The sequence below is a fragment of the Theobroma cacao genome, chromosome 5 (genome assembly GCF_053813885.1).
Source record: "Theobroma cacao isolate CCN51 chromosome 5, ASM5381388v1, whole genome shotgun sequence".
Lineage (NCBI taxonomy): Eukaryota > Viridiplantae > Streptophyta > Magnoliopsida > Malvales > Malvaceae > Theobroma > Theobroma cacao.
In genome coordinates, this window is record NC_142643.1 from 36,435,634 (window position 1) to 36,577,962 (window position 142,329).

Below are 142,329 nucleotides of genomic sequence, written 5' to 3' on the forward strand. Positions count from 1 at the left end.
TTTCAAGATAATTTTATTCAAATATCTTAAATCGTTGTTAAGTGTTAACGTATAATTGTTTCAAATAATGTAGCATTTTCAACGTCACTTGATGGCAAAGAAAAAAGAGTGCAAGTACTCTCTCATCAATTGATTAGATGGATTGCAAATGGTCAAAAGAACTATCTAGTCTCTATACTATTTAATTGTGTCCAACTTAATTCATGAACTCAAAATCAAAATAATTTAGTCTTTTAATTTTAAAAATTTTTTCAATTTAATCCATTTTCTCAACAGCATCTAATTTTACCATTAAGGAGATGACGTTAGCGATGACATCAGCATTGACGTGACACATTTTGATAACTTGGTGTTGAGATGATGACGTGACATGCCACGTGACAAATTAAAAAATTTTCAAAATAAAAAATTATGCCACGTTATAGGGACTAAATTAAACAAAAATATATAATATAAAGACTAAATTAAACAAAATTGAGATATTGAGGAACTAAATTAAAAAAAATATTTGAAAAATACAAATCTTTAAGTAGATTATTGATATACTTATTAATAAGCTAAATATTTAAATGCAAAAGATTTATAGTGTTAAAAAATATATAAAAATATTTTCTTATTTGATTATTTGATTTTAGAATATGTACATTAATTTATCCTTTTTACAAAAATTAAATTTAAATTCTCTTTCTATAAAAAGAATTTCAAAAACTTTTATACCTAAAGGCAAATTTAGATGAAAAACTTACATTATGTTATAATAAAATAATATAAAATGACTAAATAAATTTTTTTTCTTATATTTATAATAGTATAAAAATTTGAAATTTATTTAACTTTAACTTTTAACTTGAGCTGAATTCAAATTAGTAAAATAAGTTAATTTAGTTACGACTTTCACAATTTACAAATACCCATTTTTTTAAAATTATTCAACTTTTACCCAATTTACCTTTTATTTAAATTTATTCCAAGTTTCTTGTAAAATGATTTTATTTAAGCTCAAATACCATAATCAAATTTCGCTAAATTTAAATTTAAATTATTAATTTGGATCTACAAAAAATTTATTAATAAAATAAAATGGTACAAATATTTACAGTTATATTTAAATTTATCAACCATAAATGCAGTCTTTAATCTAGAAAATTTCAACTTAAAAAATATAACTTAAAATATTAAACAAAATAACAACATAAATAAATAAATAAATAAATAACTGAAAGGGTGAAGTTCAGATTCTATGATTGTAATAAAAGGTTTGTCATCTCTAAATTAAGCAAGTTAGAACGAGAAATTATTTTTATAATCATCACTAACTCCATATCTCCGTTCTTCATTTTTTTAAAAGAAAAAAATTAAATCAACTTATTTTGCTAATTTGAGTTCAAGTCAAATTGAAAACTAAGTTAAATAAATTTTAAATTTTTATATTATTATAAATATAAGAAAAAAGAATTTATTTACTGATTTTATATTATTTTATTATAACGTAATGCAATTATTCATCTAAATTTGACTTTAGGTATGAAATTTTTATGAAATTGTTTTTATAGAAAGAGAATTCAAACTTAATTTTTACAAAAAATTAAATTAATGTACATATTTTAGAATAAAATAATCAAGTAAGAAAATATTTATATATATATATATATATATATTTTTTAACACCATAAGTCTTTTATATTTAAATATTTGGCTTAGTAATAAGTATATCGATAACATACTTAAAGATTTGTATTTTTAAAATTTTTTTCAATTTAGTCTCTCAACATCTCATTTTTATTCAATTTAGTCCTTCTACTATATATATTTGTTCAATTTTATCCCAATAACGTGGCAGAATTTTTTATTTTGAAAATTTTTTTGATTTGCCATGTAGCACTGACCTGTCAGCATGTCAGTATCACGTCAACATTGTCACATCATCATATTAGTGCCATGTGGCATGCCACGTGTTCATCTCAATGTCACGTCATCAAAATATTTCACATCATCGCTGACGTCATCCCTTTTAACAGTAAAATTGGATACCATTAAGGGGAGGGACTAAATTGAAGAAATTTCTTAAATCAAGAGACTAAATTGTCCTCTTTTTTTTTTTAAGTTCAGGGACTAATTGGACAAAATTAAAAAGTACAGGAACTGAATAGATCTTTTGACTGATTGCAAATCAATAGCAAGAAACAGACAATTGGGAAATTGCTTTATCTGGTAAGTTCATTTAACTTACTAATTAGGGTTCTCTTATAAATTGTAATATTATATATATATATATATATATATTTTTATTTTATTTTTTTTCATTCAAAATTCTATGCAAGTTATAAAGGAATTTGAGTTTCAAGTCTAAATCATTTGAAACCGTTTATTATTATTATTGCCATTTGAAACTATTATAAAATTGAGAAAGATGGTGAATTTTAGTATATTCGGAGTCAAGAGCTACACAACTATACATATTACCTTAAATGATTGATTATATAAAAAACTTAAGTTGATTAAAAAACAGTCCTACTGTATATTGAATGAATTTCTAACAAAAACTTTACAATTAATATAAGATATTGTGGTTTTAGTTTTTCCTTTTTTTTATTATGATTTTGGATTAAAATGATGATGGATTTATACACGTGCACTATTATACACATGAGACTTTCAAGAAGTTGCTCCAATTAGTCAAGTAATGAATTTTATAAGCTAAAGTATTCAAATAGTGTTTGTACTCATGCATTTTTGTCAATTTAATCTCTCGATTTTAAAAATTGAAACAATTTAGTCTCTCCCCTTACACCATTAATATTTGCCACATCACTTTGACATGATGATATGGTAATGTCACGTGGTACTGACATGATGATGTGGTCATGCTGACATGACAGATCAAGAAAAAAGTTTTCAAAAAAAAATTTGAACTACGTCATAGGACTAAATTGAACAAAAATGTATAGTATATGAACTAAATTGAACAAAATTAAAGTGTTTAGGGACTAAATTAAATAAAAAATATTTAAAAAATACAAATCTTTGAATGGATGATACATATCTATGATTGTAATAAGATGTTTGTTATGTCTAAATTAAGTAAGTTAGAATGAGAAATTATTGTTATAATCATCACTAACTCCATATCTTCGTTTTTCATTTTTTTTAAAGAAAAAATTAAATCAACTTATTTTGCTAATTTGAGTTCAGGTCAAATTGAAAACTAAGTTAAATAAATTTCAAATTTTTATATTATTATAAATGAAAGAAAAAAAAATTATTTAGTCATTTTATATTATTTTATTATAACGTAATGCAGTTATTCATTTAAATTTGACTTTAGGTATGAAATTGTTTCAAAATTTTTTTTATAGAAAGAGAATTCAAACTTAATTTTTACAAAAAAAAAATTAATGTACATATTTTAGAATAAAATAATCAAGAAAAAATATATATTTTTTAACACCATAAGTCTTTGCATTTAAATAGTTGACTTAGTAATAAGCATATCAATAATATACTTAAATATTTGTATTTTTTAAATTTTGTTTCAATTTAGTCCTCAACATTTCAATTTTGTTCAATTTAGTTCTTGTATTATATATTTTTGTTCAATTTTGTCCCTATGATGTGACAGAATTTTTTATTTTGAAAATTTTTTTGATTTGCCATGTGGCACTGACTTGTCAGCATGTTAGTACCATGTCAACGTTGTCACGTCATCATATTAGTGCCATGTGACATGCCACATCATCATCTCAATATCACGTCATCAAAATATGCCATGTCATCGCTAACGTCATCCCCTTTAATAGTAAAATTGGATACCGTTAAGGGGAAGAAATTTCCTAAATCAAGGGACTAAATTACTTTTTTTTTTAGTTTAGAGACTAAATTGGACAAAATTAAAAAGTACAGGAACTAGATAGATCTTTTGACTAATTGCAAATCAATAGCAAAAAACAGACAATTGGGAAATTGCTTTATCTGGTAACTTCATTTAACTTCCTAATTAGGGTTCTCTTAGAAATTGTAATATTATATATATATATATATATATATATATATATATATATATATATATATATAGTTTCATTCAAAATTCTATGCAAGTTATAAAGGAATTTGAGTTTCAAGTCTAATTCATTTGAAACCGTTCATTATTATTATTGCCATTTGAAACTATTATAAAATCGAGAAAGATGGTGAATTTTAGTATATAAGGAGTCAAGAGCTATACAACTATACATATTACCTTAAATGATTGATTATATAAAAAATTTAAGCTGATTAAAAAACAATCCAATTGCTATATTTAATGAATTTCTAACAAAAACTTTACAATTAATATAAGATATTGTGGTTTTAGTTTTTCCTTTTTTTATTATGATTTTGGATTAAAATGATGATGGATTCATACACATGCACTATTATACACATGAGACTTTCAAGAAGTCGCTCCAATTCGTCAAGTAATGAATTTTATAAGCTAAAGTACTCAAATAGTGCTTGTACTCGTGTATTTTTGTCAATTTAATCTCTCGATTTTAAAAATTGAAACAATTTAGTCTCTCCCCTTACACCATTAATATTTGCCACGTCACTTTGACATGATGATATAGTAGTGCCACGTGGTACTGACATGATGATGTGGCCATGCTGACATGGCAGATCAAGAAAAAAGTTTTCAAAAAAAAATTTGAACTATATCATAGGATTAAATTGAATAAAAATGTATAGTATAGGAACTAAATTGAACAAAATTAAAGTGTTTAGGGACTAAATTGAATAAAAAATATTTAAAAAATACAAATCTTTGAATGGATGATACATATACATATTAATAAGCCAAATGTTTAAGTATAAATGATTTATGGTGTTATCAATATAAATATTTTTTTACTTGATTTCATAATAGATATATTAATTTATCTTCTTTGAAAAAATTAAGTTTGAATTCCCCTTTTATAAAAAAAAATTTCAATATTTTATAGAGTTATTTTTATAAATATCATGATTAAAATCATTATCACTTAAAATTTCTCATTTTCTTATTAAACTTGATATTATTTTTAATGAGATTATTTCATAATCCATTTATCAAAAAGAAACAAAAAAATTTAATTACCTTTTTTAATATATGTATGAAAATCAAAGTAAACCCATTAATTAAATGCTTTAATGACAAAATAATTTACCAAAAAATCATCTCATTTAACTTGTGATTTTGAGTACTTGATTGCTTTTCTTCTGAGATTAAAATTAAAATTGCCAAAAAATCATATTTCTTTTTCTCTTTCCCCTTCTGCAGTGGTGCCTCTGATTGAGTGTTTAATGTTAGCTAAATTGAATTATCATTCTTTAAAGATAATTGCACCTTTGTTTCTTCTTGTGTTGTCACCTGACTGCAACTGCATTCGCACTTGCACATTGCAAGGGATGGTGACCTCCTACCTTACTTGTCTATGCTACAGGGAAACGGAGCAAGTTTCTGATAGGGCTTTCAATTGTATCCACAACTAGTTTCAAGAAGAAGAGTTTCCATATGCAGGTTGCAAGAGGTACATATGTAGTTAACCTGATTACTATGCAGTCTTTAGACTTATTTTTGAAGTTCTTTAATAAATCAAATCAAGAAATGCCAAATTAACTACTATGAGTTGCTCAAATATTGGTAAACACAACTATAGTCAAACTAAACCTCTTCCGGGAAGAGAATGATTTGGAGAGACAGAGAGTAATACATTTTAATTTTAGGAATGTTCATTCTGAAGCCTAAACTACAATGGAATTTCAAAATATTCGTGGAAATATTACCATGAAAATATTTGTTTAAGTCAAAAGTAATAAATGTGATTAAAATTTTAATCTTAGAATGAAAGCAATATTTTGTCAAGTACTCAAAATGACAATGTTAAATGAAGTGATTTCTTGGTAAATTATTTTGTCATTAAAGTATTTAATGGGCTTACTTTGATTTTTATACTTATATTAAAAAAAGGTAATTAAATCTTTTTGTTTCTTTTTATAAATGGATGATGAAATAATCTCATTAAAAATAATATCAAGTTTAATAAAAAAGGCAAATTTTAAGTGATAATGATTTTAATTATGATATTTATAAAAATAACTCTATAAAATATTGAAATTTTTTTAATAGAAGGGGAATTGAAACTTAATTTTTGCAAAGATGGTAAATTAATATTGCTATTATGGAATCAAATAATCAAGCAAGAAAATATTTATATTTATTTTGTTAATATCATAAATCTTTTACACTTAAATATTTAGTTTATTAATAAATATATATATAATCTATTCAAAAATTTATAATTTTTTAAATATTTTTTATTTAATTTAGTTTTTAAACACCTCAATTTTATTCAATTTGATCCATGTACTGTATATTTTTGTTAAATTTAATTTCTATGACATAGTTTAGATTTTTTAAAAATTTCTTCTTCGATCTGTCACATCAGCATTGACATGTCATCTTATTAATGCCACATGACATTGCCATGTTATCCTAGCAGTTTCACATGACATTATCACATCAACATACCAAAGTGATGTGGCAAGCAAATATGTCACGTTAGCGTTAATATCATAATTTGTAACGACAAATATTAATAGTGTAAAAGGGAGGGAAATTGTTTCAATTTTCAAAATCGAAAGACTAAATTAATCAGATTTTGAGTATAGTGATTAAATTAATAAAAATACATGAGTACAAAGATTATTTGAATATTTTATTCAATTTTATAGTATATAAAGCCAATCTAAGAAAATGGTAGAAGGTAAAAAAATACAAGCTCGATGAATATCTATTGGTGAGTTTGAATCTCAATTAAGGAATGTAAGAATTTGCTTGTTGAGATTAAGAGTGAGGTAATTAATATCAATTGTGAAACTTTTTTCTGGTACTACCGAGATTCGAAGAGCTTGAAAGATGTTTTTCTAGCAATTTGGAAGAAAAACAAATGCAAAGAATGTAGAGAAATTATTTTTGATATAATAAAAGCTTCAAACATTCACTTAGCAATAAATGTGAAGTACAGTAATTATTCTTAATTTCTTCTAAAGATGAAATTAACAACACATTTATTTCGTGCAGTAAAGTTTGAAATTTGTGAACGGAGACCAATGGGAAGTATAAAAATAAGAATTATGAGAGTTGAAGAGAAGATGAGCCCAATTTGGATACTCTATCTCTGAAGGCCTAGATCAAGCCGGTTTCTTGCCACTAGTACCAGGATGTGCAAAGGAAGAATAAAGAAAGATTTTCTAGATCACCACATTTTAATGTTACTAGTTTTTATATATGGGCAATGATGTTTACAAGTTAACTAAAAGTTCCTAGTTTTTTTTTTTTTTTTGGATATTTTAATTAATTGTTGTTTTATCCAAGTTATGGTTACTTTGTTAATTTAATTATCGTTTATCCAAGATCTCTTACTTATTTTTAAGGTGTATCGATTTCTGTTGTTTATTCTACTAGGATAAGGTCATTAGGACTTTTTTAAATATCAAATATTTGAAATATATAATTAACTAATGCGCTCATTTTATTTCAATAATTGAACAATTAGTTATCGTTTCATTGAATTTTAATTTTATTACAGTTTCCATTTACTTTATTTAATGTACTATTATTCCTTCCACTAATTGTTATTTTATCTAAAACAATATAATTAATATATACAAATATAATTTTTTTATTACTGATATGTGTGTAAATATGTTATTATTTTTTAAAAAAAAGTTACTGTTATTATTATTATTATTATTATAGCATTCCGATTATCATTGCCCCTCAATATTTTTAAAATCACTATGATTTAATGAAAAAATAATTATAAAATATAAAATATTTCGTAACAATTGTTCATAAAACCAAAACTAAGGATGGCAATGAGGCGGGTTTTTGCCCGACTTGAACTCAATCCGAATTTTGGACAGGCCTTGATAAGCCATTTCACCAATGGATTTTTCGGCTAATTTTTGGATCATTATATATAGCTGACACGTGGCTAGTTATTTATTCCTCACTTAATAATTTTTTTAAAATTTTTTGTTTTTTGTTTTATAATAAATAGCTAAAACTCTTTAAAATTTTAGAAAAAATGAAACAAACAAAAAATCTCCAAAGATTCATGTAGCAACCAGACCACCATCAACTCTGATTCTAATCAGTATTTCTAAGCCACCAACTCCCTTATGGCCTAATGGGGTTCGCTTTTTTTTTTTTTACAATACAATTAAAAGAATAGTACATTAGATCAATAATTTATAAACTCACAACATAACACCAAAAGTCAACAATTAAAAACTTAATCCTAATATATTAAATAGTATATTTAAATTTTATTTTTTTGAATTTCAATGTTTTTGCAATATTTTGCATGTGGATTAAAACTTTTTTATTGTTTTTATATTAAAGATGATCATATACATTCAAAAGCTGAAGAAAAAACTAATAAAAAAATCAATCCCCATATTGCAAGACAAATATTTAGTATATAATAATTCACACGCAATTTAAAAAAAATATGTAAATTCTAAATTCATACATAATCATATATACATATATATATATATATAATATGTTTGTTATAATCATGGCAATGCCATGTCAACATCCAAGCTAGGTGTATTTTGGTTGCCATTAAAGCCTTTTTTCTGGGTCCTGTCCAAATAAATGTTTGATATTTTATAAAGTGCTGATGGTGGGTAAGAAAACTGGCGTTTCTGATGTTTAAAGAGGATACAAAAGGGAGGAAGTAACAGATTTGGGAAATATGTTCCCAGCTCCTGGGTTTCCTTTTTTGATTATGATAGGTCATGTAAAATGGTCCCAAAGCATGGATGATGGATCCATTGAAATAATAAATAACATATATATATATATATATATATATTTATGTTGCATTAACTCATCTACCTCACATCATCCCTCAATACTTAGCTTTCTTGCATTGTACTTGGTACACCAGCTTCCACCCATAAATCTCCATCTTTTATGTGTTACATTAATTCAACAGGATATGCTGCCCCTTTGGGCCTTTGTCTCCTTAAAAATTAAAAAACGATATTTATTTAAGAGGTTTTTTTGGGTTAAACCATACTCGGTAAGAGTGGAACTCTTTTAAAACTACTTTAATTCTAACACGTTATTAGATATATTTCCTAAAACATTTACTTTATACAATCATTATCATAGAGTTTTCCAAACTCTATAAAAAAATTTAGACTTAATATAGAGTGTTTACTTCTATTTAAACATTGAAACGTTAATTATTTAAATAAACATATAAATAAATATACTGATTAGTTAAATCTGTTTATAAAATTAAGAAACTTTCATGGATATGAGATAACTATAAAATTTGGTTAATACACACGAACTCAGTCAATTGCCACGTGGCCAGTGAGAGGAGAATAGGACCACTTGGTAAACGAGAGTAGAAAAACAGTAATATTCTAAGGGCTCCCACATTGGCAATTTGCCACCACGATACGACCACGTCCACTATTGCTGCACAATTGACGAGAGGCAGAGGCAAAGGCAGAGAGAGAAGCTAACAAAAACAGACGACCAGAGGAAGAAAGCAAGTTTACAGGCTGTAAAGAAGGAGGTTGTGGGAGAAAAAGGTCCCCACTGCCCCTAGAACTCAGAATGGGGCAGGTCCATACAAGCATTCCAAGAAGCTATGGGCCATTTTTCTACTCCTTTTAACAGTCCTAGCAGACAAAATTTGCTGTTGAAAATCAGACAGGCTCCGGTGTAGAAGGCACCCTAACTGGTCTGCTTTGCTCTGCCATGCTTCAATGGGAGAGCCCCACTCTGTTTTTTACTTTATTTTTATTTTCTTCTCGTCTTTGCTCATTCAGGAACTTTGAACACCACATTTTATGATCATCAGTCTCCATACTTTCTCTTGAAAAAAATGTTAAAACTTCGTACCAGGGTCATTGATGGTGTTAGCACCTGTAACCAAATTGTTTTATCGAAGAACGAAACAAGCGTTTTACCAGCATTTATTATAATTCCAAATGAAACGTGAGACAACTCGTAAGTCCGAGGCGTCTGCCCGTCCCTATTACTTGAATTTTCTATCAACTTGAAATAAAATAGTAAAAAGGGCAAGACAGCAAGGCAGAAGATATACGTCCTTGTCACCCTCCAAACACATCAACATCTGATTCGCGTTAGCTACGGTAGATATAGCATACATAAACAAATCGCTGTCACGATATTCCAGAGGACCAATGCAATAAATAATGCTACTTTTGGAGGAATGACACCAAACCAGTGACAGATACTTAAAAATGAAATAAAAAATTATTGTCTGTTTTATCTGTTATGAATTAGCAATGGGGTTAATCTAGTAAAGAATGCTTGTGCAGTCCCATATTCCCAACGACATTCACATACATACATTAACCAAGATTTAATATTCACACGCTTCACGCCGACATGGTATGCTCTGATCACCACTGGACAAAACGAACAACATGTCATGAAAGATGCACTAGGCTTGGCGTTACAAGGCCCCATCATTTTAAGTATCTGCTAGACGCAAATAAAGGATAGGGAAGCCTCAGCATTGGTTAAATTCCAATCACAACCTAAAAAATTACAATGAACATTGCCCATAAACTCAATTTTTAAAACAGAAATCCTATAGATAACATAAATGAACACAAATCCACAAAATCTACTACCTTCAGATGAAGGTTACACATCATACCAGAACCCAACATCCCGCCGCTGAACATACAAAAGAAACAAGCTCCATTTGTTTCCGCATCTTCTTGTCTGGATAAACAAGGGGAAAAATCCCAACTCCATACCACCTAGGGGACATCGCACATGACAAAATAGTCTTCTTCATAACATGGAATCAGTTCTTGCAGGCAACCTCCTGAAGAAATTCAGAGGCACTGAAGGAAGCTTATGGCGAAACCTTGGATGTCTCAAGATGTAAAATCCTGTGAGAAGCGCCACAACCTGGAATGGGGTGACATATAAAACAATGGCAGCAACCAGACAGAAAATTACGAACAAAGCTGTGGCTCTTGGGTCTCTCCAGCTTAAAAGAGATTGCAGCCTCTCACCCTGTGTTGCTAAATCACCAACCACTGTCTGAATTCTCCCAGCAATACTTCTCAGTCGATCATATCTCATCCTGACAACATCAGATGGCCTAGAAGTTGGAAATGTGTCAAATTCTTCATCCAGTTCATCAGGATGTGAAGAATCTGCATGAGAAAGCCGAGTGTCCATGTGAGGAGGATGCCTTGGCCTCCATCTATAATACCAAACCCCAATCAAGAAGAGGTAGAGGAAAATTGTCGGCAAAATAAGCTCAGGATAGAGGACTAGTATGATAAACAAGATGTGAATCAATACTGTCGTAATAGGGTTTTTCCAATTACAAATCTGATCAAACCATTTTCCAACAGCGATTAATCCACTCAAAACATTCATAATTCTGAAAAAATTAGCTTTGCTTCTTCTCATGCTCCACATGTGTGAACCCACATCTAGCATATACTCAACCACCTCTTTTCTCAATGGTGGTTCAGCCCGTCCTAGCCTCATTGACACAATCTGTGTGGCCTGGTGCCTCAAGCTATCAAGCTGGCTAACAGTCAACGGATGAAGATAATGCATTTTTGGCAAAAGAGGATGCGAGTACATGTGCATCATATTAAGCAAGGAAGAGCAAGTAAACCTCACAGCCAAATGAATTTCACCCATCTTCTTGACTCCATTTGAATGTAGCACCAGAAGTGGATATGAGTGAGTGTAAACCCGATCGGTTTCAAGTGTTGAGAGACGAATTCTTACCTTCCCGATCTTAGAATCCTTTGCACCTGAAGCCTTGTCTCCTCCATGCAAATGCCAGTTGTCAAATACCCCAATAGTTATGACAGTACAAGGATCGAAAACTTCCCATGTATACTGCTCATTCCACTTGGGTGCAAAGCTATCAATGATTGTCCTCGTTCGAACCCATTTTTGGCCATATTTTGCAACACAATAAGCATCAGTTGTCCCCCGTCCATCTTTTGTCTTCATTGGCATTAAGCCCTGTGCATTTAGAATCCCCAATTCCAGAACCCCAATGCTAGACTTCCACAACTGCTTTGCTGTCGGCCTCAGATCACTACTGTAATGGGTTGACTCATCCAGAACGTGATAACCACCTTCCAAACAGATCCTCATATGAATCCTGCTGGAAAACTTGGTCTCCTTCTTCTTCTCTCCTTCTACAATAACATGCTTCTCAAGATTAAACCACCTACTATTCACAGGTTTATGATCGAGTCTCCTGTCAACATATTGTAAAGGAATTGCACACTTTCCCAAAACTTCATCCTTGTTAGGAGCAACCCTGTCTTCTACACTCAGAATTAAGGGCTCCTCAAAAGGTTCTGCCGCCACAAACATCAGATCCTCATTCCACATTGGATTAATACCCCTAGCCACGGAGACCCTAGTCCTTAAAGCCTGATTTCCCAAGATAGCCCTGACAAAAACTTCAGGATACCGACCCTTATCACCTGGTAGCAAGTCCTGAGCCTCAATCACATTGACCCTCAAATACCAAAGCTTAGGAGAGAGGTATACTTTTGATCGAATATTCGCAAGACCATCAGCCCCACTAACTACAGCTGCATCCGAATGCCATGCTTCAGGAAATGCTTCATCAGCTTGAGTTCCCATCCAAACAGCCAACATCAACTCTCCCTTAGCCTTATTCCCCTGCCTATCCTCCAACCTATACCACTGCGGTGCCAGTGGACTATCCGGTGGAACCCTTTTTGGAACCTCATTGAGATCAAAGAAAACCTTCCCAATAAAGTCATCCTTCACAACATCCTTGTCCTTGACAGTAACTTCAAGCACTGAAGCCTGAAGCCTATCTTTTGAAAAAGCAAACACCTGATTCCACTCGGGATTAGTCTTCTTCTCAAAAACCCGAGTTTTACCCAAATAGTTTCCAAGCTTAACCTCAACATAAGGATCACAACTACCTGTAACATCTTTCCCTGGCAAATCCTTTGCCTTTACAACCCGAACATATAAGTACTGCATCTGCTCTACCAAGTCATAAGTGCTCGTAAGCTTGTCCCCACTGACCTTTCCACCACCAAGGTGGGGATTGGTCTCCTTAAGGGCAAAATCATCCGGTGGTGGAGGCCGATGCATCATCTTTGGATTCAGACAAAGAGACCCAAAAAACCAAAAACCTGGAAATGAAGCTCAACCAGTTAACAACTTATCCCCAAAACACAAAATAATAGAAGTTCAGCAGTTGACAATAAAATAAGGAAAAATCAGTTCAAAAATTCAAAAGTTTTCCAGAAACCTAAAAGATCGGAACAAAATGGCCGTTAATAGAAGAACAAAAAAACACTGAGTAGCCTAAATACTTGGGAAACTGGAAAAATAGGAAAAACAAAAAAGAAATCCAAAAATCCAAACATTTAAAGCAACACCAAATATTATAAATGACGCTACACCCATTTTATCATATGAACTCAAAACGACAATCGTTGAAACATAAAACGCAAAATCAGTCATGAAAGAGAAGTCTGGTAGACAAAGACAGATGACGAAACTTACAAGGTTTTTCAAGTGAGAAACGTAAAGAGAGACTTCCTTCAAACTTTCAGATCTGCGGACTTTAATACCTGCTAAAGCATAAAAATTCATGAAATTAAGCTTTTAGATCCAATTGCTAAGAGAAGCTAAAAAACAGAGTATCTGCAACTAATCCCCTGTTTGGTCCCTGAGAAAATGCATGAAAATGTATGTTAATATCTCTGGTAGGTCTATAATTTCCGATGGTGCCTGAAATAGTAAAACTATCTAAAACTTTTTTCTTTAAACTTTTTTCTTTTATTTTCAAAGAGAAAAAAGTTTAAAACTTCAGATTTTCTTTTTGTTTCCAAAACCTTTCTCAGTAACAAACTGCTAAGCCGACAGTTTAAAGCATGAAACTCCAACGTACATTTTTCATTCCCCTCGTTTTACTCGGCAAATAAACACAAGTCAAGAAAACCATAATTTTTAAAAACAAAAAAAAAAAGAAGAAAACAGAACAATGAAAACCAAAACATCTCAACTAAAATGGCGAGAAAACAGACCACATAAACAAAGCAAAAGCACCAAACTACACCATCAAAGAACCAAAACCCCCTAAAAACATCAAAAAGAACAAAAAATTAAATAAAAGAACTTATAGACTCCAATGCTCAGCGAAAAACTACCGAAAACACAAAAAATGAAAAGATATATATTATACCTTGAAGATCGGTTAATAAAGAATGAAGCGTTTGGAACCGAAAAACCCAAGCCCGATTACATCAACGAAAGACCTATCAGCAGATGATGGAACCCAAAAGGACAAGTAAAAGAACTTCCCTAGCCAAGAGGAAAAAGAAAACTTCTCTTCTTTCAAGTGAGTGAAAAACAAAAAACAAATCAAAGAAAAAGATAAGAACAAGAAAGCCCAACAAAAAAAGGTCTAGTCTATAGAGGGAGAGAGAGACGGTGCAGGTTTGCTTTTGCTTTTGCTTTTTTCTCTTTGGTTGGGATCTGATGAATCTGCGAGAGAATACTCTCTTTTTCTTTCTTTGGGGCTCACCCTCTTTGCTTTGCTTTTTTCTCTGTTGGCTTACAGTGAATGTGGGGACCCGAGTATGTCACGCCTGTGAGGAGACTGTGGTCGGGGGTTTCGCACGTGTGGGCGACCGTTTTGTGTCTCTGTTAAAAGGTGAAATGTCGGAAACAACCCTTGGGGGGTGGGACATAGCCAAGAGTGATGTCATTTCGAAGGTTCTCTCTCTTGCTCTTTTACCCCATTGGATTCCTAGTATCGATAGGGATATTACGGGGATTTCACCGACTTTGTAGTCCTTTTGGAATGTTTGTGTTGGTTGGACCGGACTTTTCAGGTCGTTGTTTAAATTACGTAAGTTCTTTTGGATTAACATCTAACGCCACCAGTGGTCGAGTTACCTTAAACGGGATCTCGTGTGAAATTTAATGCCGAGTTGGAAGTTTGTTCAAACTGTACTCTTTAACGTCCATTTGAACTTGTTTTGAGATTCTTTGAAGGGTTTAAGTAACTGCTTTTAAGATTAATTAAGATTTTATCTCCAGTAATATTTTGTATTAAATGAAACAATTGATAAATAATATAATAAATTTTAGAGTAAATTGCAATATTAATGCTTAATAATTTCTTAATGTTTCATTTTCACCCACCATTTAAAATATTCAATTTTTCCATTGGCAAATGTTTTGGTAGACATATACATTGTAAATTCACTTCAAATTTTAATGATGTATTAATAAATGAATGTATTTGGAACAAATTCAAAATTTTATAAATAAAAAAAAAACCAAGCTTTTTAAGTTACTAGTAATAAAACTTTAGGAGAAGGTCATAAACTAATTATGAAATTTATCCTAAATTTTAATACATTAAAAAAGATAATATTTATTTTAGGAATATTAAAGAGTACTTTTAAAATACTCATTAGTAAAATCTTTATTTAAAATACTGAAATTTAAGCTTACCATATTACTAAAGTGAAAATTAATGAAATTAATATTGATTTTTTTTCAATTTTTGAAAGAAAAAAGATTCGAATTTATTATTTTTGAAAAAAAAATTATAGATTAATTAATAAATCAAATGTTTGAATACAGTTAATATTAATTTAGTAATTATTGATTTTAAGTTAATAGTAAAATGATACAATTGGTTACAGACTTGATTGAATTAAGCTTTAAATCAATATCAATTCATTTGAAACGTAAATGTAATAATTTTGAAAGTAAAAAATGGAATTGACAATAATTTCGAAAAATTTAATTTCTCAAGGCCGGTTAAGTTGTTGTGATTTGGTGGGCACTAAACGGGCTTTATGGGAGCAACGCCACCGTCATAAATATTTTACTCATTTCAATTTCATCACCTAGACATGCGGTAATGTAAAGACGTCAGTCGACAAGAAACAAACTCAATACTTCAGGCTGAAACGGAGACACCCAGAAAATTACTCGAGAACGGAAAAAGTCTAGAGTCTGCCCCATAAACCATGACTGTGATTGAGCCTTGTGAAATTGGGTGACACGTACCAAAGCAAGGTGATTACGTGTCAGTTTTTGAGTCGGGTTACATGGAAAATGTATGGGGCTAGAAGGGCATGAAGCCTCCACGGCCGTACAAGGACAAAACGAAAGGGCGCCTACTTCTTAGTGGGGTGGCCTTTACAGGGATGGGATATTCCCTTCGTGTTTTATTGGGCACCACCTCGGAGCTGGCTTCGATAGCTGCAGCAGGAGCTTATGAAGAAGCCCTTCCCTTCCGTTCTGTATCTCGGATAATATGGATAAGATTCATAACTGGACTAGGGGCATATGCAGTATTGCATCATGCTTATACTGGCATACTCGGCTTTCGGCTTTGATTGATGCTTCAAAACTCTTTCTTTTCCACTGACTTATAGGAGTTCTATTTTCATGCCCTTTCATTTGATTGCAAATGTGAATGTTACGTAGTGATCATATACGGCATTTCGTTTTATGAAACAAATATATATATTTACACAAGATTTACATGGTAAGAAAACATAAATTATCTTATGCATTTGTCACGCTTCCAACCCAAAACATAATTTAAGTTCAAGACTCGAACATATAATTCTTTGTTACAAATCAAAAGAGTCAAAAAAATTTTAAAGTAAAAGTCAATAGATAATTAAAATATATTGATAGGGTCCCAAAATAAATGAGTCTCTCAAAGTATGCAATGAATATGTTGAGTTTTTGCTTCAAAAATTAACAAAAACCATTTGTTCCTATAGAGAGAAAAAAATTGAACCAATTGTAGTGTAACGGGCACGAGCAACGACAGTTGAAGCTACTAATAAAGCCCATTTCCTGTTAGGAAATGTCAAGAAATTTCTACTATCCATCCAATCATGGCTGTTCCAAGCTCATACAACCAACAAAACTGCATTGGTTTAATCATGAAATTGTGTGAAATGTCATGGTAATAATGCCTATAATTCAACATCCCATGATTAACATGGTGATGCAACTTTTCCATGGTCGGTTAGGCATAAAAGTGACAGGACATTTGAACAGAAAAAAAAAAAGGAAAGGGGGCTTGTAGGAATGAGTGTTAGGTGTGGAGGGTTCAACAGGCAATCAAAGCCCAGCCAATCATTTCTCTTTTATCATCCAAACTTCAGCCACCTCTTTTTGGGTTTTTTACAGTAAACGCCCAGGACAGTATCGAAGCAGGGCACACTGTCAAATAAATTTACCTTTTTCCACTTATATCAAAATTTTGTACTTAAGGGCATGTAATCAATGGAAATGTTAATGAAGGATCAAATCAAGAAATACTAAATTTATGCCTTCAATGCTGTACTGGGAAATAGAGTTTGGTTTGTTATGTAGCTGGATGAGCCTATTATGTTCCCAAAGCAGCCCAGCCCAATCACACTTGTAGAGAAGGTCCCGTACTGGGCTGTCAGATGTGGCCCATATACTGTCTGGTAGGGGTGTTCGTTCCAGTTTGATGTCAAAGCGAAGGTAGCGGGAGAATCTAAATCTAATAATTGAATGAGTTTGTTGGTGTTTTTGAGGCAAGCTGAGTCGTGAGTACGTTGAAGTTTAAGTATGTAACCAAAGCATTTTGCACATGAATTTTGTGAGTAAGTCTGAAATCATTGATGATGACAAATGAAAGTGTCACGGAATGTTCATGATTTTATTGCTTTTCTAACCTTCCACATGTCTTTGCTTTGCTCTTAATCGAGTTTTGTTTGCCCCACTACACACATTGGCAATACCTATTAATGTGAAGCTGAAAAACTCTTATAGAAGATATGATATAATTTAGGATTGAGAAAATTTTTTTGAGAAAATCGAAAATCAATATCAATCGTAATATTTGATTTGGTTCAAATTGGGTTTTTGTCATATTCGGATTTTGGTTCAAACATAATAACATTTACATACATACTTCATTTTTGTTTTTGTGAATTTGGTTCACAATGTAAAATAAAAAGTAGAAATTATCCAAACTTAATTGTATCTTTTGTTAATACTTATATTACTTTTTATTTTCATAAAATTAAATATTTTATTATATTTTTAAAATTTAAATAAATTAATTTAAAAACTAAATAATCAAACCAAACAACCTTTTGAATTTGGTTCAATTTTAGTATTAATTTAATTCGGTTTTGTTTGATTTTTGAGAAATCAAAATGTGCTTTAAATTTTTTTGTAAAACCAAGCCTGAATATATAATTTAAATAATTCAATTAATATAAAAAAGAAGTTATAGCACGTTTCCTTCTGTTCCCAACTACTATTTAGTCCTTTTGTTTTGTTGGTAATTCAACAAGAAATAGCAATTCCTTTGTTTTAGCTTTTCTTTAAAATTGTGAAAAAGTCTTCCTTAACTACACCTACATCCTTCCATGGTATTAGCTCTTCAATGTCTAACGGAATAGCTTCAAAAATTATTATGACTAAATTATCTTTTATAAATTTAGAAATTTACAACATTCAAATATTAATAATTAAATTATAAATAAAAAATTAATAATTAAATTATAAATAAAATATTAATATTTAGATGATCAATTATTAATATTTTAAATAAATTATAAATTATTAATACTTAAAAATTAATAATCATAATAACATTTAACTTAGAAATAAAACAATAATATTTTTAAATATTAATGATTAAAATATTAATATTTTAATTATCAATTATTAATATTTTAAATAAATTATAAATTATAAATATTTAAAAATAAAATAAAAATCATAATAATATTTAAATTAAAATAAAATATTAATATTATATAATACTAATGATTAAATTATAAATAAAATATTAACATTTAAATTATCAATTATTAATATATTAAACAAATTATAAATTATTAATGTTTTAAAAATAAAAAATATGAATAATCATATATTTAGTAAAAGATATTTTTATCTTTTTATCTTCTATTTTTTACTTCAAATTTATTTTTACTAATCAAATATAATAACTTTTCCTACTTTATTCTATTCATTGTACCAAATTACATAATAATTATTTTATTCTATTTTTATCTTATTTATTCTTACAAAATAACTATTCTATTTTATTATTGTTTATTTCGCAAACGACATTAGTGGTGAAATAAGATTGATACATATGCTTAATAACCATTGTTAAACCAATGTAATAAGCATAATTTGTCTTGCGTACATAATTATAAATTTTTAACATTTATCACTAGAAAGAGGTTACCTAAAACTACCCAAATTTATGACAGTATTTAATTGAAGGTAATTGACCCAATTGATAAGAAAATAAAACTGAACGCCAAACAAGGATTAACTAGTACTAATACTTGGAGAATGGAGACCACTAAGGAAATTTACCTTGTATATTTCTTGTCATCATAAGTAATGGAAACTTGTTTGCATCAGAAATTTAAGGAAGAACAGACATCAGTACATCCAACAAGAAGTGTTAAGCCCACAAAGTCATGTAAAAACCATCAAGATTTTAATTTTTATTAATTAAGTACTGATCATCTCTCTAATTGGATTGCCTCCACTAACGTTCCACCAATGAAATCCAGCCACGTAAATAGTTCCCCTATACTCGAACTCACCACAGCCAACCCTTCACTCTCGCCTCTCTCCCTCTCCCTCCTTCAACAACATAATTCATTTCTCGAAGATCTGCAAAACGAAACTCTCCATTTTTTTCTCTTCAAACAGAAAAAGGAAAGAAAAGAAAAAAAAAAAAGGTTCTTTTCTCCCTCTCTAAATCAAAGCCATGACCGACCCCATCGAGCCATCAACGTCAACGAGCGACCCAATTCCGAGTCGGAGCCCGACCACTCTCCTCCACCCGCGACGCGAGCCTTTCGAGCACGGCCTCCTGCCAATCCAGAAGCTCATATTCACCGACCCGGTTCAAGCCCTAACCCCTCTCAAGCAAAAACACGCATCATCTTCAACTCACCGAGTCGACTCGGTGGCCCTCGCTGACGAGCTCCAGATCTCAGCGGACCATGCGCGTCTTGTCCTCGACACTCTCGCCTCGGTGCTCCACTCCGAATCCGACCCGCTTGTCACCGCCCGAAGCGACGATGTCGACTCCGTGGGTGCTGATTTGCGTGATCTGATCCTGTTTTTGTATATTCAGTCGTATAAGAGGCTTTTGCCGCGCTCGCACAAGGACTCTGCCGCAGTTGCCGATGTTTGGCCTTCCACGTCAGCATTCGACGGTTACTTGTCGGCCCTTTCGCCTTTGCAGGTAAGGAGTTTGACCAATTTGCCGTCTATTTTGGTAAAGTGTGGTTGAGTTTTTTTAAATTGGATTTCTGGTTGTTGAAAGTTAGGTGGTTCTCGATTCCATTTCAATGTCATTTTATAGAATTGTGTTAGATTCATGGCTAATTTTAGGAATGAACGTCTTTGATGCCGGGGGTTGATATAATTCACGAAAAGTTGAATCTTGATTGGCGTTTGGGAAAGAAGGAAATGTATTTCGTTTATACTTTGGCAAATTGAAAGATGTCTCTTTAGCATTATATTATTGTTTCTGATAATTGAGACTACGTTTATTGTCCCTCTTGCTACTTGCTTTTTGGTTTTGGAGATACCAAGCAGAAGGTCCTTTCAGATGCAAAGCTAACAGAAATTTTTTTGAAGAATTAAAAGTTTAAGTTTCAACTTTTGCAATACCAAAAATGCATGATTACAATTTTACAAGTACAAATATGTTTAGAGTAAATTTTACATTTTACAATTTCATCATTTTAATAAAAATGGATTTTCTTTTTGTTTTGGAAATTTTTAAGATAGCATTCACTTGATGTTTTTGCTACTTGCTTTTTGCTTCCAAAAGCAAAATGTGTGTATGCAGAAACCAAGAAAACTTTTTAATATTGAAAAGGCTAAAATTAAAATGTACTATTGTTTGTGGAAAATAAAATGCATAATTACACCATTATTTAGAAAAATTATGTCATCATCACTGGTGTTGCATTTTAGTTAACTATTCATTTTTAATCAATTTTGAATTACTTACTTTTTCTATTTTAATAGCATTTAGGAAGCAAAAGCTAATAGCAAGAAATAAGTCGTAAAAGTAGCTACCAAACCATTTATTAGGAAGCGAAAGTAATAACCGAAATGGACTCTAGGTAGACTTGGCAATTTTGCATATGATACGATAACATGACACGAACATGATACAGAGTTAAGCGGGTTTGGGTTTAGGGTAATTGTGTTTCGTGTCAAAATGTGTCAAACTTGCTTAACCGTTTAAGACACGTTTAATTATTTGTGTTATTGTGTATCCGTATAATTTTTAACCTGTTTAATTAATCATGTAAACAGGTGTACCTGACACGTATATGACCTGATTAAACCTCCATATAAATACCTTTTATTTTTATTATGCTTGATGATGATGGTGATGGGTTTTATCATGCTTGATGGATATTATTGTTTTGTTAGAATTGTTTTTATGATTATTAGTTTTAAATTTGAATAATGAAGTTATATTTCTTTCGTAATTCTATGCATTTTAATTTAATTGGGTTAATTGTATTTAAAATTTTAATCATGCTAATCGTTTAAATGTGATATAAGTGGTTTCGTAAGAAATTTAACCTAACCTGTTTAATAACTGTGTTAAGCATGTTGTGTTACATGTTTAATAAACGTTACGTGTTTGTGTTTATCAGTATAATTGTTAATACCCTATATTTACACCACATGGTTAAGATATGCAAATATGAATTGATCGGTCTAATTCTAAGTATAAAATTATACTCTTTATTGTGAGTGGTTGTACTATTTGTTACCTTATTTTTTACAATGAATAGAAATTGTATGGCTATGTTTTGAATTGCATGTTTTGGTTGTTCATTTTTTACTCTTCCATACGGCTCCTGCTTTCAGAATGCTGTAAAATATGATTAATGCAGCTGGCTCTCTGTTAGAGGAGAGATTTTAAAATTTTATGATTTGATTTGAGCTGATTTTAGTATCTTAGACGGTATCATTTGCTATCATGGTTTTTATCTCATTGTTTTATCCAGCTAAGTATCTCATTAATATGGATTTCACCAAGCCTGTGAACATTTTTAATAATTATAGTTCTAGTTGCTGTTAGAAAATTAATAGCTGTAGTCTTTTGCTCTAATGTGAGTTAGAAAGTTAGAGTAATCTGGGTGGTTCCTCTTATTGCAGCTTGTTCGCAGCAACAGCCGTCGATTTATGCCATCACAGGCTGATGAAGAGGCCCATCAGCTGTCCTATCTGCAGAAGCACTTAGCAAATATTCTCTCTCTTTTGTCAGAGCCTGTGGAAGGGGAAGGCGAAGAGTCTCTGGTTTGTAACACTGCTTCTTGCTATCTGTAGTTTGATGGAGTGTTCTTTTTCTCAATAAAAGCAAAACTGATATAATTGAAATATAAGTTAAGAATTTCACCAAATCCTTTTAAAGCTAGTGCATTTTTTTAGTAATTTAATTATTGATGTTCCTTGTAGTTTGTCTATGTTGCTGGTTAAAATGTTACTATGAAATGCAGTTTAGTAACTGCAACATGAGATAATGTAGTTCCAAAGGATAAAAAGTGAAAGCACAGAATAATTATTTTAGTCGTTACACTTAGTAGAGCTGGTACATTACTGATTCAGAATAGTAATGCGCTGGATGTAAATCCTGCAGTTTATAGAATGTCTTCATGTGGTTTGTATTCTAGTCTCTGAAGTCTTAACCTGCCTTTTTTAATTAGGTAACTGGGTCTGAGGCATATTGAATTTTTCTTTATTATGCAATAATGGGATTGTTAATCTGCACTTTTTCCCTTTCTGTGTTAATTTCTATGCTTTGGGATTGATTTGCATCCAAAAATTGGTTGGATTTAGTGCTAAACCTGGTTTTATGAAGGAAGGACAAGTTGGGGGCCTCGTTTGCATGATTAAAATAAGAAACATGGGCAGTTTTGTTTAAAACAGGACAAAACAACTCCTTGCCAGCTTTTCAGGGATTGATCAGTGATTCTGAGCTGAATTTTTCCTTGTAAAATGTTCAGAATAGAAATTGGAGTTTTTCTGAATCTTTCTCTTCCTATTTTCTCTACCTTTCCAACATGCATTACTTTCCTTCTGCCCCCATCTTTGTTATCATGTTTTGATTTGTCCTATTCTCTCAATCCTTCTGCTATGTTATCAGCCAGGCTGTCATAATACCCTCACTATGTATTTTTTTATTGGTCTTTCTCATTGTTGCTTATTTTACTACATTTCCGTTTGTGTTTGTTATTAGCTTCTACGGCTTGGTTTTAATTTGCTCATGCAAGTACTGTTCCTTCAGGTTTTGACCATGGAAGGATTTGAGCACCTTGGGTTTCTGATTCAATTTGGCGATAAGGGATCTGAAGGAGTTCCTTTAAGCCAAGCTGCTCCATTTTTTGCTAATTCAGATCCAGACATGCCTGCTGTTCCTGTTCCAGCGGCACAAGTTCATGATTGGCTTCTACAGAATATAGCTTCTTCTTTGGAACATGTTACTGAAAAAATTTCTGCAAAGGAAAATGGACCTCCAAGTGGTTGTGATCAGGATGTTGCTATGGCTGATGCTAGTCCAAGTTCAGTCAAAGCCTCACCAAGTGCTAGGGGTCCATGTTTCATTGAGGGGGTCTCTAAATCATCATATGTAAAGCAGGCATCTGATCTTAAAAATTCTTCTGTGAAGGTTAGCTTATATCTGCATTTTGATTTATTGCAACCTGAAATTTCCATGGGGTATTGGCTGTATAGTGTTTTTATTGATTCTCATTTATATGCAACATGTGACATACCCCTCCGAAGGTACTTGTGGTCTGGATTTTTATTTTGATCTCCAATTTATGTGTAATTTGAGTACTGTCTGGAATCTCTTGAGGAATAAAGAAAAGGAAACTCAAATCAGGTTATATTGCAACCACCATATGGATATGGAGATGGATGTCTATTGGGTGCATTTTTTATGGATGAGATGAGATTAAGATGCCAGTTCAGGTGGCGCTATATTTACTATTGTGTTGCTTATCAACAGATAATGAGAAGAATGCACAAAAGGTGCTAGGGTTGGTAAATGTAATTGATCTGGTTCCTTGTGCTACTAATCCTTTATTTGTGGAATAATGTACAACAGATGAAGTAAAAAAGGGTGATTAAAATGTTGCAAGGCTTGAGGGGCTGTCCTATGCAATACGACTTAGTTACTTGAAACAAGAAAGTTGAGGGATGGTGCAATTAGTCCTGCCTTGTTTTAGTGTCAGGAATCTCAGGACGATTTCATATTTGCAAAAATTTTCAAGCTTCTATGATAAATTCTTCCTAGATTGATTGGGGTTTCTGTACATGTTGTTAAACCTTGTTTTAGATATTAACTGCTGCAGTTCTTTGATGCCAGACACTGACTGCAGTCAGTTGAATAGTGCACTGTTTTTGGTTGAAAAATTTGTGATTTTATGTAAAGAACCGTTACTTGCTGGAGGCTAAAAGCTTTTCTCCCTTTACTCACCGACCTTTTTCTGAATAGAAAATGCTTATAACAACTTTCTCCTGATGCAAAATATGAAACCGCTGCTTGTTCAATCAGTCTCATATTTGTCAAAAATCTTTTAACCATTTTTCTCTAGAATGTGAAGTGTGAATTTTGACTTGCTATGGGCCGGAACCTTGTTTTCTTCCCAAAAATGGTTCTTTTGTTTTCATCCTTGTCTTCTTCATTACAATGTCACCAACATCATTATCATCCTCATCTTATTATTGATAAAAAGCTGCAAGTAACACAGTTCCAATCAATTGTGTTTAAATTAAAGTTGATCTTCTACCCAATTAGTTGTCGAATGCTTAGCTTCCAAAACATTGTGATAATTGGGAGGTGGTGGATTTGACTTGGGACCTTCCACTTTGTGGAAAGGTGTAGATAATAATTGGGTTATGCCAACAACTGTATCTAATTATTGATTATTATTTGATGTTTATGTACTTTGTGTGGCATAAAGCACCTCTAACTTTACATGAGTTTATAATTTCAGGTCATTAATTGCCATGATTCAGTCATTTACATTTTAGCGCCTTTGAGATATGCCACCATTTATGGATGCTCTGATGCTACTATAGTTCTTGGAGCTGTTGGCAAGGTATCATTGCCTTTGTGCTGTCAACTATTTGTGTTATACTAATTTTGGAGTTACTGGAAACATTTTCTGCTATTATAATGTTGAATTTTGGAGACACAGTTGATTTCCTCTTTTTAATTAATTATTGGTGTTTGGAATTGCTGAAAACATTTTGTCTGGTGGTTTGAACTAAAACTCTGGAAACAGATTTGTTTTGATATCTACACATTAGTTAGAACATGAGCAAATGAACAATGTACTCCTTAATTCACTATTCAACTGACTGGAAAATGTCCATTAATATTAAAGAAGTTACTTAATTGTTTCTTCGTCATCAAATGCACTCAATTGAATGGTGATTGAACATCCACTATTTGATTTCGTATGTTTTAAGTTTTAGGGTATGGTTACTTGTTTTATCTTTCCATTAATCTGCTTAGCATCTACCAATAATCTATGAATTTTTCATGGTTGAATGTCTTTGGGCATAATTTAAAGACATTAATGTTCTGTGCTTGAAAATTTATCATCTAATATAGCTGGTCAGTCTGTTTTATTTTGAATACATATATAACAAATGTTGCAGAATTTGTAAAAGAATAGCTCCTTTCATCTGGGCTCCATTTCGTAACTATTCCAAAATTGCTATAAAAAGAATTTGTGTAAACTGAAATATGGCCATGCACATGCGCATAATCAGTTTCTGTTATAGATCACATGAATTATGGTGTCACTTGATCTCTACTCCTACTTACAATTGTTGTAGCTGTTATTATCTTACTAAGATTGTAAAGTTTATAATGGATGTTTTTCTTGCCCTACATGATGAATTCCTTTGTCATCTTTGTCTAAGTCATTTACTAAATCATGATACTGGTTCTAATTATTGTTTCCTCTCTAATATTCTTTACTTGTTTATGATCATTCTTCTCTGATGCTAATATTTTATATGTTCCCCCACCTCCTCTCTCTTTCTGTCTCTGTCTCTGCCCTTATATTTTTGTAAAACAATCAAACTGATGTTTACATCGCTTAACTATTAACCTGTTTCGAGTTTAAGTAATGCAATGTTCTTAAATTCATGGATGAATATAATATGAGTTTTTTTTGTCATTATAGGCAGTACGAGTTGAACACTGTGAACGAGTTCATGTAATTATGACGGCAAAACGAGTCTGCATTGCCAATTGTCGTGAGTGTGTATTCTTTTTGGGAGTGAACCAGCGACCCCTTATTGTTGGTGATAACCACAAGCTGCAGGTGAGTAAACCACTATTGACTGTTGTGAATGCAATGAGAATTTGATTGCGGTCATGCTTGAGTTTTTGAGATGTGATTTTGCTGATTAAATTTATTTCCCTTTTCAAATGCTAAAAGTGTTACTTGATGGTTAAAACTTTGTCCAAAATGGGAAATTAGGGATGCCACAGAACCTATACTTTGTATGCAATGTTGCTGCTGCATGTTTATTTGGTGGGATTAGCTTGTTGAACATTTAAATTCATGAAGGACTAAACTAAGTAAAGTGATTGACATGGATCTTAAAAAATAAAGAAAAAGCTGACATGGAACAATTAATTCATGAAGGACACTCATTTCCAAGTAAACTTCAACTTGTTCTAATTTTGAAAATTAGATAATTAACAGAGGAAAAAAATATAATTAGTAAAAATTAACTTTTATTGTCTTCTTTTCATCCAGGGAGATGGGTCCCTCTCTCTCTCTCTCTCTCTGCCTCCTGTTGGTCCTTCTTTGTCCTTTTAACTTTGGCTAAGTCGACCAAACTCACCAGAGGCTGGCATTTCAACATGAGCAGGCCTGCTATGACTAGAGCGAATACAGCACTAGCCACCAGGCTGCCAGCCTCCCTTTTTCTGTTTTCCTTTTCTTTCTTCTCGCTGGTATCCTATCTCTGCTTTATCTCACCAATTCTGAACCCACTTATACTAAATTTTTTCAAAACCTCAATTTCTTTTGACATGTACAAGACTTAGACCTTAGCTGATTTGACAACTTGGACTGTAGTTGTATTTTTGTTAAAATTTTGTTGGTTTAGGCTGATCTTTGTATTTTCATGCTTGGAACTGCACATGTTTTGATGAACTGGATTCTGGTCGTGTATGGGGGTTATTATTCTGCTAAAAACATGATTTTTGGTTGATAGTACTGGGGGTTTTCTAGGATGGTTTCTTTCTTGAGGTTAGTTGAAATTAGAAGGGTTTTGTCTGGTGGGTTTCTCTATTGTAGGTGAAGAGAGTTGGCTGTTTGCTGAATAGGCAAAATCCAAAGCAGACTTATGCACTACCAACAATCTAAAAGTAGAATAACAGAGAAGCTACACATTGTAGGAATTCTAGTGAAAATTTAATATGAAAGTTGAAATTTGATCGCCAGGCTGCAAAAGTCAAAGTCTCTAAATGTCAATCGTCAAAAGTTGCCCTCATTAGTTTGAGACTAACGTACATATATTTTATACAAGCTTCACTAAACCCTAAGCCCACATAAAAAGAAATCCTAATAGAACAAAATAAATCCATATGAGAAACTTTCTCTTAACATAAATTTCTGTCTAAGATAAGTCTGCCTCCAAAAATTGGTCGACGATTGTCCATGAACAACTACTAGTTTTATAGTTAGCGAAGCTCGAGTTTTCTCGAGACAGGACACTGGATGTTTCCTGAGAATTTTTTGTCTTAACCAGGGGATTTTTTCTTGAAGAGCTGTTGCATGAATCATCTTGTTTTATGCCTTGTGAGATGGCTCTGCCTTTTTGTGGTCTGATTTGTGTGATATGCTGTCAGCTGTGTTGATGTTTTGATGTCAATATGCAACATGTTCATGCTGGGGATATGTCCTGCATGAATGGGCTGCATTTTTACCAAAATGTGGTTATTTTTGTACACGTTATGAATTAATGAAATCAACTTTACTGCCTTTTGAAAAAAATAAAAAACTCAAGCCAACCTGATAAAATAATGCAAGTTATTTTAATGGCATTATTTATTTGTGGTATTTATAAGATGAGAACAAAAGAGGAAGGGTGTTGGTGTGTTGGGATGATTTACTAGATTGCAGTTGAGATGTGAAAGATGTGTAAAGGTCATTGGTGGTTGGTGCCATGGCTAATGGGTGGAAGAGAGAATTTTTCTTATGTTCTTTGTTCTGTTTTGTATTTGTTTTTTTTTCTTCCTTTATGCCTTTTTTTGAGAGCTGATTTTCTTCAAAGAAAGCTGCTTCCATTATCATTTTCAACACTCAGGTAGACTGACAGTTTTGGAACTTCTTTTCTTAAATTTCATCAGGTGGCACCATATAACACATTCTACTCTCAGTTGGAGGAGCACATGACTGAAGTTGGCATTGAGTCAACTATCAATAGATGGGATGCACCTTTGGCGCTTGGAGTGATTGATCCACACGATTCATTATCTCATCCTGCAGGTGTTTCTGATGCTCAAGCTGAGTCAGCTACACGCCTAGATCCTGATCAGTTTACAAATTTTCTGGTATGCTCGTGTATTTCTTAGCATAGCTTGGGGTAGTTTGATAACATTTCTTTTCTTTTCCTTTTTAATAGTTTGGTCTTGTTCATGCATGACATATGCATTTCTTTTATTACACAGATTCCAAACTGGTTTGAAGGTGAATCCACTGGGTCAACAAAGGATAACCCATTCCCCTTGCCTGATACGTACTTGACATCTCAACAGAGAAATGTAAATGCACTTAGCCCACCTGTTGATGGCAAACTTTGATTTTGTAGTTTGAGTTGTCTTGTTATCTGCATGCTAGAAGCAATGTTGTGGAATTAGTGGTTGGTTTTATTGATCTTTCTAATATTAAATTAACTGATTTTATTTTCTTTCTAAATGTTCTCACCAGCAAAAGAATTTAGGTGAGATAAAGCAAATATTGAGAGAAGCTCCCCTTGAAGAAAATCGAAAAAGAGAATTATCGTGTGCTCTTCATGTATACTTCAAGGACTGGTTATATGGTAATCATCTTTTCAATCTTATTTGTTGACTACAATTTTTTATATCCCTATGCGGTGGTTTTTATTATTGTTTTAGGTATATTCATGTTTGTAGTTGTTTCCTTTTTTGTACTTTCTTAGTCCCGAGTTCTTTTGATGATATAGGATGCTATGTGTTAAAGATTATATGGTCCTTTCTTACTTGCAAATTCAAAATTAAAAATGGATTCTGGTGACTGAAGATTGTATTTTCTAAATTAACAATGGTTAAATTTCTGTTGATTCTTTAGTGTATTCCGATACATTCTAATACATTCTCTCCATTTGATTTCTAATAATTTTACCCTTATTAAGGTTTCTTTTTCCTATATGAATTTTTAAGTGAAACTGAGGGCTGGATATGTCTAGATTAGGAGATCAACTATTTGGCTGAATTCAATTGTTAACTTTCTAGATATGTTTTTTGAAGAGTTTACAACCTCTAACCATCTTAGTTGGTGTTGTTGAACTTTATATTGTGTGGAATGAACTTAAAAGATTTTTTAGATTTCTCACTGTTTGTCCGGAGTGTGGTTGGGTCCTTTATGTTGCTTAACATGAAGATGAAGCTGTTTTACTCTCCAGATTTTAGTAAATGAGCTATATATAAGGCTATAAGAGATGTGTACTTAATTTTATTTTCTGTAATAATATGACAGCCTCTGGAAATATCCGTCAGCTCTACTGCCTACAAGGTGACTGATATATCACGGATATGCCTCATCATTAGACGAGGTATAGAAGGATGCTTTATGGTTTTGCTTCAGTTTCAGTCAACCCTTTTGCCAGTTCCTCAGGTAATTTCTGTGGGTACTACAGGCTGTTGAGAATCATCCTTGTAATTTGGAACGGCACAAAAATTTTATGGATTGGCTGTTGTGCACAGAATGCGAATTAGAAATACATTTGCTAGTCTCAATGTAATATTTTTTGGATGAAAAGAAAAATAATCTTACTGTAATATTTCTTAACCTAGGTCTGCAGTCTTGTGAATTTTTGCATCCCCTTGGTCTAGGCATGTGAATTTTAATACTGAATCTCTTTTTATCCAAGTTTTTCTTCTCTTCCCATTTCTTTTGAGTTTGTTTTTCTTATACAAGAGTCCGCTGATAGCAAGTTCGACGATTAAGATAAATAGGTTTTACAAGTTTATGAGGATGATTAGTATGACTGTGGCATTTGAAGGTAAAAAGAGACTCTAGTTTTATACCTGTTGTTCTGGCTATAAAACTGTCTCTCCGAGCCCTGTTGGTCAATTAGATATGGTTGATAACAGTTCATAGGGTAACTTTTCTTTCTGCTTCATTGAAAGCTGGTCATGGTCCTGGCTATCAAATGTCATAGCTAGATTGGATGTTGATTACTTATATTATCCCAAAATTTAAAAAACATATAAACAAAATGTGAGGAAATATAATTGTAATAATCTCCGATTGCCCAAATGTCTACAAGTTATTGCAGCAAGGGACTTTTGCAGAGTTCTAGAAACTGATGTGATGCGATGTTTCATTCCTGAGCATAAACCTCAGTAAGCTCATCCTTCTTGTTGCATAAATCCGAAACATGCAGTTGATGTCGACTTCATCTTAAGAATTTGGTTTGAGCACCGTATAGCATCCCTTAAGCGTAGAATTTAACATGATAGGCATTGTTGTTACTGCCAAAATTCATGTCTTTTTTATAAAAAAGATTCTCTTCTTGTTATCTCAATGAATCTGTCGTGTTCTGCTCCTGGTTAACAAGTCATATGACCCTAGCTGTACAAATTGTTTCATCATTCCCTTCGCTAGGATTCATGTTGGCGTTGGCAACATAGAAACTACAAAAATTTTGGGTTCCTCGCAAGCTAGGCCTAGCTTGCAGGAAACATCTGAAGTAGCTTCTCTGCTTGATCCGGAAACAGGGTTATGAACAGAAATGCGCCTGCGCAATTCATCAATGTTAAAAAAGGAAGGTAGAGTTGGAACTACTTCCAGAAAAAAAATTTGATGAATGTTGAATCACTTACAGATGAGTACAGTGCCAAGCACAGCTGAGATCTTGCCTTGAATTGTCACCAAACCAGCTTTGCCAGCGTCTTGCAACTCTTTAGAACCTACAGAATCAAATGTACCTGCAAAACAAGAACTACTTCATTCTCTTGTCTTTGCATACATAGAGAGCTGCTCTTAAGGAAAACAGCCAACTGATGCTTAACCTGGTTTTGCAGTTTGAAGTCCCGATGTCATACACGCTATTTTCTGGAAACCAGCTTGCTCCAATTTATTGGCAGCAGCAGCAGACCTTGACATCAAAAAAGAAGCAGAATTCTTTCAAATGGTTATGGCAAATATAACCGGATATATATGAAGTGATCAGGGAGTGGAAATAAATACAGACCATTCATCAGTTGATATTTAATTGATTTACCAGTAGATTCAATGCAGAATAGCCTTATCACAAACAAGAACAACATCAACCTATTCTGGAAAAGGATTGGAGGTATACTATGAAATCAGATTATCCGTCTAACATTTCTACTATAACAACAAATCTAGAGATCTCTCACACACCCATTTCTCTGACTATAGATAAATGATTAGTTCCTCTCTACCAACTAGTTCCATGTTATGAGTCTGATATATTTATAATCTTATGGAAACCAGATGCTAAGACAAGACAAAGTTCATGAATCAAGGTTCAGGGTTTGGATTTGTTGGATTTGTTCCCCTATTATTTACAGAAGTCGTAAGATTGATAGATTAATTTCTTCAGTCAGCTGTGTGAAAACATTAAACTCAGCAATTCTGTTCTGTTATTACTTGCTTTAAAGTGTCCTACAAACTTTATTATGTCACTTCTGTGCCAAAACGAATCTCCAGTAAGAATTTTCTGGTCCATTGCTTATCGGATGTTCTGATCACCTAAATGAACATGTTAGTCAAATCAAACCATCCAGAGGATATTAAAACCTAACCTTAGCCCCTCCTGGCATACAAGCAGCAATTTACTATCGGGTGAAAACTGGCTTTTCACAGATTGTACAAAATGAGGATTGGGTTTTGTAAATGGCAACCCAAAGAATAAACCTGAAAAATTATTGTGCAAAGTCCTCTTTATTATTGTGCCTGCACAAACAAAACAAAAAGAAAAATCAATATGAGTTCATTATAATTTCTTAGTCACCGTATGCTGTTATGTAATGATCTTTAGAGGGAGACAAACATGAAAAAAAATGAGCTGAATTTAGAAGAAGAAATGAAGATAGAAAGGATTGACCAGGGTCATTGTCTTGGTTTTCAATGAAAAGAGGTACATGATAACATGATTTAATATGAGCTCGATCAAACTGAGATTTGTCACGGACGTCAAGTACTGCATAACCCTCATCTGCTATAAGCTTTTTTGCTTCTTCAGCATTCACAAAATTCACTTCCGCTCTAATGCTTAAATTTCTTCGCCGAGCAGGTATCCCTGAGATGGCTCTTCCATGGTAAGTCTTTAATTCCAACCAACTTCTCCTGGAATTGCTGAAAAACACATCTTAATTCATTACTTCCCCGTTCATAGCTTTTGATTTCAATTTCTACACTAGTTGTCTGTCATATCCAAACTATATAACTGCAGATTTATGAACTGTTGCAAATCAAACAGCATTTAACCGATTCAAAAGGCTATGAAACAAAAGAAAAGAATGTGTGCGTTTTCGTGCTACTTAATGGCAGCAATCTTTGCTATTTACTTTTGCCAAATGCTAATAAGTGTCTTAAACATACTCAGTAAAGATCATACGTACTGCGTTCTTCAAAAACTTATCTTTTTACAAACTCAGAATATTTCATTCAAAGGAGAAGAAACCAGTCAGAATAAAGCAACCATATATAGCAGCACGAAAGCTCAATATATATCACCACTGAGAAGCCTTTCTTCCCACTATTGTGTCGGTAAGCAAACACCCTAAACCTTGAAATTAAGCATTAAAATATAAAGCTTTCTACTCATCTTCTTGAGTTTAACCAGGAAAGTTTAAAACTTCAAAGAAAGACGAAACTTTTACTGCTAACCTTGTACAAGAAAGCGTTGAATAACAAGCACCAGCAATCCCAGCCATCGAAAGAGTTCTCTAGTTGTTCGTTGCAGCCCTCTCTCACTCTCTCAGCAGAGTGATTAACGGGAAAGTTCAGGATAGCCACGAGATTGGCCCAAGAAATTTGGAAGGTGCAATGGGTTGCTGCCACGTGTTTATGCAAATCGGATATGCCATATTTCTTGAACCTTTGAGCTTTGGGGATTCTCACTCTCCTGTCCGATTATAATACTTTAATTGCACAATTTTGTTTTTCCGATTGGCCATATGATTAAGGTTAAATGCTCATTTTAAAATTTACTATTTGTTTAATTTTTTATTTCAAGATCCAATTTATCGCTTGGTTCAAATTAGGACCTAAACTTTTCATTTTATTCATTTAACAAAAATTGATGATAAAAATGACTAAAAATAAGAATTCAAATCTATGTTTGTCTATCAACTGAATTTGCTTACTGTTGCCATTGATTTTTTTAAAAATATATAAAATTAAAAAAATTGCATTTTACCTTAAAAATGAAAATTTTGACAAATATTAAATCTTAAAATAAGCATTTAACTTTTAATTTATTTACTTCTTAAAAACAGAAGATAAATCAAACAAGATTTTAAAAAACTTTCAAAAAACTAATTTTCTTTTAAAGAATAAAATAAAAAAGAAATTTTTTTTTTCAAAAAAAATTCTCTTTCAATAAATCTCCCTCTTCTTTTCTTTTCTCTATAAATCACCCTTTTTCAAGGTAAATCGCAATCTCCCTCTTTTCTACTTTTTTTTTGTAAAGACTACTAAAAAACAAAAAATACAACAACAGAATAACAAAATTTGAAATTTTTTTATTCTTATAAAAATTTAAAAAAAAGCTAAAATTTAAAACTATATTCAGATATTATTTAAAAGTTTTCTCTTCTTCACAATGTCAAAGACATCGGTTTTTAATGTCAAATACATCTTTTTTTTTTTTTTTGTTGGGAAATTTAAGTATGGTTTAATGACTTGCTAAATCAATAAAAATCTAATACTATTACTACTATACAAAGTTTGAGAGTTGTCTTGTTTCGAGTTTATATATAATTTGTTTCGCTTTGATTAATTAAATGATTGAATAATTTTAATCAAAATTAAAGTTTATATAATTTATTTTGTCAAAAAATTTTAATTTAATTTTAAAAATTATTATTTTTTATAAGAGTTTTATAAGGCACATAAGATTAATTTTATGATTAGATTGAAAGAGAAATTGAGAAACTAGCCAACACCATGTGACAACAAAAAATCACTTAAGCTGAAGTATTTGAGGTAAAAATTATTTGGGAATAATGATTAATGATTTTACGGTCGAAGAACCTTGAAATTAGACAATAAAACTTGTTACCGGATACTTATCTTAGTTTAGACCATTAACTTACATATCAAATCATGATAAGTACCCTTTGGTTTTTATCTCTCTAAATGTTCTTATTGTTTTGATGAAAATTTTCATTAGTTGACATACAAAATTTTACTCAAACATTTCACGGCATGATTTCGTGTCTCAGTTTACATACTCGTCATCAGTCATCATCCACAGTATTTACTTTAAGACGTGTATATGTTACGCAATAGCGACACGAAACTAATACATGCATTGACTAATTAGCAACATTGGGCAAAATGCATTGACTAGAAAGTAGAAATGGGTTCTAAAGTCTATTAGCAGCTGTGTTTTCCATTTACCTGCATCATTTCAGTGAGGGGAAGCATGGGATTCTTTTCATCCGTCTGCTGTTGCTTCCGCCGACCTTCTCGCGTATCCGGCGATGGAGAAATAGCGGCGAGAAATCAGCCCCTGAGGCCTAACTCCGTCGAAACAGACTCCTCCCCAAGACGGATTCTGGTTCCACACTTCCCTGTGACTCCAAATCTCTCCCGTTTATGATGTTTGATTTATTTTTATTGGAGAGAGGTGACAGGTTTGTCGGTGAAGGAAGCTGATGTTTGATGGATGCTTTGCTACGTTTTGCACTCTTTGATCAGCCAAGAAATATGTACTATGCTGCTGCTGCAGCATAAGAGAGTTAAATATCATGTCAAATAAGTGGAACTGGTTTCATCTACCCTGCCTAGATCTTGGAAATACAACATGTAACTTTGTGTACTTAAATTCCTGTTGTTCTTCATTTTGGTTGACCTATCTTGAAGTTGTCATGGAAAGGAAAGGGACTCGATTACTAGTACAAGCCCTTTTCCATCCTGCCAGAAATATGTACTATGCTGCTGCTGCTGCTGCTGCTGCTTAAGAGAGTTAAATCTCATTTCCTTGGATTTCGCATTTTGCTGTTAGAGCTAACGCTATCACTGTGTAAACATTCTTCGTAAGAAAATTCCATTGATTTCATTAATACCAAATATTGCTCTAAAATTCTGAAATAAGTTTTCCTCTCAAACTTTCTTCTTCATTTCATTAATACTCATCATAAGTTAAGACGGGCAGGGATCAGAGGTTTAATGGATGCAACAGCCATAAAGTAAAAGCTGTCCTGTAATGTTCCATTAATTCCTATGCTGAAAGAAATTCAATCTCCTTGCAACTAGTCCAGTTTGCAAATTGAGAGAAACTCCGAAATTCAGAGAAAGAGAGAGAGAGCACCATTCACCGCTATTATTGTCTCCATACAAAAGCAAAAATATCTCAAAAGCAGTAATTAAATATCCCAAATTCAGTAAGTTCAGAAACTGCCATCTATACCATGATTTTGATAAATGACGAGGCATTTTTTTTATTCAAATCAACATTCTCACTCTAAATGAAAAACAGAAAAAAAAGGAAACTGTGAGTATGATTACATCTCCAAAACAAAGACATACATCTGGTTCAGCAGACTGATTGATTGTCTCACGTTGAGTTGGAAGTGGATTCTCAACAGCCACATGCAAGATTTATGAATCAGCAGTGGGTCTTTTCTTGGTGGTGTAAGGGTAATACTCTTTCCCTGTGTCTATTCTTGTTGTCTGACCTCCAGCATCAATCACGGCAGAGGTGACTGCCAGTGCTGTCCCAGCAGCAATAGCTGTTGAGATGCTCCTCCCTGGAAAATGGAAAGCACATCAATACCGTTGTTGAAAATTAACAAGTGGACAAAACTGACAAACTTTGACATGTATCCAAAAACCAAGTTAGAATGCAATAACCTGCATAGGACATTCATAGTCCCTCTTTTTCTTCTTAAAAGCACAAAAAACTTATTAAAAGCCCTCTGTTCAATAAAAAAAAAAAAAAAACTTCACACAACCCTCTACCTCAAAAAAACCAAAAAAGTCAGACCACTTCCCTTCCCCTGCCCTCCAGTCAAGGATTTCATGACAACTTATTTCAGCTCAATCCTATTGTCAAGTCACTGTAGAGTTTACAGTCAGTTCTCAATACAGATGCAACAGCTTACCTAAGCAAGAAACTAAATGTATGTATCATGCATTTCAGAAAGGATAATTTCCAAAACCTTGACATAAGAAAGTTAAGCAAAATCAAAAGTAATTGACTTTGAAATTCACATGATGTAGAACCCCTACTACTTTACATAAAACTACTAAACAAACATTATTAAGGGAAAAATCAAGAAGACAAAGAAAAAAATCCAAAGCAATAATGATGTATATGAGGATAAACTTCAGCACCATTGTTTGGATGGTGGTATAGCTCCTAAGAAACACCACAAGCTTGCAAACTTTGAAGAGGTAAAGCTTTCCTCACAAAAATAAAGCTATTATCCTATTACTGATTATCTGTATGCATACAGATCAGAATTTTTATCAGGCAAAAGGGGAAGTCAAATATCTTCGTGTCTCATGCTGTTTTTCCAAACATTAATATTTCACAAACGAATATCCAAGCTATGTCGATTGTCACAAATTGTTACTTTAAAAAAATAATAAAATCAGATAGCAAGTATGAAAGTGCACAAAAACTCTAGCCATCTAAATAGGTCTTTTACCTTTGAAACCGAGAATGGAAGCCCCAGCAACGAAACCACCAACAGCACCATTAACAAAGTCTCTCTTCATCCTATAATTCTGCAACAGTTGCTCCACACCAATGTATACTCCCCCAATTGCTGCAAATGTTATTCCGTGATTGCCCATCATCTTCAGTGTCCTTACGAGCCCTGGAAGGGCAACACTTCTCTCAACACGAGGTACATCATACCAAGTAGCAACAATAGTCCCCCAGATAGTTCCGGCAACCAAACCAGTAGTGGCACCCTTGATTGTTTTCAACATTGGCAAGTCATCATCCTCATAATACCTAAGATCTGAAGGGTCCATTGCTACCTTCTTACTGCAAACCAACGCATATCACCCAAAAAAGAAAAAGAATTTCAGAAACAGGTTCAGCCCCAATACTTGTATCTAGCATGTCTTCTACTGAAAATATAGATGACCCTGGAGACCAACCCAGCCTTGGACTACAAAAATTTCATAGTTTTCTCCATCCAATAAACCCCATCCTGCTTCCCAAGATTCAAACATGATAATTGGAGACTTCTACGGTACCACAACTATATCCTCTAAAACAAATTAGAATAGAAAATGGGTCTTTTACTTATACCGAAAAAATTGCAAATTCAATGCAAAAAATACAGAGCCATAGCTGTTGTCGCTTCATAAGGATATAGCAAAGCCCTTACAACTTAGACATAACACATCAATATACAAGGTTTGGATATGTTTCTTTTTCTTTCTCTAGAGAAAAGGTTTTGATAGGTTTCAAATAAAGGGAAGAGGGGCAATGAACCAAACATTTTTCAGTTTAGTTTTAGATTTATCAGGAGCAATAAAAACTACCGCCCAGCTGCTAAACAAACAATGCCTGAGCAACAAATTAAGACATTTTTTTACTTAATTTCGAGAATGAGAAAAAGAAAATTTCAAATGCTAACTACATTAACGCATAAATCAAGGCGCTAAAAATTTAAAAAGAAAAAAAATAAAGAGAAAGGAATTGGGAGCAGATCAAATCGAGCAAACAAAAGGATTAAATTAGATTTAAGAAAAGCAAACCCTAAACTATATGCAGCAGATTTAAGATATATTCGAATAGATTAAAAAGACATATAATTCAATAGAAAAAACATTTTTAATTAAAAAAATAAAGGGGAGAAAATTACCTTACTGATGAAAATGGAGAAGACGACGTGAGAGACTGTGGGAGTTTAGCTGAGAAATGTTTTCGACAAATTCATTTGCTCGTCGATGATCCGCTTACTACATGCCAGTATTATTGTGTATTCTCCATTTTACCCTCATTCTTTCTCTTATTTCCCGCTGAATCATTGTATTCTTTTGGTCAAGGTAATGTTTTATTATTATTACTTAAATATGATATTTTCTTATTAATTTTTTTTGGTGATTTTAGTTTTACTTTTGCATAAAAATACCATTTTCCTTTTTGAAAAAGCATACAAATACAATTGGAGTAAGTGGCAGAAAGGGTGAAAAAAAAGTTTTTTTTTTTAATAATATCATATGGTCAGTAAATTACTTTGTTTTAAGTTTTTATATTTCATTTTCTTGTATCATGGTGAATATTAAATAGTTTGCACATGAAAAAACGTTATAAAAAAATTCATATTTTTGATATATCATGATGTTCATAATTATATATCAAAAAATTCTTAAAATTGGTTAAATTCTTTTAAAATAGTAATACCTCTGTCACTTGATTTATATATTATTAGCTTTCTTAATACAAAGGAGAGGTCCCAAAAGGGAGTAGAAATTCGAATTTAAGCCTCAAATTTCGTAAAGAGAATAACAATCTTTAGTTAAATATAGATTATAATTATTTTTTGAATTTTTGACTATTAGTTTTTATTTCTTACCAATACTAAATGAAAGAAAAATGATGAAAAAAAACCATATGTTTAATTGAAATAAAAGAATTACTAATGTAAAAGACATTCGCCTATAACTTTTGATGGAAACAAAAATCGTATATTTCATAATAAAAAAAGTTTAAATTTTTTTCTAATTATTAAAATGTTACATGCTTTTAAGTCTATATATATATATATATTAATTTTCAAAAATAAAAATAAAATAGTGAAAGAACGATTTTTATGTTAATTATTTTCTTTATAAAAAATATTTTTAATTATTTTCTAAAGTTTGTTTTCCATTGAAAACTGTTTTACATTTTCTTAAAAGTACATTTTACGTCCGTCACAGAAAGAAAAAAAAAAGAAAGCAGAGGATTGTAGAGCCTTTAAACGGACGCTGCATTTAACCCGACCCGTTACAGTCGTCATTACCAACACCAAGGCATCCCAAAAGAACCCGTTTACTCAGCTGCCAACTTTCTGTCGAAATCTCAACTTTCCGATTGCATATTCTCCCGAGAAAACACTTTCTCGCAAAAGAAAAATGCAAACGCCGGAGGACATTCGTAATCTCCCAATCGACATAACATTTTCTCGTCTTGGAGGTAAAGCACTAAAATATCATCTCAGTAAATCTCGAACAATATCCAATTTCTCTTCTACAAAGGTTGATAAAAATGATACTGGAAAATTGTTTGAACGATTTTTCTCTTTTCGTTTTACTGAAGAATGGTTGGTTGATCGCAAGAGAGTACCGTCGGATTGGAGAAAGAGACTAGCGGCGATACGATCGAAGATATCGAAGGAGTTCACGGCCTTGCCTAAGGATATTGATCCCTATTTTCAGACCCTTGACCCTGAAGGTCAGTTTTTTTTTTTTTTAGATCTATTCTACGTAATTTTGTAGACATATTTCAATAAATGGTTACAGATTGTACTTACAATTAATTTTTATTAGAATTTCATTTTATGTGATTTTAGTTGTTGCTTTTGTTGATGAGAAGAAAATTGATGGAACCACTGTTTGGTTGTAAATAATAAGCGGAAATTTACAGTAGCTTTTGCTCAAATAGCTGAGGTTCTGTTGGTTGGTGGCCTGATGCTTTTACTGCTCTTTTTTTTTTTTTTTTTCTAAAAGAAAAAAAAGTGTGATTGGATACCAAGTAAGATTGATTTTGAAAAATTAAGACATATAATGTTTAACCTCCTTGGATAGTACTTTTACATGGAACAATTTAGTCTTACATTTTAACTATTTGCCAATATTCAATCGGATATGATTTTAAAATCCCGTAAGAGTTTGTCCTTGCTGCCAGCACACACTGAACTTGTGTTGGAAGCTCGAAGGTGAAGAGAGTAGAGTAAATGGGTGGAAAAGTGAGGAGAGTTGAGTAAACAACTCTTTCCTACCTTGTTTCGGAGTGAATTTGAGGGAAGGATAAAGTGGCAAGTTTATAGGCTATTATTACCTTTTTAGCTCCATTCAAATTCATTACTAAATTAAACTTTAAGAAGGTGGTGGGGGGGGGGGGTTTAAAAGGGCCCAAGCTGAAATGATTCATTTGAACTACTTAATCTCAGTCCTCTCAGTTTGAGGGACTTTATCAAGTGGGATTTTCAGGGATTTGGTTGCCTCAAGAACTGCCTCACTTTCTTTTAAAAGGTAAACTTCCGTACAAAGTAATATAAACCCATTATCCCCTTTTACGCTAATCTCTTCTACTTCTCTCCATCCAAACACACTGTAAATTGCCACCTATCATGACACTACTTTCTTCTTGTATGCTGGCAATCTCACTCTTCACCACTGGCCACTAGAATGGAGTTTTGTAAAGGACCTGAAACTGACAAATGACAACTGTTGATAAGAGGGGAGGACACTGGTCATTAGCAAACCAGAAGAGTAGCCAGCACATGAAATGGGCAAGACAGCTTCTTATGTGACTGTGATGTATACGTGCAGTTATGTTATTGGCTAGTAGGATTGAACCTAAGTTCGCAAATATTTTTTTAATGAAGTTACTTTTTCGAACCACATGTTGGATCTCAAAGTTTCTGTCTCAGCTTGAGATAATTATGGAGTGTGTGGATGTGATCTCTAGAAATATCAATTACAGTTTATGACTTTGTATGTGATTTTTTTTATTTTTTATTTTAATGAGTTTTTCATGTTCATTAAAGTTCTCGGAATTAGACTTTTAAGTGCTGTTCTATTTATTGTTACTCTGTTTCTGCTTATCTGATGACTAGTGTACTGCTTCCAGGAATTGGTTACTTAGAGGCCAAAAAAATATATGATATTCTTCTTAAGTCGACTCCAGAAAGCCGGAACATATTTGGCCGGCTATCAGGTGCTGCTGTAAGACAATAACTCTTTCTCTCTCTCACTCTCTCTCTCTCTCTTGCATGTGCATGTGTACTTACTCCAAGACTCAAACACTAGCATGCGCACCAATGTAGTCAATCACTGGTATTTTTTAATAAATATTATATATGTATTAATCCTTTGACAGGGATCTTGGGAAGCAATTGTGCATTCTTTTGAAAAAGATCATCTTTTCCTTGGTGAGGCTGCTCAAATAATTATTCAAAATGTAAATTATGAAATGTAAGTGTGGATTTTCTTTGTTTTAAACTTCTTTTGAATGAATAACACACGCAAGTATTGATTTATTGTCAATTTGATTCACTTTTTGATCATTTTCTTTTAAAATGTAAAGCCCATATCAGAAAAAACAGGTGCAAAAGATTCAGCAGCAATTAGCTGAACTTGAGCGGAAGGAAGCTGATATAAAAAGAAGTGCAGCTTTGTCAGCTGCTAAATATGCTGAGGCTTGCCAAGAGCTTGGTTTGCAGGTTATGATAGTATTTATATTGATGGTAGCCAGCTTGGTCTGATTTGTATTCCTTCTTGCGATCAATACATTAAATTGGCAATCATTGCACATTACAGGGAAAAAATGTCAGGCTTGAACTCTTAGAGACTGCAAATTCACTTCCAAGCACATTTGGCAGGATTTTAGAAGTCATTGATGGTGATTCTGTTTCACGGGCAATCGAATATTACTCTAATTTTGTCAGAGATGCTCATACAGAGAAGGATGTAAGACAATAATTGAAATCTGATAATGATTCTGATTATTGCTGTTAGCACTCTGCAAAGTTTTAGCTTAATTTTTTTATCTGGGTTGGAAGTTATATAATGTAGCTGCTGACAATAATGATTTGCAGAAATCTTCATTTGCTGTCTTGCTCAACTTGAAAGACATTCGTGAAAATCCTCCATCTTTGAATGTTTCTGCAGCTTCTGAGATCCTTGATTTAGAAAATACTCAATTAAGATCTAATGAAATAAACCATGTGAGGGGAGACATAGATGTCAATGCTGATACTATTGATTGGGATATCTCTGTTGACAGTGCTCAGATTGATTGGGATATTGGTACTTTGGAAGCAACAGATGATTCTGGTAATGGTTTGGGCCCATATGAAATTGTTAATGCCAGTGAGATCTTGCAGAATTCTGCACCAAATGAAGCTGCAGAATCTGATAAAACCCCATTACACAAAACAGAAGACAATCCACTTCCTGAAATTTCTGTGTCAGATATATCCTGGGATATTAGTGTTGAAACACCGCAGGTCGATGTGATTCACGATGTCAGCTTACCAAACATACAATTGGAAAATCAGACATATGCTCCAGATACCTTACCTGATACCCCAGGAATCCGGGAGGAGAGGAGCCAACTTTTGGAGACAGAGTACAGAAATAAGATTCTGGATGATTTGTATGAGGTACATGCTAATTAATCTTATTGCAATATCTGGTTGGCTAATATTACTGAAATATTTCTTTTCATTTTTGCAAATATCTCATTTGGAGAAAAGGTTTCATTATGGCAAACTCTATGTAATTTGGGATTGATGCATAATAACTTTTTGTTTGCAACACCGTTTTATCTTCTGTGTGAACAAAATAAGAGAAGTAAAACAGCATCGAAACTGCCCCAGGCATACTTGTTGCTGTGGTGTAACTATTTCTGTCATTAGATCAAAGCATATTTCAAGTTCAAGGCATCATGTCTTGTTTAATGCTGTGTTATCAGATGAAAGCATTTTTGAACCAGCGATTGGTGGAGCTGAGGAATGAAGACACTTTGTCATTGCAAAATCAAGTCCAAGCAGTTGCTCCCTTGGTGCTGCAGCAGTATACACCGGATGCCATCGAGACAATGATATCTGATGTTTCATTGGCAGTTTCACTGCTGACAAATAGAAAAACACGAGATTTAATAATGATTCTCAACTCTAAACGGTGCAACTCAATAACTTAATTTTTGTTTATATGTTGATTGTTGTCATTTTCCATTTTCCACTATTTTATTTCCTTAAATTCTCTTTTAAAAGAAATATCTATCCAAACTTCTTATGTTTGATTATCAGAAGTTGTATGACTGGAGGTAATGAGATGAATTGAGTGAAATACCTCTTGCAGTATAGGAAAAATAACAATTCATCCCTATGAAACCTGTGCATTTTGGTAATGTAGCTTTTGATATTGCTTTCTGTTCTGAAGAAGTTTTAAATTGATAATCTTCAATTTTCACCATTGGAAAATTGCATAATGTTGTAGTAAATTGCTAGTTCAGTTACTAATTAACCCAAGTTTCCACTCAATGGTTAGATCAACTTGTAAAATGTTAACAATGTTTTGTTCTAGCATTGCAAGAAAAATATTTAGTAAAAAATAATTAGCAAATGATAGTATTGGAGATTGGATCATGGTTTGCCTATTTCTCTCAGATGTATTAGCTATAATTTCTGTCCATTAGTTTCTATTTTAAAATTTCTAATTCCTTTTAATTCTATGAGGAAGTAGAATTGGGTTAGTGTTCCTTTTAATTCTGTAAGGATGAAGAATTGGTTAGTGCTGTCATTTTCATTTTCAGGTCTTTGCTTTTACTAGATCCCTGCCAACCTTTTTGTATCACTGCATATTTTAGCATACTGAGCATAATTTTCATCTGAGTGAATTTTTTTTTTGTTTTTAGTATTAGTGTCCTGAGTGAGGTTTTAATTATATTTAGCACTGACTTTGTTGGTTTACGTTTCAGATTCCTAGACAGAATAGTTAGTACATTGGAGGAGAAGAAACATCATGAAGTGAAGTTAAAAGAGGGGTTGAAGGATGTGGCTGCCAAACGTATGGAGCTCCAGAATTCTCTATCTTCTTCATGGCCAAAGCAAGTGAGTTTTCTTTCGATATTTTCACTCTGTTGCACTGAGAAGAATGTTATGCTTCTTTTGCTCTCATATGGTCAAGTTGAATTAGTTGGTTTTCTGGTACAACTCTTCTACTCAGCTACTTAAAGTTTTTAGTTATTCCAGTTATGAAATCAAAATTTGTAGTATGAATAAAATTTGGAACCTCAATCCTATAGTATTTCTAGCCAAGAAGAAAAGAACAAAGAATCCTATTGTATCTTTTTATAATGCTTCTGTCCCTGATAATTAAACTGCCCCTAGATTCCTCTAGCTGGTTGTCATTACATCTAATTGTGGTTTTGTTCATATCTGAAAATGAAATGATTTTCAAAAGACTTGAGTCATGTATGGACGGAAAACCAAAAGCTCACTGTCTAGGAAGCAGAATTTCCTCTCTTTTTTTCTCCTCTCCTTGCTTTCCCTAATTCAAAAATGATGATATAACTGCAGGAAGCTGCTCTTGCAAAAACCAGGGAGCTGAAGAAGCTATGTGAAAGTACCCTCTCATCCGTATTTGATGGAAGACCAGTTAATATAATTGGAGAGATCAATGCCTTGTTGAGTAGTGGTATTAGTGCATAAACTCTGAAGATGTTAGCTTAGGTAGGAATGAAACTAGCAAATGAGATGTTAGGGAGTGAATGTTGGCAGAGGCACAGTTGTCTGTTTAAGCCTGCTTCTCTTTTCATGTTATTGTTGTATACTCATTTGGTATGGTACATTGGATCTGGGTAGGAGGAACAGAAGGAGGATCCTTTATTTCTTTATTGGTAAAAAATGTTACATGGCTTCATCAGTTATACTTAAACTCCATTTTTGTGAACTGGTAGCAGTCCTGACAGAAATGTCATTTAGTTTTGTAGTTCAGACTCTTTGAACAATTTGGCCAAGGCAATTTTCATGAGATTTTGAAATTTAAGAAAACCTCATATCATGAAAGAAAGAATAATGGTGTGCGAAAATTGTCTGCTAGTTTCCTCAAAAATGGTGAATGATTGGGTACTGGGGTTGCTCTTCCAACTTTCCCCATGCCATGGGCTAACCAAAGTTAATTATTATGACTTGTTCATCTCTTTATTCTCTTGTCTGGTTTTCCTGCCATTCGAATGACAATTTCGTTTCCACCTCCTTCCCTTTTCCCCATAAACAAAACTGTGGCAGATGATGCTGATGACATGTAGCGATGGTGGTTAGAGAGAGAGAGGAGAAGAGGAAAACAGGAAGACTTACAGGTAGCTTCTTCAAAACCAGGGATGGGTGAGCACAAAAAAAAAAAAAAAAGGAAAAAAGAAAATGTCACAATAGCTACAATAATTTTAGGATTTAAGCCATAAGGCAACTATTAATTTCCTACGCATTGCATGCATTACCGGCAGGAATCAAATTTGAACACTAGTGAAAGGGCACATATATGAAACTAAATCTGGGTTTCACCACATTAAAAGAATCAACGTACACAAATGCATCCTGAGAATCTAGCTAGTACTAGGAAACTGTAATGCTGTGGCAAAGAACGAACAATGAGCTGATTTTGGAGTATTTCTTACATCGGGAATAAGAACCCATGGCTAAGTGAACCCGATGTAAGATTCGGGGACATATGGGGAGCGGGTGGGGAGCCCTTGAAGCAAGTTTGAGTAGAACAGAAAGATCTCTCCAAAGGGTCAACTTCAGCACCATCGGTTGCACTGCTTTTCGTCAGGCCCATCGTTTGTAAGAGACGTGTCAGAGATTCCACGATTTCGGACATCGGTGGTCGGAATTCTTTCTCAGGCTGCATTTTCAAATTCAGGCCGCAAAAGTTTAACAGATTATTTTTCATCATTTTAGACAAGAAAGATGCAACTTCAATTAACAGATCACCCATCCATTTCTTGTTCGTACTGCATAAGCACATGAATGTTAAGGTCACCTGCTTCATTATGTTCTCAGTTTGCTCACTGTTAAACTTCAATAGAAATCTTCCACGTGTCAATACCTGAATGCATAAGGAGACAATGTCTGCAAAACGGGAGAGAGACCTGGCAGGAAATGTTCTTTTAATGCTAGGATCAACCATCTGTTCCAGACTTTCACTATCATGAAGACGGAACAAAGCCCAGTGCACCAAAGATTGCTCTTCTCGAGGTCTAGAACTGTGTTGAAAGGGAAAAATTATTCATAAAAGAAATGTCAAAGAGTTGTCTGCAAAAGTAAAAGAAGGGCATAGGTTATAGCACCTATCAAAGGGTCTTCTGCCTGTTAATAACTCCAGCAGCAACACTCCAAAGGCGTACACATCACTCTTTGTGTTATCACTCCCTGGTTCCCCGTGCTCAGGTGCAATGTAGCCACTGTCCCAGATTGCAATTTCAGAAGCCTGTTCACATCAATGTTAAATGACATTTGTAGCCAATGTAAGTTTGTGCGGCTTGTAGAAAATTGTGAGAAGCTTTTCCTAAGGGACTTGAGAAAAATTAAATTACATACATACATATAACTCTATTTGAAATGCTAACAACTCCCCAGTTGCATAAAGACAATTTTTGCTCAACGCTCAGAGGACGGAATAGAGAGCAAAATTTTCTGCCAACTACATGCAGAGATACTACCATTCACACGGATGGAAGTCACTATTAGTACCATTTACCCTCCTAGCTTGTTCTTTCAGTGTATTAACTGAAGTTATCTAATTATACCTGAAAAATACTCACCTTAATTTTGACAGCATTGCTCGTAAATGGTCTTAGAATTGCTAGGCCACAGTCACATATGTGAGGCATTAGTTCTTCATCAAGCAAGATGTTGGCAGCCTTTATGTTGCAATGAGTGACAGGAGGTGAGAATGTAGAGTGCAAATAGCTGAAACCATCATTAATTAAAATAGAAACCATCAAAAAGGAGGAGGGCAAAGTTATAGTAGGATTTTACTCCCTCAGCTTCATAGACAAAGCAGCCTTAAATAAGTCAGTCTATATCCCTCTTTTCTTGATTGTAAAGTGTGTAATTATTCTCCTATTGCTCATTTTTATTGTGTAGATAATACTTTTAGATGCACTAAATGATATTAATTCACCTCATAGGGTACTCAGGGGAAATAGGTGTACCAGACATAGAATTATTGCAGCCAAAGAAATTTGAAGAAAAAATGTGCCTGTTACAGAAACCGTATGAAATACTTACTCCAAAGCCCGAGCAATACCGAGAGCAATACAAACACGTAAACCCCAGGACAATGGCTTGAAGACTTCATTGTGCAAAGCATCGTCAAGAGATAAATTTCTCACATATTCATACACTAGAAGATGCTGTTCATGTTCTACAGAGTAGCCAATAAGTCTTACAATGTTTGGGTGCCTTAGTTGTGATGCCATCTGAATGACTGCCATAAAATGCTCTTCTTCATGGTAAGACAAAGATACCATGTTGATGTTCTTTACAGCAAAAACCTGTAAAAAACATAAGTAAAAGAATTTCATTTAAGTATTTGACTCATTAGTTAGTACATGATTTCTTTTTAAAAAATAGTAGTAGGTTTCGAATCCCCCTCCCTAAATATTAAAAAAAAAAAGCTTGTATAGAATTTCATTGTCACTTGAATATTTGAAGAAAAACCTATAGGAAACTATACACTTACTTGCCCGTCTGGAAACTCAGCTTTGTAAACAGAACCAAGAGATCCCTCTCCAAGAAGCTTCTCTTCACTAAAGCTGTTCGTAGCTAATTGAAGCTCTGCCACGGTAAACACTTTTGCAGTCGTTGCAAATTTGCGTTTTCGTGAGAAACTTTTTCTTCTAGATGTTTTCTCACTACTGGTAGGATGAACAGGGGGAGTATGCCTTGGGATGAGAGGGGATGGGCTGCTGATACTGAAGAATGGTGGGCTAGCTGCTTGTGCAGTAGTAGAGCAGTCTATAAGCATGGGAAGAAAGAGATAAGTTTTACCTATGACTAATCAGCGAGAAAAGTGCACTTGATATTCACATATACGCAAGAATTTCAACAAGTGGAGCCCTCACCTATAGTTGTACTGATCGGAAGAGAATGCAGCGTGCTATTGCTGCTGTCCAAGCTTTTGAGCCTTTTGGCATGAGATCGGTTAACATGGAATGCAAAGAATAATGCTGCACAGAGAGCCATCAGAGCCACACCAACAACCACACATGCTATTCCTACAGGGCTTAGACTTTTCTTCTTCTCTTCACTTACTTCAGGGGAGAGGTAGTCCACCACAGCACTCTGCTCAGTTGTTGGTGGACTACTAATATTTTTCTCACGCGGAACACTATTCAAAGGGAAATTCCAGGGCGGATAGATGGCCGCTACATCGAATCTATTACCCCAAATCCTGTAAGAAGTAAAATAGGAAAATAGTCATAGTGTGATTTGTTAGTTTATGCAAACTAACAGCACTAGATTTAATCACATACCATAAATTTGGAATTGATTGAAACTGCATCGGAATAATGCCACTAAAATGATTATCTTCAAGGTTCCTGAGAAAGATATGCATGAGTAAAAGGTAAAACTGAAATGCAAAATTAGCTGCAAAAGCTGAAACCAGTCCTCACAAACCTACTGGTAAGTCATAAACCTACAGGTAAGTTAGAGGAAGCTCAGACAAATATACCACTGATCCAGTGAAGTTGTTATTTTGCAAGAACCTGTATGGGAACCAGAAGGCATATCTAGACATTAAATCATGCATGCGGCTGAAAATGCTGGGGCATGCAACAAGAAAATTTTAGATTAAGCTGCATGTAACTCACAGTTCAGTAAGATTAGTCAGTGATCCAAAAGATTTTGGTAGATCTCCAGTGAAATTATTGTCCGATAGATCCCTATCATAACAGGTTAAAATTTTAAAAGACTAGTCATCACTTGAGTTTTATGCCATATACAACTCAAGACGTTAGACAGGTGCAGCATATACAATTCAAGATCACAGTTCTTTACATTGATACAACAGTGTGGTTCACTTCATCTTGGACAATGTTTCAGTTGAGAAATGTGTAAGGAAACTAGCTTCACAAATGTGAAGTTTCCAACAATCTAAACAAATTTTTTTTTAAGGAAAACATTAATAAGGAATTCTAATTAATTTTTGCCAACAAACCTAACATGAACACTAATCCATATAACTAGAAAAAGATTCTGAACTCTGTGTTGTTTGCCTCTTCCCAAAAGCCAAAATTTATTAGATAGACCCTTCCCTTCCACTTTCAATGCAAAACAGAAAACAATGGGTGGAAAAGCATACATTGTCTTCAGACTCTGTAAGCTAGTAAATACATCCCCAATAGGTCCAGACAACAAATTGTGGCTTAGATTCCTGAAAATAAGAAAAGTAATAATTATGAATGCATCAAAGACGAATAATCAAAAGTAAAGCCAGCAAACTAGGTAGGCAGGATAAAAAGCAACTTACAGATGCCTGAGATTTTTCAAGAAAGATAACGAGTGGGGTATTTTTTTGCTCAAGCTGTTACAGGCCATATTTCTGCATTCATTAAATGATAAAGGGAAACAATGAAACGGAGGAAGGACAAAAGAATCAAAATTTTGGGGGACAATTGAAGTCTAAAGTGAGATAAAATTTGGTTGAATAATGAACCAGAACTTAAAGGTTCAGACGTCTTACATATGAGTGACATTAAGGGGTAAGCCATATGGAATTTCACCTTGAATGTTATTGGAGCTTAGATCCCTAACGGAGTAAAACCAGCTCAAAAAATTTAATACAGTGTAGAGCTTTCCATACGTTTTCTAAACTACAAAAATCAATATACAAAGCAAAGTTACTCACAGATACTTCAGGTTATGGAGATTATCAAGTTGGCTTAGATACCCACTAAGATTTAGTAGTGGAACGTTCCTGCCGAAGGGTAGATAACAGTTTATTGATTACCCAAGTAGAGTGCATGGTTAATTTAAGCTATAGGATTTGCACATTACAGGTGTATCACGGCAGACCCAGAACATGCCACTCCTGTCCACAATTCACCACATGGATCCCCGCCATACAATTTCCACCCTCTTAGCTGGGGCGGGGAGTTCAGCGCCTTGTACAGACCATTTAGAGCAACGACTGCAAAAGGGAAAAGGCAAAAGGCACATACAACTCAATTATACAGGTTAGCAATATTACTGGCATAAGATTATTATCAATAATACGATAACTAAAGCTAAGCATATTAATTGACCTGAAATGGCATAAGGTTATGAACAACAATATTAATGGTCCAGAAAATCAAATTAATTTGATCACATCCTTAGCAAAAAAAGGTTAATTTGATTATGAACAAATTCTTTCTCAAATATATTGTGGACAGTAAAATCCAAATCTTTGGATTTATTAAGCTGGGAACATTATTGAGACGATGATCTAGTGTAGCAGCTAGGTACCAGAATAATGCCAACATAATTCACCATAACTAATCTTTTTGTTTTTTCATGGATTTACCATGATCTCGTCGTCATCAGATAATTACCCAAACGAACATATCAGAAAATGATCTGCTATTTTCCTACCCAATATCCTTTCTCTCTTCGCCACATTTTCCCGCCAGAGATTAGGCCTCAGGTTAAAAGAGAATTTTACAAAGCAATAACGAATCTTGATCCTATTTTAATCTTTCTTCTCCCAAGTAAGAAAGTAACTAAAAAACTTGACACCGAGTAAACAAATATTGTCATGTAAACGTTCTTTAAGTTTTCCTATATTTTCTTACGAATCAAACAGACAATATAATATGTAACAAACAAACCATCAAGAAAGTTGAGAGAAACAAAATATATAATGGAACACAATTACCATCAAGTTGATCCGTAGTAGCCTCAGACTCTACAAACAAAGCCGCGGAGAAAACAATTACAGTGAAATAGAAACACAGAAGCTCGGTGTCCATTTTCGTCGAGAATCCTAGCTTTTCCCTGGAAACGAAGAGAAAAAGACGTTAGGCCACTGGTCACACAGAACAATCAGATTGCGACAAGGTTTTCTGGGAAAAGGAGAGAAAACAAAAGAAAGAAAGAAAGCTTTGATGTTTCTCAACCAAGACTAATTAAGCTTGTGAGTTTTTGGATTTCTTGGGAAAGTAAACCAAGTTTCTTCCACTTCCAAAGAATCATCAATCGTACAAACTTCAGAGAAAAACTGTAAAACGAAATGTAGAGATCTAAAGATGAAATTATCGACAGAGAGAGAGAGAACTTGCACTAAGAAGTGTGTTGACTTGACATTGATTGAAGCAGAGCTCAAGAAAAGCGCTGAAAAACTGAATTTTACATAGAGAGGGAAGAAAGCTGGCGGGGTATATGTAGAGAATCCACGTCAGCAAAAGCCGTTGAGGTCGTTTGAGAATAAGAGTGCCACGTGCGCAAAGTTCGTTGGGATCCGAATATAAAATATAACCAAATTTCACCCGGCCCGAAGCCCATACTTTTTGGGCCTGGAAGCCTACCAGGTGTTGTCGTCACTTCTTCAAATCTCTCTCTGCTTCTGAAAGGAGAATACTAAGGAATGGCAGAAGAATCAAGCAGAAACCAATCAAGAAATGGAAATGGAAAGGAAGAAGAAGAAGATGATTACATGGGGGACCTGTCTCAGTTTCTTCCTCCTCAGCCCTCTAACCCTTCTAAACTCTCGTCCAAAAAGGTTGGTTTTTCCTTTTTTAATTTTTTATACCTAATTTGTTACTCTTTTAGAATTTGCACATAGAGTCTTTGCAGCGAAGTTATACTGGTTTGGCATAATTATAAGAAAAAAATGGACTTTTAAATCAGATACAAGGGAGAACTGGAACAAACCCTAAACTCTTTTTGGGTTGTATGGGGAAATTGTTGCTTAATTAGGGGTTTGATAGGTTAGGGTTTTACTAGTTTTTAGGAGAAGGGTTTTAAGTTTTACTACATTTTATTGGAGGGTCTTTGCTTATATAACACTAACAAATTAATTCTGTGGCATGAAAATTAAAAACCTCTAGTTTGGGGGTAAAATGAATGTTCTTATGAACAAATACAGAATGCCAGTTATTTCAATGGAATAGAATTTTGTACCAATGTTTCCCCTCTTCAGAATTCTCTTTCTTTTTCTTTTCTTCCATTTTTATCAGTTGTGTGAAAAGGAGTTCTTCAAGCTTATAAATTAACTAACTAAATCTTATAAATTGTCCATTTTAATAAATGAAACTTGAAAGGCTTTTCCCCTTGTTGCTAAAGTTTATGGGAACTTATATGTTTATTACAATTATCGTAATTCTTGCAGGATTCCAACACCAAATCTTTAAGTTCTCAACTATTGAAGAAAAAGTCCAAAAAGTTGAACTGGCAAGAACAGCGTAAACTTGAAAGAGAAAGAAAGCAACTAGAAGAGGATGAGAAAACCTTGGCAAAAATAGATGCTCCAATTCCACAATCCAACATTGGCTTCAAGTTGTTAAAGCAAATGGGTTACACCCCAGGATCCGCACTTGGAAAGGAGGGCTCAGGCCGAGCTGAGCCAGTGGGGCTTAACATTCGGCGCTCAAGAGCTGGGATTGGACGAGAAGATCCACTAAAGGAGAAGAGAAAGAGAGAGGAGATTGAGTTCGAGAGAAAAAAGAAGAAAGAGGAGGCTTTGATGGCAGAGTTTGGTTCTTGGCAAAAATCACAATGGCGGAGTCGGAGAGTTGTGGTAAATTACAAGAAGGCGAAGGCAGCCCTTGACCAATTAGAGAATAAGGAAGTTGTTGTGCCAAAGAAGAATGAAGATGAAGAGGAGGGGGAACAGGATGAAGAGGAGGAGGAAGAGGTAACAGAAGAGGTGTGTATACCAACATACATATATAGTAGATATAAGTTTCCACACATGCATATACAGTATATAGCCATACAAACTTATTTTAGAAGTACTTTTAAAGTATTATCGTTGCCTGTCTTTCATGCAGTTGTATACTGGTAATGGGGTCGGTTCATTCCTAGTGTTGAGTTTATCTAGTTTTTGTGATTTCCAGTTGCCCTAACCATACAAATTTCATGTTGCATCAACATGAATACTTCAAGCAAAGTGAAGAGTCTGAATAACAAAGTTTAATTATGCTCTGATTCAGGATAAATTCCGATTCCACATCTTGTTGCTGATTTTGTGACTGTAATTATTTTAGTAGTTGACATACAAACTAAGTTGGTAAGTTATAGCTATGGTATGCATTTGTATTTTAATAGTTAAAATTGAATCACATTGTTGATGAACTCAAACAGACATGCATGACTGATATATATGTCTAATAATGGCTCATAATCATCTCAACCTTTAACGCAAGTGTCCAAACTACTTTTTAGACCTAAACCACTACAATCTGATTCACAATCCTATACTGGGTAGGAATGTGACTGTGAAACCCATATATGGGTTCAAGACACAACTAGTAACAAGATTTTAAACTTTAGGGCCATGGGTTAAGTATAAAAAATAGCTGGGCTAGTGGTATTGGGGCTTGCAGCATTATAACTGGGGTCAGAGTATGTACCAGCCCAACATGAGCTCACATGGCACCCATTGTGATCTTGGTCCTATTGCATTCAATTGTGGTAATACGTGTGTGGCTTTTCTAAGGACATTAAGCATTTGAGCTGTGGGAATCTGAGACCTTATCCCATGTTGGTTTAGAATACAATTCTTATAACTCATAAAAGTATTCAAGGCAATCATGAATATAAGTTTCAACATATTAGCAGCAGTGCTTTAGGTCCAAAAGGTAGCTGAGCTGATGATGCCTGTGCTTATGATGTTAGAATAAAATATTGTTAAGGAAAAATATCCGAAGAGAGAGAGAAAGATGATTGCATGGATAACCCACATTAAAGCTCTTGTTAGGGAATGATATTACACGTTTTACTTAGCCCAAATACTTGGTCCAAGGAAGAAGGTGACTTCTGTTGGAATGTGGTTCAGAGTCACCAGTAGCTTACACTAATTGCTACTACTCTTGTTGCTCTGTTGTCCTCACCTGTAAGGATGGCTAGTTGCTACCAATACTTTACCTGTATTCCCATCGGAGATGGTAAGCGACTATGAAAAAGTCACTGTTTCTCTTCTTAACTGTTGCTTGGTTGTATTGAAGTATGTCCATGGGGTGGGTAAATTCTGACATAAGGTGATGTCTATGAAGACCAACAAACCTAGTTAATCTTATGACTTTAACTCTCATTATAAATCTCAATTGACTGCGCACTTGATTCAAGTTATGCTAGCACACCTGCAGCGTTACCTTACTTGCCTGATTGCCTCTTATGATTCTTATGTTTATGAATGTAGCTAAGAGCTCAAGGTATTTTTAGTTTGAAATTTTGCATTCTTCTTTTTGTTGTTTAACTGGGAGAGTTAATTTTGTATGAATAATGGTCACACTATGTTGGGTGCAGGATTTGCAAGATATATTGATGAAACTGAGAGATGAATATCAGTACTGTCCCTTCTGTGGATTTCAGGTAAGTGGAAAATGTTGACATTTTTTCCACTGTAAAGCTTAGCACTTGATTACTTATGTTTGACACAAGAAATGTAAGTTAAATCCAAATTCCAAAGTCCTGAATTCCTGATTATTTTATGCTCAATACCTTATTTGTTTCAGTATGAATCGATGGAAGCACTTTTGTCCGACTGCCCTGGAACAAATGAAGATGATCACTAGAATGGAGTCTGTTGATTTAGGCATTCAAGGAAATTTGTATTTGAACTGAGTTGTGTTGAAGTCATGCCCCTCGGTGTGAGATGGTTGAGCACGGTACTGATGGAGTTCTTGGAAGCAGATGACTTCTGCACTTTGCTTGTTATGAAAGTCAAAATGAGCCAAAAGCTGGAAACCAGATAGAGTCAAACAGGGACTACAACGAGGGATAAAAAAACATACGGTATTTATGTAAGCATTCTTCAAGTTCTCTTGTGAATGGAGATGAGGAGCAGAATTGTAGAAGCCGTGAAATCTATGATTTTCCACTGTAACAGTAGTCAGAAGAATTTAGGAGCTAGATCTCAGGGCAATTAAGTAACAGTGACTTATTTTTCTTTCCTGTTATGTACGGTGAGCGAACAGGAAATTCATGTTTGAGAGGAATTCCTTCGCCGGAGGCATCACGTGATGTTTTACGTCAACGAACCCATAGTTAAATCAGAATGGGGTACCACATGATACATTCTTTTTAATGGACCCGAAAACGAGAAAAAACCTAGTCTTGCCTCTATATATCATGCTATATCATTCACGTCTAGAATATTCAAACTTCAAAAAAAATGGGTAGTCCAGTTATTACTGCATTGATGGCACGACAGGACCAGCACCTTGCTTGAAAATGTAACTTAAATACTTATGCACTTGCTTTCCCTGAACACATCATTATAACCCATCACAACAACATACCAACACCTTGCGGACTCCTGCCTGAGTGACTCAAGCAGCAGCCATGGCAAATACAGGGCATCCCAACTCCCACATGTCATCAAAGCCAACAATCTGCTAAGCTAAAGGATTAAGATAGATTATTCAGTTGCTAATTAGTTTAAGCAGGGGGAACACCTTGCTATCAAGCATGTTACAAGCTTAGGCAGACAAAATAAGAGATGGTTTGGGATAATCCAACCCCCCATAGAAAACAGAAAACCGATGCCCAAAAGGAATACGTCACATCGCAAGTTATAACATGACATAAGATCGGGCACAAAAAGTGGTCAACATGCACAGGAAAGAGACAGGAGGCACCAAACTTAGCGCGACCAGTGAATATGCTGCGTGGAAGTGTCATACCCCCTTGATTGCTCAAGTTCCATAAATTGCCTCCTGCTTTGCTGAGACAAGTCAAGCCCACCAGAAAACTGATTGTTAACAGGCTCTGAGATTTGACCCAAGCCCAGGTGAGGGGGCAATTCGTGAGAGCTGCTACCAGAGTCATTGCCCTTGAAACCCCAAGAGGCATTCGAATAAGGATTCACAGTTGCACCATTAGGCGTTGTTGGTTGAGCCACTGAAGACCCTTCGGTATTCATCATGTCGTTTACCCCTAGACTTGAAGCCCGATTTCTAGAGCCCCATGGTTGATTTGACAGAAGAGAGAGAGCACAGCTTGAGTCAGCAACTCCCGTGAAGCATTCTCCCGAGGGAATTCCAGCACTGGACAAACCAGTCCCACCCGGTGAACCTTGCAGAAAAAGGTCAGGCGGAGGATTCTCTGAGTTGTTTTGCCATGGATGTGGAAGTGACCTCCCTGTGGCCGTGTTTTGATTTCCAGGTACACGCTCTGATGATCTTGCTGTTGGCCACGCATCCCTTCCAGAAAGCCTTGGGTAAGCTGTGAAATCCATGATAAAGCTTCCACCTCTACTGCTTTCTGCATCATAGGCGTCAAATGCAGCCACTATTTATTACATAGTAAAACTGCAAATCATTACCTTCTTGCAATTACTAAACAAAACAGATTAAATAATTTGTAATCATGATCTAACCAACAATCGATGAAGAGAGTCTGCCATAACGAGAGGGTAATAATGATCCAGGTGGAGGCTTCCTCCGTCGCTCGTTGTGACCTGCAAGCCGTCTACGGCAACTCCGTTTCCCTTGGTCAAACTCAGGAAGCTGATGAAATCTGGATAGAGACCACACTAGAAGATGTTAAATTTGATAAAAAAAAAAAAAAAAAGAGATTCCAAATATAGTTACAAGGGTATCAAATCCAACAAGAACTAAAAGTAGATGGCTATATAACAAAAGATAATTGTTTTTTGTGTGAAAGAGGTTGGCCAGAAAAACATGATTAATATACAGAATTACATGTCTAGCATGAAAAGATACACCTTTTGAAAGGGAGCAGAAATTCACAGTTCCAAAGTAATTAAATTTTGTCAATGTAGGTTATGCACACACGCAAGCCTTGTTCAAGCAAAAAGATAAAATTTAGAAGAGTCAGATTAACTTTCCAATCATTCATAACTACTATTGCTAGGGCACACTTTTGCTTAATACTTCTTTTAAACAGAAAGAAAGAGAGAAACCCTTAGTCGTGGTCAGTCCTCTGTTCTGAAGCAGAAACAGGTCTGCAACAAGACCAGAAACCCAGATACAGCCATCACCTAGGTCCTCAGTACATGCTAAATCCCTAATCTGAAAAGGATACATACATAGTTGCAAACTACAGTTCAATGTCCTCAAACATATCAATTTGAATTGAGGAGGAATATGCCAATGTATATCCATAACCTGCTAATTACTAGTTACTTTCAGAAAAGAAGAGAGATGCCATCATGTTCACCAATATTGTCTGGAGTAACTTTTTTCACCCTCCACAAAGTCAGCCTACCTTGAGCTTGAAAAAATATCCCATGATTAACCATTCAAAAAAAACAATGAAAGCATCATACGGTATTTTACTAGGCACAAACTAATTTTTATACCATAACTATAAATAATAGAATAGAGATAATACATCCTTAAAAATATTAAGTTCTCTATATGCATAAGCTCTTCCATCTATATACGGCCATGAACAGTTTTATTTTTCTAGCAAATTGAAACAGCTTTTACTGCCTGGATTGCTTTTATCAGAGTATATTAGTTCCAATATTCCATAGCATTCTTCAAACCTATTTAGGACATTCACTCAACTTCTATCACAAAAATTAACCCCAGTGACTATCTCTACCAGTAAAGCTCCTATGTAAGTCTGATGATTTCTAAAATATAGCATGGAAACAAAGGCCCCTCGCATGGAAGAGGGTATGAGCAGCATAAAAATGGTATGAGCAATGTTTCAATGGTATGTCCACCACTAAGTGGCTGGGAGAATGTCAAAATACCAAAAGTAGATATGAGCTATTGTTTAGGACCATCGGATTTGCTATTTGTTTTAGCTTTTAAGTGCATGAAAAGTTAGTGATAAACATTATGTTTGAGTCATTTATTTTGCAAAATACGCATTCTAGAATTATAAACTTTCATAGACCATGGAGTCAATTATTAACATGTAAGTGTTCTAGCAATAATGAGAACTGCATTTCAGGTCTCTTATATACAATAGAACCACTAGTGGTATAGATTGATCAACAACCATTATGCCAAATGACTGCAAAATATCTTATTCAAAATTCCAGAATGTCAGGGCAGCAGCCAAATATGTTCACTACATAAATACCACATGGATTACAAGGATCAAGACACATCTTTTAATTATTTCCAACTTAATTATATGCATTGTTCAATCCATAGTCAACTGAATTATTTGAGGTTAAACCTTTGTTTCCTTAAATGTGCAATTTTGCAAATCATCAATGGCTATATCAATCACATGAATCACCATACAATCATGTTTCGGTATAGACAATCTGCTAATCTCCAAATAAAACATGATAAACTGACAGATGCAGCACCACACAGGCACAAGGGTTTAGAAATCATGCAATTCAAATAGCTTTAAACATGGCCATGATTGTAGAAAGACTGAAAACTAGCCACTCAAAAAGACCAGAAAACTAATTTTAATACAGTTTCTGAATAATATACACAGCACAGAAGAATTGACATAAATATATGCCCTAAGGACACAAGAACAGGAACAGAGATTACCTTATAAGTTAACTGCTTAGTGCATGCTTTAGCGTATTACCAAAATGTGTCCTAGGTGTGTGAAAAATTAAGACTTTACTCCAATAGGCACTCATTTATATCTCAATTAGAAGAAACTCTAACATACATAGGAAGTAATAACCAAAATCTACATAGAAAATCGAATCAACAAGGAGGTTTTCACAAGACAACTGATCATGCAGTATGGGTCTTATTTCTTCCCTTATTCAAAATTGAGGTGCCAGGTTCAAGATGCAATACAGTTAGATAGACTTAAGATTGAAACTCAGTTGGTCTTAAAAACTCCAATACTGGTTAATGGAGCTGTTTGGATTACAAAAAGAACAGGTTGCATGCCGGATGTCATAATGAGATTTTTTCACAATAGCATGTACAGAAAAGAGAAAAATATGCATAACCCAAGTGCAAAAACAATAGTACCAGAAGTTAAAAGAATTTTCGAAAGATGGTTAAAAAACATGAGTAGATTTTGTGTACTCACCATGTCATCTCAGCATAAAAATTTATTTATGAAAAGTACAGAAATTGCCACTATCTCAACCTAGACTATAACACCATCATCTTGTAAGTTTCTTTACCATGCTCCTCATAACCACAAAAGAACCCAGATAGGGATGTAAGACTGGAAACATGTAATAGCTTCCAAAATATGTCCATAAACTACAAAGCATTAAACAATTTGAAAAAATGTAATCAACCTACCTAAATGCAAAACCAAATAATTACCAGACGTTACACTCATATAAGGCCCATATCTCTGGAGTCCCCACAGAGAGAGTACAAGGAAAAGTAGCTTACATGACACTAGTGAATTAAAGATCATGACAAAACTATATAAGAGAAAACAAACAGAAAGCAGCCAAACCAAGCAAACACAACCAACAAGTCCACGAGCCTTTCACTAGAATCGACTTCAATGTACAAATCCAACCACAAAGAACCAAGAACATCAAGCCAAAAAAAAAGCACTCAGAAACAACAACCGCACCCTCCATCACTTTATAAGAATTTAAAACAAAGAAACAAGATAGTAATTAGATTGCTCAAGTATGAATTAAATTAAACAATACTCAATTAAACCCACACACCCATTTAACCAACCTACTAAATCCAAAACTACTATCAAATCAAGAACAACTAACAATCCACAACCACGGAAACAGACTCAAAACTCTAGCCACCACATCCCCTCCAACTAAACAAAGAAATTCAAAAAGACCATGAAAGTAGCATAATACAGAAGGCCACCAAAGTTGATACAAGTAAAGAAAAAAAAAGGAAATAAAATCAAAACTTAACCCAACACAACTAAAAATCATCAATCTACAACCACCAGAAACAGAACCAAAAACCCAAACTTTTGACTCACACAGATAACTATAATTAACAAGCCCCTCAATAAACATCTATAAGGCGAAAAGAAAAAGAAAAAAACCAATCAAAACATAGTAAAGATACAATATTGGAAATAAAAATTAAAAGAGAGAGAGAGAGCAAGAGAGAGAGAGACAGAGAGAGAGAAAGAGAAAGAAGAGAGCAGACTTGAAGGGCTTACCTGCTACACTGCTGACAGAACCTTTGCTCAAGACCAGCAACAATGACTTTAGGGGACTTGGAGTGCATACCACAAACCTTATGCCTTGAATAGTAAGCCTTAGCATCACTCAGATCCACTTTACACCCTTCTACTTGACACCTTGGAGGCTGAGCACCTTGCACCACTCCTCCACCCCTGGCCTTCCTGCCCGACCCGGATGAGCTTGAAGAACCCGGACCTGACTTGGGTGGAGTCCCCACCGCACCACCACCACCAGTAGCAGAAGCTGCCGCAGCTGCTGCAGGTGCACCAGCAGCTGCATCCTCAAAGTAGATTTTTTTTCCAAACTTTAAGCCGTTGAGTGACTCAGTGGAAGAGTTGGTGGAAGAACCACCTGACTCCGTCAAAGAGCCCGAACCCATTTCCATGAGCTCTGCCTAGTGCCCATTCATGGGGTTTTTGTGGGTCATGAAAATGAGAGAGAAAATGTGCTCTTTCTTATCTCACTGTACACACACCCAAAAAAAAATATACTACTACAACAGAGAAATGAAATGGGGTTTTTATTTATTTATTTACAAGTTTATAGTAGTGTAGTGAACCAAATAAAAAAAGCAAAAGAAAAAATGAAAAGAGTGATAAAGTAAAGTCGAGAGGAAAAAGGAGAGAGAGAGTGAAAAGTTGACACCTGACACTGAGAGTGGCCCATGCCAGCGAGGGAAGTATAGTACAGTCTCAGAGACTTTGTCCGTCACCTAAACAGAAATACTGGAAAAAAATAATACATAAAGAAAGCTTAAAAGAAAAGAAAGTTGCCACAGCCCTCAGAAAGAAAGCAGGAACACTTCTTTTTGGGAAGGACTTCTTGTAGGATTCTTTTGCATGACTCTCCTTATATGGTTATTTAACGTCCGCTATAAACTTCAACTGTCATTTTGAGAAAAAAATAAATAAAAGAAGAAAAGATTAAGTATCACTTTGCTTATATACATCTTTTACCTTGTCTCCTTTGTCTGTGTTTTTTCTCTTTATTTATTCATCTGTTTTAAGTCTGGGGTTGAGCATGAGTTGGTTGGGTGCTACTTTGCTTGATGGGGCACATCATTTGAAGGGTAAGGGTAAATGAAAAAGTCAAGATTGACCATTTTTCCTTTCTTGATTTGTGTGTTAATAAAGATTACCTAGTGAATGCCATCATTAAGATTACTTAAGGAAGTGTAAGTGGCGGAACCCATAAAGACTCTGTACCTAACTCCAAGTGATTACCACCTTAAAGTTGATCTTTGCTTGTGCTGTAATTGGGCTTGAATCGATTTAGAGTCGTCAATATTATAAATATATGTATAATACATATACCCAGTGTTTTTCAATCTCACACACAGCTAATGCACCCATACTGGATTAGCTTATTTTATCATGCTTATATTAAAACAAATTATATTAGGTTATTTTCATAATGATGTCTCCATTCCATATCTATTTAATTAAATTGGTTACAATCCAACTCGTATATTAAAGGCATTAGGCAAGTAGCACTATGCTTGCTATTTACCGATCTTTTTATTATATTGATATATGTTGGTGCCACTTGAATACATATTACTACAAATTAGCTTTTCCAAATGCGATTGGATTAATATTGGTCACAAATTCACTAAAATGTGGATTTACTAAATAATATCAACCCTTTACATGTATTAATCAAAATATTGAAGCCGGTTTAAGGGCTTTGATAAAAACCATAGGTTTAAACTTTAATTATTAATATTGTTATCCTGTGTATCCAAGCTTTGAGCCCATGACAGTATGGTTAGATAACTATCAAAAGTCGGAACATTCATACATTAAATTAATTAGAGTGGGTTAATAATTCTGTAATTTTTTTGTGGGATTAATACTTACTTTATTCTATAATTAAGTTATGGTTTAGGGTATTCAAGAAACTGGGTTTTGTGCTGCATTTCTTCACCTATCTATTTTAAATAGTTTGCCCATGTGATTGTCACAGAAAAAAATAAAAAAAAATGAAAAAGAAAGAAGCCACTTGTCTTTTTCCTCCCCTAATTTTATCAAGCTTGCCTCGAACTCTTTGTGCTCAAGGCCACACAAGAGTAAGAATCTTCCTATATTTTTTTTCATTTTATTTTAACAACACTCCACGTGTCGTGGCTGCAAAGCCTACGTTGCTTTCTTATTTTAATTTCGTACCTAATAAAATAAAATTTTGTAAAGGGTAAAAATTTTTTACCTTTATTTTTAATTTACAGTGATTAACAAATAAAAAAATGATCACTTCAAAAGAACAAATTAAATTGAAGCACGAATTCGTAAAACTTTGTTGGATAATTTTGTCACTTCATGGGAGGGTGGTCAATCATCAATGAGTGGTGTCCCAATCCCATCACTCACCCTCCATTATTTATTTGTTTATTTGTGTATTTATTTCAAACTCCCATTGGAATTTGAAGAATAAATTTAGGGGGTTTAGGACCAAGAGACGTGACAGTTTTGGGGACTAGACTGTCGGCATATGTGACAATTAATATTAGTTTAATCAAGGATTTGAAAGGTTTGGGGACTTGTTTGAAAAATCCTGCACTAGATTTTGTGCATCATTTGGCAAACTGTAAATTCCAATGTCCCTTAAATTTATTCGTTCCTTTCCATCCCCGGTTCCGGTTGAAATGGAACTCCTCAAATCTGAAACAGAGTTGTAAATGAGGTTTGGTTTCAGAATTTGTTCTCAGTTTCGTTGGGTTGGTTCAGTTACATTTTTCCATTTTTTTTTTTTTTTTGATTTTGGTACGGCACGTTGCTTTCGCCAATGTCTTGTCCTCTTCTTTAATGGTGCCCAAGCTAGCTACCCTCTTTAAGACTTATCTAGCCATTTTATTAACAAAAGAACAAACAGCCAACGGCCCTCATTCATTGCCATAGCCTACTTCAAGTAGGCCATTTGTGCATAGAAGTGAAGATATCAAGAACAACTCTTGATTTTCCTATGCTAAAATCAGCTTGGCATTGTACACTAGTTCAAGTTGGATTCATAATTCGACAATCCATTAAATTATATGAACCTTAAAATTCAGAAATGGGAGTAGCAGCTAGTGGAACAAATCTGGATGTCAAGCCCAGAGAAAACAATAAGTCATGCTCCCTCGTGGGAAGCACATTTTAAAAGAAAGTTGGTTAACTGACAGTTGGTATATTAGTATAACATTGATCTATTTCCTCTTTGATTTTTTTTTTTCTTCCTTTTCCCTCTTACCATAATTGGTAAGACTATTCACACAACTAATCTTGCTTGTCCGTACAAAAAAAGGCCACTAGAAAAGAAATAAAGAATTTTTCCTAGTACAATTTTAAAGGAACAACAACAACCGGTAAACTAGTTATTATTTATGTCCCAAATAATCCAGCTAAGTCTATGGACCATAAATTTTAGTTGTCTTAGCTGGAGACCCTTTTTAGACCAAAAAAAGAACCAAAAGTTTTTTGAAAAGAAAGATTAAAAAATTATTTACACATTTTTTTTGGGGTCAGAAGGCAATGATTTGTCAATTGGGCCTAAACTTCAATGATATTTCTACTTGAAAATCTTTGGAATATAAAGAAGGAAAAAAAAAATTCCATGCAATTGGGGTGCTTTTCATTTATTGTTCATTATTTTGCTGGACCATGTCTTTGTTGGATGTCAGATTTCCAAATTTAATGGAGCAATAGGGAAAAAGAATATGGATCCAAGGGTGAAAAATAGTCTTTTCCTAAACTTTTTGCTTTCTTATTCTTAGAATAAAATTCCTTTTTTTTGGGTTAATTTTCTTACTGTCAAATCATGTGTCAATCTCAATCCACAGGTTATGGGTAATGCCGACACTCATCATAAGTACGGACACGGGGTTATAGTAGGAAGAATCCCACTGGGGATAAGAAAATCTTCAAACCAAAATATTCTACCAAAAATTGTTTTGATGCTGTTGTGAAAGCAGACAATGTTACCTATTTGAATTTAATTTTTTTTAAATAGATTGAAGATTTTGAATTTAATCAAGTAAAAAATATCTATATTTATGATTGAATGTAATTCTTGTTAAACATGAATTTATGTTTTTAATAAGTTATAGTATAGTAAATATAAAAAAATATAGCTTCCTAATACTAATCACAAATTCACATAATAATGTTGTGATTTATAGTTAACATATTGTCACTGTATAAGTTTTATACATTTGTAATAAATCATGTATAATCACTTCATTAGTGAAAAGAATTTAAAATTTTAAAAATCCTTTAAAATAAATACATATAACTTAAAGTATTTTCTCTTTGTCTTCATGTTTATCAACATGGAGGTTATCAAGTATTACAACTAATTATTGAGATTTCTATAATGATTCTCTTTTTTCTCCAAATAATGGAATATTTTAGTTTTTTTTTATTCATTTTAAAGAACAAATTTCTTGGAGGGTTCCACGGAAATATTCGCGATGGGCATCCACTTAAGCTTTTATATTGTTGGATTTGTGAGGATTTGAACTTACTTGAAGAAGAAAGAGCAAGGCTGGCAGTACTGTAGCTTATATTGAGGCCTCCTTTGTACCAAAAAAGAAGGAATTTCAGGGCTTCTTTTGCTTGTATTGATTTTTTTTCTTTTTATGTTTCGTATAAGATCTTTTATTCTTACCAAAATAAAATTATAAACAATTTTATGTTCCTAATAAAAAAGATTTAAAATTTTATGTTCGATCTCATGACTCGATATTTATTAATGAGATACACAAAACCTTCTTTCAACATTAGTATAAACAGAGATGCATCTAAACCTCTAATCATTGTTTGCATAATATTTTTCTGTCAGTAGGAAAAATAATTAAGTTTTAAACTTCTATTACTGTTAAAATCTACTACAATTTACAATAAAGTTAAAAAAAATGTGTTGTAAAATTTACCTTCACATAAGCAATTAAGAAGTCAAGACTGAGGAGATTTTTTGGATCATCAGGAGTTGTGGATCTCTAAATCCTAATAATCTTGACTTTGATTGTACTTGGTGGTTTGAACAACTGCAAACTAGTAAGATATTGATGGTCAATTTGTTCTTGCCAAAATAGAGTGCAAGGAAATAATTTTATCATAGTTAAAGGATTAATGAGAATTTGTGAAGAGTATGATCTATGGACTTGGGAGTTACAGAGATCGGATTGTGGAAGTATAGAATACAACAATTAATTTTATGATCTAAATCAATAATAATATTAAATTGTAATAAACAAAAAGATGTTAAGCAAACAAACAATTTATAGAAAAAATAGTACACAAAATAATATAATCTAAATCTGGAAAACAATGAATCTGTAATAAAAAAAGTATAATAAGACAGACAAAACATAGAGAATTGTGTCAAAGAAAGGAAGAAATTACTGTAACCTAGTTGTAGGTTTTCAAAAATTTCTTTGTAGATTATGTTTTTTGTTTTGTTTTTTATCATTATTTATCTTCATTCAAAATCAAGATCTTTAACGCTCTCCGTGATGTAACTCTTGACAATGCCACATATAATTGATCATGTATAAAAACAGGTTTTGGTAAGTATAAACCAACAGTGTCAAGAGTTTGTCCTTAACTTTTATTTATTATCATGCTATAATATAATTTAATTGGAAATTGTTTTCTTTGAAATACAAGAGGCCATTTTTGTTGTTTAATTGCATTACTATCCTTAATGAAAATACTATGTTACCTACAAAACATCCTAACATTATTTTTCTTTTGATAACATTAGGAGTTAGCTGAGTAATCAAAATTCTGATTCCATTATAGAGTCCAAAACTTTGGTTTATGTTTTTTTTATAACATAACAACTACACTTACCTTCAAATCAAGTTGATGATTTGGAATACTAGGAAATTTAAGTGAGTTTAAAAATTCTACCGAATATAACAATTCATGTTCTGTACAATGATCTGAAGCTTTTGATATTTGGTCAATGCTAAAATATGACTTTAATGTACTTGAAATCAACTTAAGCACGTATGAGTTTATAACATCGACAGTTTCATTGTAGGAAGTGACAATTGACCTTTGTTTCAAGTAATCTAAGTTTGCAAAATTTTGTTAAAGCTTGTCATATATAGCCAAGCCAATAGTTTCTATCAGATTTTCAATGCATGGCAACAATAAATCATTTGGTATTTGAATCCAACAAGGTTCCTCTTCAACTTCATAGCTAAAAGCTTTAATGTTTCCATCTTCTATATCCAATAACCACTATGCAAAACTTGAAATTTCAAGTTTGGTATGTTCATCAAAATTAGACTGCAAAAGCCTTATGTTTGCCTTTAATTGATATATACAATAATTTTTCCATAATAGTGATTGATTTATCGATGCATTTACAATATCTAACCTTGTTCCAGCTTCCATAACAGGCAATATTTGTCTGAAATCTCCTTCAAATAGTACATTGTTTCCACCAAAAAGGCTCTTCTTAATTCAGTGTAATTATCAATGAGTAAATCTTGTAAGTTTTTATTCAAAGCTTCAAAACAAAATTTGTGAACCATTAGAGCTTCATTCCAAACAAAAAGACAGGTATTTTCAATCAATGAAGTAAGTTACGTACCTTTTGTTATCTGACATGTTGAACATTCGTCAATATTCAATGGAATTTTGAATCTGGAATATGCTATCCTTCCTTCTGTAGTATTAGAGATGCAATTCTTAATGAAGCTACAACAAGAACAAATTTTTTGGTTGATCTAATTCATGAAATTATTGTATTCCATAGATATGTTTTTCTTGTACCACTTTGTCCATAAACAAACAACATCTGACCTTCGTTGTTCTCAATAGATTTTTTAACAACCTCATAAACATTCAATTATTCAAAATCCAGGTTTGACAAACATTGTAAATGTTTCTTTTGAAGTTCCTCCAAATTGTAATTGATTTCTTCATGAATCAATCTGTTTTGGAATGTGTATAAAGAACCTTCTGTTGGTAGTGGTAGATTAAACTCTAATAGGGAATTGCATTTACTATTGAAAATTTTTTCTAGAGCTATTAAAGTAAAATTCATGAGGTCGTATTCAAAAAGTCAATACTCAATAGCCCCAAAAGCTTGTCTTAATCTGTATTCTAAGTCCTCACTAAGGTGCTTCCAATTGCTCTCCCAGAGTGATATAAGATTAGCAACTTTACATAACATTATAATCAAAACAAAAAGTTGGTGTAACTGTTCACTAGTTGCCCATTCTGAAGCTTGTATGATTGCTTCTATCTGCTCATGGTCATTTCCAAGCAATCCTGATGCTTCACATGCTGCTTGATATGTACAGTGAAGTACAACTTGCATTATCCTTAGTTCTTCAAAACTTCTTGCACCTTTGATAACATTCAATAGTAATCAAAGGAAGTAAAGCGCCCCTGCTGCTGTATGAACATACATAATTCTTCCAATAAATCTGCTTTTTTGTTGTCTATTCCATATTGTTCAGATTTCAACCAAACCCATTTTGTTGAAAAGTCTATGTAAATCAATTCTCTTGAATCTTCATACAACTAGATCATTTTCCTCTATTCTATGAACATAGTTTTTCTCACATCAGGCCTGTGGATCTCTCCATACAAATTGTCGATATCATTGAAGGATGCATTTTGCTCTTCCAGTAAATGAATCAATAATCGTTCAACTACTGGTTCATGATGATGTAAGTCAAACGCAAACATCCTCCAACACTATTTATAGGTCGATAAATATTTGCAATCCAAGTAGACTTTAATTTCGTCAAAACAGTTTGCTATGCCTTGTTGTTCTCTACTGCTATTCAAATTCCCTCTACCAATGATTGCCCTAGCTTTGTCTGGACCATTGTTAATATATTTGAATAGATATTTAATAGCCTTTGATCTATTGCAAAGTTCTATATTACTATGAGCTTCATATTTGACAACCAAATCAACATTATGAGGCACAACAAATCTGTTATCCAATTCTACACCATTCTTAATAGTAAGACATGATTTATCAATTATTTGTCTTTTTCTATAGACAACAATGCTATATTCATTTACTACAGTTTTTGATTGATATTGTTTGGGGAAAAATTTCGAACATTTACCTTGAACCATACATGGAGAAGAAGAATTGAACATATCACATGGTCCATGTATCATAAAATTTGCAACAACTTCGTACCTAATTGGATCAAGCTCTTTATTCAGAACTTTAGCTGATATTATTTTATTCACATCTTTTTCATCCTTACACTTTGCAGTAGATTCTAGCCAAAACAGTATGTAAACCTGTGGAAGACCACATTTCTCAAATTCGATTGTATATGTAACGACCAAACATCAAAACAAACAAAAGTAGACGAAAAGATTAAAATCATAAGTCTCGTATAATTGAAAATAAACATGAACATTGAGTACAACATGTACAGAAACTTTACTTGCTAAAATTGGTCCAAAATGCTTGTTCTTAATCAGATCCTCCATCAAGTATCGAAGCTTTAATTTAAATACGCTTCAAACTATATCAGGTTTGTCCTGTGGTTGCTGGCCATGAACCATAGATAAAGCTTCATCAATCTCTAACATCTTGTATTACAGATAAATGTTATGAACAAATCTAGGTAGCCACAGTGTTGACAAATTGCCATTGCATCTTGATAATTCTGAAATAGGTAGCGTGCACTTCCAATAAACATCGCAAGCAGAATTACCCGTTTCCCCATTGTGTTACCTTGTACATTACCTCTCGACACAACATCTTTCAATCCTTTATACACCTTAAACCTTAAAGTTTTTTTATTACTTCTTACAAAATGCAATCTCATTTCTTCAACTGCACAGAAGGCATCAACAATAAACTATTGAAACAATCTACCACCTTTTAGCAATGTACTCTCCTTAAGATTTCGTTGCTGAATAACATAAGTATAATATTCTGTCATTGAAATCTGTTTTCTTTTTGGTCTCTTCTTCATAGGAGAGTTAATGTAACTTATATCCAATCTATATCTGTCTTCTCTATAAGGAAACATTATAGGATATTGCATTGTTATAAAAGAATGAAGCTCGCTTATTCGCTTAAGTCTTTTAGTTTTATGCTCCACTATAATGTCACAATAACTGTTAGATGTTCCTATATTTCCAACAATCAATCCTGCAAGTTCTGATCCAGTAGGAGTGGCATAAGCTCTGTCTTGATTATTCTATGCTTTAAGTAATTTAAGCTGAATCGTAACATTATCTGATTTTTTAGAGCGATCTTTTGCTTGTCTAAACATTTTTAACTATTTCATTAGTTTCATCAAACATCTTTATTAGAGCTTCTACTATAAACTTATCTATGATATTATTAGTATTTTCATGTGTAAAGATAGACATTCTATTTGATACCTCATTATCAATATCATATATATATATAACTATGCAAACTTAGATTTGTGTCCTACTGTAGGAAGTAAGGAACCAATACGATGATGTTTTGTCCATTGATTCTAAATATGTATGGGCTTAGACTACTATTTATGCTATTATCTATCTTACCACCAATAGAAGTAAATTGAAATATAGAATTGTAAATACTAATGTTCTCTCTAAATTTACTACTTTTACTATCCCCTTTATGATCTAACAAAACATCTAAGAAATTTGATGTATGCCTAAACAAAGGTAATTAAACCCTGCCTTGTTGACAACATATTGTAAATTTACAAAAAGTTGTAACTTAAGTTGTATCAACTCTTTCTTCATACCACATTATAGCACCACAAAAGGGACAAATGTAGTTTGGTTCACCAAAGTTAAATGTTGAGTACCTTCTTCTTATTATATAAGTAAGAGTAAATAATAGGTTACAAAAATTAGAGAATTAATATTTACAAAAAAGAAAAAGCATATTATAATTCAAACATTACTTACTTGTATGTCTAGTAAACCCTAATTGGTTTGACCTTTCATTCATTCGTTCATGTTATAGAACTCTAGAAGAAACAATCCTATCATACTCTTTATCTTTTCCAAAAGGACAAAAAATATAAATTGATAAACATCATCTCAACGAAGAAATACTTGGACAATTATAGAAGAATAGTATACCATGACCTAATAATCATAAAAGTTATGCATATACCTTGGACATGAACTATTCCTTCTCGAATTTTGCTCAAGAAAAAAGTTGTCGTAGATTGATCATCCATAATGGGTACATCATATAGATTTTTAAAATAAAAATCGCATGTTCCTAAAGACTGTACATATTCATGACCAATAATCGGAACGTCATATAGATTTTTAAAATGAAAATCATACGTTTAAGCATTTTGTTCATGATAATCTGAACTACTCCTGTTTAAATCATTATAAACACTTAGTCTGTTCACAGTTTTCATGACATTACTATTACTTGTAATAGGATATTTTTTTATGCTAAATGGGAAAGCTGAATTTTCAACAAAAGGTACATCAAAAAACCTATTTGATCAAACAACAGTAAAGTTCAAACACTCAGTAAGTTGTTCATATCTTGCTTTTTTTCCAAGACCTTCATTCGACATTATATCTCTACAATATACAATACATGTTAAATATTTGTTAGATAAACTTAACTCAAATCATATATTGGTTGTTAGATAAACTTAACTCAAATCATATATTTGGTGTTAACGTACTTATATTAGATAAACAAAATATGTGTAAGCAACATTACCTAAATTTATGTTACAAAAATTGATTGAAAAGACTCTACAATCATCATTATGATATAAACAAATCTTAACGTATGTACTTGTATGAAAAAAAAAGATGAACAACGAAACAAAGAATGAAGCACAGAAGAAACTTCATATGTAGTTATGATTGTCAAAGATAAATCATACTCATTTCTATAAAGAAAAAGATTTATTAATGCAGGAAATAATAAACAAAAATAATCATAAAATAGTTTGCATGAAAGTAATAGAACAAAAAAACAATAAAAAATGTAATTTACATTAGTTAAAAAAAAAAGAGATAAAAAACAATCAATAAATACTTCAAATTTACTCTTGAGAAATTTTATCTAAGAGAAATTACTTAAACGTGTGATGATATCTTTGAACAATAACTCCAAGAAACTACTATAATAAAAGCTTACATCAAAATCAACTAACAAATATTTTAATACCCTTACAGTAACTCCAACAGTAAAACATAATATTTTTAATAACTAGTATAAACTTAAACTTAGCATTAAATTCTTCACGTAGAGGAAATAATTTAATTCAAATGTAATTACATCAAATTGTATGAATGATAATCCTAAATAAAAGAAAAACTACAATCTATTAAGCACACACTTGACACCTACAAAATATAGCAATACATATTTTGAAAACTTTGACAACAATAAAACCCAAAACAATAGAAAATACAAATATGTTAAACACTTAATATTTAAATATCATATCATAAAAACTCATGAATAAAAAGATTATGTTAAACATGCAACATAACAGAACACTAAAAAAATCGATGTTTCACTATTAGTTGAAGAACTATAAAAGCATGACAGATAGACTAACTTAAACAAAATATAAAAATATTCCTAAAATAATTTAAAGAGTTTTTGCAAGTTATATGCTGTAAACCTAAAACTTACATGCAAAAAAGAGTAGGAAAACACAAAATAGAATCCAACCATTGAAGAAAAAAATCAATTGATAATAATCAATCAAGAATATAAAATAATAATAAGAAAAAAATACAACCTTTGCAAACTGATGAAAGAAAAAAAACCAAACAGCACAACATATATAAAGAAAAACCACTAAAGAGTATTTGAGAAGCTAAAGGTTCCAACTTTTTCTTTTACAGACAAAAAACAATATAACCTATAATATATTAGACTAGAAAAAGGCAACACAAATGTAAGGACCCGGAAATACTCCCACAAACTCAAATAACCAGTCAATGGCACTTCCTGCATCGAAATAAGAATTAGACAAAAAAGACAAGTCGACAAACAATTGACATGACTTGATGATAGAGGACACGTCTCGATATATTTTTTCTCTTTTATCTTTCCATTCCTTAAAACGACACAATGTTGAAACCCCAACAAAAACCTAACAATCAAACTCGACCGATCCGCTTCTTTTACCAAACATAACAACCAACCAAAAACACCCGACTCGGCTTCCCCTCTCCACCGTCTAACCAAAAATAACCAATGAACCTCAAAACAGCAAACCGGACGCTTATTCAACCATCCATTCCTTTATTCCTTCCCCTTTCACCTCTCCTAGGGTTAAGCCTTTTTAGTAGTGGCTCCTTTCATTTGTTCCTTTTCCTTTTTTTTTTTCTTCCTTATTCCTTTTGTCGATAGCTTCCCATTGTTTTCTCCTTTGTTTCAACACAAATAGACCAAAAAAAATAAGACCTAAGATCATCTGCTCAAAACAACATCATTTTGATCTAATGAGGCAAAAAAAAAAAATTAAGAGTAGAGAGCCAAAAAGAAATCATTTTGATTGAATGAAACCAAAAAAAGGAGGGTGGAATGCAATTAAAACAATACCACCGGATTCTACTTTTATTTATAGTATAGATATTAGAATGAGGTACAAATTTTTCTTCTTCTAATTTTTTGTATTAAATCCTTCAGGTTGATGAGTCATTGAAAACTTAAGTATTACTTTAATCTTCTACTTTCAATATCTTGAATTTTCTATTTTTGAATAAAAAAAGGCTATAAAAAGGAATCATTGTATGCAGTATATACAGGAATTATTCATTTTGGTTTACATTCTTGAAATAAATAAATGTCACTACCAAACACTATTAGTCATGTACTTTTAGTAAGGTTTTTTTTCATAAATTAGCATATTTAATATTGTAAATTAAGTGGAAAAAATTATGAGCATTAAATTTATATTATGAAAATCATTTGATATATGCTGTTTAAAGTAAATACTAAATATATTTTTAATCGATTTTTTTGTAAATGGATATGTATTTAATATTATTAAAGTTAACAAGAAAAGAATATGAAATTAATTAAAAAAACAAATATAAATTGAATAGATCGAGCAAGTTTCAAAGTTTAATCTTTTAATACTTTTCTTTGAAAATATTAATTATATTAATTAGACTAAATACATAAAAAAATTAAATAGTTGAAAATCAAAATTTTTAATGACTTATCAAAAAACACTTAATTATTTTTAAATACTCTTTATGGCACATGTTAACTTGTTATTTCTATTTTTTTAATATAAAATACATTACCATTAGACGAGGAAACTTATGATAATAATTTTAGTAAATGTCCCAACAAAACTTTTTTAAAAGACAAAATATTGGTACTATTATTTATTACCCAATTAAACTCGACAAGCTAATAAGAAATGGATTGAACATCAAGCCACGCATTTCCAAATAGGATTAAGGGTTTAATATTTACATGACTATGTATGTATTCACCAATAGGATTAATTTGATTTATGCATTGATTATTCATTTATTGTCCCAACTTTCAATAATCGAAGGGATCCATCATGAATTCTTAGCATAAAAAAAAACAAAGCAGTACATCCATCTCAAACAAAGCACTTTCAGCCTTTTTGCCCATGCATGCAAGAAAAATTTTGTCAATAAGTAGATAGTATCAATGTCATTTTCCAAAACAGTTGTTTCTAAATATATGTTTACAATAACAGTTTTAAATAGCAAGTGGTCTAAATATATTATTATAATTATTAAATTAAATAATATTTTTTTAATATGTTAAAATTAATCATTTTAATTGTAATTATTGCATTTAATATAATAGTACTATTTTAAATAATTTTTTTAAAAAAAAATCTTTAAAACACTTTTTAATAAATTTTTTATATTTTGCAGTAAAAGTTCACCTTAAAAACGGTCATGAGGGCCAAAATGTAGAAATCCCCCAACAGGGGGAAAAGGGGTTAAATTCATGGCCCCTACCAACAACCATTGTTTGCTTTGGGGAAGATTTTGGTCACTCTCCGAATCAACGAAAGGGGCCCTAGTTGCTACCCATCCTAAGTCACTTTCCATGGATTTTCCACTTTCTATCTTCATATGAATCATGGCCCCCCAGAGTATCTTAAAAATTAAAGAACACAGAAGGAAGACAAAATGTGTACATGAATGGTTTCTTTATAAGTTACTTCAAGACTTGGGTTAGGTTAGGTTGGGGGGCCTTCACTACAATATGTTTCCAAATGCAAGTTATATTTGAAGACAAAAACAGTAGCACTATATCTTATTGTCCGCATGTTAATTACTCTTCTTATCACAATCTTAGTCACTCTAATTTGATCGAATAATTCGAGTGAATATTGTGAAACAGATAATTAATATGATTATGTTTCATTTCAAATCAAATGAACTATTTATATGTATCGTAAAACAGATAATTAATATAATTATGTTTCATTTCAAATTAAAAGAACTATTTGTATTAGTTGAGAGTAAAGTTTGTGTAATTTTTTTCAAGTTTGAAATTTTACAAAAATAAAGTTTATAAGTTAAAAAGAAGATTATCCTCTATTAATTGTGTAATTTTAATAATCAATTTATGTATACTTGCACGATTGAATTATTTCTCTCTTGGATCACCTTAAATGTGTCTATAAATCGAATTGGATCTACTTAACACCTTAAAATCTTAGGTTCAAGCTTAAGCTCGACTAGCCCATTTAAATTAAATACATTGTTAAAATATTTAAAATACTTTATATTAATATTTTAATATTTTTAAATGTATTTTCTTATTGATGTATACTTATTTTCATCGATGCTCTTTGTGTCAAAGACTTAAGATGTTATGGTAGGGTCCACGCCTCCGAGGCAATAACATTCACATGTTCGTAGGATTTAACAAAAGAGGAAGGAATGCGAAGGTACTCACCAAATTACAAGCAAAGTTGGATCCAGGTGCTGGACACTCCCATTATTTTAACTGTTGTTTGCTTATGTTGTGGATGTTGGTTTAGTTTTATATTAGGGGTTAGGTAGCATTTCTGTCTTAGTGTCTGTTTAATTTGATCTTTTTTTGATTTATTTACTTTTTAAAAGAAAAAATCAGATCAAACATGATTTTTGAAAAGTTTTTTTAAAAAAAGTGTTTTTTTTAAAACAAAATTAAAAAAAAAAACTTAAAGAAAAGTTACAGGAAGAGGTTTTCTTTTTTAAAAAATACATCAATTTTTCAAGAAACATTCATATCTCAATCAATCTTCCTCTCCTCTTATTTCCTTTACAAATCACCATTCTCCAACGCAAATCGTGATCTCTCTCTCCTCAACATCTCTTTACAAAAACTATCAAAAAAAAAAAAAACAAAAGATTTAGCAATGGAATGATAAAATCTAATTTTTTTTCTTATGAAGATTAAGAGAAAAAAAAATTCAAAATTTAAAACTGCATTCAGATATTATTTAAAAGTTTTCTTTCTTCTTCACCAAAAAAAAATTTTAATGTCAAATATACTGTTTTCTCTTTTCTCTCTTTTTTAAGAATTGAAGCATCATGGTATGATTGTTTGCTTAATCAAAAAAAATTTAATACTATTGCTACAATACAAGTATGAGAGTTGTTCTGTTTCTTTATTGATTTATTTGATTTTAACATCTAAAATCGTATATAAACTTGAAACCTTCTGTTATAGTTTATTAGGTGATTTGAAGATGGCATGAATACTCTTTATAGTAATTTAAATCAAAATTAGAGTTTATATAATTTATTTTGTTAATCAGTTTATCAAACAATTTTAACTTAATTTTAAAAGATATTATTTTTCATAAAAGCTTCATAATAGCTTTTAAACTAAAAAGAAGCTAAGCCACTCTTAATAGAGTTATAGATAACAACTGTTAGTACAATATACAGATAAGTCTTAAACTCGTTAGATATCGAAACAAAAGCTCAAATCAAGAATAAGAAGTAAGCAGCAAAGACAACATATTCAAATCTAAAGATGAGAAAAGTTTTTTTTTAAGTAAAATTTGATCATTATCTTCTCTGTAACTATTTGCAGTTAAAATTTTATCTAATTAATTAATTTTTGTATTATAAATACATCATAGTGAAATGAAAATGACAAGATATTTTCCTTCATATTCTATCTTTTATATTGAATTTCAATATGGTATCAACGCCATTCAACCCAGCATGTCTTCCTTAAACTTAAAAAATACAACATGCCTTCTAACAACCCCATCCAATCTTACACTTTTTTTCTCCAATCAACCAAATCCTACTGTACATCTATCTATAAAACTCACTCCCCTCAACTTTCCCTTGTGGAGGACTCAATTCAAGTCTTTCTTAATTGGATCTAAGTTACTTGGATATGTGGATGGTTCCACCCATGCCTTCTTTCCATGATATGGAAAAATAGTTCCAACCATCCTATTCTCATTACTAATCCAACATATGATCATTGGATTAGATAAGATCAACAACTACTTCATGACATTATTTCATCAGCCATAGAAAGTGTTGCGTCTTTTTTGCCTTTATTGAAACTTCCTTTGATACCTAGGCCAAAATCAATAAGTTGTATACTAATAAGTCCATATCGCGAATAATGAACTTACGAGAAAAACTTCCAAACCCAAAGGCACCATACTTCCAAAATCTCAAAGTTGCTAATGAACTTGCATTGGTGAACTCACCTATAAGTGAAAATGAATTTGTCATCCATGCTCTTAATGAAATTAGTTCTTACTTCAAGGAAATTGTATCAAGTGTAAGAGTTAGGGAATCCGAAGTTACCTTTGAAGAACTATTAGATAAGTTTACTGATTATGAAGAAGTTGTGGCAGACCAAAGCAAAATCGACTTCCTTAAAATATCAAGTTTTCCTCACCAATGATAAAGTAGGACACTCTACCAAACATTACATAGGACACTTGGCCATTAGGTATCAAAAGTTTTCCTAATTTACTATGTACTCGTAAATTTTCCTGATTTGTTATATATTTTTAAAATAATACTAATTAAAAGCTAGAACTCTTAAAATTTTTAAATTGATTTAGCTTAATTCTTATAAGATGTAAGTAGCTCAACTTCTATAAAATGTAAACACCTCAATTTCTATAATATATGAACCTAAAGTAAAGTTTAAGTAATCACATAGATTGAGTTGGAAATCTAATTGATAGAATCTCTGTGAAACCTCACATCTTAAATTAGGTTAGATTTGTAACCTAACTTGGTGAGTTATTAATTTGGTTTTTTTTTTAACTTAAATTTTGGACTATTTTGATTTAGAAATCCCATGTTTGGATAACTAAACATGTTTATATGAAAGTTGGTACCTTTATGGGGTCAATGGGATGGTTTTGGATTTAAAAACTGCATTTTGGACAAAATGCATCGATACATGTTCATCATTTATATGTATTGATACATCAAACCCAAAAAGGGATTTTTATGAACATGTAACGATACATGTCATCATTTATCGATATATGAAACTCAGGGCAAAATGTATCGATACATTACTCTTATGTATTGAAACATTAGGTGCAAACTTAAAAAAATAAGGTTATTTTGGTATTTTTTTTACTCATTTAAAAACCTTAAAACCTCAAACTTTATCCTATTTGGTTAAAAACGTGGTTTTTCCTTGAAAACACAGCCACCCTTTTCCTCTTTTCTCTTAACTCTCATCTTCAACAAAATTTGTGAATTTCAAGCATTAAAAGTCATCTTTAAGCTTGGAATTGATTGTAAGAATTTTGGAAAGTAAATTTCTTTTATTTTAAATCTTTGAAACTAAGGTTTTGAACTTCCAAAATTTATGGATTCTTAGAAATTTTTTTGTTCATTAAAAACTTAAGTTTTGAGTTGGTTTTGGAACTCTCAAGCTCACCAAAGTATAGTTGTTTTAACTCTAACTAGAAGTAGATTGCTTTAACTCTAACGAGAAGTAGATTTAAATCCTTTAGTTGGAGTTAGATTAGTTGTTGGGAATTACTTGTGGAATGATTAGATGATCATTGGTCTAAGATTTTGTTAGAAAATCAAATATTAATGACGAAAACTTTTGTGATAGATGTTGTGGAGAAAGTTTGAACCTTTAGAAAACCAAGTGTTCTACAAAAGTTGGTAGAGAGCAAGGCATGCTCCTTTGAGGTGAGTACATGTGGCGTTTTAAATTATTTTGATATAATTAAGCATGCCTATTCTATAGCATTGCATATAAATGAATTTTAGTAAGTTTGTGTTGTGAGCAAGTGTTTGCAAGTATGTTTTGATGAAAACTATAGACTAAGTATATAAAGTCTACTATGTAGTAGTTTGAAAATGGAGAACAAGCTTTTCAAAGTTTTGACATCTCTACATCTCAACATCTCATTTGTTTATGATTGATGTATGATTGATGGTTTTAAGTTTAAATGTGAGAATTAATATCTCCTTGATAAGGCCATGGTATTTATGGTCAATTTGTTTGAGATATTTGATATGGTTGATTGACTTCTGTTTTTGGTTAAGTCTTAACCTTTATGATTATGTTGGTGGGGTTTCACCTTTTGGAATGATTATATATCCTGATTATTTCATTGATTGAAATAAATGTGTTTATTTGAGCTTATCAGTATAAGGACTTGTAGCTAGTGGCAGAAGGCACTAGCTGTTGTGCACAATGAGTGGCAGCTTGAGCCGGTAGAGGTAAATTCTTGAGACTTGTTGGATATTGGTAGTTAACCTAGTTCTACCCTTTTTTTATTTAATGGTTGTCGGCTATAAGCAATGAACCATTTGGATTAGTGTGACGACATTAAGTGATTTGGTTGTCCTTGACTAGAGCTCCATAATTGATTGATTTAGTGTCTAATATGTTGGATTTAAACTAAGATAATTGTTGAATTCATGATTGAAATGATGATTTGCTTCATTATTATTGTCTATTTAATGTTTTAATGCTAATTACTTGATTATGCGTGATTAATAGTTTTGGTTTAGGTCCCAGTGATGAGTTCTTGGCTGAAAATGTGCATTCTGTAACTAATCTATTTAAACTTAAAATACTAAATATAAAACTATAACGTATAAAATATAAATAGTTAAATACGATATACAGAATTTCATACAATGATTAAATGTATAAATGGTTAAATAATATAAATTGAAAGAAGAAGATGAAGAAAACTTTACCTCCTCTTAATTTCATATAATGGTGGTGAGTGGCCCTTATCCTTCATTTTTATAAATCTTTTTTGAAGAATGAAGTGCGTTTCAATGAGTTACAGAGAAGAGAATAAAGTAAAAATAAAAAGATAAAAGAAAAGAGAAAAAAAAAAGAGAGAAAGAGGTGTGAAGAAACTTAAGAATTGGGGTAAAGTTGAGTAGTGATTGTGAAGTCATTTTATTATTTTTTGTTTATATTAATTATTAAATAAAAAATTATTTTGAAGGGTATTAAAAAATATATAATAAATAATTTTTTTTTAAAAAAAAGTTTGGGGGTCACGGCCCTATAAATATGCTACCCTCCATCCATGATTAAAAATATATATAATAAAATTTTTTTTTTAAAATTTTTGGTTTCAATCTATACTCTTTGAACTTCAGTTCTAACTACCATCTTCTCCAATTGTCTTCTGTGACAACTTAAGTGCAGTATATACTTGTGGCAATCCAATCTTTCACACCTGAAGCACTTAACACTTGACTACTTCTTTGTTAGGGAAAAATTGAGGCAAGGACAAGTTGAAGTTCAACCTATCTCCACCTAGCAAATGCACTCACAAAACCATTGTCCAAGTCTAGATTCCACCATCTACTATCCAAGATTGGTGTGTCAAATGGATCTCTATTCTTTCGGGGGCATATTAAGCATCATCATCAAATAAACTTAATCAAGATGAAGAGCTGACCAAGTCAGCACAACAAGAAGAGGAGCTGAAATTGTAGATAATAAAGATCAGCCTTGCAGTAGATTAAGATTGACACTCAGAACATGACCAGGTTAAGATTGTACGTTGCAACATGAATCTATAATTTCAATTTGTATTCATCTTGTAAACTTATCCTATCATTTAAGAGGCTTGTACTCTTTTACAATAGATTCACATCAATGAGAAGCAACAGGACATCCTTCTCCATTGAAACACTTCTATCTAATGAAATTCTCATTATCTAGTGAAATTCTTTTACATAAAAGTAAACTTATAAGTGTCAACTCTAAGCATGCATGTGACATGAGTGTTACTATAAATATCTATAAAAAATTTCAACTTTAGTCTAACCGGCTGAAAAGGGAAATTTTAGGTTTTGGTACAATGAAAAGATATCTTTGCATTACAGCTATAGCAAAATTATTTATGTTCCCCTTTTCATTATATAATAAGATACATGTTTATTTTTTAAAAGAGAAAAGATATAATGATACCCTTTTTCTTTCCATTTCTTTAAGGGGTCACTGGGGCATGCAGGGTAGGGCAAAGGATTAGTCATTTGATACAGTTCTAGCTTTAAAAAACACAATTTCCTTATTTATTATCCCCAATTAATTACCAAAAAGTACTTAAAGAGTGTCTTTGGATTAGAGTTGGATCCATCTAAGGGCCAGGCTATCAATCTGAGCCCAAAATCTCCGCCTGCTTTGGATTTGGTTTAGGCGAGGACTTTTGATTACTTTTACGTTAACGGTCGACGGATTATTACTATAGAAAAATGTTTTAACTTTATAGTATATACATAAGAATATACAAATATCAATATAAATAAAATTTAAATTACTATAATCTGCGTCTATCTGTTATATTTATATCTACAATAAATATGAAAGTTGAATATTAAAAAAAATTTTGATTGATGAAAATTACCATATTTATTTAATATATTTTTAAACTATCATTTTAAATGTTTTTCATTATTAGTATTAATATTTATCTAATTTGTAAGTATATTAAAATTCTAATTTTATCGAATGAGTTTTATTAAAAATATCTTTTTATTATAAATATTAATAAAAATTTGTCCAATTTGTAAATAAGAATTCTATTTGTATAGAAAGGTATTCATTAAGTCTTGAATAATTTATGAATTAATATTACAAAATTTTCAATTATATATTATTGATACATTAATTATCATTATCTATAATTTGTCTTACAATATTAACTGTCTTTTATTTATGAATAATCAACTTTACATTTTTAAAACATTTGTAGTACTTTTAATATAATTATAATTTAAAATAAATAAATAAAATAGGTATTCACTTACAAAACACTTGTCGATAAATATTAGTATTAATAAAAATTATGGCTCAATGGACGGATTACGCTGGGCTTAATTAATTGATGTCAATGCAGGCTCATCGGAATGAGGATGGTATATATAGTGGACGACGGTTTAAAGATATGATAAGAACGTGGCATAGTTGCATTCTATTATGAAGTCGTATTAGGCACTCAAGTACAAGTGGCTACTGATCAACAAAAAATTGAAGCTTGGTGGCGATGCCGAAGTCGGCCATTAAAATGGGGCTTGACCACCATCCCTTAGGACCCATCATGTTCCAACAGGACCATCCCATTGAGTGGCCTCTATTACTTATCCAATAATTGGCTACTCAACAATCAAGTAATGTTACTTCTTCGTCTCTCAGAAGACATTTCCATTTTAAAACTTCAAATTGATTGTTATTTTTTACATTTTTAATTTAAAATAGCCCTTGTAATACAAGCATAGGCCCTTGTGCACATACATACACAATATGCGCATAGACACATATTAAAATAGACAGACATGCATACATGAATATGCATCCTAAGTACTGATGCTAGTGGATAAGCCAGCGCAGCAATTCTTTTCCGTAGTGTGATTAAAAATAAAAATAAAAGACAAACCAACATAGATGCAGGTACTCATACAGGAAAATCATACAGTAACTTAGTTGTCTTCTCCATAAATCCACTATTATACATGTTGCATCAAGGGAAGGCTTCAGAAGGCAAACAGATAAGCAGGCATGTTCTGTTTACTGAGCCAAGCTTCATGTGATTCTATACAGTTTTTGATTGCTTTAGCTAACAATGAAAAGCACCGGGCATAGTGACCAACAGGGAAGAAAAGTAAAAGAAAACTGCTGTTCATATGCAGAACTGATTCTATTCAAAGAGAAATACTGAAGAGTTAAAAAGCAGGATCAGCTTGTAAACGTGAGAACGTGAGGGTTTACCTTTGGAGTTAGTTTTATTTATGCACCGTGAAATTATTTGTCTTTGTGCTTTCAGATTCAGACAATTTAGTCCCACCAGCAATGCTCATTGGGGCTCACACAAAATTCAGTGCTTCTATGATGGAAACAAAACATTCAGTGCTTCTATATGAGCCTTCCCACTTTGGCCATGTCTACCGCACCAGAACACAGCCATGGATCCCTGTCAGATGCATACACATTCTATTTCATGTAAGCATTCAACGTTAGCTTCACATGAACATTTGGATCTAATAGTTCTAACAAATCATTTGAACCATTTCTTACTGTTCTCTAGGAAAAATCCACCATCAATAAAATTGAATACAAATGTGCTACTCCACAATGCAAACTAAACAACGAACAGCAAAGAAGGAAAATTTCCTTTGTCTTCAGGAAGAAGCAAACTACCGTCTTTGAATAATTAGTCATGCAACACAATACAACTTTAATTGTTGCTGACACATTGCAACTATCTCACAAGTTGAATCTCACACACTAGCCCCAGTCCCCAGACATGGAAACAGAATTATTAAACAGGTTGTTCGGTCTAGTTGTGGCGGGTGGCTTTAGTTCATTAAGCATTGAGGATCTATCCACTGACAAGCCCATCTGAGACCTTGACAGCACTCAACACAAAGTCAAACTGATTCAGAACAAAAATGCAGGTTTTTATTCATGGCAACAAATATTATTTAATGTAGATTTAACATTTATCACAAATACATTTTATGTTCTTCAATACAGGTAATAGTAAAGCTATAGATATTATTCAGGATGTTTGCTCAAAGATCAAACATTTCCATAAGATTTCAGTCATAATCCATAAAGCTAACTTTCTCTTTCTGCCATCAGCTGAAGCAAAGTAAACCAAGAAAATATGCAAAATAGATGAAAAACCAAAATGATGTAATGCAGACTAGAGATGAATGAATAAGCAGATATATTTACTACATGCATGCCATGCAGTTTCTACTAAAGATGACTATGGCCTGATTTATACGTAAGACATATTTTCTATCAGTATGTCAAACTAATGAAATTAATAATTACAACTATGGACAACAACCAATAGATAACTTGCACTGAAAGGGCTTAGAAGAAGAGAAAAAGGAAAATGCAAAGCACCCTGTTAATAAACTGATATTCTTTACCAAAAAGCGGAAAGGAATCATACAATATATGTAAAACAAAAACCGTTTACTATTAAGAAAAAAACCTTTAGCAGCCATTTCAACCATTTTTGCATAACTAACTCACAAAATCTGGCATTCCTTTTAGAAATGCCATCTGCTAAAACTTTAGTTCATCATGATACACATTCACATTCAGTCCACCTGTTTCCAGCTTCAAGACTTCATTTTCTATCTCTGACACTTGAACTGCATCAAAGGCCTTCTCCTTGTATGCAAAAGGGAAAAAGAAAAAAGAAATATGCTGCAGCAAAAGCACTCATTCTCTGCTTTCTACAATTAAAATAATTAGTAACATCTTCAAACCTCTGTTACATCATATATATCTTCGTCTCATGAAAGAAATTCAGAATATAGATATAAGAATGATAGTTAGTTATGCAGATCCGACAAAAAATGAACTTAATAAACCTAATAATAAGATAAAATTCGAGTGATAACAAGATCTCTCATGGTAAAATGCTGCTAACAAAAGATTAGGAAAATGATTTTTTTAATTTGTGGTAAAACCATGGAGTATTACAACCACGCACTGCAAACTTATCCAAAAAGCCCCCAACCAAAATTATCCATTACTGAATGGAATTCAGAAACTACGAAAAGGAAAAAAAAAAAATCTGAATCCATACATAAGCAGACAAGCATTACTTTCAGGATGATTTAGCAGGTATGAAAAATAAGATAAAGTCCACGCTGATGGTTATCTGGAACCTCACTTGCACTCAACAACAGCTTCAGCAGCCCGTCGAGGCTTGTTTTTACGCCTGCTACCATTTTGTCGATATCCAACAGGTTTAGATGAATCATCAGTGTTTGACTTTGTTGTAATGCCATTTTCTTTCTTGACTGAATCTATGTTTTCTTTTGCCTGCACTGACCTTTTCCTCTTCCTTCCATTTTCTGTGGCAACCTGATTTTTCATATCCTTGATAGGAATAGAACCTTTAACATCTTCACCATCTTCTTCTGTTTTCTCCACTTCAACTTCCTCAATATCATCCTTCAATTGCTTTTGCGGCCTTCCTCGTCTCCTGTATGCTGGAATTTTTTCATCTTCACCACTTCCGGGATCTTCACGAGAAGAAACAACAGTCTGCTTCTTTGCTTTTCCTCTACCTCTTCTCATGGTACAAGAACCACTTTCAAAACAATTTCAAACAATTGAAGAAGGTTTCTACAAAGACAAAAAGATAGATTCAGTCCAAAAAATCAACATTATATAACAAATGAATTATGACAATAAGATGAATAGCCGATTTTAGTAAGTGAGAGAAGAAAAAGAAATGGCACACTTCATTTTCCAAAAACCAATTAAAGATTAAGGGAAATACATATCATGCAAACTGTAAAATCGAGTATACCATCAGATGACATGCATAAATCAAATAGAAAGGCAGAGCCTTGAAACAAGAGGCAGGACAAAATAAATGATAACCTTCATGCAATCATTCCATCGTTACAAAAAAAAATATCCACCCCTTCTTACCTTAGTTTTGTTGCAAACAATCTAACAAAAGAAATTGCAAGTTCAGATACTTTCATCCAACTGCAGGTTTTGCTCTTTTTTAATTAATAAGAAATGTATTTTTCCTTTTTTAATTCCTCTTCTTTTCCTACATTCTCTGGGAATATATCATAGCATAAAAAACTCAATCAGGTAGTTCATGAAGACATAAATCATTAAATAGATATAGAACAAAACAATTAACAAGATTCAAGCCAGATCAACCTATTCTCAAACTGTATTTAACCTGACAAATGCACAAGAACAAACTCCAAATCCGAAAAACCATGAACCAAACAACAACAAATCCATGCAATCTTCAACTTTTAGTAACCAACTAACAAAAGAGGAAATCCAAATCATTACAAAAGCCATAACCCCAAAATGTTCATGTTATTTACCTTCCAATATAAAACTCACATCATCTATGGTATATTAACTTAAGGCCGGGAGTAAACCAAAACTTTTTCATATTCTGAAGTCCTACAAGATATGAATCTATGATTCAAAATAGCAATATATATTCTTCATTTCCTATAATTACAGCACCAAACAAAGCATTAACTTCTCAAAAACCAATACAATATAAAGAAATATATACATACAAAGCTCTTTATCTTCTTTTCTATAGAGAACTCTATTATCTATAAAGAAAGACATAAAAAAAAATATGAAGCTGACCTTAAAACATTCATCAATATTCTGAAGCTTTGACACAAATCCCATTTTTCAGAATCTCATTATACCAATGAAGAAAGCAATCTAAAACCCAAAGAATAAAGCTGGGTTTTGTTTTTGTTTCTTTCAATGGTTTTTCAAGAGTGAAGTTAACAAAGAACAAGGAAAGTTTTTTTTTTTTGAAAACTATGATCTGAATGAGAAACAAAGAAAACCCAGATCAGATAATATGGTGTAAGTTAAAAGGAAACATCAAACAAAAGCATAATGAGATTTTACATAGCTAAGCCAATGAGCAGAGAGGCAAAGCTGAGAAAAGAGAAGAGAATAGAATAGAATAGAAAGGGAGAGGTTAAGAAGAAATGGCAAGAGAAAGTGTCAAAAGGATTTTTCCTTCTCTTTTTCTCTTTGGTGTGTTTTAGAAGAGTAGAACAAAATATTTTGTAGGGTAAAAAACTAAGTAGAAAAAAGTAACAGACTTCACTCACCGGTCAAGAACAATGTGTGAACCCTTCAGATCATCATCGCACGTTTGACTATGCGTTTGGGAGACTTTGAGGGACACGTGGAAGGTGATTACCGCATAACATAAGAACAAGTGGTAGTACACAGGATTTTTCCATAGTTGGATACAGATTCTGTGAGCTGAGACTTGATTTCAATCATACGCGCACGCAACAGCGTGAGTGAATTCCAAATGGTAAAACCTAGAGGCGCGTGGGAATGACCTTCTTTTACATACACTGTGTTTAGGTCAGATCTTAGAGCCCTTTATTTTTTTAATATATATATATATATTTTTTTGGTTTGAAAATTGGCTCCTCATTTATTCAGTTCAGATTATTCAAGTGAAAGGGCAGGCAAGCATCCAGTGACACGACCTGAAATCTCCACCTTTAGCCGTAGTTTTGGGATTGTTTTGAGGGTATAATCGTCATTGGGTGATCTTCAAAACTCCAAAAAAAAAAGAAAAAATATTAATGGGAAGGATATATGAGAAATGTCTGTATCTGATGAAATGGATCTGTCTTTGTAGTTGAATGGTGTTTTTCACACTTGATTACAAGATAAAGAGTATTTTAAATAAATAATAAATATAGCATCATTATCAAAGCCCAAGGGGGATAATTTGGGGTTAGAGATTTCATGTTTTGTTTCCAAGTTCCAACAATGTGCAGTGTTCCTTATTGAGATGATGGAACTTTGTCCTTTGGAACTGTTGGGGGACTTGGGGTCGATGAAATATTGCGAGTAATTAACATGATAATATTAACAGAGTTGGTTGTTTAATCAACTCACCTTGAAATTTATACCAAATTCAACTTCATCATATCAAAAGTAGTTGATGTAGTCTTTTGTGTGGTTGTGAAATCTGCAAAACCTAGTCTTCAAGATATCCAAAAGAGGCCACTCCCCCAACTCCCAACAACAATCTACCAATTCCAATTGTTTTGGCTTATAGGTAATCCTCTAAAAAGCGATAACACAAATATAATAAATTTTGAGTTGTTTGATTAGATGCGGTATATGATGGGTTTTTTTTTTTTAATTATTTCGAATTCCGAGCGTTTTGAGTTTGAATATTTTTGGGTTTAAATCGTTTTTTGAATCCGAGTACCTAATGTCAATTTCTTTAAGAGATTTAAATTTTGAGATAAATTAGGATTAGTTTTCTTTATGATGTTACATAATTTTGTTCTATTTTATTCCATTAATTGTTTAGTTATTTATTAGAATTATTTACTATTGTACTCTCCATCATCATCTGGAGTTGAGCATCTTTATTTTTCTTCTATAATAATTATCTTCATCCTCATCAATCCATTTACCATTTCAGTTACTTTCTTTATAAATTAAGTTTAAGGAAAACTTTTGATAACTTTTAGATTTTATTGTTTTGAATTGTTTTTTTCATTTTGATAATTTTTTTTGGCTTTTTATATAGAACCCATGATCCTTTCCTGTATGTTTTTTCATTTTTCTTTCTTTTGTCTTTATTTTATTTGATTAGGTATTTGGTTATATTTTTCTGCTATCAACTACAATCTACTTGCTCCTTTCTTGATGTTGTATCTATTATTTACACATTACATGTTTCTTATTTCATCTCATATTCATCATACAAGCTTTATTGATGATAAATTAGTATGATTTCATTTTATATTATTTTGATTTGGAGGTTTTGCTTAAATTTTTTTTTGCAGTCCTTTTGTAAGGTTTAATTAAGTTAATATTTCAATATTTATGCGATTTAATATGACTCCATTATCAATTAGAGGTCATATTAGCTTCCTGGAAAGTGCTTATTATCTTTTCAATCATTTTCATGGATGATATGAAGAAGTATTGAGTATTGGGAGAGAGCGTTGAAGAGCCCTCAATTTTGTTTCCAGTTTACAAAAATGTTTACATGATTGGACAAGAATTGAATATGTTTTATCTGATTTTGCAGAACTTGCTGTACAGATTTAGCATTTATAGTGCATGCTTTTGGTTGGAAACAAAGTAATTGTGTAAAATATTTTAAATTAAATAACAATTGAAGTTGTAGTGTTGACAGCAAAATTTTAATGCCATTACTACCATTCCCCCAAAAGAAAGCAAAAGAGGAAAAGAAACAGCAGCCAAGTGCAGGCAGTAAGGTTATTTCACGCGTTTGCTTCAACAGTTTCATTAATGTTACCCTGCAATATATTTTCAAAGAGAAATGGTTCATATATAGCGTATCCACACATGCTGGAACGCTTGTTTCAGTTAACCATCTGCTCTGCAAAGCTCACTATGCTACAGATAATTCCCTAGCCAGTCTTGCCTTTGCTCATTCCTCCCTTACTATGTCAATACCTAATAAGAGGTTCCAACTAATATGTTAGTCCCTTGCATTGTTTTGAAAGAAGTTTATGGCCAACATTCCTAGCTTGTCTTTCCAACATTTCACTGATAATCCCTATTGTTTTGATTGAAATCAAAGTTCCTTCAGTCTCTGAGGTCAATAAACTGCTTAAACTTGATGATAACTACATATATTATCTAAAACCCCGGGAAGGCATCCATGGAGTAATATAATATGCATTCCACTGGTTTTCATCAAGGCAGAACTCCTATGTATATCTGTAGAACCAGAACCTCTTCATTAGACCTTTAACACAAAATCCACATAAATAGTGAGCTTTACTTAATAATTTGCTTTTCCTATTCATTTTAGTATATTTGGTTTTAGTAAGTATCCTTTCATTTTTAACATATTCTACATCCTTTGCTACATGCTGACCTACCTTCTGGTACAGGTAACATAATTACCTTTTCCCTTATATGCCTTTTTATGCTTTATAATTTTCTTGGATACTTCAGTTCCTTTCAGCATCAAATTGTCAAATATTAATAACAATACAACAAGTGAAGTGAAATGAAGATAGATATGGTTATACATAGATACAATCATTAGTTTTACATATGATAATTTATATAATCTAAAATGAGGAATCTAGACTAGGATGGAAAATCATTCTCGCTCTTCTTCTAATTTGTGAGTAAGCAATCTATGATAAACCTCTCCTCTTGTTCTATGCCTACAGGTAAATGTCAAGACCTTCAACTATATGTGAGATAATGGATCACTGCCAACTATATAGCATAAACAAATTACTGTGTTAATGTGGAGAAGTTTCACAAGGGTTACAGAGATGACTAAACAAATTGTTTAACTCATTTTACAGAATAAAAAGAAAAAGTTAGCTGTCTAGGGTGGAGAAACTGCCATTATCAACAGGGTGTGGTAGAAATTTCATCTTAAAAACTTCAGTGTACTTATGCCAACCAGTTGTTGAAGAAATAAAAAGTTACAGCAGGAAATAGTCATATTAGTATCATGATGGCCTCACTTTGAAGTCATGGTTATAAATAATGCACATGGTTGCCTAACTGTTGAACCAACAAAAGGATAAAGTAAGGACCAGAATCTAAAAATTTATTACCTGATGCAAATCAATTTTGCAAAATAGGTTAATGGAAGTTGAAGAAAACTGGCTTCACTCTACTATGTATAGGCTAGGCAAAGTTTTTTGCATTTTAGAAGAAACAGAATGAAGTATCCTCAGACAATTGTGGTGGCAAGTTGCAAGGCATAACCTATAAAAGTACAATAAATAGGCAAATGATATCATTTATTCAGGGAAAAATTTACCTTTTAAATCCTGCCAAACTTGAGGGCCACTAGGATGATGATTTACATATTGCCTCAGAAATAGTTTGTCCGAACATGCAACTATAGTACTTAAGGCCAGGTCAGGCTCTGCTTTTCCCTGATCTTTGAGCCAGCTATACATTGCCAATCTAAGTCTGACCCTCTGTGTTGTATAGGAAAGATAAGAGGGGAACGACACTAAAGAGGATAAAGGGTAACCCAACTCATTCACTAGAATATTGATCTTTTTTTGGATGATATCTTTTGATTGATTTAGGATTTGTGGGGATACTCTGACCATTTCAGAAACATCTTTCTTATCTAAACCAGCATTCACAATAGAATCAAATCTCTCCTGAAGCTCCCCTCCCCTGCCTCTGAACACCTTGAGTGCTTTCTTGATCATGTTAGGGTTTTCTCCATATCCCAAGTCTAACAAGAACTTCATCCTTAACCTCTGCGACTTTATGTCCTCTCCTGAGTCTGGTAATCGCACAACTCTTTTTCCCATGACCCATTTACTCAATTCTTGGGGGTTCTCCTGGATGTATTTACAAAGTCGCCTTTTTCCGACATTCAAGTTACCAAGTAAACTGTTAGTTTTCTTCAACATGATTGAACCAAGTAATAAGGGGTAAGAACACACAATTTTCCCAATCTCATTCACCTCCATCTCAATCTCATGAAGAAATAGAAAACATTTGATAAAATTTGAAACAAATTGCCCAACTTGGATTTCTGGAAACTGCAGAAACGTAGAAGATATCTGATCCAGTGGAGATCCAAATTTCAACAGGAATGCAATTAGTGAAAGCATTCTATACCCTGAACCCTCAAACAGAAGCCCTGGATGCTGGCTGATTAACCCATGTAACTCACTTCTGCCACCCATCTCACTAAAGAAGTTGAGAACACGAAGTATCATGCTCCAATTATAAGAATCATGCTCTGACAAATGCTCCTCAATCCAAGCATAATCAAATCCCACACTCCTCAAAATCTCTAATACCTTAATAAATTTCATATCTACATCACCAATCAAAAGATGAGGACCACAAACAATAACCTTTGCCATAAAAGACTGACTAAGCCCCAGTTCTTGATAAGCTTGAAGCTTTAACGGCAAAACTCCAAATTCATGTTGAAACACTTGAATTGCTTCCTTATATATCTTACCAATCTTATTTCGTTCAATCCCATAGTTGCATAAGACCCTATAATTCTCTAGCAACAAACAATCATCGCTCAAGAACATCAAATCCCTGGGAAGTAAAGGACTATACTCACAAGGTTTCAATCCCAAACTCTCAAAGAAAGGTTCAAATTCATTAATGGGATGGTAACGCAGAAACCGCGTCATAGAACTTCCAACATCCTTTTCACTTTCAACCTTCTTTAAAAGCTTTTGTAAAAAATGAGGAGAGTTTTTGCTCATATTCTCTGCATCTGTAAAATGAATACTTCTAGTAGAATGCAAATATTCCAATAATGCAGCTTGAGCCTCTTTTAGAGTGGCACGAGGGATTCGCGCAACATTTTCGCCATCAGAAAACATGGTTTTATCAGAATTTTCAGTTACAACCGATCTTTTTGTCCTATAAAGTCTAGGGTTTTGCCTTTGTGCAATGTGAAATGAACCCGTTTGCCAAAATGGGGGTTTTAGTTGGTTCTCAACAAAATAAGAAGACACCCATTTGAGAATAGATGGTTTCTTAAGCTTCTGAAAATGGGTCATGACTAGTTTGATCGAATATGAAGCCTACTCAATAATAGCTAGAGAGACCAGAGAAAAGATAAACTTCTGCAAAGCTGAAAAGGTTCAAGTTTTGCTGTTTTACCTGTGATTTGGGCTTCTTTGGTTTTCTTGTCTACTTGAGAAGTTTGGGGAGTATTGTTTGATAGTTTGTTGTTTGTTTATACTTCTTCAACTGATACAATGCCAGCCATGAAATAGTTTCAGTGTGCCTCACTAAATTTCTGACTCCCGGGAGGGTTTTAGGACGACGCAGGTTTATAGAAGGGTAGGATGGTCACAATCCTTTCTTCTCCTTCTTCTCTCATTTCAAATTTCCTATCTTTCATCTTTCTATTTTTCATTTCCAATATTATTTTATTTTGCGCTGTATTTGAGCTTGGCATGATAAAGGACAAATGTCGTAATTATTATTATTTTATTATTAAATTTGGATTTAAGAAAAAAGAGATTTGAATCTTGTTCAAACATAAAAATTATACATCAATCAAATATTTGAGTGTTATTGTTTTATTATTATTATAATTATTTGTGTAATTTTTTATTTTTTTAAAAAATAATTAATCAATTTAATTTCACAGATTAATTGTCGTTTCTCTTTAAATCAAAATTTAATTATTTCTACTCCATGCCTTTATATAAATGTATTAACAAAGAATGACAACAAAAACAAAAACAAACAAAAGGGAAAAATGGAAAAAAAATGCTCAAAAAAGAAAAAAGAAGGCCTGATTGAATTTTTAATAGAAGAGTTCTCATATTTTGCAAATTACACACTAATTCAACAACTGTTTAAATTTAACTCACGTTACTGATTCAAAACTTAAAATTCAAATCATTAATATATATATATATATATATATATATATATTAACAATTACATTCAAATTTCGTATATAATATGAGATTGGCAAACTCTAGCAAGTAGGGGAAAAAAAACAGCAATACACATAAACACATAGTAATACACATAAACGTGATGAGAAATTCTGAAGGATCCTAGTATCCTTGGACAAATAAATTAAGAACTTTATTACATATCACTTTCAATTCGAATTTAGAAAATAAATAATATTAATTAGACAAATTGTATTACAATTAACTAAAACTACAAAAAAGCTAGGAAAATGCAGGAAGAAGAAAAACGGAAGACTATCACTAAGCTCTCCTATATCAGAACTTGCCATCTCATCTTGTTTTGACGTGCATCTCCTAGTCTCGCCTAGTTGGTTTAAGATATAGTTGTACCATGTCATTTAACTGCAAGGCCAAACGTGACGGTGAATTTTTTATATGTATAAAACTAAATAGTCGCATTAATAGCACAACCATAAATGGAGATTCGACTATCACCATGAATTGCCTGAGACTTCGTTATTGTTTGCCAATGTAATATGGGTACCCACCCATTCCCATGGGCGTAGTTGGTGGCATTCCTTGCGGGTCCTTCTTTGCAGCAAGGGGAGCGTATGGAATCAGCGGTTGGGTTGGGTATGGTGCAGGTGCCGCTGGAGGACTAGGGTATGAAGAAGCCGGATACGATGCTATGGTTTGAGGATACGTGTAGCCAGCAGGGGCAGCGGTGGGATGTGCTTTCCCAGGCTGTGGGTAGCTAGGTGCCATAGGCAGGGCAACAGGAACAACAGCTGCTGCAGGTAACTGTGTTTGTACAGGTTTGCCCTTGTGGGTATCAGCAAGCTTTACAATGATAGTTCTCCCCTGCAAGAAAACACAAACTGTCAAGCAATTACTTTATAGATCTCCAAGACGGCAATAGTCATATTAAATTATTTTGTTATTTTTGGCAGAATCAGTCCCTGCTATGTCAACCTCCATGTGTAAACTTATAATGTCATCCTTTTTGCATTCTATCACTTCTATCATAGTGTTTACAGGATTTAGACAAAATAATTGGATTGCTAACTTCATCTTTGCTTGAAATGCCATCTGTAATTAGCAGATTTTGTCAAAATGAAAAAAAGAACTGGTTTTGTAAGACAAGGACCTTTCTTCTCCAAAGGTCAGACATTAAGCATGCCATACTGCACATGTAGTGGCATTGTCCACTTACCCCAAGGATCTTTTGTGGATCATCTATGGCCTTCTTTGCAGCTTCCACTGTCTTGTATGTGACAAAACCAAACCCACTGCATGTGAAAGGAAAATAATAACAATTCTTCACGTGTCAAGTATATTCAAAAATAAATGAATTAATATAACTACAAAGATAGAGAAGGTATGCACCGTGATTCATTTGTATCTTTGTCATATGCAACCGATCCTTCCTCAATCTCACCATGCCTTCCAAAAAAATTCAAAAGTATCTCACTCGTGACATCTGGTGATAGGCCCCCAATGTAGAGCTTCCTTTGAGCTAGATCAGGTGTGGTACTTGCCCCACTTAACCCCTCACAGGCTAGATTACATACAGCCATCCGGCCCTGTGTTCAAACCATTCAAGAAAATAAAGAATTAACGATCAAAATAGTAAAGTAACAATCATGTGCATACCAAAGGACATAACGCATGCTAAGCAAGTACATATTCTTAGTTATTTATGCTATGAGCGTACCTTGGAGTTGCATGTATGCATGACATAAAATATACTTTCCATGTTCACTATAGAAAATACCGAGAGACAGAGAGAGAGAGAATTATAATGTTGATAATAATGATAATACTTTATATATGATCATTTGAATTATCTTACAACCTTGTTACCAGGGGATACTATTAAAGCAGCACCCCAGGGAATGTAATCAAAGTTGCATGATAACAAACAACAAAGATCTCCATGTCAACACAAGATTACAAAATTAAATTCCCATACATGCTGCCTTTATTCCATTCTTCATCAAAGCCAGTGCTTTTAAACTATTACTGCAGGTGTTCCACCTCTCAAAGTTATGTTCTGTTATTGATCCAGAAAGGGTTTCTTGTCCTTCTCTTTATCCTCTCAATATTTAGCTTGACAATAGACTAATATATAACTCCAGATGGCAGGACCATAATGGCAACAAATATCTTTCCTACTCCACAGAAAATATGGATGTACACTAAACTATAGTATTACATACTAGCAGCCAAAATGAAGCTATTTTATGCACAGGCATTCAGGGAATTGAAATCCATATCACATTCGCTACATGTCCTAGCAGTAAACTTTTATCAGATTCATGTAAATAGAATACTTAGATCAAATTTGTTCTATTAATGTGGCTTCCATTAAAAACATGTTCCCATTGTCCTTCACGTTTGTTGAATGAATGAGTGTATGGAGAGAGAGAAAGAGAGAGACTGGTGAGTAGCAAATCCCAAAAGGAGAAATGGATTGAGATTCCATGCAAGTCTCATTCTTGAAGAAAAAAAAAAGATGAGATGGAATGCATGTTTTTACAAGAAAGTGCCCAGCATGCAAAGACTGAAAACTAGCTATTGCTTACATCAATAAGCTTGCTGGGTGCTCTAAGTGCACTCTGCGCTGACTCCATGTGTTTGTAAGTAATGAAACCATAGCCACGAGATTTTCCAGAGGTTTTGTCATAGATTACAGCCCCTTCTTCTATTTCTCCATGCATTTGAAAGGCCTAGACCAAAAATTTAGGCTCAATACATTCAGTTAAAATGGTTCCGAGTTCAGGCTTTCTAAAAGTTCATATTAAAATAAATAATAAAGAGGAAGATATAGAATTATGGGAAAAGTACACCAGAACTCTATATCATGTGGGACAATCACCCCAATATCACAGAAAACACAAACAGCAATCGGCAATCAGCAATCAGCTATGCACTCACAGCACACAAGGTTTCTGAAGTGGTATTCCAGGCTAAGCCACGAACAAAAAGCTTTCGGTGTACAGGATCTGAACTGGCAATACTTTTAATTTCTTCAGCAATCGAAGGATATTGGGACCCTCTTTATGCGTCAACATGCAAATAAACACACGTTCACAGAGTCAATCACACAGCATACAATTTCAAGCAACAGTCGTATAGCACCCATTCACTTAACACAAGCAACGCACTTTCACACACAAGATGAACTATGAAGAAAGGAGATTCTAAGCCACAATAGCCTATCACTTTCAGATACTGACACTTTCATTTCATATGTTGAAAACCATGATTTAAGGATGTTACTCAAATCTTTAAAGATTTAACCATTTCATTGGTGAATATTTATTTTATTGGCATAAAGGCTAGAAGACTACCATGTAATAAAGTTAGAAATCATTTCTTGACCTGAATACTGAAAGCAAAATAACACTTGCATTCTGATATACGCATTAAACAATGCATCTTCGCGGTTTTTGACCTTTCCAGAATGAATGTCATTTCACTCTCTGAACTAATGAACTTACTAACAATCTACTCCTTTTAACAGCATAAAATAGCACAGGTGACACAGTTTGTGGATATGTATAGTAGGTTTCTCTCTATATTTTTCTCCTCTTTAGAACTTCCAAAAAATGAAGGGTAGGCAAACTAAAAATTTGGTCTAACATCTACTCCAATTCAAGAGGTAAAAGAATATAAATCAAGACCCCTTCTCAACGACAGAAAGTTCTTTGGAAAAGGCCATATTGACTTACTAAAGGCAATCTAATAGGAACCAAACCAAGGGAACAAAAAACAATAGTCTTGATGTCAAAAGCAAATACAGAGATATCCTAAAATTAAGTCAAACTCAAGCCCGGGAAAATGGTCAATATGGGAAAATGCATAAGCAGATGCCAAAAGCATGCTCAGAAAATGTTCTGAATATATAGAAAAAGGCCTATGCTTCTGCAAAAACGAAAATGAACTTTTCAAGAAACCCACAAGGCCAAGCTCATTATATCAGTAATCTAAATCACTACAACCAACAGTCTTTTATTCGTAAAAAGCAAGTAGCTCAAGCTCAACAACTGAAATTTTTGAACATAAAGGAAAGAACTTCCTGGAAACTCGACAAGGCTTTGAAAAAAACATAGACACAAAAGTATCCTTTCACTACAATTAAAATGAGCTTATAACTGATTATTGCATATTTTTACAAGATCGATATCCGTTAGTTATTTTAAAAAATGATAACAATGTACTAACAGCCTCATAAAAATCCAGAAATGGTCAGCTAGCTATGCAATATTTTTCTCCATATTTTCAAAGCAAAAGAAAAATTCAAAATTTCCTTCTGCAGCTGTTCTAGCGTCACTTGAGGACTCTTATAATTTCAAAACAAACTTAGAAAACCATTAAGTTACAACTAATTCACCGAAACCAAAACCAAAACCTTAAACTGACCAAACCAGCTCTCAAAAAACCCATGATAAAGAATACCCTTAAAGAACAGAAAAAAGAAAAGAAAACCCAGAAATCATCATTCATTATTAGTCAAATTTACTTGGATTTTCTAGTGAGAAGATAAAACAAATTGAGGGTGATAAGAAAAAGGAAAATACAGTCTAGAGAGAAGATCGACGAGCTGAGATTTAGCGAGAGGGTCAAGCAAAGAACGTAGCTCTTCTTGAGTCGATAACTCTCCGTTGTTTCCCATCTCCTCCATCTTTCTCTTCTTCATATCCTCCATTTTATTTTGCTTCTTCTTTTGGCTTTGTTTCCTGCTGCAAAATTGGGTTCTTTGATTCCTCTTTCTTGTAGCCCTCTACCAGGTTTAGTTTTAAGGATCATATATGTTATGTTTTGGGGAATATTATATGTGAAACCTTGTAGTTTAATTTTTATTGCAGTATTCACCTTATAGTTTTTAATTATTTCAATTAAAGCCCCAAAGTGTTACACTAAAAAACATTTCCTTTACTTCAGGTCTATTTGACACACTGAATGCTGGGAAAGATACTATATCAAGTTAATACCAACTCTATTATATTAATTATTTAAATATTCATTTAATATTATCTAAATAATACACTCCCAAACTAAAATTTAATTGAAGATTTTTTTTTTAAATCAAACTCTATTTTTTCCATGAGAAAGTTAATTTTTCTCAAGTCATAAATGTTTAGATTCAATTTAAAATTGATTAATCATAGTTTATTAAGCATTTAATTTAAAATTGGTTTATATTTGTATGAGTAATTTTGAATAGGTCTAAGCATCCAAAGATACTTGGTAAATCTTAGATTAATTATATTTAATTTGGAATAATATGCTCTTTCTTATCTAAAAACTACAGTCATTCAAAAATTATCCAAAATTAGAGTACTGAAAATTAAAGATATATAAGAGTTTTTCTAGATTTTATTTATCCTAAAATAATGTCATGGTTAATATTTTCATTTCCTCTAAAACAAAAGCATCCACTCGAAACTTTAAGGTTTACATTAAAGTTGATAGGGTTATGTAGTGGGATTTAATATCCAAGTTAGGCCTTATTTGTTTTCTTTAGCTGCTCAAGCATCATTTGAATTTGCTTTCCTTGTTCCTGTATTGCTTGCTGCAGATTTTGCTGAATCTGCCCACAAATAATTAACAAACATGATAAGAAAATCATTCTAGCAATGAAATTAAATGATCAAATTCCCATGTTTTTGCAGTAAATAAATCAAGGCAAAATGTTTAGAGATGCAACTAGGAATGTTTTAAAAAACAGGAAACCAACTTAAAATCCAATATTCAGTTGATGTTTGTTTAGGAATGATAAAAAAAAATCCTTTTTAGTTCCAAGTTTAATTTATTTTAGAATACTTTATACTAGTACAAATATAAACCAAATTAAATCCAGGAATGAATACTATTAAGTATATATTCACATATGTGATATAGTAATTCCATGAAAAAGATTTCAGCCAACCAAATCTAGTTATAGCTTTAAGCTAAGAATTAAAAACGAGGTGATACCTCTAATTGTTCGCAAAGATGTCTTTGAACTTCGAGCTGCATTTGTAGTATTTCTTTTACTTGCATGCCACTACACAATATGGAGATTAGAGAGTTAGAAGGTGTGTTCCCATACTGTATTGCTCGAAATTTTATATACTAAAAGCAAAAAATGAAAAGTCAAGGTTTTAAAACTGTATTATGTGTGCATTAAGCTCACCTTTTCAAATAGAGCATAGGTAAGTCATCATCATCAACTCCTTGGTCAGGTTTAGCTGTGACCAAAAATGAAGATAAATGATTTTAGGACTTATCATTTATCTATTAATACACAAACAAATTGACAAGTTTAAAAGATATGACAAAACAGATGAGAAAATCTACCAAGTTTAATTCAATCAGAATACCACAATTACTAACTAAAACAATGTGTGAACCTTTAGAATTCAGATAAAATAACATAGGATAGAAAATTATAGATGGCATTTTTACAAAGCTAATTGTTATCATCCACCACATGCAATCAGTAATCAAAAGTAAATATGTTTAGATACTTTGTTTTGGTTATTAATATATTATTTCTTTGAAAATTGTTTTACAGCAAGTATAATGTTAATTATATCGAGAATAAAGAGAACAATTAAAAAAAGTGAGATAATAGCTTCACGTGAATAGTAATAAAAGTAACTTGGAACAAGTGATGAGGTCTATAGGTTATTTTCAATTTGGAATGTTTTAGAGTGTGTGGCTTAATGGTTTAGAAATGGAAATAATTATTAGGAGATATAAGTGTTTCTCTCTCATAGCTTTTCACTCTTACCTTACTGTTTCATATCTTTTCATTTTTACCTTGTTCTTTCATACCTTATTCAATCTCATATCCTTTCCCTTTTACCTTCTATTCAAAAATTAGTCTTATTGTACTATTTATAGTCATAAAATGTACTACTTCAAAGACCACATGATGGGTTCTTAATTGTTACTCATTGTATACAATAAAATCACTATTTTAATATCTACATAATTGTTACCTATTATGTACATTAATGCTCTCCTTATTTTGTTTTTGTTTCCAAAAGGTTTGGGTGACTTGCCTGTGTCATGATTTTGGGTTCTTTTCCTCTTTTGTTCTTGGGAAGATTTTTGGCCAAGGTCAGGAGCTCTTGCTTGTATTGAAGGGGGACTCCTATCTCTTGCGAGAAATGAATGAATACGCTTCTTACTTTTCAAAAAAAAAATAATGTTATTTACTAAGTGTTTTAGAATTTATTCTTGAGTATTTGTTTCTTTTAGCTTTATATATAGAGTTTTTACAATTCATTTTAAAAAACAAAGATTTTTGAAACTAGTGCAAATATATTTTCAACGTCTCCCTAATTCTCTTCTCTCCTCCACCTATTCTCTATTTATTCTCAGTTTACTCTATCGATCACCTATTCTCAGTTTAATTTACCGCCCGCCTGTTCTCTATCTATTCTTAGCTTTGGCTCTACTACTTGTTTTTTTTCTACCTATTTTTAACTTTAATCTACCGTTCATCTATTCTCTTCCACTTATTATAACACCTAGTACCTTAGAGACTACCCCATATTCCTCTTTGCCATCTCTGATATATACTGTTACTTATTTGCAACACTTCCTAATCTCTCCCTATACAGTTTCTTAAGTTGTTACGGTAAAAATTGGTCATTCTTATTAGATAAAAAGTTTGTCAGCAAAGTGAACATATTTACATTTTAAGTCGGTAAGAGACAAACTTGTTTTGTTGTGAAGGAATATCAACTTCAAAATTAATGCTGCTTCAAATTAGGTCCCAGTTTGATATTCTATCTAGTTTTTATGATTTATGAACAGGGAATCGCATTGATCAACTCCAGTAAAAACATAAAACGTTAATCTTCAGCTTATCTTTGGCCATGAAGATTAAATAAAAAAGAAAAGAAAGATTCTTCAGCTTATCAGAGTTTACCTTGTGTGGATCCCGTAATGTATTTTGCATATCGATATTTCTGCACAGCAAATAATCACTTAAAGTAGAGGGCGGAAAGAAAAAATACTACTACTGTTTTCTATATGCAACTATGAAATTGGCTTAGGTTTGGCCTAATGATTATAACCCTCCTTAAAATGATTGAGGTTCAGAGTTCAAATCTCCACTCCAACCTTGTAATTTCCCATACGTACACCTAAAAAAAGACCAGTATATAGTATAAAACTTATTTACCTGCAAATGACTTTTGACTTGAAGGACTGTCAACCCATTTGATTCCATTAGCTTCAGTATTGCCCTTGGTGTTGCCTCTATGATTCATCGAAATGTTAATGAATATTAATAAGGGAACATTCCATGTTTTTTTTTTTTTGGTACATAAAGTAGAAACAATCTTTCTTGTTTTATTCAAGCAGCAAAACTTTGCTTATAAAATTAAAAACTGCTTACTCTCCGCACCACCAAGGAGATTGACGCAATTGACAAACTTCTTATGAAGTTCTACCGTCCATTTTATTCTTGTTTTGATGTTTGAAGGCCTTCCTCCGGAGGAAACAGAGCTAGCACGAGTTCCAGAAATCCTGGAAATGTTTGGATATTGCTGTTCTGGTCGAGAAGAGCATAAGCTAATAACCTGTGTTGATGCAAAATTAAGTTATAATGAACAAATTTATTTTCCTTACGAAACCAATCATGAATAAAGAAATGCCCATAATTAAGAACAATATTTAATGGAAGACAAGATCACTTGCTTTGGAGTTGCGGGTTGCCTCAGCAAGCAACTTGCCATGGTCAAGTGAAAGAAGGCTTCCCTGCTGCGACCAATAACTTTTACCATTAGACTTCTCAGTGAATCTCTGACATTGGTTCCTCCAAAGATGAGGATTCACGATCGACAGCAAGGTGTCTTTTGCTTGATTAATGGTGGGTATAGCTTCGTATCCTGGCGCTTGGGGTTCATCACTGTCACGCTCTGCTAGTTGGAAATCGATGTGGCTCTTACTTTGATCAGTTGCACAGAAAGCAGAAGCCAGTTGCTCCAAAGGGGTGGTGGGGGTGGTGACTGAATGTAATACAAGACGCTTTTGTTTTGGCTGTGATGAAGCTCCATCCATGCCTGCTGCCGCTTGACTCCAATACCCCGCTTTACTGAATTAAAGCTGCTGCAATCAATGTTCTGATTCTTCAATAAAGCTTGATGGAAACAATGACCTATGTTCAGCCAGGTGTTGGTTTCTCTAACTTCCCACACTTAATTGATTGTCAATGTTTCAGTCTTACAATATCTTTATTTTTTTAAGTATTTAATTAAATGATAAATATATGTATTCAATTTTTTAGATTAAAGAAATTCAAAACTCTAAATTTTATAGAAAATGAGGAAAAATGCATTTGCTTTTTCTTTATTAGAGACCTTGCCTTGGGCATTTAGGAAGGTACTCTTGTAGCCATTGAAAGCTTCTATATGTAATTGTGATGCGGCAGAATGTTTGTTGTCTGATCCTCATCATCTTATCGGTCACAAGAAAACAAAATTCAATAAAAAATTGACAAAACATATACTTATTTCTTGGATGTATGGAATGGACCCAAAGCAAATAGTAATCATTTCTGCTGTACTGGAGAAAGGGTCAGTCCAAATATCATCAGACCACTATTTTACAACTTCAACATTGTCAACTTTGTCGATGCATTCCATAATTAAAGCTCCATCAAATAATAAATATTCATATTTTAGGAAATCAAAAAAGTAAAACAAAGATAACCCTGTTTTTGAAATATTTTCTTTTAAAGCCCTGCATTTTTATCGTTGGGAATTAGGAGGTGTGGGATTGATATAGATATGGGGTTCATTGAATTGGGACATCTTTTAGATTCACTGAATGGGGACATGTTATTTGCATTTCGGAAACATTAAAAAAAAAAAAAACAAAAACATCATCAGATTTCAACTAGCTTTTGTAAATTAATTTTCTCAATGATAGGATAATGTAATCATGTGCCAATTGCGTTTAAAAATAAATTCCAAAGAGTGGTTTGGACAGCGGAATGCTGATGAGTCGCTTTGTTTCAATTTCAAATTCTAATCGCTTTGAGTTAATTGGACAACTGAACTGGTGACCCCTAGAAGCAAAGACAACTGGTGAAAGAAGCTGATCAACTGTCTTGGAGTATTGTTTGGTTGTTAATTAATTGACGGAATATTAATCAACCTTCTTACTGTTGTGCTAATTGGTGCAATATTAGTGTAAAATATAATGGTGTTTTCTGATGAATTGAAGTATACCTTAAAATTGATAGTTTTATTAATTATTTTTTATTATTTGTCTTTTTCTTTCAATATTATATATATTTTTTGTAAAAAAAAATATAAATAATAAATATATCAACCAAACTAAGGCTTAGGAACATATATTGTTATAGATATTTTCCCTTCCAAACAAACTTTTTTATTTACATAAACTTCAAAAATATATAGTTGTAATAAAGGATTCAACGTGTTTTCGAGTTTCAATATATGGCTTTAAAGGTATATAAAAATTAACAATATTTAAGCACTTGACTTTATAATAAATATACATGTATCTGTTTATTAAAAAACTATATGAATTCAAATCCTATTTTCTTCAAACTGTACTTGTTAAAAAAAAAAAGAGGGCAAAAATTACCATAGTCATTTTATGTAAAATTAAAATTTTCAGTTGGTTTTTTTAGGTTATTATTATATCTTTTAATATATGAATATATATATATATATATGTTATATTCTTTCTAAATGGTCATTAATTTTAATATAGATGAAGTATTCCTTAAAGACAAAACGTTGTGGGCTAAGACAAAACCACAATAAATTCAACGTCCGAATGAAAAGAATCTCTGAAAAAGAAGCTTTATCTTTGGACAGCTGGATCATTTGAATCAGCTTGCTATGCATATAATAATAGAATTATATATATATGGATATTCCTTTACGACCTAATTGAAAGATGGCAATGAGTTACCACATTATTGCAATGACTCCATTGAGAACATGGCAAATAATGACGACATTCAGATTGTACTGAACTACAAAAATATAAGGGCTCCGTCCATCTACAAGTCTTGGTAAGAAGGGTCCATTTGTCATGGCAGGGTCACCAATTGCTAGTAGATGTGGATATCTACAACTATATGTGAGCTTGTTGTGACAAACATAAAAGCGACAGACCAGAAAATAAAGAACACGTAGGCATTCATCAATTTATGTGATTCAATCATTATATATATATATATATATATATATATATATATATATATATATATATCTCTCTCTCTCTCTCTCTCTCTCTCTCTCTCTCTCTCTCTCTCTGAAAAAATGTGACAAAAATTCGGTACAAAAAAGAAAGAAGAATCACTTATTAATTAAGGTTTCGATTACTAATTAGTTTCTATTTTTATCTTTTGCTTCTTGTTATATATATGTCTGTTTTTCTTATGTATTTTTCATTTATTTTTTAATTCATTTTTGAATAAATAATAAATAATAAAAATAGTAGTTAAACATAATGAAACTAATCTTTGAAAAACAAATATTAATAATATTATTGAACAAAAGAGTTCTTGTTCCATTAAGAAATTCATAATTTCATGGTAACCTAGTGACCATTGATTAACATGAGAAATCATTTAATTTGCCCAAATGTTTGCCTCATGATAAAATTGATAAAACCAGTAGTCTTGAATATAATCCGGGCATGTTTTGATTAAACTAAATAGAAATCAAGGAAACCTTTTAACATTTCATCATTAATATTGCCATTGTCAAGTCGTGTTAACTTTGGAATTGACTAGAATTTAAAATCTTATTTAACTAACATTTTAGTTTGTGTATAACAACAAGTAATTATATATTTTTAAACTTTTTATCACATTGAGTGTTAATTCTATTCTACTTTGAACTTTTATATTATAAAAGCCAATCTCTAAACTTTAGAACTGTAATGGTGATTTGGGGAGCCTTAGAGAGGGAATACCTTCTAACTTTATCTTTCACACTCATTGGAGCTAGAGTGAGTGTGGGTGAGTGTTCTTATGAGACTATTAAGAAAGGATGGACAATGGGTTTTTGGGTTGGTTTGGGAAATCATTGAAAGAGATTTTATTGTACTTTAATTTTTCAATAGTAGAAGAATTATTTCACTCTATAGACATAAGCAAGAGGTTAAATCATGTAAATTCTTGTGTTTTTCTTTGGGTTTCATTTTTGTTGTTTGGACAATTTTCATAACAAACTGGTGTTAAAGTTTCGAGTTAAGTCAATCAAGATTCAATAAGGGTGTGAAAAGTTACTAGTTTTACAAATTTCTTAATTAAGAAGTTTGATAGGAATACTAGTTTCACATATTGGTAGTGAAAGATGAAAGATTTCCTTGTATAGCAAGACTTGATGCGGGTTTTGCTAGGAAAGAAGAAAGGGTAAGCATGAATGATATTGAATAGGTAGAGTTAGAAGAAATGTATATTATCACTTTTCAGCTTTGCATCAAGGATAACATGTTTAACCATATTATTAATGAGGAATTTGCTCTGGAATTGTTTGTAAAATTGGAGAAGATTTATTTGACAAAAAGCCTTTTCAACAAGTTTAAGTGAAAGTTGTATCGCTTGAAGATGGAGGAGAATGGAGACCGTATGAAGTATATGAACAAGTTCAATAAGATAATTGATTAATTGAAGAAGGTTGAAATGAAGGTGGAGGAAGAAGAGAAGGCACTATTGCTCCTCATATCTCTTCTAAACTTTTATAAAGTATTTGTGAAATTTCTGATTTGCAGAAAGGATATAGTAATATTAGAACAAGAAAAAACAGCATCAATGTCCCATGAAGCTGAAAGAAAAGTAAGGAAGGGGTAAAGATTCAACTAACTCCGCATTAGTAGAGGTTTGGAAGAGTAACCAACAAGAGATTTAAGGGTAGGAAGTTTAGATCTAGTAATGTTCAATATTTTCAATGCAAAAGGGTATGAAACTTATTAGAAGGGATTGTCTTACAAAAGAGGATGAAAGTAACAGGAATGAAAATGAGTATGTTTTCATTGCTGATACTGATATTTGTGCGGTTCTTACAATCTCAGAAGATATGTATACAAATTCTAGTGATAGTTGGTATTTAAATTTTGCTTTTGTCACATACTTATACTCCCAAAAAAGAGTATTTTGATTTACTTCAAGAAGTGATAGTCAAAATTTTAAGTTGGGTGATAAGTCAATTGTAAAGGTCATGAGTTTTGGAGTTGTGAGAATCAAAATATTTGATGGGGTTGTGTGCTCTTTGGATAGTATGGCCTAAGTTCAAAAATGTGTAACAATTTAATATTATTGAGCCTATTAGACTCTAAAGAGCATGGATTTTCTACCCGTGTTGTAGTGATAAAAGTCCCACCAAACGACATGGTATTGATGAGAAGGAATTTGCATAATGGTTTGTATCCTTTAAAAGCTGAGGCCTCGAATGGATGGGAGTAGTGCACACAGGATGGTAGCTATTGAAGTGAGATTCATTTACGAGGAAGTGATGTAAGGTTTGCTTGGTGTAAAACCAAAGTGAGATTTCATTGACTACAAATAGGTGATGAAAGGTTCACTTGGTGTAGAAGATTGTGAAAAGATGAAAATCTTGTCAGTGTTAGTGAATAGGAGGGTTTGTCGAGGTCCCTCTTTGAATTCAATTAGTACCATTAACTTAATGGCTACACATGTGCTTTGGAAGTTTGTGGAATTAGGTTTTGAACCATACTTGATTTGTTATATGTAGTCAAGTGATTTTGAAAGCTAATGATTTGGAAAGTTTTGTACTTGAAGAGTTTTTGAATGAGTTTAAAAGTAGATGGAGTTTAAAGAGTAGCAATTGGATGTAATTTGAGGAAGAAGTTTAAAGAGTTTGAATTTAAGTAAAAAATATAAATTTATTAAGTTTTGAGTTGACTAAAATTTAAATTTTTATTTGATTAGGATTCCAATTTATATACAATATTGAGTAGTTGTATAATATTAAACTTTTTATTTCACATTAAATCTTAATTCTATTTTATTTTAAACTTTTATACGAGTCACTAAGTCTCTAAACTTTAGAAGTGTAGTGGTGCTCTTGAAAAACACAAAGAGAGAACACCTTGAAATCTAAAAATACCTTCCAACAAGAATAGCCCAATCCGTGGAAGCCCATATTTTAAATAATTATTTGTATTCATTTTATATTTTGTTATATCCTGTTTTTGTTTTTGTTTATTTTGCAATATGAACCCATAATATAAGGTTCAAATGGCACATTAATTAAATCCCAATAACAAACTGGGCTCTGAGGCCCAATCAATAAATTGGCTTTCACGCTTGACGGATCAAATTGTAAGCTCCAAATTAAAGCAAGTTCAAATACAATAAATTTACAGAACTTTAAAATAAAAATCGGATTAGTTATCGATTGAGATATAACCCGAATTATTTGAAAATTCACTAAAACTCCCCGACAAAATGATGTGTCTACATCTTGGATGGGAAGTGAGCAAAGGGTGTGATGTACAGATCTTGTCCTTTTAGGAGGCTTTCGTTTGTTTTTTGTTGCTGATCAATCATCATCTTCAGCTGCCTTTCTTGTTCTTCAATTCGCAACTGTAAATTTCGCTGAATCTGAGTAAAGGAAAAAAAAAAGTAAAAAATGTAAAACAAGTTTAATTTTATGGTTCGAAAACAGAATGCCTCCAAGTATTTCTTTGCATGTGGTATATTTTAAGTTATCCCCTTTGGTAGCCTGGTTAACTTAATGGAAAAATCAGTCATTGACAAATATTTATTGCTTATGAATTAAGTTGGTATAGTAAAAGGATTTAAGGTAGAAGCTCTTGCTATAGTCATCTCAATTGAATTTTTAAGATGGATATCAAATTTAAAATCAATTGACAATAAGGTGAAGTGGTCTTTACTATATTTTTATGCACAGGATACCTTTAACTTAACAGATGTAAGATTTTTTTATCATCACCCTAACGCTCTCCCTCACATGTAGAAATAATAAAGTAGAGAACAACAATGAAAGGGACAGCTCTTACTCTTTATACAAGTATTAGAGAGGTGATAGTTCCATATGAGTTAAACTGGGTATATCTTGGACATATAGATATAACAAGTGCCTCTTCACCTATTATTAATTGATTTTGATTGGATGTTTATTTAAAATTTAATATGATATTAAGAGTAGGTGTTACTCCGTCATTGTCCCCATCATAATTCATGCCACGATTAATGTTCGTCATTTAGAATGGGAGTATCGAAGTGACAATAGTCTCACCTCTCTTAAATTAGAAACATGGCAAGAATAATGAAAAAGAGATAAAATCAAAGATCATGCTTGTACCTCTAATTGTTCATGAAGAAGCCTCTGGACATCTAGCTGAAGTTGCAATGCCTCTGCGAGGTGCAACCCACTGCAAGACAGATTGGAAATTTTGATTAAATTACAGTGTAAGATTAATGGAACAGCAGAACAATTTCGGTAGTGAATTATTTCAAAAATGAAAATGTATTTGGGTAGAATAAGATGGATGCATTAAGAAGTTTACGTTTTGACATCCAGTTGAGTTACATCACTTGTACTAATTCCTTTCTCTGATTTGCCTGCAACGAGAAAGGATATTGATGAGATGAGATTGTTGTATGCAATCAGGACGCGTAGGCGAAGCAATATTTCTATTGCAGAGATTTGCTAATAAATGCGTGACTGGAATGGCCTTTGGAAGGGAGAGGCAAAGGCGCTCAGCATCGGTGTTATAGTTATGCTTTGTACCAAATATCAAGATGTAATTCCATCTGAATCTAGTTTTAAACACCCAGAGGGAATAAGAGGCTATGCTATTACGCAACAATTCAAACAACTAAAGCAAAATATGAGGAGTATCCCTCCTCACAAGTCACTAAGAACTGAAACCTATGACTAAATTAATATTGTTAACGTCTTGCCTTGCCATTTGGGGATTATAATAATAAAGGAATGCCAGGAACAGGGAAGTGCAGAAATCATATTTGTTAATCTTAATATAGTTTCTTCTTCATTAAAAAATATTGAAGGGTTATAATTTGAATTAAGGATTGATGGTTTCTGTATCACAATTCAGATAGGCTTTATGTGTAAATAAATTTGTATTAATCTAAAATTTATAATAATAGAAATTTAAAACACACATAGTACTTACTACACTAAATCTTATTCTTTTTTTCTTTGCAACTCTCCAACGAGTGAGATCATTGTAGATATGAGAGGAACATAACTTTACTTCTTATATAATGAATTCATATTTCCACTCATCATACGATTTAAGATTTCTTAAATAAATCCACACTTTTAAACCCACATATAACATTGGAATCTAACCCACTATATTAGATTGATTATAATATCATTTTTATCAAGATCAGATTATCCCAACCCGATTTTGATAAAATACAAAAATAAATAATATATATATATATACACTCTTTGATTTTACTAGAAAATCTAACCAATTCTCCGTTAAGGTCTTGCAGATTCAAGTGGCTGGGGTTTATGGTAAACTCCCATGTTGTCAAGCAAATACGATATATATATATAAAAGCAACCATCAAGGCATACCTTCAGTAGAATCTGTCATGTTTTTTTGCAGTACGATATTTCTACAAGACAGAAATCAGAAGGAAACAAATTCATATATTAGCATTTTGCCTGAAGAATATCCTAACCAAGATAATATAAACAACACCCAAAAATCTTGAATTTGCACCTGCAAATGGCTTTTCACATGAAAGACGGTCAATCCTTCTGTATCCACCAGTTTGAGAATTGCCTTTGGAGTTGCCCTGTTTGATCAAAGTAATAAACTAAAAAGCTTGCAGAATGGTTTCTCAAGATTCGACAAAGTTAAAAGCAAACTACTACTAACTCTCAGCTCCCCCAAGGCGTTTAACACACTCCACAAACTTGTCAGAACATCCTGTGTTCACCTTATTCTGGTTTTACTAGCAAGTGCTGCCCCTGTTGAGACAGAAAAGGTCCCAGAAGTATAATTTGAAGACTGCTTCTCTTGCTGAAAGATGATTAGCTGTGCAAGCGGAGAAATATATGAATTGCAGTAAGCCTATATGGTAACAACTAGTCACAATTCGACAAAGAGTAACATTAAAAAACTTATGAAAACAACAAGGAAGTGTTTTTTTTTTTTTTTTAAATAAAACAAGAAGAAAGTTAATTGCAGATACAATGAATTGACCTATACCTTAAAATGATATTAAATTCTTTTTGATCGAGACTTTTATTAATTACTTTTTTATATTATATATATAAATATATATGGAAATCCTTTTCAACTTTATTGAAAAGTTGGCAATGAGTGACAACATTAATACATTATTACAATGACTCCCTTGGGAAGGTGGCAAATAATGACGACTTTCATATTGCACCAAAATACTAAAAAAACATAAAGAGTCCATTAACAAGTCTTGGTATAAATGGTCAATTGATCATATGATAAGTAGTGGTTGAGTCAGAATTTTATGTTTGAAGAGATGAAAATAAAAAGTTCAATATTTGTAAAGACGAAATTATAATTTTTTTTAAAAAATAGGAGCAAAACTATAAAATTTAAAAAAAAAAACAAAGAAAAATTACTAAATTTGAAAATTTTAAGGGAGCGGGACCCTACTAGCCCTTCTCCCTCCGCCTCTTATGGCAGGGTCACCAAGTACTACTAGATGTGGATATCTAGAACTATATGTGGGCTTGTTATGACAAGCTTAGAAAAGAAATAACACGTAGGGATTAATCAGTTTATTGATCTATATATATGAAAAAAGTATGATAGAAATTCACTACAAGAAAAAATAAAACAATAATTTTTTTTACAAAGAAATAGGTTCATTGGCAAACCCAAGGTGCGATGAGAGCTGTAACTCTTCAATTTTTAATTTATTTTATTGCTATATATATAAAACTTAAGATATATATATATATATATATATATAGTATGATTTACCCTTTATAATCACTGTCATGCAAAATTTTGGATATGTCACTAAATAAGTCCGCTTATTAATTAAGGTTTCCGTTAGCTACTATTTTTACTCTTTGCTTCTTGTTATATGTCTTTTTGTTTTTTCAATTTATTTTTATTTATTTTTTACAAAAGAATAAAAATAAAAATATTAGTTAAATATAATGCAAACAAAAGAGTTTTTATTCCATCAAGAAATTCATAATTTCATGTTAACCTAGTGATCATTGATTAACATGAGAAATCATTTCATTTAAACAAAAATTTGTTTCACGATCAACACCAAAAATTTGATCAATCTAATCTTTTTGAATATAATCGTGCATATTTTGATCATATTAAAATGGTTTTCACTTAAAATAAGAAGGAAAAATTTTAAAATTTCATCTTTAATTACCATTGTCAAGTCAGATGAGTTGTAGTAATGGGTGGAGATGGACAGAAAGTTGGAAGAAGGTGGCTTGACTGCCTCCATTTGGTGTTTGTGGACAACCTTAGTAAACGGTTATCACAAGCAGCCATTAAAAGAGCGTTTGATGAGTATGGAACTATTATGGACATGTTAATTCCAAGAAAGGTCTTGCAAGACAAGGGGAGGGCAGCAAACTTTACGTTCATTAGGTATAGAGAAAAGCATGAACTGGAAAAGTCATTAAGATGGGGAGGATATCAGTGGATGGATAGGAATCGACTCACGGTGAAAAGAGCTTAACCAATGCTTAAGGGTAAAGATAAACGTGAGGACAATGAGGTAATGGGAAAGAAAGAAGTTTTTGTACCCAAGACACGGGGAATAGATGGTAGGTCATTTAAAAAAGTAGCAATAGGTGAGGGAATGAAGTCACAGAAAGAGAAAGGGATGGTCAAGCTAAAGGAAGATAAGCGAAATGGGGAAAAAATGGAGGAATTGAAGACAGGAATTGAGGGTATGGCATAAGGGAAAGAGGTGGTTGGTAATGAAACAAGAAGGCCAAACTACTAGACTAGTACAATAATGGTTACAATCAAGACTAATGTACCAAAAAAGGACATGAGTTGGGTACAGAGCATGCGGTAAGAAGATTAAAGGAAAGAATTGATTGTCGAATAGTACAATCTAGATTGGATAAGGAAATGATTGTTGTGTAGGTTAGGATCTTTGAAGGAATGACAATGCTTGTTACTTTCGACCTAAAGGGGGAAATGGAGGCTTTATTGGAGAACTACTAGGAAGTGTTTGAGCTTTAGTTTGACTCAATACTACCGGTTAGCATCACTAATGAAGAGAAAGGTGAGACTTTAGGTGTGCCTTTGTGAAGTTCTAACTTGTTCATGGCTCATGAACACTTTCAAAGCGATTATGGGTGTTGGGGGGAGTTCTTGGCAATTGATTGAAGTACACAAAGGGAAATATTTAATCAAGCACACATTTTAGTTAAGGTGAGAAACAAGGCAGTTATTCTGAGCCGAGTGCACATTGAAGTTGAAAGTAAGCAATATAGCATCTGTGTTAACATAGTGGGAAAGGAGCTAGCGGTGTTTTAGAAGCTTATACAAAGGGTAAGGAAATCTTGCAGAAAGATGAGGAAATACACAGAGAAATAAATAGCAACGATGGTAGTGGCGGTGAAGCGAAGGTAATTACGATGAAGAGAGTGCAAGGAGTTAAGGACAAACTCGAGACAAGAGAAGGAAACATAAGGGTGTCAAGAGTGTCAAGAAAATTAAAAAAAAAAGGTAGGAGTTGATAGTGATAGAAAAGTGTGTTAAAATGTAAAGGGGCTATGATAGGGGCTTTGATTGAAAAAAAAAAAAGACAAGTTACATGACATTAGAAATGTTGAAAAGATGGGAAAAATGGAAAAAAAGAGGCTTCAGATACGACAACTGTAGTCTTGTCAAGAGAAAAGAATGAGACAGAAGAAGTAATAAAAAAAGATAGGATTGTTGATGTGATGATAAGCTCAGGAGAGGTGATAGGCAAAACATGAGAAGGAATTTCAAAAGAAAAAAAAGGAAGATAAGTTAGGGAGATGGTGCTTATTAACAGAAGTAGTGAAAAGATTAACAAGCTTGAGCCCAAAACAAAAGTTACTAAGGCTTGAAATCCAGAAGTGGGAACGTGCATGCAAGATACTAGCCCAACAAAGGGAAGTGGTGGTTTGGAGCAAATTAATAGTAGGCCAATTTTAGGAAAGGAAAATAAAAAGCAACAGAGTATGGGCTTGAGGGAGTTAAGCCCAATAACAAAAAAAAGCAATGGGAACTTGGGGATATCTAGAGATGTTGTGGGGCTTTTTTCTGAATTAAAGACAAACATTAGGGCAAGAGAGGTTAACTCAAGCATTAGAAAGGAAAAAAATTTAGAAAGGCCAGTCAAACAGAAAGTAATAGGGAACAGATTGAATAAGAACAAGACAAAAGGATTGGAGAGAAAGTATAAAATAAAAGAAGAGTGGAGATAGTAAACAACAACAATAAAGGAAGTGAAGTTGAGGGGTGGTTAACGCTAAAGCTTCCAATAAGCAAAAGAAGGAAAGTCAAATGGTCAAGATTTTCACTAAAATCGAGTAGAAGACAAAATAAAAAACAAAGGGAGAAAAATAGAAAGAAGATGAGCAGAAATATGGGAAAAAAAATAAAGTACTCTAAAGTTAAATTTGAAGAATAAAAGGAAAAAGAAGTTTAAGGATCAGATTGAGGAAGGTTTGGAGATGAAAAAAGCAAATAAAGGAAATCAGGAAGGTAAATCAGTATCTAACCCAAATATAAGGAAACATAACTCAACGATCAAAATAGAGGCTGAGGAGATTTGGAAACTAAATAGAAAATTAAGGCTAAATTTTAGAAAGGAGAAAGAAGAGGTCATTTAAAGGATTATTGAATCGTGATGGTGGGCTAGGACATGTAGTTGTGGGATATATAGTGATGTTTGCGTTTATGTACGATGAAAGAGATTTGATGTTAGGTAGTGTAGGGTGAGTAAGTTGGATGGTAGTTAATATAGAGAAAAAATTTCTTTTTTTTTTTTAAGGGGGCTGTCTTTTTGTTGCTTTTTTTTTGTGAAAAAAAAGGGTGCTAAATTATTATTTTCTACACCCATCTTTGCTTTTGAGCGTTGTTGTAATCTGTATTATGGCGCAGTTGTTGTTGATCTTTTGTGAATAGTTGCATGTTATGTTATTGGTCTTTTTATGCTTATGCTAGTTTCAATGCCATAAGGAGTCTTCAGCTAAACAAGTTAAAGCCTTCTAATGGCATATGGCGCTTGGAGCTAATAAAATCTCACTTTTCAAAAAAAAAGAAAAAAGAAAATGAGTTTTAGTAATGTGGTTAGAAATTGGGATTGTATCCATTCAATCAAGTTTAGAAAAATTGTTACTATGCGTTAGATTGAAGATAGAGAAGGAAGGTATCAAAGAAAGGAGTGAATGGAAAATGTAGATTGATATAAGTGAATTTATATATTGATTCATAAAAATTAATCATTCAATAAATAAGAGGAAAAAAAAAGCAATCATTTCAACTAAAAATTAGCCATTTTAACAATGCTTTTATTCTTAATCTTTCTCTTTCCTCTTGTTGAGGATCAAGCCTAAGGTCCAAGCTAGGCCATGAAAAGGACACGCGTCCCATTCTTCTTGATCTACTCACACTCTGAAAAGTTTTAGTGGCATAATGATCATCTTGAGGGAGATCGCTTACCATTTTGTCTTACTTGCTTCTCTATGTATAAGGCGTTGAGACATATTAGTACCCCTCACCAAGGGAATCTCTTTCTCTTATAGATATGGGAATCTATCACACCCACCCCATGGTTTCTCATTCTCTACCTTTAAGAGCCTCTTTCATATACTTTCTCTCTACTTTTCCTTCACTTCATCGCTCACGATGATACGATCTTACAAGAGAAACCATCCAGCCTAATAAGCCCATCCTTATTGATCTCAATATCAACTAATAAGGAAAGCATACTTCATTTCTTACTTTTTCTAGACCTTGTCTTTCTTTCTGTCAAACCCAATAAAAGCAAAAGTAAGGGTGGAGCTAACCAACTTTTGTTAAGGAGGTTAAAGACGAAGAGGAATAAGGGTTAAAAATTGTTAAAACTAATATATTGAACTTAACTAACAAGCAAAAAATTCATAATAGATAGTAATTTTATATAATATGTAAATCAAAAGAAACAAGAAAAAAGGATTTAAAATAGTCTTTTAGGAAAGTTATGCACGATGTTTGAAGAATGAAGTGTGTTTCAATGGTAAGTCACAAAAAAAAAAGAGAAAAATAAAAATAAGAAGATAATGCTTGTTGGCTCCAACTTCATAACATGTGTAACCCATCAAGACTCGTATTTATGCATTATGTTGTTGGTTTTAAAATAGATAAAGATTCTCTGTACTAGTCGATAAATCAAGATCAAAGAAATTAACTGATTTTCTTTTCGATATTGATGTATAATTATAGTGAGGTCTGTCTAGTAAGGATGACACCCAAAGCTTGTTGAGATTTTTTGTAAACTAGAGAGGTTTGTATGAAGATTGTGTAAAAGCCATGTGTTTCAAAAGAAAATGGCTATGAACTTTGGTTATTCTTGTTGGTAGACTGCTAGGTTTTAGATGTGTTTTGTTTCATTATACGTAGCTTTATCTCATATTAGGGATATGTCCTATATAAGGGTTTCAAATGCAAACCAAACTGAACAACCGAACCAAATCAAAGTGAGTTTGATTTTTTTGGTTCAGTTAGTTTGGTTCTTCGAGTAATTCAATTAGGATAGTTCGGTTATTAAAATTAATTCAGTTCAATTTTGGTTAGGAATTTTCCTATCCAAACTAACTGAACTTTAGTAAAGGTATTATGGGGATTTTGCATGCAAAAAAATCCTAAACCTAATATCTTCTCTTCAACTATTCCTCTTTTTGCCATCTCTACCCTCTTCTCTTCCTCTTCTCTATTCTTTAGTTCATCACTTCGATTCCTCTTGGTTCTTGCTACTATCCTTCACCTTTCTTACATCAAGTAAGTTTTTTTTTTTTTGGTTTTCATTTCGGTTCCTTTTGTTCTATGTTCAATGGTGGGTTGAAATTTTGAACTTGAGTAAGTTTTTTTTGGTTGAAATTTTGGTTAATGCTTGTTCAAGGGTGGGTGGGTCTGTTTGGTTCATGGAAGTATGACAAAAAAGAAAGTTAGTGATATGTAATACACCAGTTGGGTTGAGAATGCATGAAAGGAAGAATTAGTAAGCTTTGTTTGAACTTAGCCCAATACCCTATAATATGCTCTACTTTTATACTGTTAGATAGATAGTTCAATCACCTATACTGCTTTTATATTGCTTTGTTTGTAAATCTTAAAAAAACACAGTTAGATGTTTCTTTCTCCTCCTTGTTTGAACTTTCAACTAGTCGATCAATGGAGGAGAGATGAGAAAAATGTTGCATAAATTGAAGCTTTGTAAACGGTATGTCAGCAAGAACTAAGCCTTTGGAGTTAAGACAATAAGGACAAAACTTTTTGTGATTCCTTGCTTCATTACTAGGACAAATTGTGAAGAAAAGAGCTTTTCAAGAGGAATAAATTACATGCAGTGCTTTAGGTTTTGGGAATTGACCAAATAGTTGTAAAGTATTTCTTTAAACCAAGTCTATGTTGTCTAACTTTACTTGAGCTCATTGTAAAGTAGCTTTAGCTCCAAAATTCAGCATAGGTTCAATCAATTAGCCATGAATAAAGGCTTGCTTTAGGTGTTAGAAAAGTGTTTCGTCTATTGCTTTGCATTTTTTATCAACTAGGATTCATGACTACCAAGCATTCTCAAAGGCCATAGACATTTACTTCCAAGGGGATCAATATTAGTGAATTTGCAGAGACAACATATTTATAATATGTTAGGATTTTGAGTACTAATTGGTTTTAATTTTTATGCTAATTTCATCTATATATCACAAAACTTAATTAGACCCATTATTTCAAAATTTCAAATAGTTATTAGAAATTGAGATCTCAAGGGGAAATTATAGAAAAATAAAAAGAAAAATCCTTTTTCCAATTAATTTTTAATATTATATATATAATGTTAGAACATATAGAATTTTCCACATACTTAAGCAAAAGCATCTTATAAGAAAAGAATCATCAGTATTTAAAGACAACAACCTTTTGCAAGATATGAAGCAAAACAAATACAAGACACAAGGCAAATTAGTATTCCTTGCCACTCTTGCACTCTTAGACACTTTCCTCTTTCCACTTTTACCATTTTATACAAGACACATATGGATAGCTCAATACCTTTTTATAGTAGCCAAGACAAGGTGATGGCAAAGATAAAGATCTCTTTATTGCTTGGTTGTGATTGCTTTGATTGTCTTTGTTCTTCTGCTGATTTTGTTCTATACTATCATCTATACTATTTATTTATTCTCTTTTTTCCTTAAATTATCATCTAGCTTTCCAAAAAAAAAAAACAAAATTCTATCCAAGTGTGATAACAAAGGTAAAGAATAAAGGAAATGTAAGCAGACAACATTTATTTTTCGATAATATATATAAAATTATTCACTAATTTATTAGTTTATTCACTAATAAACTAATTTATTCACTAATTTCCTTTTCTTTACGTTTTGCCTCCTTTGTATAAAGAAAGAAGAATGAAATTTATTAGTTTAGACATATGTCAAATTCTTATGAGTTCTGAGTTTGAAAATGATGGGATAATGACCCATTTATAGTGAGTCATGCACATATGAATGATTATATTGAATGATTATATTTGCTAATATTTTTTTAATACATGCTATTAGTGACAGATTCTTTAATAGATTCTTGAATTATTTTTTTGCTAATCAATTAATTCATTTTGAGTGACAGATTAAAGATTTCAATAGCAAGTCAAATCGATAATCCAACTTCTACTCCTAGTGATGCTGTTACGCCGCCTATGCCTATTGGCATGCCGTCATCGTCACCATCACTACCTACACAACAAACTATAATCTCCACCAATGAAAGTGATGCTGTCAATTCTAAGGAAAGGAAAACACTACTATCAAGGTTTGAAGTTTACAAACTCTTCACTAGATTCGTCAATGATCAAGGTGAACATAAAGCTAGAAGTAGTTATTGTGTTAAGGTACTTTCTGTTAATACTAAATATAATGGCACAACTTCATTAATGAATCACATGAATTCTTGCAAAAAGTTTCCTAGTTCGACTAATGATTCTGCTCAAACTGAGTTACCTTTTCAATCGAGCAATGGGTCAATAGGAACGTAAAAATTTAGTCAAGAAGCCATTAGAAAGTCTCCAGCTAAGATGATCATCAAAGATGAGTTGCCTTTTAGATTAGTAGAAGGGGAAGGATTTAAGGAATTTGTATCAACTTCATAGCCTAAATTATTGTGCCATCACGATGGACTATTGCTAGAGATTGCTATAACCTTTTTGTTGATGGAAAAAACCATTTCAAGCATATATTGAGAACATCTTCTTTTAGAGTTTCTCTGATCACAAACACATAGATATCAATTCAAAAAGAGAATTATATGTGTCTTATGACTCACTTTATAGACAATGATTGGAAATTACACAAAAAATTTTTAAACTTTTGTCCCATTTATAGTCACAAAGGTGAGGCCATTAGGAAAATGATTGATAAATATCTGTGTGATTAGGGGATTACTAAGGTTTTCACTATTACTGTTGATAATTCTAGTTCCAATAATGTTGCAATAGCACATATAAAGAAAAAATAATGTTGCAATAGCACATATAAAGAAAAAATTAAACTTATCAAGAAATAGTTTTTTAGAAAGCAAATTTTTACATATGAGATGCATTGCACATATCATTAATCTCATTGTCACTAATGGATTGAAGGAAATGAATGATTCAATTGCTTGTATTAAAGGGGTAGTTAGATACGTTAGACAGTCACCTACTAGGTTAGCAAAGTTTAAAGAATGTGTTGAGTCTCCAAATATTCAATCAAAGTATTTGTTGTGTTTGGATGTTAGTATCAGATGGAATTCCGCTTACTAGATGTTAAAAGCAGCTTAAAAGTTTAAAGGAGCCTTTAATTTCTTTGAGGAAGCCGATTCTCAATAGAGAACTAATTTGTTGATGGGAGATGGGATACCTGAACATGAGAATTGGGAAAATGTTAGGAAGTTGAATATTTTCTTGAAACATGTTTATACACTCATAGTAAAAGTTTCAAGTACTTCTTATGCCACTATTAATACTTTTCTTGATGATATTTGTGGTTTTTATTGCATTTTGAGAGATAAGTAAAGACATCTTGATGTTGAGTTGCAAAAAATGGCAAAGTGAATGTAAGAGAAATTTGATAAGTATTAGGGAAATATAGAAAAAAATGAATAAGCTACTCTATGTTGCCTCTATTCTTGATCCAAGGAAGAAACTTGTATTTGTGGAGTTTTGTTTAAGGAAAATGCAATCGAATGAGCAACTTTCATCGATTTGTGTGAGTTTGAAAAAAACAATGGAAGAGTTGCTTGCTGAATACCAAACAAAGGTACAACCTCCTCTTGAGAAAGTTGGTGACAATAACCAATCCCAAGTGAGCCAAATTACAGAATTGGATGATGATATCGACTCTAGTGCTAGTGTTACTCTTTTGAATTAATTTAAGAGATATAAGATTGTCATTGATAAGGAAGAAAACAAATTAGAATTGGAAAAGTATTTGAGTTTAAATGAGCCTAATGCAACTGTTGGCAATGACTTTGATATTCTCATTTAGTGGAAACTCAATAGTTATAGGTATCCTACTCTTGCCCTACTAGCTCGTGATGTATTAGTGATTCCTCCATCCACAGTTGTTTCAGAATCAGCTTTTAGCACCAATAGTCATGTTCTTGATGCATCTAAGAGTTCTTTAATGTCTAAGATGGTGCAAGTCCTTATTTGTGCTCAAGATTGGCTACATGGATCTTTCGATTATTTTAATGACACTGAGAATGATTTGGCATAGCTTGAGAAAGTTGATGAAGGTAAGTATTTTATTTATATCATCATTTCATTTTTGTTGTTTCAATTGTTGATATGTTATTATTTTATATATTTTTTACTTTCTTATTTATGTATTTTAGAGTTGTCAAAAATTGCAATGGACAATGTACTTGATAATCTTTGAGATAATCAAGTAATGTACTAATGTTATCTAATGTCTATTTGAATTTATAAAATATTTAATACGTTCTAACTTACTTTTTTTTAAAATCTATTTGAAACTAATGGTTTTTTTTTTTAATTTTTTTCAACTTTTAAGGGTACAACCTGTGTTTCTGCTAAGTTGTTAATGGCATCAAGAGGCATCTAGGGAGGAAGTAATCTTTGAAGATTTTTTTTGTTCAAGACTATTTGTTATTATTTTTATCCATTGTTGGAGACTATTAATGATTTGTTGTTATTTGTTGAAGACTATTTGTTATTGTTTTTATCCATTGTTGAATACTGTTAATGATTTATTGTTATTTGCTCAAGACTATTTATTGTTGTTTTTATCTATGTTTTTAATTATTTGTTGTTGTTTTTATGAGTATCTATTTGTTTATTATAATTTTTTATTATCATTTTTAATTTTTTGTAGTTTTGATTTATAAAAAAAATATAGCATAAATAAATATATATAAACAAAAAAATAAAAAATTTTCCAAGTTCGGTTTTTAAAAATCGAACCAAACTAACTGAATTAGTTCAATTTTAGTTAGTTTGGTTATTTGTTAAATTAGGTTCGATTTTAATTATTTTTAAATATTAATTCGGTTATTAGATATCCAAAACCAAACTAACCAAAATATTTGCACACCCCTAGTCCTATATATTTTTGCTACAATACTATCAAAATAAGACAACTTTAGTACACATCCATTAAATAATGAAATTTGATCGAATGCTTTTAAAAAAATAAATAAATGGATAAAAGAATAAAAAGAGAAAAAGAAGGGACAGAAAAAAATGTAGAGAAACCTAAGAATTAGAATAAAGTTTATATATATATATATATATATATATATATATATATATAATTAGGAGAAGAGAGATTTAAACCCTATTCTTTAGGTAAGGAGATCATACACCAACAATGAGCTAAATGCTCAAAGTGTAAGAATTAAGATAAAGTTGAACAGCGTCATTTTATTATTATTAAATAAAAAATTATTTTGAAGAGAATTAAAATATATTTAATAATTAAAACATTAAAAATTTTGAGGGAATCATGATGCTAATAAATATATTATCTTTCATCATTGATTAAAAATATATAATAAACAAAATATTTTAAAAATTTTGGGAGCCTTAACTACCCTCCACCCCTGAACAAAAGGGTCGTCCATATCCATTTCTAGGTGAAGCCTGTTTTCCAGCAGCAATACGTGTGAAGCCTCAAAAAGGCATGTTAGCATGTGTTACACATGGAAGTATAAATAAATAATGAACGGGTTGGGCCAAACATTGTACAAATTAAATATGTCGTAGATGCATTTGCAGTTGATAATATTATTATTCAACCCATTTACGACCCGTCCATTTGACACCTTTGACATGTAAAGTTTGGCGTGTTTCCGTTACTTTTCAATACCATTATGTCCTTTACTTTGACCAAATTTCAGGGAATTTTAATTTATATTTTACCTAAAAAGTAATAAAGGAGAGAAATAAACAACACTTTGCTTAATTTTTCCATCTCTATATTTATGAATTAATGTCAAATAAAAAAAAAACAGAAAATGAGCACAGTCATTGTCTAACTTTCTCACATATAAGGTATTGAATTTGACTGAAAGCAAGCTATCACAAAGAAGAAGCAAAAAAGAATTCCATGGCCTACCCTATGGCACTTAAAATTCTCATAGTTCTCCGTAAGAGCTTGATGTGCATAAGTAGTTGAATACACAAAAACATGTTCAAGCTCTTCAAGGCACGATTCATGAGTGAAACTCATTTGAATTTGTATGTTTTAGTTGCATTCATTTGTTTACAAGCTTGTTCTGGATTCTGCAGAAAGGAAGTGGTGGGCTTAATTTGTTTGACATGCCATGAAGGCTTGTGTTTTTGTACAGGGCCTTTTCTGAGATGAACTTTGGAGATAATCTAACTTATCTTGGATGGGAAGTGAGCATCTCCTGAATTTTCTGCAATAGAGACCTCCACGTCTTCGAGGCTAAATGATGGATCATGATCAAAGGGTGTGATATCCAAATCTTGTTTTTTTAGGAGGCTTTCGTTTGTTTTTTGTTGCTGGTCAATCATCATCTTCAGCTGCCTTCCTTGTTCTTCAATTCGCAACTGTAAATTTCGCTGAATCTGGGCAAGGAAAAAAATGGAAAAATTAGTCAATGACAAATATTTGTTGCTTATGAATTATGCTGGTCTAGCAGGAATTAAGTCAGAAACCCTTGCTATGGTTTTGTTAATTGAATTTTTAACACAAGTATTTAATTTAAAATCAATTAAAAAAATAGGATGAATTGATCTTTATTATTTTTTTTATGCACATGATACCTTAAACTTAATCGATATGAGATTTCTTTATTATCATTCTAATACTCTTCTCAAATGTAAAGACAACAGATTTATCACGTAATAACTTATCATAAAGAAGATAACAACAAAAGGGTTAATATTTGTTCCGGTACAAGTATTAAAGAGGTGATAGTCTCACATTAGTAAAATTGGGAATACACTGGATGGACATATAAATATAAAAAGTATTTCTCTATCTATCACCCGATTGGTTTAAATTGGATTTCAATCCAAAATTTAATATGGTATTAGAGTAGGTGTTGCCCATCATTGTTATTTTTTCTGCCATTCATGTCATGTGATAAATTTGTAATTTACAGACGTGAAAGGGAGTATTAGAGTTTGGTAAATTGGATTGAATATCTGTTCTAAAAGTTCAACACTCGGCTGTTTTTATATAAGTTAATGCGTACCGGACAGACAGAAACCTGGCAAGATTAATGAAAATGAGATAAAATCAAAGATTATTCCCGTACCTCTAATTGTTCATGAAGACGCCTCTGCACATCTAACTGAAGTTGCAATGCCTCTGTGAGGTGCAACCCACTGCAAGACAGATTGAAAATTTTGATTAAATTGCAGTGTAAAATTAACGGAACAGCAAAACAATTTCGGTAGTGAATTATTTCAAAAATGAAAATGTATTCCGGTAGAATAAGATGGATGCATTAAAAAGTTTACGTTTTGACATCCAATTGAGTTACATCACTTGTACTACTTCTTTTATCTGATTTGCCTGCAACAAGAAAAGATATTGATGAGATGAGATGAGATTGTTTGTGGACGAACTTCGGGCGAGCTCATATAATTATCCAAAGCAAAAATTGCTGGCCTGTGAACATTGCATGCCTTCCCTAAGAAACAATCAACAAAGAATAGCAAAAAATTCTCCTGATTGGCTACAGTAATTAATATCCATATATCAGATTCTCTGAAGTTGTATGCAATAAGGACGAATAAGCCAAGCAAAATTTATATTTGCAGAGCTTGCCTAATAGTTGCAGCTAGGAAGCAGAGGAATTAATCAGTAATCTCACTTGTTGTCTAGCAAAGAAGAAGAAAAGAGGAGCAGTCATTGCAGCAACTATCAAGGTATACCTTCAGCAGAGTCTGGCATGTATTTTGCGATACGATATTTCTACAAGACAGAAATCAGAAGGAAACAAATTTGGATATTAGCATTTTGCCACAAGAAATATAACCAACAGACAAAAAACTTAAAATTGCATTAATACCTGCAAATGGCTTTTGACATGAAAGATGGTCAATCCTTCTGTATCCATCAGTTTGAGAATTGCCTTTGGGGTTGCCTCTGTTTGATCAAAGTAATAACTAACTAAAATGCTTGCAGAATGGTTTCTCAAGCTTTGATAAAGTTAAAATCATACAATTACTTACTCTCAGCGCCCCCAAGGCGTTTGACACACTCCACAAACTTGTCATGAAGATCCTGTGTCCACCTTATTCTGGTTTTACTAGCAAGTGCTGCCCCCGTCGAAACAGAGTTACCAGAAGAAACAGAAAAGGTTCCAGAAGAACAATTTGAAGACTGCTTCCCTTGCTGAAAGATGCTTAGCTGTGCAAGCGGAGAACTATATGAATTGCAGCAAGCCTGCGCGGCAACAGCCAGCCACAATTAACACAACTTTTTCGACAAAGAGTAACATTAGAATACATATGAAAATAACAAGAAAGTTAATTTCAGCTACAAAAAGAGAGAACCAAAAAAAAAAAAAAGAAACTTACTCTTTCATCCTGATTTCCTCGGAAAGGAACCGAATAGTGACTCCCAACAGTGACAGCATTGTTTCCAAGAAAGTTACTTTGATCATGAGGGGAAACCTGGCTCCCTAGTGAATTGCAGCATGGAATCTTATAGGACTTTTCAGAGGACTTCTGGTATTGATTGCAATAAATTTGGGACTTCACTAGTGACTCAAATGTATTTCTCAGTTCATAGTTGGTTTCATCTTGAGCAACTGATTCAATGGAAAAGTTATCCCCTGAAGCATGAAATGAAGGTAAATGAGAATTGCAGCTCTTGTTGTATTGGGAGGTGTAAGAAGATCTATCCCCTTGACACCCGTATTCGGAAAACCCCATGCATCTTTCAGTTGCATAAAAAGCAGATGCTGGAGACAGAAAACCACTCATAATTGTATTGGATGTTTTAGCAGCTCCTGGGTTTTCCTGCTGTGGCCCTTCCTCCATGGCAGGTGCCTGAATCCGGATTCCCATGTTCCAAGGCTCTTGAAATCCATCATGATTAACATATTCAAAATTGCAGACGCTACTGAATCCAAGGTTCTGCTCTAAATGTTCTTGGCAATCAATCTTCCGACTGTTCATTTACAAACGAAGTAATCTACAATCCTAACAAGAACAGCTAGCAGATATGCAAACTTCTGAATTTGCTGTTCAATTTTCTTGGCTAGCATCAGAAGGAGTATCTAATTTTCATTCTATTTTGAATCACTTAAAAGATTAAAAGCCACGCAGAATACGCGCAAAGATCAAAGAAAAGGAGATGCAGATAAGATGGAGAACCATGGCAGTGTTGAATTCAGATGTATGGTAGAAAAATTCTGATTTTTATTCCTCAAGACTTGAGGTTTAAGATATGAATATAAATATAAAAAGTAGTATATGCAAAAGTCTTTAATTATTCCTAAAATGGATAGGAATGAACATTGATCTATTGGCACGACCAAAGCCCACCCCCCAAAAGAAAAGAAAAAAAAAAACCCCCCATTTCCAGAATAATAAAATAAATTAATAACATTTTTGTCCTCGTTTGAAAAACTCATCGACAATGTAAAATATGATTCAATCTTTCGGTCACCAAAAGAACAAATGAGACAAAAGCCAAAGAAAACAGGTCTTAAAAGATCGAAGGGAACATCAAAGAACTATGGGTTTCAACAAAGGCATCTATGGCCTAATAAATAAGATACTTGGCATAAATTCAAAATTAGCAGACCCGTAATTATTCCTGCCATGGATACCATGGAAATCCCTTCAGCCACCCAAAAAGATTATGCAAAATAAAATAGTAGAACAACATATTTCTTTTCTCTTCAAAGAGCATTATTCTTCTCCCTTCCCACAACATTTGCATCTTGCAAAGTGGGGTATCTCGAAATTACCAGAAAAAGGTTCATGGAGTACTATCATACTTATATCTAAAAGCACATTGGATTCGCACCGTAAGATTCGGAGAAACACGTTCAAAAAAAAAAAAAATAACCATGTGCTTATAAGATAAACTGATTTTCACAGAAGCAAAATTTTGATAATTGAAAGGCGATTAAGGCCTAAGCATATATCAAATCAATATTTAATTTCAAAGGTAAAAGGCAGGATTCTAGCCAATAAATGTGGAAGATTAACCTAAACCTTATATAGGGTTGTACTCTATATATATATCTGTATATGTATCTCCACTATATTAGGACAGAACTGTTCTATCTGATTACATGCTACCATCACTTCATAGAATCATTCTCAACATTTCATGTTTCATGATTCACCAAAAGAGTCAAAAGGTAAACTAAGCACAATGTCATCTACCTCATACTTGACGTTGAAATTTTGTTGGATTGAGATATTTAGCATTTGAATTTTGGATTGTTGAATCAAGATATGTATAGAAAACAAAGAAAGAAGAAAAGGCACAACAAATCCCCTCAAATTTTTAAAGAATAAAAAAAAATGGAAATGGTAAACTTACCCAGTCGCCCCCCTTACATCCGAACAAGGAAAAAAAACAACAAAACGAAAATAAGAAAAGGATATAAGCTGGCAATTTTATTAGAGTGCATCCAAGGCAGCAAAGCACTACTAACGATAGATTAAACCATCATTTCTGCATGGGAAGCCCCGTACAACTCATCCTGCTATATTCCGGATTAGGATGGAATTATTAATAGTACTTAATAAATAGTAACAATCATTAGCACTATATATATTATATTAATTAATTACTCTGCTTATTTAAAATTTTTTTATTTTTTAATTTTTCTTGTGCTTTCCTGCACGTCATTATCAGAAGACGTGCTTAAAATCAAATGCGTTCAGGCTTCAAGATCTGACGGCAAAAAGCTCGACTCCTCGGTTAATTTTTAGTTTCCTGTTGATGACAAAAGAATAACTATACCCGCACTAGACATGACAATCTAACCAAAAAGTGCACAAACTTTGCCCATATGAATCGAAAGTGATTAAATTTATAGGATAAAATTGAGAGGAGGCCACTTCTCATTACGCAGATTAAAATTACATATACAATAGAAAAAAGTAAAAAAAAAATTGTGTAAATAGTTTCTTTGCTTATTTGCAATTTATACATGGGATGTGAAAAGGCCAAAAAGGACAAAAATGAAGAACAAGTATGTTTCCATGTTGACAATTACAATTCAAATTTCTTTGGAGTAGTGTACACCGTTTGATGGAGACAAGGATTAAGACAAAGGGAACATTAGGCGAGGCCACTTGAGAGTTAAGAACCATGTTCCATGTCTTAATCAGATGCGAATTCAAAGGGATTGAAAAGCTTCAACACTTTTTGAGGATCTTTGTGAATGTAGGTACCGTATGCCTGGATAATATTGTTCTCTTCCTCCTTTCTAGTACATGGCCTCCTCAACCTTCCACGTATAGAAATTAGTACCATAATTTTAAGTTGTACTTTCAACTTTTTCCACTTTAAAAAAATAAAACAAAACTTGTACTATCATATTGACCTAATATTTTGGAAGGACAAAAAATGTAAAAAATCCCTTGTTCACTGGGGCAGTGTTAGAACCATAAACAAATTCATTAGCTGATTACTATTTTAACATGTTGACACTACAATTAGGTACGTGGAAAACCAGAGAACCAGTTCATTTCAATTTTTTTTTAATTGTCTCATAAATAATTATTTTTATATTTAATTAAATAATTCAATTATTATATTTAAATTTTAAAGCACCCTTAACCACCTTCCTTCTTTTCTACCGTATCTGTGACGTTGGGCGAAGGAAGCGCAGGGCGAGATAAACAGTATTTGGGTCTTTGAATGAACCGGAAATCGTTTTAGCAGGCCTTTGTTGATTTGGCGTACCAAATTTGCTCCCAATGCCGAATGAGAACGCATCTTGGCCAGTTGTATATATGCGATCCTATGGCCATTTGTAGCTTGGCCATATACATTGTCTAATTTGTTATCTACTTTTATAAGCTTTTTGAAAGTCGTTTTGTGATTTGTATATATGTAAAACCTTTTTTTTTTTCTGATAAAGTAATTAACATGAGAGAACTTCATAATTTAAATTAATAAGAAGTACCTTTTTCCTTTGGAAAGGCTGTCTAGCAAAGATTTCCATAAAAATAATAAAAAAAATCCTACCAATATATCTAAGCCAGCCACTCAGTATCATATTCATATTCAATTTCTAGTTCTCCTTTTGTTTCTTTTTCCCTTTTCAGAGAAGGTAATTGTTCTCTTTTACTTCTGAAAGGGGCCCTGTAATTAGCTAGTTCTTTTCATTGTTTGGTCTAATGCTAAGCAACAAAATGGAGGTTAATCCAAATTAATATTTATTCCTCGTCTCAAATATATTCATTTTTATTACTTGAACTATATATACAAGTCAAGGAAAAAACTGTAGTTTTAATGTCATTTTCTTAAGGGGCTTAGCTAGCTAGATGAAAAATGACAAGGATTCGATGCTCTCAAATCGTCATCACATGTATCACTCAAACAAAATAAAAAAGATTGTTCAAAATTATTAGGTAATAAACAGATAAGCATTAGATGAAAAATTAAATAAAACCTATCGAAAGAAGAAGACAAGAGTGAAGTATTAAAGCAACATTGTACCTGAAAAGGATATAAACAAAACGGGCATTGTTTCTTCTTGCTTTTATCTTAGTTGGACGTTAGCTAAGGAAATTGCCCCTTAAAGCTCCGGAGGGACGTTATGCCAATTTAGCCCGCCCCATGAGTTGACCACTCTTTCTTGTCACTTGTTTCGATGCTTCCCTTCCATATATATATATTCTCATTTTCCCTTGCAGATGGCTTGGCAACAATCTTCCCTAGTCCCATTCACGAATTTTGGCCGGAAGACTCCTTGTCCAAATTCCAATCATTCCTGACCATGTAATTCATGGCTTGTTTTAATTTAGCCCTTCGTGTAGGCCCAATTATTGTGGAATTTTTTTATAATAATAAATAGTCATATCCAATAAATTTAAGAATTGAAGGGGTTATTTATTTTAAGAGTAAATTTTATCTCTCGTTATGAACTTCTCATAATCCAAAGTACAATATCTATTAAATCTTTTACCTCTATACGAATACGAATGTGAGATTCAAATTTGGAATATCATTATATATAATATATAATAATTTTTTTTGTTTATCATCAATTAATTTTAAATTAAATATTTTATAATAAAATTCACATAGTAAAAATGTAGTTTCACCTTATTAATTTTTTTTTTTAAAAAAACTTCGCCTTATTAATCAGGTGATTTTTACAAGGTAGGTTTGTCATAGTTAGTTCTAAGGTCCTTCCCATACGATAACAGCATGCTCTCTCTAACTCGGAAGTATACAATAAATTTGTTATCCTTACATATTATTATTACGAGGAGTGCCGAAGTTGTGATATATAAATATGAAGTAACTAGTTAATTAAATTTAAATACTCTAGATCTTTTAATATAACATAAGTATCTTCAATTATTATCAATTTAAAATGACAACCTCATAATAAATTAAATTTGACAACATTTGCTCATGATGTAAACTTTTTTCTATAAATCAAGTATCAATTCCTTTTTTTTTTTATAAGAAAAACGGATTTAAACTAAGATTTTTAAGTAATTGCGTTTAGTATGTAGATGCATGCCAAGTGACAACATATCTTAAGATAGACATGATCATTTATCCAAAAAGGAGAAAAAAAAAAAGAGGAAGAAAACACTCAACCTAAAAAAATATAAACTATTATGCAACGATTCAAGAATACATTCCGATATCTAACATAGTAAACTCTTACAAACGTAACTATAACCATAGTCAAATACCTTGTGTAAATAATTTAAGGGATTAAAGTCAAATTTGTCATTATATGATGATTCAAGATTGAATTGTCATAGTATTTTGCTTTTCAAAAGAAAATTGTCATAGTATTTCAATTTTATTAAATTTTATCACTATACTTTCAAGTTCATTAATTTTAAGACAAAAAGTAATAGAATTAAAATATTTCACTTGATATTCTATTAATGTAAGTGTCACATTTTCATCAATTAGTTACTCTTTGCTCAAAAATAAAAAATTGAAAGTATATTGACAAAATCTTTTAAAATTAAAATATAGCGGTAAAAATTCAATATTGACTCATAGAACAATATTTGGAAAATTTGGCCTTAATTCCATATTTAAACATTAAAATGAAGGTGCCCGGAATGAAAACTCTAATCACAGGGACAAATCCACATGAAGGTGATGATAGCAAGAGAAATCTCCCTCATCACTAAAATTTTAAAAAATGAATTATGTAACCAAAATGGAGAAAGTAATAATTTTAATTAGAGAGGTACCCAAATCTGAAATAATCCTAATCCGAAAAAATTCATATTAGAAATGATTTGAACTCAAGACTAATCCAATTCAAATCCGCAATAACTCAAACTTAATACTAAAATGGTCGAATTTGTCACATTTATTCAACTATGTTCTTCTTACAAATGCATTCTATTTTCAATAGATACTCTCTAAAAGTTCCTAAATTCAATAAAATGCAATTGAATTCATATTAACCATTTAAGGTTTAGCTTACACTAATTATAATATGTAAAGGGGTTCTAGGGATAGGAAGTGGAAGCATTGCAAACAAGTAAGTAACGTACCGAAGACGACGGAGAGAAAGATCGGAGCAACTCCTTAAGTACTGAGTGTTATGGTAAGTGGAAGAGAACAAGAAGAGAATAGGTAAACAATACGTAAGAGGGCTAGAAAAAGAAACTATGAGTGAGAGTAAGGTAGTTTCGAAAAGTGAAACTCACCCAATGAATTGTGAAGGCTCTATGTATAGTGCCAAAAGTAATGGTTACAAGAAAAAGCTTTAATGCACGTAATAAATGATATTATTAAGGAGAGCTTTAATGTTAGGTAACCGTTATTGAAAGTTAATGTTGAGTAACGGTTAGAAACCCATTATGTAACTGTTGAAGTAATTAGATGTAATAAAACTTATTTTCAAGTAGAAGCTAACAAAGAAAACCTGTACGTGAATAGGTACAAAAGAAGAAGTTATACGTGAACAAGTAGAAGGGAACAAGGTAAAAGAGGGAAACACTTATACTTCAGGAAAAAGTTAAAAAAGAAATCTCTTAACTACCTCCACATCCAAGCCACTAAGCCAAACTCTCCGAAACATCCCAAGATAAAAGTAACTCATGAACCCTGTCACTTATTCTGGATTACTTTTACTATCATTTGTGTGAAGTGGTTATTCTGTGCGAAGTAGTTGTTTTACTTGTATTAATTGTTCCACATGGAGTAGTGCTTCACTTATTCTAATTATTTCATGTGAAGTAGTAATTCACTTTTTTTTAGTTGTTATGCATGTAGTAGTGCTTCACTTGTAATGGTTATTCTCATTATTCTTTGTATAATATTATGCTATAAAATAATTCTTTAGATAATAGGTATTAACCAAAATCAAGTATCTACACACTAATTACAATATGTAATAAAATAATTTTAAAAAGTTTTATGTTTTTTGTACAAGTTTAGTATTTTGTTTATCTTTTATATATAGTTATACTTAAAATCTTGCTACATTAGAAGCATCCTATATGTTTCTTTTGATAGTTAAAATGAGAACCTTATTCCTTTTTTTTTCTCTCTATCTTAATTTTTCCAAATTTTTTTATGATATTTAAGGTGAGGATGATTAGAAGACTGTTTATGAATAGTTCAAAGATCAATTGAACCAAGTTGTTGAGTATGAAAATAGGCTAATAAAGACAATTATAAGGGTGACTTGGGATGGCAAAGAATCATGAGGATGAAGAGGTTCGACCCATGATTATTGCTTACAATATCAAAAACTTATCTTCACTTGGAAACTAAAAAGGCTTTCTCACCTTTTTTCAAGTGCTAAACTCCCTTTTGGTTATCATAAAGTGAATGGGAATGGATGGCTAAAGGACTATCTCAAGCTTGCAAGTGCTAGTTATATTATGAGAGATCATGAAAGGAAAAAATATGAGTAGATAATGAGTTTATTCTTATAAATAAGGGTAATTAATGTTTTTGAATCCATGATAGAGAAACCAAGGAAAACTTTCAAGCATTTTGAGAAATTGTATGGGAAAACGAGAACTTTAGTGGTTAGGGATATTGGATGTGATTTTTTGCAATTATCTGAACATTAAACTTTGAGTTTGGAAAGGGATTTCTCTGAGGAAAAGGTTCATGCAATTATTATAGAGAGCAATGGGAATAAGGTCTTATGGTCAGATGGATATACTATGAGTTAATTTTAAAAATCAGTGGGTTATGGTTAAAAAGGCTTTAATGGAGTTTATTACAAATTTTTAAAGAACAAGTGAGATCAATCATAGGGTTAACTCTTCTTTTGTTACACTTATTCTTAAGAAGGAAAATCCTACACATCTTAATGATTATAGGCCTATCAACTTGGTAAGTTATTTATACAAAATAATCGCTAAGTCTCAAACACAAAGGTTGAAAGGAGTTATTGAGTAGGTGGTTGGAAAGACTCAATTTGGTTTCATTAAAGGACAACAAAATCTTGATTGCACTCTCATAGCTAATGAGGTGATTGACCTTATGAAAAAGGATAAAAAGATAGGGGCTTTGTTCAATGTGGACTTTGAAAAGGCATATGATAGTGTGGATTCGGATTTCTTAGAGTTCGTTATGGGAAAAATGGGGTTCGACACTAAATGGAGAAAATGGATGATGAGGTGCATCAATTAAACTTCTGTATTGATATTGGTTAATGGGACGCTGACTAGACATGTTAAACGAAATAGAGGACTCAGGTAAGGCTGCCCACTGTCTTTTTTTCTATTTAACATTGTTGTATAAGTATTTAATGTGATGATGAATAAAGTAGTGGAGGTTGGGTTGTGTAAAGCAATTGGCATTGAGAATAATGCACTTTGCATCTCACATTTACAATATGTGAACGATATAATTATTTCAGTAAACTTAATATTAACAGTATTCTTAACATCAAAAAGGTTTTACGATGCTTTCAAGTGATGTTAGGCTTGCAGATTAATCTTGCTAAAAGCAATATTTTTGAGGTGGGAGTACAGGAGCAGTTAGTGAAGGAATGGGCAACTTTAACTTCTTGTACAGTTGGAACTTTTCCTTCAACTTATCTCAAACTTCCTTTTGGTGCTAAACAAAGTTCAAGGGTTACTTGGCAACTGGTTGTAGAAAGGTGTTAGTCTAAGCTAGTAGGGTGGAAAGCTAATTTATTGTCAATCGGATGACGTATTACGTTGATTAAAGTTGTACTTGCTAGCTTACTATGTATTATATGTCTTTAATGAAAATGCTGCAAGGGGTGAATGCGAAGTTAGAAGAACTTCAAAGGTGTTTTCTTTGGGGTGGGTTGGAGGATAAGAGGAAACTTTATTAGGTGAATTAGGATATTATTTGTAGATATAAGTGGAATGGGGGTCTTGGCATTATGGATCTTAAGGTGCAAAACAAAACATTACTTAATAAAGGGATTTGGAGGTATAACGAGGAAAATGAGAGTTTACGGAGGAGAGTTATACAGGAAAAGAATGGAGGAAATCCCTCAAAACTATTACCCCGTGTTAATGAGAGTAATAGAGTGTCAAAAGTGTGGAGAAACATAACCCTTCCCTTTTCCCCCACTAAGGATTACTATAACTTTTTATTTGCAAGTATGGGAGTCGTTGTGGGTAAAGGACATAATGTGTTATTTTTGTGTGATGAGTGGCTAAAGGGTGTGATATTGGAAAGTGCATTTCCTCAAATTTTTGCACTAGCTACAAACAAATTAGGTATTGTGAGTGAATTTGGAAATTGGGTCAACGATAATTAGACATGGTCAATAAATTTGAGAAGAAATACTTTTGATTGAGAGAATGAGCAATGGCATGGGTTACTTGATTGCATAGGTGATATTTGTGTGGATAATATTTTGTGTGATAAATTAGTTTGGAAAGGTTCAGTTGATGGCTCATATTCTTCTAAATCTTACTATAATTATATTTTAAGGTTTAATAGAGTTAATAGGAATTTATGGAGAATAATGTGAGTTGGTTTAACAACTCCTAAGGTTGAAATTTTTTGTTGGCAAGTAATTTGTGGGTTAGTTGCTATTAAGGAGGAACTTTTGAAGAGATGGTGCATTAATTTTGATGCTACGTGTTGTGTTGTATGTCTTGACGAAAAAGAAACGGTAAAACATCTTTGTTTTTAGGTGTGATGAAACATGGAAGTTGTAGGCAACATGCTGCAATATTTGGGGTATATATTGGATTAGTCTTTGAGACTCTTTCAACTTTTTGGCTGCTTGGAATGTGACCTTTGTGGATAAAAGCAAAATAAAGGTTTGGAAGATGGGATTCTTTTCTATCATTTGGTCTATATGGTTGTTTCACAATAATGTGATTTTTAATGGGAAAGTTTAGGATCCAGTGTAAATTTTTTAGCTTGTAAAGGCTAGAGTAGCATGGTGGGCTAGTACTAAGCTGGATAATGATAGTTCTTCATTTGATGACATTTTTAGATTTCCACAACTTGCTAATATAATTGACAATAAAAGCAAGAAAACTAGGAAAGAGGTGGAGTGGAGCAAACCAAAGCGTAGTTAACTCAAATTCAATGTTGATGGGGCTGTAAGAAGTAATCTAGGGGAGTCCAGTATCGGTGGGGTACTTAAGGATGATCAAAGTAAAATAATGGTCACATTTACCAAAAGTATTAGTGTAAGGGATGCTAATAGAGTGGAGTTACTCGCTATTAAAAAAGCACTTTTGATTTTTATGGCTTCTAAGTGGGCAATTTTCCCATTCTTTCATTATAGAGAGTGATTCTTTAACAACGATTAAGTGGTTCAAACATCCATTTGTTGCTCCCTGGAGACTTCAAAAACATGTTTTGTAGCTTATTCACTTGAAGAAAGGTGTGAAAAATTTGGAGATTCAACATACTATTAGGTCAGCAAATGATATAGTAGATAAGCTTGCTAAAGCAAGGGTCAGTAGAGAAAGCGATTTACTGTTATTTCTATTAGAATTTTCTATTATGTGGGCTTTTATAATTGGCAATTTTGGTTTAATAAAATAGACTAATCATTTAGTCCTATTGTGAAATAAAAAATGAGAGCCGAATAAATATTAAAGTGATCAATTAATGATCGATTTTGCACGTCTAATTGAGTTAGTATGGTTTAGCGATTATGTAAGCTTTGGCCTAGTACGCCTTTAATGGGGAGGCTTGTACTAGGGTTTTGTTTATTATATATATCTAGCTAAGTCCCTTATGCTCTTCTAACCAACAACATTTTCCCATTAAGAGCCGTCATAAATAATAGAGAAGTGCAAAGAGGAAGATCTAGCCTTGACCATGAATTCTCTGTTTTTTTGCTGCGAGCAATGGCTATCTCTATAAATCAAACATGTATGCAATAAATAGTTGATACTTTTGATATTCAAATATTCACACATGGATCTAGGGATTCAACTTACAGTTTCATAGTGTATAAGGTGGCTTATTATGGTTATGCTAGCTAGACTTTTATGATAAAGGTTCTGGTTAGGAGGTTGGTTTGATTGGTGCATATATGGTTCCTTGATAAGGTTCATAGCTGGTCTGCTGATGAACTTTGATGCATGATTTAATCTGAATATCTCTTAAGCTTGTAAGTCTTACTTATTTTCTTTTTTTTGTTTTGCTGAGTTTTTTATCCATCATCATCAAGTCCTATGTTTTGCACTTGGTTTTTTATATTTGTTAGCTACTTTTCTGTAAAGCTAGCAAGAAGATGATGATATGTATCTGCATACTAGATATACTGTGCAAAGACTTGTCTTATTGTTTTGTTCTAGTGTTAGAATATTCTTATTCCACGTAGCTTAATAAAGATATATTCATAACTTAAAAAAAAAAAGAATTAAAGGAAAACCAATTCACTACTTTTGAATTTATACATAAATATTTTGGTACTTGTTGATATGGTTTGTTTGATTATGACTTGTTTTTACATTTAGAATCTTGTTTACATATGTTGAATAGATGCTTGAAATTTAGTCTTGCAAATAGAAGAGCAACACCTTCAAATCAACATTTCTTAATGTTTAGCTTCAGTTAAAAAAACAAACATGCATGGTTGTTGACAATATTACAAGCTTGAAAATGAACTCAAAATTGGAGGATATAACAAAAGTAACATTGATTGAAAAGATAAAGTTGGGTTAGTCAACAATTCTGTGCTTGTTGATTTGAAATCTCGTAACTGTTTATTTCGATAAATGATTAAAGCAAAATTGAAATTAGATCTTTATTTTTTTCTTTCTTTCTTGTCACTAAACAAAGTTTAAATTGTTTAATAAGTCATTTTGTTACTTGTGGATATGGTTGGCTTTGATTTTGTTAACTTCTAATTGCATATATGTAATAAACTTATATAATGAAGTTCTATATAACGAATAGTCTAGTGTCTTTGTAATAAGATCGTGACATGTAAAGCTATCTTAGATAGTTATTATAACTAATCTATTTGTAAAGATTAAACTCCACATACACTTATGTGATTCAACTTTTCTTGCATTAACTTTTAATGATTTCTTTTCAATTAAAGCCTTAATATTAACTTTTGTTTTCATAGGATTAATTATGCTATTAATTTTATCTAATAGATCTATCGAAAACTATTGATTCAAAAACTACCTAATTTGTTCTCATTTAAGAGAATTTTTAAAATTTTATTACGTAAAATTAACAATAGAACTTTCTTTAGAACAAAACGTAATCATAGAATACCAATGTTTTTACACAATTAAATTTTTAAGCCTAAATATGTCATGTGCTAACTTTGCTTGTTGGAGTTTGACTTTGGCTTTGTAACCTGGGTTGCCACCGTCTTACATGCGTCTGGTTGCATATGGCATCAAGAATAGTTTCGAGCTTCATACAGTCTAGCTAGGCCGATTGTCAACGACAATGAGTTTGGTCTGAAAGCTTGTACATCAACTTGGATGTCTTCTTTTAAACCACTTACAAAACAATTGACTTGTTGAGCTTGAGTCAACCTTTCACATGAATCAACAGTCTCTCAAACTAGGTTTGATAGTCTCTGACTGATATAGTTTGCTTTACCTTAGTAAAGTATGAAACCCCACCTAAATGTGAGAATTGCTAAGTTGAAATACTTAGATAAGCAAGTTAAATTGTGTTTTAAAAACTTGAAATTTAGTTTTGTGAATGGGAAATTTCATGGTGTAGTATTTTGAGATGATTTTTGTGTTTGGAATGATCAAAAATAAGTTTTGATCTTAGAAAAATTCATGTTTTGATGCATTAAAATGATTTACAAAGCTTGGTGTTAAAAAGAGTTCAATCGGACATGTTTCTAAGGTTTATTTTTACTTTCTAGACCCAATCTATCAATAGATGTTCTTCATCTATCAATAGATACAACCCAGAAAAGGTTTATCAAAGCTACCCTGAAGAACATCTATGGATAGATGAGTAGATCTATCCATAGATGGCCAAATCCATCGATAGATAGCTCCCATTTATTGATAGATGGTAATCAGAAAGCTTCTAAAAAAGGTTCTAAAGGTCATCTATCAATAGATAACCCCAATCTATTAATAGATGACAACGTTTTCACAAAAATAAAAGGGGTAAAAGCATATTTTCACTTCCCAAACTATAAATATGATCAAATACCTTAGCATTTCTCAACCCTCAGCCATTTTTTGAAAGGTAAAACCTCTTTAAAACCCTTTTAACCAATTTTTAATGAAAAATAATTGCTTTTGATGATTTTGATCTTAGTTTTGAAGTTTAAAGCTAAATATAATATTTTTATGCTATAAAACCTTTAAAGCTCATACTTTTGATGCTAAAAATTTATTATTTTTGCCCAAAAATTTTTGTTGAGAATTATAGTTAAAATTTTTGTGATTTCCTTCAACATTTAAGCTCATCTAAGGTAAGTTTAGATGATTTATGCATTTCTAGCTTAGTCTCTAGAGAAAAAGTGATTATAGTCAAAAAGTGAATAGATTTGAAAGTTATTAGATTAATTATTTTGATTTTATTAGTTTAGAAATTGATTGTTATGAATACTGTGTGATAGGGATGCTTGAAAACACATCGGATTACATAGAATCAGAGTTGTGATCGAGCTTCTTATAAGATGAGTGGATACACTACTTTCAAAACTATTTTGATATGTCAAGTTGAAGCATGATTTGAGGATTATTATGAATTTGATTTTCTGAAAATATTTATAAACTGAAAAATTATTTGTGAATGAGAAAATATTTTAAAATTCGTTTTCAACCTACTATGTACGTAAATATGATATTATGTATTAATTTTCAATAAAAGGGGACAAGCACCTTATGTTTGAGTCCACTCATTACTCCGATCTTTGGACTAGTGTGGATACAAGATATAATTTATGATTAATGATTAATACATGAATGTATGAGGTGTATGCTAAATATGTTGAGACATGAAATGTATGATGGCTTGCATGATGATTTTCATAGAAGATATTATGTTTATGTATATGATGTGTTTTCCATATACTACATAAGATATTTAAGGAAGCATGATGAATGCTATGAGATTATGTATGAAATGCTCGTTTTACATACAATATGATGAAAGAGTAGGCATAAAGAAATGCCATAAGATGTGTATATGATGTGAAATTTAATATACCGTATGAGATAATTAAGCATGTATATGATGGACATTTCACATACTAAATGCTATGAGCATAATAATTTAATGAGTGCGATTGATTCCACTCACACGGGGTGCAGTGACGACTTCACTCCTATGATGCATCATAAACGCCCAAGGTGCAATAGGGTTGTACATTGACAGCCCAAGGTTGATGGGGGTTGTACCATCGCAATGTGTGAGTTTAATGTAATAGAATGATTATGATTGTTATCTTTATGATATGTTGTATGTTAGATTCATCTTGATTAATGTTTATAACCTATACTCTATGTTGGCATGAGAATGTGGTTCGAGAAATGAATTGAGCCGTAGAAATAGTCCCAAAAGGTAAAAGGACTATAGGAATGGCAAAAATACAAATTTTTTTCCTAAAAACAAAGTTTTAGAGGCTATCTAGCGATACATGTAGGACATATATCGATATATAGCATATAGAATGCAACAAGAAGCATTCTGCTTCAAATCTATCGATAGATGAGTTCTAGAATTGTATGTATTGGCTTGTTTGAAAGCTTTTCAAAAGTAAAAAGATTTTCTAATGGTTATTCACACTTGTTTACATCATATATGCTATTTCAAACGTGTTTAAACACCATGTTTCATGAGATTAAGTTTAAACTGATCATAATTGGCATGAGATTATAAGTGCATGTTTACAACATACCCTTATCCCCTAGCTTGTTCCCTTCCTGTATCCATTTACGGAGTCTTTATGACTCACATGTTATTTTTTTCATTTATTTTATTGTAGATCAGTGATAGCATTTTAATAATAGCTAGTGTCGCAGATACCAATGTTCAATGTTCATTCTTTGGTAGATGTCTAACAGCCATTTGGTGCTTAAAAGGTTTGTTAAGTTTCGCTGACAAGTCGGTCTTTACTTGATGTTTATGTTTACAGACTATAAACATGTTTATGTTGATATTGCCAATGTTGGGCATCTTACATGGATAATGTTATGTATGAGATTATGATGATGGCTCTAGAGCTTAGATGGACACTCAAGGGTATTGATAATGTTTACTGTTTATGTTCTCGTGCACCATGGCAATGGCACTTGTTAATATATATATACCTATGAAAATCATGAGTTTACGCAATTAAGTTAAGAAGTTCCTTTATTGTGTAATGAGTTTTATGAATGTATGTATTATGATTACGTATATTAGTGGATGTTATATAATGCTTCCGCATGTGATGATGAATGTTTGATGATGTTATGATAAAAGGCTTGCTAGGGCCTAACGGGTTATGCTCGTTTGTGTCCATGCACCAGTCATGATCCCTCTAGAAAATGGGATATGACATAAAGTCACCAAAAAAATCTTAAAATTGGGTAAGACCGTACCTATTTTGTAGACTTTATTTAAAGTTTTCCCAAGTTATGAAAAAAGTCTTTTCCTTTAGCGGTTGATACCATAACTGAGCATCTCCATCTAAGTTGAAAAAGGCCAATAACACTTTCTCCTCGTCTAACATATAGTGATATTCAAATAATTACTCAACCCTACAAATCCATTGGATAGGATCATTTGTGCCATTATATCGAGGAAATTTAAGTTTCACAAATTTGGGCAAGCAGTCAGTTCCAGTAGATCCTTTTTAATTAAATCGATCGTTGTTAATTCTACTTTGGTTAAAAGAACTCTTTACTATTTCTTGATTTCGGACTAACTGAACGTTATCAAACCTTGCATTCATGGCAGCAAACATCTCTTGCATTTCCTTAAAAAGTCTCTCTTGTCCTGCAGCAAAAGAGGGAACCTCTTTCTCAATACTACTCATTCGTTGCTCTTCCATACCCGACTTTAATACTAAATTGTTGGTTGCAGAATTCATAAACCTTAAAACTGGACAACAAATTCATGTGTCTACCTATTTTTAATGAAATGAGTAAAAGATGGCTGTAGACACCATATTTTTGGTGTTTAAAAAATAAATAAATATATGATAAAAAATAATAAAATAATAGTAAACAAAAGATAAACAACAAACAAAAAAATAATAATAAAAAAATAAAAAAAGAGAAGGAGAAAAAAGGAGAGGGTACAACTGACAAGGTGCGGACACACCCTGCCAAACGTGAAAAATTCACGTCTGGCAAGGTAGTGGAGGCACTACACTCGGCCAAAAAGCCGAGTGTATAAAGCACTGTAGCAACGGATCAAGAGGGAGGAACCACAACCTGTAAACTAAAAAAACCCTAGAAAATCCTAGCAACCAGAGACCAAAAATCCTAAGCTAAGCCTCTTAACAGCCACAACAATCCACAAAAATCAAAGAAATATACCAAAAAAATTCGAAAATACACACAGTGAGAGAGGGAGAATTCTTTTTTTTGGGTGAATTTTTGGTTCAGTTTTTAGGGGGTTTTGTTGCTGTCTGCTAGGGAGGAAGTTTTGGGTTGTCGCCAAATTAGGAGAAGAGGAAGCCGATTTGGGCGACGTCGGTGGGAAGGAAGAGAAAGGGATCTGTTTTGGGAGAGCCGATCGTTGGGGAGCGACGTCGCCGATTGGGGAGAGTCGACCGTTGGGGAGCGATGCCGGCGTGAATGTGAGAGGAGTTGAGAGATTTGGGGAGGAACTGGAACGGCAATGAGAGAAAGAGTGAGGCAGCCGACAGATGGAGGTCCGACATGGGCTAGTGGTCGACAGTAGGAAGAGACCGATAGGGGGAAAGCTCGATTTGGGCAAAAAGAGAGCAGATCTAGGCAGTCGACAGAGGGAGGTCCGGCATGGGGTTGGCCGACGATTTGGTAGAGAGAAGGGAGAGGGTTTAGGTTCTAGAGAAAGAGACAAAAGGGAGAAAATGGGAAGAAAGGAAGAAAATGAAGCTTAAATAGTTAAGAGTTAAGGCATGTGAAATGGTACTGTTTTGGGCACCAAAGGGCTGAATTCTTGAAGCAGGCTTACAAGCTTTTCGGGTCAACCCGATCCACCTTGAGCCGGGTTGGGCTAAAGCTTTGGGGTAAGTTTTGGATCATTGATTTATTGGGTTATGATTGTGGTATTTGTGTTGATTGTTTAAGTTAGAAAATTTTTAATGTAGCTTTATGTTAAGGGTAGTAAAATAATATAAATAAGGTATATTAATGTTGTAGAATGAATTTTAAAACATATTAGGAAAGAATATAAAAAAAAATAAAAACAATAAAAAATACAAAAATATGTAAGTAAAAAAAAATAATAGAGATGTTTAAAAATGTAAAAATGTGAAGAAAAAGAGAGATTGGAATAGATAAGAAAATATATAAAATATATGTGCAATTATATGAAAATAAATAATAGCATAATTAGGTAGAAAGATTATTTAGTTATAAAAATAGATCCAAGAATAAAAATATATAGGAAAATAAATGAACATTTAATTAAAAATTAATAATATAGTAAATAGGTTTAGAGGGACATTGTACATGGAAAAGTAAGCATTTAGTGATATGAATGGATTTATTTAATATACACATAGAAAAGGAAATATATGACTAGATTAAGAATATGGGTAAGAGAAAATATAAAATGTAGGAAGAGTTGAAATGTGAGACATAATAATAATACACTTAACTAGGTGAGTTTATATGAGGAAATCATGAATGGAAAAGAATTTGAAAAAATAATAAAATAATAAAAATAGAAAATATAGTAGAATAAAATGTGTAATTGTCAAAGTATTTAAAAAGATAGCTTCATAAATGAAAAAGAATGAGAATGGGGTAAAGTGATGAGTTATTCAATTTAAATAAGACAAGTAAACAATACCGATGATGGGATGATCGGTCAGGATGCGAGAACTCGTGATCTCGGGCCCATATTCTCTAAGTTCGGAA

At 32.6% G+C, this 142,329-nt stretch overlaps 14 protein-coding genes and 1 non-coding gene across 22 annotated transcripts; 3 read left to right on the forward strand and 12 right to left on the reverse strand.

The window, feature by feature from the left end:
- Positions 1–1,226: 1,226 nt before the first annotated feature.
- Positions 1,227–1,319, reverse strand: LOC148762826 (small nucleolar RNA snoR8a). Its single transcript, XR_016026860.1, has one exon. It is a non-coding gene; the product is annotated as a small nucleolar RNA snoR8a (small nucleolar RNA).
- A 9,077-nt stretch (positions 1,320–10,396) lies between these two features.
- On the reverse strand, positions 10,397–14,670 carry LOC18599071 (Calcium-dependent lipid-binding (CaLB domain) plant phosphoribosyltransferase family protein). 2 transcript variants are annotated; one of them, XM_007028880.3, is made up of 3 exons: positions 14,301–14,670; positions 13,619–13,686; positions 10,397–13,242 (listed from the first exon to the last, which is right to left on the reverse strand). In XM_007028880.3, exon 3 carries the CDS (start codon positions 13,202–13,204, stop codon positions 10,874–10,876), a length of 2,331 nt encoding a protein of 776 aa, XP_007028942.1. In that variant the 5' UTR covers positions 13,205–13,242; positions 13,619–13,686; positions 14,301–14,670; the 3' UTR covers positions 10,397–10,873. The 2 variants fall into 2 exon arrangements, with proteins under 2 accessions (XP_007028942.1, XP_017976599.1); XM_018121110.2 differs by having other exon boundaries at positions 13,619–13,689.
- A 5,057-nt stretch (positions 14,671–19,727) lies between these two features.
- LOC18599073 (Tubulin binding cofactor C domain-containing protein) lies at positions 19,728–30,315 on the forward strand. Its single transcript, XM_018121722.2, has 9 exons — positions 19,728–20,357; positions 22,304–22,444; positions 23,433–23,813; positions 25,147–25,251; positions 26,350–26,490; positions 28,533–28,736; positions 28,854–28,946; positions 29,113–29,224; positions 29,902–30,315. Exons 1-9 carry the CDS (start codon positions 19,875–19,877, stop codon positions 29,943–29,945), a joined length of 1,704 nt encoding a protein of 567 aa, XP_017977211.2. The 5' UTR covers positions 19,728–19,874; the 3' UTR covers positions 29,946–30,315.
- Positions 30,316–30,890: 575 nt separating this feature from the next.
- LOC18599074 (Rhodanese/Cell cycle control phosphatase superfamily protein) lies at positions 30,891–33,446 on the reverse strand. Its single transcript, XM_018121723.2, has 6 exons — positions 33,286–33,446; positions 32,501–32,751; positions 32,199–32,349; positions 31,440–31,525; positions 31,251–31,355; positions 30,891–31,165 (listed from the first exon to the last, which is right to left on the reverse strand). The coding sequence occupies exons 1-6, from the start codon at positions 33,330–33,332 to the stop codon at positions 31,095–31,097; spliced, it is 711 nt and encodes a 236-aa protein (XP_017977212.2). The 5' UTR covers positions 33,333–33,446; the 3' UTR covers positions 30,891–31,094.
- A 2,567-nt stretch (positions 33,447–36,013) lies between these two features.
- Positions 36,014–38,591, reverse strand: OEP16-3 (Mitochondrial import inner membrane translocase subunit Tim17/Tim22/Tim23 family protein). Its single transcript, XM_007028888.3, has 3 exons — positions 38,451–38,591; positions 37,278–37,621; positions 36,014–36,374 (listed from the first exon to the last, which is right to left on the reverse strand). The coding sequence occupies exons 2-3, from the start codon at positions 37,606–37,608 to the stop codon at positions 36,226–36,228; spliced, it is 480 nt and encodes a 159-aa protein (XP_007028950.1). The 5' UTR covers positions 37,609–37,621; positions 38,451–38,591; the 3' UTR covers positions 36,014–36,225.
- Positions 38,592–39,504: 913 nt separating this feature from the next.
- Positions 39,505–45,252, forward strand: LOC18599077 (CDK5RAP3 protein homolog). Its single transcript, XM_007028889.3, has 10 exons — positions 39,505–39,766; positions 39,890–40,024; positions 41,426–41,520; positions 41,675–41,769; positions 41,882–42,017; positions 42,115–42,264; positions 42,393–42,959; positions 43,271–43,479; positions 44,279–44,411; positions 44,880–45,252. The coding sequence occupies exons 1-10, from the start codon at positions 39,706–39,708 to the stop codon at positions 45,009–45,011; spliced, it is 1,713 nt and encodes a 570-aa protein (XP_007028951.3). The 5' UTR covers positions 39,505–39,705; the 3' UTR covers positions 45,012–45,252.
- Positions 45,253–45,743: 491 nt separating this feature from the next.
- SRF2 (STRUBBELIG-receptor family 2) lies at positions 45,744–51,316 on the reverse strand. Its single transcript, XM_018121213.2, has 16 exons — positions 51,223–51,316; positions 50,364–50,496; positions 50,215–50,283; positions 50,050–50,115; positions 49,837–49,908; positions 49,669–49,740; positions 49,178–49,249; positions 49,007–49,072; positions 48,839–48,904; positions 48,428–48,756; positions 48,046–48,320; positions 47,592–47,857; positions 47,123–47,270; positions 46,649–46,788; positions 46,408–46,564; positions 45,744–46,203 (listed from the first exon to the last, which is right to left on the reverse strand). The coding sequence occupies exons 1-16, from the start codon at positions 51,314–51,316 to the stop codon at positions 45,973–45,975; spliced, it is 2,256 nt and encodes a 751-aa protein (XP_017976702.2). The 3' UTR covers positions 45,744–45,972.
- A 583-nt stretch (positions 51,317–51,899) lies between these two features.
- Positions 51,900–55,593, forward strand: LOC18599079 (D111/G-patch domain-containing protein). Of its 2 annotated transcripts, none has more exons than XM_007028891.3 (4): positions 51,900–52,065; positions 52,714–53,211; positions 54,813–54,878; positions 55,022–55,593. In XM_007028891.3, exons 1-4 carry the CDS (start codon positions 51,931–51,933, stop codon positions 55,079–55,081), a joined length of 759 nt encoding a protein of 252 aa, XP_007028953.2. In that variant the 5' UTR covers positions 51,900–51,930; the 3' UTR covers positions 55,082–55,593. The 2 variants fall into 2 exon arrangements, with proteins under 2 accessions (XP_007028953.2, XP_017977244.1); XM_018121755.2 differs by having other exon boundaries at positions 51,901–52,065; positions 52,675–53,211.
- A 136-nt stretch (positions 55,594–55,729) lies between these two features.
- Positions 55,730–61,406, reverse strand: LOC18599080 (squamosa promoter-binding-like protein 9). 2 transcript variants are annotated; one of them, XM_088806400.1, is made up of 3 exons: positions 60,576–61,406; positions 56,887–57,026; positions 55,730–56,798 (listed from the first exon to the last, which is right to left on the reverse strand). In XM_088806400.1, the coding sequence occupies exons 1-3, from the start codon at positions 60,983–60,985 to the stop codon at positions 56,152–56,154; spliced, it is 1,197 nt and encodes a 398-aa protein (XP_088662526.1). In that variant the 5' UTR covers positions 60,986–61,406; the 3' UTR covers positions 55,730–56,151. The 2 variants fall into 2 exon arrangements, with proteins under 2 accessions (XP_088662526.1, XP_017977243.2); XM_018121754.2 differs by having other exon boundaries at positions 55,730–56,771; positions 60,576–61,402.
- Positions 61,407–84,460: 23,054 nt separating this feature from the next.
- On the reverse strand, positions 84,461–86,310 carry LOC18599081 (uncharacterized). Its single transcript, XM_007028893.3, has 2 exons — positions 86,170–86,310; positions 84,461–85,158 (listed from the first exon to the last, which is right to left on the reverse strand). Exon 2 carries the CDS (start codon positions 85,108–85,110, stop codon positions 84,697–84,699), a length of 414 nt encoding a protein of 137 aa, XP_007028955.3. The 5' UTR covers positions 85,111–85,158; positions 86,170–86,310; the 3' UTR covers positions 84,461–84,696.
- A 2,470-nt stretch (positions 86,311–88,780) lies between these two features.
- LOC18599082 (transcription termination factor MTEF18, mitochondrial) lies at positions 88,781–92,423 on the reverse strand. Of its 2 annotated transcripts, none has more exons than XM_007028894.3 (2): positions 90,350–92,423; positions 88,781–89,010 (listed from the first exon to the last, which is right to left on the reverse strand). In XM_007028894.3, exons 1-2 carry the CDS (start codon positions 92,082–92,084, stop codon positions 88,985–88,987), a joined length of 1,761 nt encoding a protein of 586 aa, XP_007028956.3. In that variant the 5' UTR covers positions 92,085–92,423; the 3' UTR covers positions 88,781–88,984. The 2 variants fall into 2 exon arrangements, with proteins under 2 accessions (XP_007028956.3, XP_088662304.1); XM_088806178.1 differs by lacking the exon at positions 88,781–89,010 and adding an exon at positions 89,052–89,277.
- A 656-nt stretch (positions 92,424–93,079) lies between these two features.
- LOC18599084 (UBP1-associated protein 2C-like) lies at positions 93,080–97,752 on the reverse strand. Of its 4 annotated transcripts, none has more exons than XM_007028897.3 (7): positions 97,544–97,752; positions 95,898–96,018; positions 95,546–95,689; positions 94,347–94,543; positions 94,174–94,249; positions 93,456–93,821; positions 93,080–93,362 (listed from the first exon to the last, which is right to left on the reverse strand). In XM_007028897.3, the coding sequence occupies exons 1-6, from the start codon at positions 97,669–97,671 to the stop codon at positions 93,477–93,479; spliced, it is 1,011 nt and encodes a 336-aa protein (XP_007028959.3). In that variant the 5' UTR covers positions 97,672–97,752; the 3' UTR covers positions 93,080–93,362; positions 93,456–93,476. The 4 variants fall into 4 exon arrangements, with proteins under 4 accessions (XP_007028959.3, XP_007028960.3, XP_017977919.2 ...); XM_007028898.3 differs by having other exon boundaries at positions 94,108–94,249; XM_018122430.2 differs by lacking the exon at positions 95,898–96,018 and having other exon boundaries at positions 94,108–94,249; positions 97,544–97,681.
- Positions 97,753–98,354: 602 nt separating this feature from the next.
- Positions 98,355–102,119, reverse strand: LOC18599085 (myb family transcription factor PHL5-like). Its single transcript, XM_088806874.1, has 7 exons — positions 101,664–102,119; positions 101,362–101,545; positions 101,146–101,222; positions 100,891–100,930; positions 99,142–99,196; positions 98,943–99,012; positions 98,355–98,556 (listed from the first exon to the last, which is right to left on the reverse strand). The coding sequence occupies exons 1-7, from the start codon at positions 102,024–102,026 to the stop codon at positions 98,467–98,469; spliced, it is 879 nt and encodes a 292-aa protein (XP_088663000.1). The 5' UTR covers positions 102,027–102,119; the 3' UTR covers positions 98,355–98,466.
- Positions 102,120–107,249: 5,130 nt separating this feature from the next.
- On the reverse strand, positions 107,250–109,905 carry LOC18599087 (myb family transcription factor PHL5-like). Its single transcript, XM_088806962.1, has 5 exons — positions 109,701–109,905; positions 109,553–109,593; positions 108,507–108,561; positions 108,302–108,371; positions 107,250–107,577 (listed from the first exon to the last, which is right to left on the reverse strand). Exons 2-5 carry the CDS (start codon positions 109,569–109,571, stop codon positions 107,431–107,433), a joined length of 291 nt encoding a protein of 96 aa, XP_088663088.1. The 5' UTR covers positions 109,572–109,593; positions 109,701–109,905; the 3' UTR covers positions 107,250–107,430.
- Positions 109,906–121,719: 11,814 nt separating this feature from the next.
- LOC18599089 (myb-like HTH transcriptional regulator family protein) lies at positions 121,720–125,222 on the reverse strand. The gene is made up of 7 exons (XM_007028905.3): positions 124,249–125,222; positions 123,901–124,114; positions 123,738–123,814; positions 123,601–123,640; positions 123,184–123,238; positions 122,979–123,048; positions 121,720–122,283 (listed from the first exon to the last, which is right to left on the reverse strand). Exons 1-7 carry the CDS (start codon positions 124,849–124,851, stop codon positions 122,071–122,073), a joined length of 1,272 nt encoding a protein of 423 aa, XP_007028967.3. The 5' UTR covers positions 124,852–125,222; the 3' UTR covers positions 121,720–122,070.
- Positions 125,223–142,329: the final 17,107 nt, after the last annotated feature.

Bases quoted from the DNA above. Each gene is read 5' to 3' on its own strand.
- LOC18599071 (XM_007028880.3), bottom strand. From the start codon at position 13,204: ATGATGCATCGGCCTCCACCACCGGATGATTTTGCCCTTAAGGAGACC.
- LOC18599073 (XM_018121722.2), top strand. From the start codon at position 19,875: ATGACCGACCCCATCGAGCCATCAACGTCAACGAGCGACCCAATTCCG. The intron at 22,445-23,432 runs GTTTGTAACACT...CTGTTCCTTCAG, and splicing joins GGGAAGGCGAAGAGTCTCTG to GTTTTGACCATGGAAGGATT. The intron at 25,252-26,349 runs GTATCATTGCCT...TTGTCATTATAG, and splicing joins TTCTTGGAGCTGTTGGCAAG to GCAGTACGAGTTGAACACTG.
- LOC18599074 (XM_018121723.2), bottom strand. From the start codon at position 33,332: ATGGCTGGGATTGCTGGTGCTTGTTATTCAACGCTTTCTTGTACAAG. The intron at 32,350-32,500 runs GTCAATCCTTTC...TTGTTTGTGCAG, and splicing joins AAACCAAGACAATGACCCTG to GCACAATAATAAAGAGGACT. The intron at 31,166-31,250 runs GTAAGTGATTCA...TGAATTGCGCAG, and splicing joins GCTTGGCACTGTACTCATCT to GCGCATTTCTGTTCATAACC.
- OEP16-3 (XM_007028888.3), bottom strand. From the start codon at position 37,608: ATGGACCCTTCAGATCTTAGGTATTATGAGGATGATGACTTGCCAATG. The intron at 36,375-37,277 runs GTAAAAGACCTA...TCCATTTTCCAG, and splicing joins TTCCATTCTCGGTTTCAAAG to GGAGGAGCATCTCAACAGCT.
- LOC18599077 (XM_007028889.3), top strand. From the start codon at position 39,706: ATGCAAACGCCGGAGGACATTCGTAATCTCCCAATCGACATAACATTT. The intron at 43,480-44,278 runs GTGCAACTCAAT...TTTACGTTTCAG, and splicing joins ATGATTCTCAACTCTAAACG to ATTCCTAGACAGAATAGTTA. The intron at 44,412-44,879 runs GTGAGTTTTCTT...ATATAACTGCAG, and splicing joins CTTCTTCATGGCCAAAGCAA to GAAGCTGCTCTTGCAAAAAC.
- SRF2 (XM_018121213.2), bottom strand. From the start codon at position 51,316: ATGGACACCGAGCTTCTGTGTTTCTATTTCACTGTAATTGTTTTCTCC. The intron at 49,741-49,836 runs GTAAGTTGCTTT...TCTTATTTTCAG, and splicing joins TTGAAAAATCTCAGGCATCT to GAATCTAAGCCACAATTTGT. The intron at 47,271-47,591 runs GTAAGTATTTCA...TGATGGTTTCAG, and splicing joins GGTATTGCTCGGGCTTTGGA to CTATTTGCACTCTACATTCT.
- LOC18599079 (XM_018121755.2), top strand. From the start codon at position 51,931: ATGGCAGAAGAATCAAGCAGAAACCAATCAAGAAATGGAAATGGAAAG. The intron at 53,212-54,812 runs GTGTGTATACCA...TGTTGGGTGCAG, and splicing joins AGGAAGAGGTAACAGAAGAG to GATTTGCAAGATATATTGAT. The intron at 54,879-55,021 runs GTAAGTGGAAAA...TATTTGTTTCAG, and splicing joins GTCCCTTCTGTGGATTTCAG to TATGAATCGATGGAAGCACT.
- LOC18599080 (XM_088806400.1), bottom strand. From the start codon at position 60,985: ATGGAAATGGGTTCGGGCTCTTTGACGGAGTCAGGTGGTTCTTCCACC. The intron at 57,027-60,575 runs GTAAGCCCTTCA...GTCTCTATCCAG, and splicing joins TTCTGTCAGCAGTGTAGCAG to ATTTCATCAGCTTCCTGAGT. The intron at 56,799-56,886 runs GTTAGATCATGA...TGTAATAAATAG, and splicing joins ACTCTCTTCATCGATTGTTG to TGGCTGCATTTGACGCCTAT.
- LOC18599081 (XM_007028893.3), bottom strand. From the start codon at position 85,110: ATGAGAAGAGGTAGAGGAAAAGCAAAGAAGCAGACTGTTGTTTCTTCT.
- LOC18599082 (XM_088806178.1), bottom strand. From the start codon at position 92,084: ATGACCCATTTTCAGAAGCTTAAGAAACCATCTATTCTCAAATGGGTG. The intron at 89,278-90,349 runs GTAAATTTTTCC...CTGGTTCTACAG, and splicing joins AGTTTGGCAGGATTTAAAAG to ATATACATAGGAGTTCTGCC.
- LOC18599084 (XM_007028898.3), bottom strand. From the start codon at position 97,671: ATGGAGGATATGAAGAAGAGAAAGATGGAGGAGATGGGAAACAACGGA. The intron at 96,019-97,543 runs GTATTTTCCTTT...TGACGCATAAAG, and splicing joins GTCGATCTTCTCTCTAGACT to AGGGTCCCAATATCCTTCGA. The intron at 93,822-94,107 runs GTCCTTGTCTTA...GTTTTCTTGCAG, and splicing joins CTGACCTTTGGAGAAGAAAG to GGGAGAACTATCATTGTAAA.
- LOC18599085 (XM_088806874.1), bottom strand. From the start codon at position 102,026: ATGGATGGAGCTTCATCACAGCCAAAACAAAAGCGTCTTGTATTACAT. The intron at 101,223-101,361 runs GTAAGCAGTTTT...GATGAATCATAG, and splicing joins TCTCCTTGGTGGTGCGGAGA to AGGCAACACCAAGGGCAATA. The intron at 99,197-100,890 runs GTAAACTCTGAT...TTTTGGTCACAG, and splicing joins CATTACGGGATCCACACAAG to CTAAACCTGACCAAGGAGTT.
- LOC18599087 (XM_088806962.1), bottom strand. The intron at 108,372-108,506 runs GTAAACTTCTTA...TCTGTCTTGCAG, and splicing joins ACTCAACTGGATGTCAAAAC to TGGGTTGCACCTCGCAGAGG. The intron at 107,578-108,301 runs GTACAAGCATGA...TCCTTTACTCAG, and splicing joins TTCTTCATGAACAATTAGAG to ATTCAGCGAAATTTACAGTT.
- LOC18599089 (XM_007028905.3), bottom strand. From the start codon at position 124,851: ATGAACAGTCGGAAGATTGATTGCCAAGAACATTTAGAGCAGAACCTT. The intron at 123,239-123,600 runs GTATACCTTGAT...TTCTTGTTGCAG, and splicing joins CATGCCAGACTCTGCTGAAG to GCAAATCAGATAAAAGAAGT. The intron at 122,284-122,978 runs GTACGGGAATAA...TTCCTTGCCCAG, and splicing joins GTCTTCATGAACAATTAGAG to ATTCAGCGAAATTTACAGTT.